The following is a 144,179-nucleotide window of genomic DNA, read 5'->3' on the forward strand; positions in this document are numbered from 1 at the left end:
GCGGCTCTAGGATGCTTGTATGCTATTGGTCAGCGTCATATTAAATGCTGCTCTGATATTGGTTTATGTCATGGCATAATGTAAATGCCGATATGCTATTGGTTGAACTACCTCGTACAATAACTTTTTGTCTCTTTATTCAAATCCGAATCTTCTGTCCTTTGTAAAGACTTTGCGAGTCAGTGATACTATGCAGCATTTTTATACTCTATTGATTAACTTTGGATCCTAAGGCTTGCAGTGTAACCAAAGAGGGAGCAAACAAAGCCAGTGATTTTCAAGATATACCGAAAAAGCACAACCATACTCTCTCTGCATCCACCCGCTAACTGCATTGTACCAGCTCAAGGCACATTATACCAAATGTTAAAAAAAATACATAAATTTATATTTCTATATTTTTCCTTTTCATATTAATTTATTTTGAATGTTACTATACACGTTGATTACACATAAGTAGAGCTCATCATGGTATTTTATGGAGGGCAAAACTCATAAAATATACATTACTATGGGTAAAGTTCTCCACTGTTGGATTGTACAATAAACCAAGCAAAAGTCATGTTTATTATCCTTTTTTCAGTCTCCCAAAAACTGAAAACTGGAAAGGTAGTTTTAACAATGCACCAAATACAAATGATGTCAAATGAAAGGTTTTCAAGTGATGAAGTAAGGAAAATGAAACATTTAAAGTAGATTGAAACGCTTTCCAGGAAAATAAAAAGAGCTGTATTTAACATTCACTGTGAAAAAAAAAGACAATTGCAGATCTCCATGGAGATCAGTAACGGCGGCAGGATCATTGTGTAAAGTGTCTCCAGTTTTAATGCAGAGAGGATGTCATTATTATTTTCCTTCTCCTAATGACCATCATTATGCACGGACACTGATTGAATTCCATGTGTTACCTACGTTTGAGGCTGAGTGGAATAATTACCATTTAAGTGCCCCGATTAAAATGCATGCACGGTTGTTCATACTCTCGCAATTTTTTTTTTTTAAACACGGAACTAAATAATTACTTATATCTGTTATTGAAGTACAAAATACATCATAAGCGACACTCAGTCATGACTTCTCCACTAAAACAAACCGAAGAATATAAAAAAGAACACTTGCTATCAGTGCCATGCACTCTCTTACGTTTTAATTAAAATGGATCTACCGAAAAGACTAATCGATACAAAGCACTTTTTCCATATTGATTTGTCAACCTATTCTATCACATTCAAAATAGATGTGTTTTAATGATTGCAAACATTCATTTCTGGAAATGGTGCCAGACGTTATGCTTTTCTCCTTATTTCAATACACAAAGGGAAGTAATTAGAAATGACAGGAAAACTAGTGTATTAGAAAATATCCAAGCAATGCTGAGAGTCATGTTAAAAATAACAATGTTGTTTCACTTTCTGACAGACTTTCTGCATTTTGTTAAGCATAGACACGCACCCCGCTCATATTAACATTTTTCTGGTATTGGCCGATGTAATTTTCTGTAGATTAGTTTTAAATAATTGATTTGATTAAGCAGCACGGCGGGTGAGTAGTCAGCGCATCCACATCACAGTTCTCAGGTTATGGTTTCAAATCCAGCTATCGGCCTTCCTCTGCGGAGTTTGCATGTTCTCCCCCGGCTTGAGTGGGTTTCCTCCCAACTTCCAAAAAACATGCGTCAGGTTAATTGGCCGGTCCAAATTGCCCTTAAGTGTGAATGAGCAAGTGATCTGATCTGCATTTTTATATAGCGCTTTTCAAGTCAAGACTTCCCAAAGCACTTTACAGTGTGCTTCACATTTCCCAATAGCGGCCTTGTATTGCAGCTATGTAAGACGCTAACCTGCTTATTGGGGGTATAAGGGGTTCAGTGTCTTACCCTAGGACACTTCGACATGTAACACGGACAAGCCGGGATTAAAACTGGGATCCCTTGATCCCAAGACGAGCGCTCTACCTCCTGAGCTACTGCCGCCCCAAGCAAGTGAGTTTTTTCTTTTTGTGTGCCCTGCGACTGGCTGGCAACCAGTACCGGGTGTCCCCTGCCCACTGCCTGAAGACAGCTGGGATGGGCTCCAGCACCCCCGCGACCCTAATGAGAATAAGCGGTGCAGATAATGTATAATGGATTAAGCGTTTCCCCTTCTGAGAGCAAACTAAACCATTGAATACCAGTGACTTCATTTATAAGAAAGGATGAGACAATAATATTTCAAAAATGTATATATTGTTATGAAAAAAAGCTGACCAGCTTAGGTTTTTTGGGGTTTTCCTTGCCCTTGTGTAGGTTTTAGATTAGGGGATGTTGTAATGGTGTTTTGTGCAGTGATTAAAGGCTATACAGATAAATTTGACTTGACTCTTTTTTTAAACAAAATGAAATGATGTATAAGCTACGAAGTAGGTTCATTTATTAGGAGATCTTGCTGTACCTCACCAGAAATGAACTTCACTGCACTGCGTTTACGTGCAGGCAATAATCCATTTGGAAACACAATATAGGACTCTTTTCATGCCCAGAGACAAACAAAAAACCCTGTATACATGGCGTTTGCAAATATTCTCATTAAAGGGGCGAAGCGGGAGGGAGGACATTACTTGAATAGACCTTATTTTAGAAATAAACAATTAACAATGAATAAAGGACGATTTTATTCATGTCACTCACCAAACTTATTAAAATAACCCACTTGTTTCTTGCGCACTCCAAAAGTGATCTTTATTGCAGAGTCTCGTGCGTTTAGAAGATGGGCTTGCACATGGCTAGCCAAAAGCATAGACTTACAATATGTATGGATGGATACAACTGACACATCCACTTTAAATAGATTGATACAAAAAAATGGAAATGTCTGGAAGAAATGAAGTAAGTATGTAAGTAGTAAGTAAGATGTATTATTATTACAAACTCTGTGTATATCATTTGTCTCTGTACTACATATCCCATAGTCCTTCACATCCTAAAAAACATCCCGGATGTAGAAAACTGCGTGTGCACACAAGCAATCAGAGGCGTGTTCAGGAGAGTGAGTGATTGCTATCGCGAGCTATCGCTAGCTTCTGAACGGCCAGTGATTATTGAGCGCTCGCGTGCCCGAGTAATCACGGGAGAAAGACCGCTTACTTTGATTTCCAACATGGCGTCGACAGTGCAGAAGATGGAGGATCTCACCCTGACGAGTGCTGTTGGCGATGTAATATATCGTCTTACATTGCCTGGTAATGTTTGTGAACAATGCAAGACAGGTATGACCCTTCCACTGCGTTTAGGATAACCTTAACTGTGTCAATATGCAAACTGTCGCTCATATCAGCCAACTCGCTCAAAGCAAGCTGTAGAACGAAATCCATTGTACTGTCGTCGGCCATTTTGGATCAGTAAGGCAATCACAGTGAGCGATTACAAAACGTTCAGCATTGCGCGGCAAGCGATTATCAAGAGACTACATGTCTGATCACTCTCCTGAACACGCCTCTGATTACTCAAATGTGTATACATGCATGAGTAGTCGTAAAATGAAAAGGTTGACCCAGTGCTTCTCAATTATTTTCTGTCATGTTCCCCCCAAGAAGAAGAAACTTTTGGAAAAAATACTGTTATCTTTTTCAATGTATAAGAAAATAAAATAATAAATATGGACCAACTTACAAAAAAAATTGCTTTATTAACTGAAACACAAAATATTTAAATCACATCTGAAATTACACCGCATGAGCCTTTAGGTCAGTGGAAGTCAGTCTGACTTTGTCAAGACCAGAACGGAAACAGGACCTACTTGCATAAAGTTTACCACAAGTTTTATTGAAGGAACGAGGAAGGGGTGCGCCCACGATCCGGTGTTCTCTCTCGTACTCGGCTTGTAATCTGAACACGGAAGTAGATCTTCCGTAGCGAGCGATGGCGGTGTCAGGGGTGGAAAACTGGTCGGTAGCCGGGACTGGGAGAGCAAGACATGGTCGGAGTCGGAAACGAGTCGGAAACGGGTCGGAACCCGGGACAGGAGATCAGACGAGGTCGGGATCAAACACGGATCGTAATTCAAGACGGGAGAGCATACGTGGTCAAGATCAAAACAGGTCATAGCGGGAAACAAACAGGAGCAAAAAACGGGACAGGCGTGAGTCAGGGTCGAAATAAAAGCGAAGATTTGCAGACGGACCGACAAAAGGGGACAGATAGGAGTGGGTTTGAATAGGGACAGGGAGACAATCAGAGTCCGAAGCAGCTGGCGCCAAAGGAACAGGCACAGGTGATTCGCATCACTAATCATGACAGACTTAATTACTTTATGTTTTTGAATCCAGCCACGCTTCTCAGAGGCTAAAGTAGGCACTCTGGAATTTCTTAACAAAGTGATAGTAGCACTAGCGGACACAAAAATATTTCGAAGCTGTTACTTTCAGTTAAAATTCACACACATCGTGGCTTTTAGGAGGAAAAATCCCACAAAAGCTTGCCACTTCCAATCTAGTTCACTCGTGGTCAGGTCAAGTCATGGATTGGATTTAGGTACCTGTGTTGCAGGTAAATAAGGGAACACGTTTACTGAAGAGAAAAAAAACATTCCTTAAGAAAGAGCCCTTTTAAATAATAGTCCCCTAGCAAAATGCGAGTCAAAATGAGATTCTGCCGTAGCTAATCAATCAATGACAAATGACTGCACTGGCACGTGCACTGAAAAGCGGGGACGAATGCAGAAACCTGAGTGAACAAGTTGTAGTTTTGTGCCAACGCGAAGACTTCCTGGCAATTTATCAAAGTCAGCGGCGGCGCGCTTGCGTGATTGTAGTTCACGGCAGACAGAATGGAGGCACGGCGCTGAAAGGGATGTTTATGCCCTCAGCTGTGGCACTGTCAGCCTTGTAGAATTTACTGTAAATCACATTGCTTTTATTGCAAGATTTAGTAGCTTATCCTCTGTGGGCTCTATTCACTGCACAGCTTGGCCCTATTAAGACTTCAAGTCCGGCGAGATGGGCGCGCTCTCTACGCGTCTCGAAATCATGTGAGAAATGAGTGTTTTAGGAATAAATCAAAAGGGCCTTTTCAGAATTGGGATCGTCTTTGCGTGGCAAGTATTAAAATGTATGCTTGGGATTTGTGGGCAGCAGTTGGTTTTGCGCTAGTTTTTATAGCAACAAGTACTATACGTGATGACTATAAAGGGAATGAGAAAAAAATGTGCATTTTTTTAGCTAGCTATCTGGCTAACTATTTAGCTTTGAAGAGAGCTATCTTTGTACATTTTTAGCTATTTAGCAGGCTATCTACCTAGCTTTTTTTGTTTGTTTTTCTATTTATTGCATGCTATCGAGCTAACATTTGATATTTTTTATTTCTATTTTAGCTAGTTATATAGCTCCAATTTAGTTTTTTACTTGGATATGAACTTTACATGACATAATTATCATCTCATTCTCATCTCATTAGCTGCACCGCTTATCCTCAGTAGGGTGTGCTGGAGCCCATCCCAGCAATCATCGGGCAGTGGGCAGGGGACACCCTGAACTGGTTGCCAGCCAATCGCAGGGCACACAGGGACAGACAACTCGCTCGCTCATTCACACCTAGGGACAATTTGGACCGGCCAATCCACCTGAAATGCATGTCTTTGGAATAGGGGAGAAAAACGGAGTACCCGGAGGAAACCCACGCAAGCAGGGGGAGAACATACAAACTCCGCACAGGAAGGTTGGTAACTGGATTTGAACCCACACAGGGGGTTCCCAAGACCTTAGAACTGTGCCGCACACGCGCTAACCACTGCGCCGACGTGCTGCCTGATTATTATCATCTACATAATTATATTTGGCATTCGGAATCTATGTAAACCAAGTTACACATTTAATTTTTCCATAGTTCCGTTCCTCCAAAAGTATTTTATATAGCTGATGTTATAATTTACTAGTTACTTTGTTGTTGTTGTTGTACTCTGTACAGCCCTATACAAACAAATATGACTTGACTTGACAATATTTTTGCTGTCATGTGAGCAAAATGTATCTCTTAAAACTATTTGTGCCCAGTAATGAATCCTGGAGATGCTTTTTTCTTAATTAAACAAACACTATATTTAATATTGGGGGGTTTAGAAAACCCGTTACTTTTTGGATAGTATAGTGTAAAACTCTCACTGCTATTTCCAAGAAATGATCACTCGGTCATTTAGAACCTCATCATATTTTAACAATCTGGCAGAAATTGATGTCTTGATATAGCTGCAAAAAAGTCCAAATGGTCTGAATTATATAGAATTCTCCTGCTAAATATGCACAAATTTGAATTAAAGCTGTGGAAAATATTTTTGATTGTTTTAAGCATAATTTTTCTTAATCAAATTCTTTCTAATTTTATTGCGGCACAACATTGCAAAAAAACATTTAGAAGTTAAAGAAAAATATAATGTAAACAATAAACAATACATAAAAATAACTTAAAACTTAATAATAAAATACAGAGGACAATACATATATATATATATATATATATATATATATATATATATATATATATATATATATATATATATATACTGTGAGGAAAATAAGTATTTGAACACCCTGCTAATGTGCTATTTATCCCACTTAGAAATCATGGAGGGGTCTGAATTTTTCATCGTAGGTCCATGTCCAGGGTGGGAGGGATAAACTAAAAAGAAAAACCCAGAAATCACAATGCATGATTTTTTTATTGATTTATTTGTGTGATATAGCTGCAAATAGGTATCTGATCACCTGAGGAAATGAATGTTAATATTTGGCACAGTAGCCTTTGTAGCTATTACAGAGGTCAAACGTTTCCTGTAGTCTTCCACCATGTTTGCACACACTGCATGATGAATCTTGGCCTACTCCTCCACACAGATATTCTCTAGATCAGTCCGGTTTCTGGGCTGTCGCTGCAAACGTGGAGTTTGAGCTCCCTCCAAAGATTTTCGACTGGGTTCAGGTCTAGAGATTGGATGGCCCATGCTAGAACCTCAATATGCTTCTTACGCAGCCACTCCTTGACTTTCCTGGCTGTGTGCTTTGGGTCGTTGTCGTGTTGGAAGACCCAGCCACGATCTTCAATGCTTTGACTGAAGGAATGAGGTTGTTCGCCAGAATCTCACAAGACACGGCCCCCAGTCATCCTCTCTTTATTGCAGTGCACTAGTCCTGTTCCATGCGCAGAAAAAACTTGCCCAAAACACCCCCATGCCTCACTGTAGGGGTGATGTTATTCGGATTTTACTCTTCATTCTTCTTCCTCCAAACACGCTTAGTGGAATTATGACCAAAAAGTTCTATTTTGGGCTCATCTGACCACAAAATTTTCTCCCATGACTCCTCTGTATCATCCAAATGGTTATATACAAACTTAAGAAGAGCCTGGACATGTGCTGGTTTAAGCAGGGGACCCTCTCGTGCTAAACATGATTTCAAATCATGACGTCCTAGTGTATTACCTACAATAACCTTGGAAAGGGTGGTCCCATCTCTTTTCAGGTCATTGACCGACTCCTGTCGTGTAGTTCCAGGCTGATTCCTCAGAATCATCGAGACCCCACAAGGTGATATCTTGCATGGGGCTCCACTACGATTGAGATTGACTGTCATGTTTAGCTTCTTGTATTTTCTATTGATTGCTCCAACAGTGGACCTTTTTTCACCAAGCTGCTTAGCAATTGCTCGGCAGCCCTTTACAGCCTTGTGGAACTGTACAATTTTGTCTCTGGTGTCTTTGGACAGCTCTTAGGTCTTTGCCATGTTACACGTTAAAGTCTTACCAATTATATGGGGTGGACGGGTGTCTTTATGCAGCTAACAACCTCAAACAGGTGCATCTTATTCAGAATGATACATGGAGTGCAGTTGGACTTCAGTGTCAAAACTTATTTTCGAGACTGCAGCTTTTCAAACGGTGTGCCTTATGGCCATGAAAATATGATAACCACTAAAATTGAGGGGGTACTGTAATATTACATATTTTGAAATGTTATTATATATTTACATTGTTGTAATGTGAATGTTTTATCTTCTTCACAATTGTCCAAGTAGCACCCTTTTGCCTTAATTGCTTCCAGAGGTGATCTTTTCCACGCAATTAACAGAGTTTTAACAGTCACTTAATCAATTACTATGCCCATCCTTTCAATTAAGTATTTTGAAACATCTAGTGTTACTCCCTCTTTTTGCACCGAGGCAAAAACAACAATCACTAATATCCTCCTTGAAATGGTCAAAGCTTTGACGTGTTCGGAAGCAGGATTCCAGCCTGTGATGGACATGAACTGTGATCTGGAAAGCGGCGTGCTCGGGTGTTGGCTTGATGTGTGCGTTGACGTGCTGTAGCAAGAGTTCAGGGAGGCAGCTGAGCAAAATAATTTAGAATGTCCTGCCTGCTGACACAAGGACAAAGGCACCGTCTCAACATGCCCATATGAGGAAGCAGACAATGGCTGTGGCTACACCTGGAAATGCACCGCTGTTGTTTTTCACCGTGACCTCTAAGCGCGCACACATTTCCACAGGCTGCACCCGCCCGCGCGGACTTTGGTCCGTGCGCCAGCACAATGTCGTTATTATGTTTTTGCAATCTGCTGCTGTACTTACTGTACGACTGACTCGCATCAAAACATGCAGTGAAGGTGTGACGTGCAGATAACTTATGGCCTAAATTGTTTTGGGAAAAGAACAGACTGATGTAGCTAATTATTTCATTTATACCTTAGACCCCAGGGATACAACATTAATCCATTGAGCCATTTGGATCGTAAGGTGAAATTTGTGTATGGCAGGGGAAAGAAGTCTATGGTAATTAGCTTAAGCTTACAGCTTCCAAGCTCCTCGGTGCCCCTGGTAAAAACATTAAAATCGTATATACACATTTAACGCAAGTATTACTTAAATGCAATATGAGTGTATATGATTAGCTAGTAGCCTTAGAGGCTCGTTACATTGAAAAGAAATTCGTCGATTAAGTCAAACTCTGAGTAAAGTTAAAAGAGCGCAAAGTAATGCTACTCACCAGCGGGTGCTCCATGGATTGTTATTACTTTCGGAAATCGACTGAGGCAGCATCGTGAGAGAAAGCAATAGTGAGGCGTCAAGACTGGCCTAGTACTACAGCTGGGCTAACAAGTCTCTTAAGTCACGCTATGCGGAGGCTGTATTTGACCAACGTCAGATCCGTTACTCATGTAACGGATGGCCTGGAGCTACAACTTGTGAAAAACTGCTACATTTGTGACGATTGTATTTTAGTCATCGCAAATACCTGACTGAAGTAGCGGTTAGTCGCTCTTTAATCACTTTCTAACTCTGAGAGGAGAAGCCCTCCAATTTCGTTATACATTTGTATGGCAAATTCAATTCTGTTTTTATTTGTTGATCTCTAGTTGTTATTTTGTTACAGTCGTATACTCTCAGTTGGTAATGACATCCTCTCGAGTTAAGTCTGCATGTCACCCTTATTAAGTTCTCACAAAACTAGCACAGAAAAATACTTCTATTTCCTTTTTTCACATTTTAAATCGCATCAAAATTTCAATACCGGTTTTAAAAATCGCAATTGGGTTTTATCCCAAAATTATGCTGCACTATTGCAGACCCATTAGGGTGGATCTTCTTTCTATAACCTAGTAAATTTAATTCAAAAAAAGGGCCCATTAGAGGGCTTTCAGAACAGGTTGGAATATTCTATTGGAGGTTTGGGCCCCCCTGTTCTCCTTGCAAGTTCAAAATCTATTAATTACATCTGTACTTATTGAGTGTCTTCTAAAGTTTAAACAAGTATTACTCAAGCGGAATGATGCTTTTATAGTAATTTGTCAACTTAAGAATTGTTTTTTCTTGGTTGGATCACATTTTTGAGGAATAACATGAACCATTTGGCCAACTCTAAATGCTAACATGCGCCAACCCGGCCTTTATCCGCACAAGCGATGTCCTGCCTCGCGGTTCGGATTTCTCCAAAGACCTCATCGAGTTTGAATTAGCATGGTGCAGCTAGGGGAGTGGTGGAGGTTGAATCAATGCATCACTCTTAGGGCCTTGGCTATGGATATGAGAAGGCATAATGGGACTTTTGGTGCCCATGCTCATATCATGTGTCTAACCAGGGTCTCCCTGCATCGCTTCCCCAAAGGGGAAGAGATTACCTCCCTCTGTCAAGGCCACGGACACATAATGAAGAGGTGCAAGGCAGTGCAATGTCCCTCTCCAATGGAGGAATGAAATAAATATTGAATAATAAGATAGTGTCCTTTATTCATATGTAAAATTGTGGCCACCAATCTGCAGAGGTGTATTAAAATATATATTTCAGCACAAATTTCAGACCAGTACGCGTACTGGGAATCTGTTATGCATGTTGTGTGTCCGAAGTATTTTTTATGTATTTTTATTACTCCTACGGATAAAGCTTGTGGGGACGGGTATATTGTGTGTTAAGCTTGGTTTCTGTACTAGCTACTGTACATAGTGTTGCTCGCTAACAGTTTGGTAACCTCTACATATAACCTTTGTTTTAACATTTACATACGTTTAAATGTGAAATGTATAGTTATAATAATATTGACAGGTTTAGAAAACGACTACTTTTTGAATTACTTAAAAACACTGTAAGAGGCAATTTAGATCACAAATAAATAAAAACGAAATGGCTTCGTTTACATCAAGGACAATCCATAGAATCCAACTTTGTAAAATATTTATTCCAAAATACACGAGAATGCAGACAGATAAATAGAAATATGCCTTAAACATTTCTGCTTCTTTGGAAGTTGCTTCTTGTATTCCGTTCGTTTCGCCACACTATTTTGGTTTACAAATAACCTCGTAAATTATTCCCAATATAGTAGTAAGCCCTCCCATTTCAATTGACACTTTTTTCATGATGAAGGTCTGTTCATGCTAGTTTTATTCATGCACAAAGCGCAAAATTACATTAAACTTGCGTCTTCCTCGACAGACATATTCCATCTGTCTCACTCCTGCCTCTACTGCTCTGTTGCTCCTGGCGGCCGTAAGAAAAAAATGCATAAATCAACCACATCATTGCATAAGCCTCAGTGTTGAACGCTTGTTACAAAAGTCATGGCTTGTAGTCTGGAAACCACGATATCTATCTAGCTAGCTATCTAACTACTTATATATTTTTTTTACACTGAGTGTAAAAATGTTTTTCCGAAACTTCAGCTTTGATTTAAAAAAAATACCAAAAAAACAAAAAGACCCACATATATATATATATATATATATATATATATATATATGAATTATGTCTTTTTTATCACTAGGAGGCCCTGAATATTACACGCTGTCCCTTAAAGCACGAATTGGGAAAATATGGCCAGGTGTGGCTTGGAGATGAAATTTACTTTTTTTTGTGAATTTATGCAGGTAATACAATACTGTGTTTCTCTCACCAGCAACAAGAGCGCTTTTCCTTCTAATATTTTTTTCAAGCGTATAATTTGCAAAAGTTACAAAAAATTGAGAATTGGTGCGCTTGAAGACTTTTAAAACAAATGCATGTAGATGTTTAAGATTCATATTTATAAAACTGAATTTTGGATTAATAATGACCACTTGATTACCAAGGTTAGTCGTGGGACCATGTCACATAGCTGAAGGTACATACGTTTGTATGTTTATGGTTTGCAGTATTTTAAGATATTTCTTCAAAGTAAATTTGCTTGCACCTTGTTTTGAAACCGTTATTTACTAAGAAAATTGCTATTAAATTGAACCTCAATGATCTTAAGTAACTGCGAGAGGGAGACACATTTGAGTTAGTTTGTCTGTTGATATGAGACACAAGCTCTGATTTTGCTTTTATTTCATAGATATTATCAAATCGTCAAATGTGAGCGGATTTGGAGGTCTAGTTGAATTTGGTCTTAAATATATGATGTGGCTCTCCCCCCAAAAATATCAATATTTAGCCTTCATGACCCTATGAGTCAAGAGAGTTCCTGACCCCTGCCCTAAATATTACACACTGTCCCTTTAAAGCTTGCAGCTTCACTTTGAAAAACATGGCTAACCTCCGTTGTGCTGGTGATTTTGCTGGACTAGCAGGAGAAGAACGGTAACTTAGAGATCTCGCCAACCACCTGAACAAAATATCATCCTAGTATGGGATGGAAAACAGCACAGACAAAAAAAATAACCAACAACCCCCAATATACCACCATAAACAACTAAGAGCTTGAACCTGTCACCACCTTTATATGTCTTGGAGCTGCCATGTTAAAAGAAGGGACAGAAACTAAAATCATAGTCAGGATATCTCAAACCATAACTGAGCATGTCAGGCTTAAACCCATTTGTAGGGACTAGAACATAGCAGTTAAATCAAAGATCAGACTCATGCAAGTGCTGGTGACTTTCATTGTACTCTACTCTTGCAAGAAGTGGACTCTCACAGAAAAACTGGAAAGGAAAAACCAGGCCATGGAGTCGTTATGCTACAGAAAACTTCTAGGCATCAGCTTCATAGCCCATTTGACCAACGAAATGGTGCGCAAGACCATCAGAGGGCACCATGGAGCTTTCAAAGAACGGTTGTCATCTGTGCGAAAACTGCAGCTTTATGGTCACGTCATACGATGATCAAGACGAACCAAAATTATTCTCCAAGGCACGGATCAATAAAGCACAATAAGAGTAAGACAGAAAAATTACTACGGAATGGACTAGTGTCAAATGACCCAAACTCAAGCCAGGAACCGTCCGGAGTGAAGAAAGCTGTCCAGAGTTGCGTCTTTAGTGGTGCAGCGATGACCCAGGCAGTTAAGAGATCCGTGAACTATGAACTCGTGAAACAATTTCCAAATCTGAGAAATAATAAACAAAAACTTGAGTTCGGATAAATAATCCATGATTAGTTTTATCAGTGTAAGTGTTAAGAGCCCATCAATGGTGGGAAAAGCTTAAGACACGTGTATTTGTATCTGTTTTTTTTAAGCACTCAATATTTCTGCCTATCAGTAAGATATATTTCCTGCATTTTCCCACTAAAAGGCACACCCCAAAAAAGTGTGATGATTTTTTTTTCATATCTAAAGTGCAGTTATTTTTTTTCATATCTAAGGTGCAGTTAATTATAAGCTGAATTAATACTACAGTAAGAGCTACCGTATTTATTCAAGTATAACTGTTTTCCATTTTATAAACTTTGGGTTATAAATTAGTGCATTGATTTATCAGTCGTGATATATCCCTGACCGAATTGGGTGCATCGAGAATTGAACCCAGGGTACAGTGGTGAGAGTGCAGACACCTAACCACTAGGCCACTAGTGATACAATTGGCATATGAAAAGGGCGTCCGATTTTATCTCATTGTCACACTATTTATACTCATGGTGCCAGAAAGGGCTGTTAGAGAATGGAGTAAACAAAATTGTCCTGAAAGAAAGAAAGCACAACTAGAGAAACACATATTTGGTGTATCTGATGATAAACACAACTTTGCATTCATTTATGTATTTCAGGGCATTTTCTGTTTGCTCCTAATCTAACATTCATTTCTGGCACCGTGAATAAAAATTGTTGATAATAAGATAAATTATAATGCCTTTTCGTGTGTCAGGCTAATCACTTCTGGTCTAGTGGTTTAGTGTAGTTGTTCTCACCGCTGCAACCGAAGATTAGTTCCTTTTGCATGCAACTTTTTGTGAATTCGGTCAGCGACATGTTTCGACTATACAATTTTTGCTCTAATATAGGGGCGTCCAAACTTTTAAGAAAGCGGGCAAGATTTGGGTAGCTGAAAATGAGTGAGGGCTGACTATTCAGCCTGGCTTTGTTTGAACAGTCTTTAATAAATTCACCCTCCATGAAAGGTTTGGAGTGCTCAGCAGTCGGCCTGGCGACCTCGTAGTTTGCCTTTGACGCATACTCATTTGACTTGCAAGGTCTCGTGGAAAAGCACTCCTGTGCTGTTACAACAGCTTCCAGTTTCTTCACCTTTCCACAGTGTTCATTTCCAGTTAGCTTTTTGTAGTCAACATGATTTGTTTGGCAGTGCCTCTTGATATTATATTCTTTGAGAACAGCCACAGTCCCTTGGCAAATTAGGCAGACGCGATTGTTCCGAAATTTGTGTGAACAAATATTTTCCACTAGTACTGGAAGTAGCGGCCCTCACAATCCATCCATTATCTGCACTGCTTATCCCCATTAGGGTCGCGAGGGTGCTAGAGCCCATCCCAGCTATCGTTGGGCTGTGGGCAGGGGACACCCTGAACTAGTTGCCAGCTAGTCACAGGGCAGACAGAGACAGACAACCATTCACTCGCTCATTTACACTCAGGGACAATTTAACCCGGCCAATTAATGTGGGAGGAAACCGGAGTGCCTGGAGAAAACCCACACAGGCACGGTGAGAACATGCAAACTCCACAAGGGGAGGGTGCAGTAGTTTGACTTGAACCCTAACCATCCAGTCGCCGTGCTGCCCGCCCTCACAATCAACTTTCCTTTTTAATTTGCAGTCACCATGTAGGAAACTGGGTGGGCCACGATTCCCACAGAAAAGCCAGGTGAAAATTACATTTTATATTTATCATATATTGCGGTGATCATTACTGGTGGGCCAAATATTATTAATTTTATGACAGAGGCTGCGGGCCAGTAAACATTTGACCATGGGCCTGAACTGGCCCCTTGGCCAGACTTCAGACATGCCTGCTCAAATATACTGTATCATATCTCCTACTGTAGTTTTAAATCCATGTGCCTTATACTCTAGTGGACCATTTTATATAATAATTAGGGCTGGGAATCGATTAAAATAAATTAACTAATTAATCTCAGTTTTGAAAGAAATGAATTGCTGTTTAACTGTAAATTTGCTGTAAAGCTGTCGTAAATATTTTAACGAAAAATGCGTACCAAGTAAACGAAAAGTGAATACAACTTGTGGTGTCAAAGACAAATCTTCCATGAACAAAATATTCAACTTCCTTATGTAAACATTGTAGAACACCCATCTCTTGCACTGAACTTATCCAAAGTTGTTGGACGATGTCCGCTGTCTGACTGTACCACCGCATTGGGTTGCTTAGCTTTCAAGTAATCTATTAGGGAAGAAGTGCTCCGAATGTAGTTAAATTCAGCTTTGCAACACATACATATCACTTTCGCCTTGTTGAGAATGTTTTAAAGCGAAATGGTCCGCCAAAACGTGTTTCCTTTTTTCTTTTCCATCGCTAGCATGCTACGCCGCGTTAGCCTCTGAAAACGAAAGTAACTCTTCTTAGTTTGTTGGAACAGCGTGGCTTGATACCCAGGGTCGTGCCCAGGGTGTAATTTCAATCGTTACGTTAATATATTTTCACGCGTTAAATTGGTAATTATAATGCAAATCGTTACAATTTTTCCCAGCTCTAATATATATATAATACATATGATATAAGAAATATGACAAAATACTATTATTAGGGGTGCGCCTTATGCTGCAGAAATTACGGTACTTATACAGTGGAACCTCGGTTTTCGAACGCCTCTCAGTTCGAACAAATCGGAGTCTGACCCAGAATTTCGAGAAATTCTTGCTCCGCTGTTCAGTCAAAAAATCAGAGTTCGAAACGCCTGTAATGTGTAGTGCGTACGCTAGGGTGCGATGCTGAACGGCGTAGGGTGTAGATCGCTCTTTACGTGACCAATTGTTATCGCATGCGGATAAGCTTTGTTTTGCTTTCGCTTTTAATATAGGTGTACCAAGTGATTTAGCCCCTAATTATGCCTCCGAAGAAAGTCAGTGCAAGCAGCAAAGTTGCTACAGGTGAAAAAAGAAAAGTAGTGCGTACAACTATTGCATTTAAGAAAGAAATAATAGCAAAATATGAAAGAGGTGTGTGAGTGTCTGATCTTGCTAGGGAATACTCCACTGTCCACCTGCGCCTTCTGCTGACCACCACAAAGGTAAGAAATCCTATTCATAATTCTTTTCTTTATCCTTTTTTTTATTTTTACACGTTCATGTTAGCGTAATCTTTTGTACGGAAGATTACGGTAACGCGAACATGCGATTAGCCTGGGTTAGCTTTATGTTTACGTTAAACATTCAAGGTAAACATTCAGGGTGTTGGAACTGAGCCCCCTTTCCAATGAACCGCTCACCACTTGTTGTGGAGACCCGGGTGCTAAATGACTTGTAAACGACCTGATTTTTTTATTTTTACACGTTCCTGTTAGCGTAATCTTTCGTACGGAAGATTACGATAATGCGAACGTACGATTAGCCTGGGTTAGCTTTAGTTTACGTCAAACATTCAAGGTAAACATTCAGGGTGTTGGAACGGATTAAAACGATGTACATTATTTTTAATGGGAAAAATGATTTCGGTGATCGAACAAATCGGTTTTCAAACAGGGTTCTGGAACGGATTATGGTCGAGAACCGAGATTCAACTGTATATGTATATCAGTGAAAGTGTTAAGAACCCATCAATGGTGGGAAAAAATTTAGTCATTTATTTGTGCCTGTCGTTTTATTCACGATGTGAGGCACACACTATTACCGCCAATCGCTAATACATATTTAAATTTTTTTTGAAACTCACTCATTGACAGCGTTGGGGGGATTGGGGGTGTGTAAATTTCTGACCAACTTTAATTTGTTCTGACAGCTGCAAATGCACAATTGCATCAAGGACGCAGAGACAGAGTCCGGTACAGCTTTGTAATTACAAAATCAAGATGTGAAAACGTCTCTGGGGCCAGAAGCGTTGCGACCATCGAGTGGCCCCCCACCCTTCACCAGCCCACCCCCGTCGTGCACGCGCTTAGCTCATTAGTGGCTCGCCTTTGAATTTGGCTCCCTCCTGCAGGGATCATGCGCAGTGCGCGCCGCTGCCTGCCCGCCTGCCCGCCCGCTTGCCTCCCCACCAGTCCGCCGAGCAGCTGTCTGAGGGCTTGGAATTCCAACATGGAAGAAGCAGCGCTCGTTCTTTGCTCGCGCTAGCCGACTTGGAATGCTCTCCGCCGGCTGCGACAGCCTCCGACGCCACGCCACGGCGACCAGACCTCCGCACTCGGATCGATGCTCGCCTAACAAAACAAAACCCCAAAAAGCCTGCAGCCGCCCTGTCACCTCCACAGGTAAGGCTCCATCCTCCTTTTGTGATTTATAGTTTTCATTATAATTATGAGCACACGCGAGTCTCTCTTGGTGTTGCGTATTCGGATGCGTAAAAAAAACAAAAATAAACGACACGGCTGCAGGATCGGCGAGGCACGCACGCACGCGCGCTCGTCTGCATTTGAATAAGTTGCAACAACAAGTTTGCGCACGTTGATTCGGAAGGAAAGAGCGAGAAACTGGCGCTGGGACTCGTTAAAGGAACTGTTTGTAATAGGTTTGTGATGGGTTATTCACGAACGAAACGGCTCTATGAGCCGGCTCCCCTCGGAGCTGTCTCTCTAGCTCTCCGCCTCTCTCTTTTCATTCCCTTCTTGCATTTCTATTTTTTCTTTTTCTCATTTCTCTCTCTTTATCTCTCTCTCTCACTCTCTTTATCTCTTTCTTTATTTTTCTTTCTCATTGTTTTTCTCTTGATATTTCTCTTTCTCAATCTCATTCTCTGTCTCTACCTATCTCTCCCTTCTCCCTCTATATACCTTTTCTCCCTCACTTTTTTTCTCCCTCTTATTTCTCTTGCCATCCCTCTCTTGCTCTTGCTTTCTTTTTCTGACTTTGTTTTCTTCTCTTTCTATATTTCTCTTACCCTCAACTCATTTCTCTACCTCTTTCTTCCTCCATCTCTCTATCTAAACTTGTCTCTCTTTTTTTCACCCTCTGTATTTCACTCTTTCTTTCAATCTTGCTTTCATTTCTCTCTCTCCCTCTCTTTCTTTCGTTTTGACTTTCGATCTCTCAAAGGTCCTCATGACTCGTCACATTCATTTATCCATTTTTTGTATAGCCCTTAATCACAAATGGTCTCGAAGGACTGCCATAGCCACAATTAAACCAGCCCATAATCTGAAACCGACATACGGGCATGGACAAACTCAAAACGTAACACGGGGAAGATAAGAAACCATGAGAAGGAGCCAACCAAGTGGTAACCCCCCTTTCAGGATTACTAGGCTGCAATACTATACTATATTACTATACTATATTGCATTGGGTAACACTATACAAAACCTAGTGAACATCTATAAAACAATATAAGTAATATGTAAACTGTCATCAATAGAAGTGGCGTCAACTCTGTATTGTTTAGTATAAAGAATTTAGAAGTTAAAATAAGATTAAAGTTTACTGCATACTGAAACAATTAAGGCTATTATAATATAGTCGCAATATACATTTTCAAAATTGAAATATTTGATGCATAATGTTTCATTAGTACTGGTAAAATATCATTAAAAACAATCGGAAGAACTGATCGGGAGCCGAACCAAAAGAGCCGCTTGTCTCAAAAGAGACGGAATTCCCATCACTAACTGTTTGCAAGTAATCGATTTCCAAAAGTAAAGGGGAGGGAGGAAAAGGAGGAGTTTTTTTTCTGGGGGCGGGTGTGCAGCCCCTCGCTTTTCACAAATGGGCGGCATGCGTTTCTCATGTCATCCTTCAGTGTATCTCGTCCTCCGCTGGCTTGCAAGAAGTGTCACAGTCCTTAGCAGCTTTATTTTTATTTAGAAAACACTAACACACACTCTCATTGTTTTCCGTCCCGTGCATGCATTTGCACAGAGACAACGTGGAACCGACAAATTTGAGAAAAAAAAAATCATTTGCGTGTGTTTGTGTGAAAGTTGTGAAAGGAAATCTCGTGGCGCTGCGATGAGAAGCAAGCCGTTGGAATTCCACCTGGTCAACAAGCCGCTCTCTTCCTTCTCCTCTGCTTTCCAGGCGTGAAGACATGATTACTAGCACCAGCTTTTATGGTATGTGCCTCTTCTTTTTCAAATTCCTACCCATTGTTTAGTTGCCATCTAAAATATTTAAAATATTTGTTTATGTGTGCATGCTTGTGTGCAAGTTTTTTCCCCCTAATTTCTTCTCCACATTTCAAATGCGAGACCTTCCCGGAAAGCCATGTTCCGTGTCTCATCAATAGATGTGACACTATCAATTACATCCCAGCAACAGCTCATTAGGGAGACTAAAAGACTAGAACCAGGTTTAATTAGAGCCTTGCTATTCTTATTCTTGGAGTAGAATTAACAGATACTGTTCAAATGGTCCATAATTGGCCTTCAGGGACAATTATATATTTTGGTATCATTTAATTTACTATTATTTTCTGTAGCTGTATAGGAAGACATTTTGCAATATAAAAGACAGAAATCAGGCTAAAATTGGAATATAAGACTATACTCATAATTTTTTGAACATTTTTGCATGCGCTATACATTTGTCTGTATATTATCTAGAGTATTAATTCTTTTTAATCCCAACACTTTATTTATAAAAGACATTATGCTAATGTGACTATAAATGCGCCCAAGAAAAAAAAAAACATAGAAACACACACACACCTGTAAGTTATGTGCTTTAGCAAACAATCTGTCCTAAGTGAACCATGCCCACCTCCGTAGACAGGGGCTCTTAATTGTATTCAAACATTTAATTTGCATGTTTCCGCCCGCTCCTCTAGAGGAAATTAGCATCATCAGCTACGAGCCCAAGTATGTTTTCATCCCTCTTAAAACAAAGGAAAAACAAAACAAAAACAGCATTCCAGCACCCGTGGAAAAACATGCTGGAGTGTTTAGTTTTGATGTGTCGTTGTTGAGGGGGCTTTAAATTCTTGTTTTATTATCGAGCAGGCGCATTTTAATGCTTTTTTTTGGTCACTATTTCTGTTTATAAGTGATCCGAAATGCGCATGGAAACCTCAATATATTGGAAAATAATTGTCTTTATTGTCAGTGAATACAATGTATATTGTTTACAATGTTAAACATGTAATAAAATTATTTAAAATTGTATGTTGTTTGGGAAAAAATAAACCATAATCATCAACCTCATAATATCTAATTCCCGCCTCTCTAATACTGACATTAAATGAAAATCCAATTGACAGCGTCCCAAAAACATATCCACACCTTGCACTGTATCAGACATGACTTTTTGAATCGTAAACCTTTATTTATTCATAGAGTGCAGTTCCACACCGCCGCAAACCTCCGCCACGGTAGCATTTATTAATAAAAGATTGTTTTTTTTTTTAGACCGGGCATCGTTCTCCTCTCACCTCTGGCACAATTAGACCACCCATGTGTACCTAATGAAGTGTCCAGCCCAAAGTGGGGATGGGCTGTTTTTTTTTTAATGAAAAGCGGAGATTGTTTAGGGGTGACAGGTCCTTACTTAACCCCGCTCCAAAACGAAGATAGGAATCTGAGTTTTAAACGTGACGAGGGAGAGCTCGCTCCTTGTTTTCATCTCGCCGCTCTGCTGAATGTCACACGCGTTCACGGGCGGCAGTTGACGGTTATGGCAGGTTTGCATCGTGTAGTCTGAAAAAGGAACATTTTAAATATATATATATACATATATATATATATATATATATATATGTATACACACATACACATTTTTTTTCATATAAGGTTGCGGTTTTGTCAGTATGGTATCGTGTAGTCCAAGAAGAAGAAAATATTTCATATTTATCTCTGCTTTGTAAATATACTGTGTGCAAATTTGTATGCCAAGTTGTGGCTGCAACATGTAAGTCAGTCAAGTTTTCCATCCACCATCTTTATCTTATAGTTTCAGTATTATAACAAAACAAAAGGTCAGAAAACACACTGTGTGTCCGTCGTGTTAAATTGACCTGATATCCAATTCAGGAAATATAATGTTAAATTGATTTAAGTGTTTACTGCTATGGCAGCTTTTTTTGCTTTCTGTATTTGAAAATTTAGTGCAAATCATCTAAGGCTCAAGCACGCTAAAACATGTATGTTCATGATCTCGACTTCATAGGGTGAAAAAATCTTCGAGGAACATTTGTAGGAATGTATTAGGGATGCGTATTCAGAAAAATGGATGTCAAGTAACTGTTATTAATCCATTATAGATTAATAAAACCATAAATAGATCGTTTTCTCTGAAAATATCATAAAAGCTTTTATCTGTGTATTTTGCTGTTCTCCTAAATTTTAAATAATTTATTTTAATTCTAAGTAACAATAAACAAGATCATATTGTGCTTCACTCCTTGCACATGGATTAATTTGAAATGTAATGTTTTATTTCCATCAAGTCCTTGATAGACTTTCCATACATACGTTTATATCACTCAACACTGAATCAAAATCACTTATCGAGGTAGAAAAATCAATATCTAACTGTAAAAATTTGTAAAACTATCATATTTTTCTGTTATTCTGACTTTTTCTGTTTTTTTTGTGTTAATTTCCAAATTATTTAAAAAAAAAAAGAATAGTCTATGTAATCCTATAGCTGAATTTGCGAATTAGCTTTCTTGTTTTAGGACAAACACAAGTTGGAAATATCATTAAAAATGTAGTAAAAGTATAATATATAAATAAATATATGAAATATAACATGCTGTATAGTAAAATAAAAACATCTACTTATAATTGGCAACAGAACTATATATTGTTGCAGCGAACTTCTCTGTAAATCAATGCTAACCTCAATAATCTATATCAAGCAATTTACCTCCCTAGCTTTTGTGTCTGTGATCACGGACAAATTCCGCTATTATATCCGCTTTTGATTCCCTCCCATTGACGAGATCGGCGCGCGCCTGCTCTCTCTAAACGATCCCCTGTAATGGGCAGCGTGTAACGCCATTAGCGAGGGCGTAAATTGACAGCGCCCGGCCCACAGCCTCGCTAAAGGGAGCCGTAAACATCAACACCGACACTCCGTGGATGTGCGCTAATGGCGACGAGTAAAGCCGGCCGCTGATTACCTTGTGCTGTATTAAAAAAGGTGGAAAAAAGAAAAGAAAACAGCTCCCGGGATGTCGGTGTTGCTGTTTTTACATCAATACAATGTTCATCTTCGGAGATGGAACTGTTTGACACGACGGCCTTACACTGCGCGGCGCAAGATTGTAGTTCGGTGCCGCTGACGGTTCTAAACGTCAAAAAAGGGAGGAAAAACACGTAGCTTAACACCGGTATTTTTCTCTTCCCGTTTTGCTTTCTTATACAATCCAGCACGGCGCTGGTTTCCCCCCGGTGGTCGCTATCCCTCTGCGTTATCTGGCTGACAATTTCTGAAGTTTGAAAGTGGGGGCAGCTGTCCATTGCTGCACTGAGAGATGTGTTTGCTCTACTGCGAAGATGAAGGACCGTGAATCCTTGACATCTTCCCCTCCTCCCTTCCTCCTTCCACCATCTCATTTAGACACATGCAACTGTCCACTCCGCCCCGCCCCCACTTTTTATTTGTCTTTTGAGTGACAGCGGAGGGTCTAAAATGCTTAACCATCAATGGGTTGTCGTTTCTATCCTTCCCGAAACGGCTTAATTAGTCATTCTGACGGCGGCGTGGGTTTGTCGATGCATTGTTGCAGCACACAATCCATCCTGGCATGAGTAAGAAAGAATGTACACTGTGAAGATGGTCCTATCTGATATTGATATTCGATACAAGCCCCAAAAACGGTATTGGATTTCTTACAAAATCTTCGTTATTTTGTCCGATTTTGGCGTTCCGAGCAGAACATTTGAGACTTATAAAACGTACTTCTTTAGTGTTATTTGATGATGATGATAACAATAATAATAAAAACATAATGATATATTTAAATGTACCTTCCTTGAAACTTGGAGAGCATGTATCATCTCATCCTTGTTTCTCTTCTTTTTAATAAAACTTCACACATTTTGTACAGTGAACCTTCACTATAACGGGATTCACGTTTCATGATCACGCTACTTCACTGATTTGCATCGTTGTGCATTCTGATTAGCTAAACAGTCTCACGGCTACTCTAGCTGTGCCATCAATAACACTGTAGTTTTATATGTACCCGTACGAAAAACTGCTTGCCAAGTTTACGTTATACTCATGCAAATCTCATTTTTAGGTTTTTCTATAACCCATAACGACAACACGTTCCGCATCACCAAAAGTATTTAATTGTACGATATTCTTACTGTAAATTTGAAAATAAAGGTTTCTACTTTACGCATTTTGCCGAATACGATTTTTGGGGGAATGTAACCAGCACGATTAACGAGAGCTATATTTTATTAAATTGTAAATCATGCTTTTATTTGAAAAACAAAAATCAACAAAGTTTCTGCTCTCAAAACAAATATGTATACCCCTCATACAAAAAGTAGTTAAATCTCATATCTAAATCACCAAACGTTGTTTTATTTTACTTTATTATTGTTTGTTAATACTTGAATATTTTGATACTTTAATTGGTCAAATGGAAACTTTCTTGTCCCAAATTCAAATATTACTCATGTATAATTTATCTTGATATCAGATTACTTGCCATCGGAATTTGAAGATAACGCGGGCAGCATTATCGTATTGAATCTGAAGTGAGAACTGAGTTCAGGTGTTTTCGGGGTTTCAAACAGTCACCATTGTTAACACTTTTACAGTGCTTTAGAAGCGATTTGCTAAGCGATAGGACAAAGTTCTAGCATAATTCATATGTTTTTGCAAAAGTCTCAGATTCATACCAGTACATTCATGGTGTCTGTTTCTGGTGTTGCAAATGATAGCCACTACTTTATTGCACACGCTTTGCATGTTATCAATTTTATTCTCTGCTTGTATGTGTGCCCCTTATTATGAAATTTCCCATTTTTGTTTGCACCTAGTTGTAAACTCAATCCCTGGCATTGACGTTTATAGACGTCAAATATAGAAAGACCTAGCAGTGAACGAGTTTAAAGGACTTCCCATCATGTTCTTCATAAGCAGCCTGGATATGGATGTCGTATTGAATTTCTGTGAAAGGAAGTTTCAAGTAAATATCGAGAATTTTTATGTGTCCATTATGGCCAAGTTATTCGATGTTGACGTTAAGAAGAGGTAGAGAGGATACACGACTAAGTTGTGCTATTGCTTCTACCGAAAATTTAAATGTAACGAGGAACATGAATTATTAGTATATTTCCAACTAGTAGTGTTGACTGAATATTGAATATTATAGCAGAGCGTCAAGTGACTAATGATTTAATCTATTGGGTCATAAATGATGTCATATTTGTCCGTTATCAGTTCAATAACTATTAGCTTTATCATTTTTGTGGATCCCAAATTATTTGGTCCTATGATCTATGTTCGTGTCTTCGAGCAAGACATCAACAGAAAAGTCATTTAGGCTTGAGAACCGATATGTTGTCTTAAAGTCTTGTTGAATTCAACACATCTAAGTATAATTATGACCTAATTGTTAGTGCAAAGTAATACCCCAAAACCACTTGAATGAGCAGAAAATAAACAACTCACCGTTGAAAAGCATTTGTTTACCATACAGTTTCTTGAAAGAAGAATCAAAACACACCAGAAAAATATACCAAGGATTCAGGGCTAAACGTATTTTTGTAATTTTGTCATGTATATGTTTTTTTTTCAATTCTGTTTTCAAACGCTTCAACTTAATTCAAAAATGATGTGAATTTTTCTAACCCAGGAATATACTTAGTAACATTTTTTTTTATAAAAAGGGATTATTATTACATATTTTTATTTCTATTACCGTTAAAAACAGTAGAAAAATAATGACCTATTTCCTTTTTGAATTTACGACTTATCGTACTGGTATGCATGCAATAATAAATTAGTGTCGTTATTGGATTCACTGATACTTTTGAAATACTTTCAACAATGCTTACTATATGAACTCATATCTTCATTAATGTGAAAAAAAATGAAAAGGAATGACCGATTGATGACCTATTTGAATGACATATTAATTATTTAATTACTTAATAATCTTTTTGGTATCCTTACAATAACAATTTGTAACATTTGTAGACGCAGCTTGCACAAAAACTTTAGAAGTTTTTTGGGCAACACTACATTAGGAACCACATGAGATTATATTTATATTTTAAGTACCTTTACAAATTGATAAACGTCTATAATTTGTGGAAGAAATAGAATTTTCTAGTTCAAATAACAACAAATCAATTAAATCCTTTTAACACCCATTTGGTATTTTTCTATGAATATTTACAGGATTTCAGTTGTTATCGGACAACTCTATTAATTTTGTAATTTTTTGGCACCTCTGATGGATGCAAAAAGTTCGCTCAAGAGGTTCCAAACCTCCGGCCCGCGATCCGTTTGCGGCATGACGAGAATTTGAGCCCCCCGGCTTAATATGAATGTTTAATGTTAGTGCGGCCCGCGCGGGTTTGATATGGATGCTACCTCCGTGCTAATTAGTTTGGCAGGGCTCGAACTTGGGAACGATTCCTTCGCAAATACTGCCACGATTACGGTGCATGCGGGATAAAGAGTAAAACACCTTAGCTTGCAAAACATGAGTTCCGTCTACAGTGTGCTTTAAATACAGTATTTGAAAGCCGCTCCCGTTTAATGTATGAGCGGATTTAGTCTTATGTAAATCGTGAAAAAGGTAAAATATTACTGATTTATTTATTTTCTTATTAATAAATATAGTTTAATCGTTATATCGTATTTTGTGCAGAAAAAATGTATTTGAGAATTGTGGTAAATTGAATCTTGTGGAAAACCCAATGCGGCCCCATTTCACCTGGACCCTAAATCCAGCGACTCTTAAATAAATTGAGTGTGAGATGCCTGTTCTAAATGCAGAAGAATATGGAGACACAATGGCCACTTCAAAAATGTTTCACTATACTGTAGTTTACTGAACTCACCAGATGAAATATTATCACTATTATTCATGGGAAAAAAACAAATATATATTTTAAAATCATTTTACATCAATTTACAGAATGATCAATTGCATTAATAAAAAAAATTATCTTTTTATAAAAAAAGCAGATGCAATATTTAGTACATACCGAGGCCCTCTGAAAAATGGTTGGTGGCCTACAAATGGCCCTCTGCCTGTAATTTGGACACTTTTGATCTAAAGCTTGATGGAATCCTGTTTGTTTCCCCTTAAAAGCTGTGCTTAAAGGGACAATGAGCCTTATTTAGCGCCTCCTGGTGGTAAAAAACCCACTTGTAAGACAGTATTCATTTAAATAATGAGCGAAATTACATGAACTATCATTTAAACATGCATTTTTTTAAAATACTTGGCGGTCAAAAAAATGAGCATTTATTTGACATAAGGTGATCCTCACCATCTTGCTGCCAATGCTACCCTCAAAACTTTTCTTTTTTTTTCTTCTTTTCTCTTTTTTTTTGAACATAACCTTTATTATTAAAAAATGGTTCCACTGTAAGATAGTTTTTGTTCATTTTCAGTATTATTTTGCTCACTTTCCGTTTTTTTTTTTTTTTTTTAATTTATTTTCCCTCTTTTCTTCCTTTTCTCTTCTTTTTTTCCCTTTGTTCCCCTATTTATTTTTTTTCATATTCCTTTCTTTTTTCCTTTTTTTGCATTTTTTTTGTTTTTTTTCTTCTAGTTTTTACATATTTTATCTTTTTTCATCTTTTTTTTCCTTCGCCTCCTTTTCCCATAAAAAGTGTGGGTAAATCATGTTGCATTTCAGTCACTTTTAGTCTCCGTAGTTACTTGTTTGTATTCTTCCTTATGCTTTTTAGCTCTCATTTTCAGTCGCACAACACCGTACAGAGACACCTAGTGGCCTAATATTACACACAGTACCTTTAACCGCTGCTTTATGAAAAATCTATGGACGAAATTGTCTACCCTAATAACTGAAAACCTCGTCAACCCTTATTTTAATTGCATACGATCCCTTCCGCAGTTAATGTCTTGTGCAGCCGGCCGTGTGTCTGTTTCTCTTTGTGTTCGTCAAGACCCCCCGTCCCCCCTCCATTGCTGACCACTCCCCCACAGAAGCACCTTGAGGGTGCACAGAATGTCTTGTTCCCTTTCTGTCTCCTTCTATTTGTTTTTATGAGCGGCTAATCTTTGCGGCGCGCCTTCCGTGATGTTATTGCCGTCCTCGCAGTGATGTGTGGCGTGCTCGGGCGAGCAACACGCTCCTAGTTCACGTGGCCGGACGCTTTATTGTCGCTTTCCCCCTCCGATCCACATGGTTTTTTTTTTTCGTCTTAGGAAGGAGTGGACGTAACCTATTGGGAATTGGCCAGAATAGACAATCCCCTCAGGTGTGCCAAAGTAGGTTTTCCGTTAAGGCTTTTAATGGAAAGATTGATGTACGTTCATAAAGACGGCTTCATTTGTCTCCTCCTTTCCTAACTCGGCTCTTTTGACACCTTAGTACACTTTTAATACTCAATGTTGTCGGTTGTTTACTTCCTTTTTAGGTCATCAACATTTTTTATTCGGTGCGGTGCGTGATTTGAGGTTTCCTTAAAAAGTTAAAAGTTAAATATTAGCTCTTTTAAGTATGTGTTAACAATGTTCAATTTAGTTCAGAGAGCCCTTATGGTTTATTTTCCACCACACCTATCTGCTTTTGTCGTACTTTAAGGAATGCTGTTCGAACTGCTGAATCCATTAAGGGGTTGTAGAGTGACTTTAGGTTCATCACCTCAGTTTTTCGTTAGTGTTACATGAAGATGTGCAACGTAAGAAAAATTTGTTTCAAGTACAGTCCTCTCGCCAAACAAAACTCAGAAAAAAGATGATTAAAGATGAGTTTTTTTCCAACGTGTCTAATAAATGGCATGTAAGATGGTTCCATATTCCAAACAACACCTTTAAGTAAGTCGGTTTTGTATTTGTTTACGCTCATCGTATTTGCTAGCATTACTAGTGTCGCTAGCATTAGCGAGGGCCTCAGTGAAAGTATGCTTTTAATTGAAGCCGACAACTACTGGATTTTCTGGACTAGAAATTGCACGAGCCATTAAATGCATACTAAAAAAGGAAAAAACATACATTGAATCACAATGTAGTTTAAGTAGCATTTTAGGGGGAATCAATTTGATGAAATCCAACACCAAAAACAAAAAATATAGTTAAGTAAATTATCACTTTAAAATAGAAAGGCAACAACAAGGCTGATGGTAGCTTACGTTACTGAGAATGTGCCTTGTATCTTAAGGCACACACAGACAAAGAGCGCCTTCTTGTGATCAAATGTGAAATAACTTGTGGAATGATTTACTGATAATGTACTTTCTTCCATCACAACCCGGGCCAAACAATTAAAAAAAATTAAAAAAATGCAATTTATGAACCAGAAAATACGTTAAACGGAACATAACTGAACCGAAAGACCACTACTAACTAAATAATTTGGAGTTTTTCTACATAAATGATGACTACCTGGTCATCCTGGAAGGGGGATTACCTCATGTGCAGTCCCTTCTCAAGGTTTCTTTATTTCCCACATGCCGAGGTTTTTGAGTTTTTCCTTGCCCTTATGTAGGTTTTAGATCAGGGGATGGTGTAATAGTAGTCTGTGGTTTGCGATAGTCTGTGGTCTGTGCAGCCCCATGAGACTTGTGATTAATGCCGTCACAAATGAATAGAACTTAACTTGATATAGCGATTGATATTGTGGTGAATATATAGACGGTTCCCTGTCAAGGTTGTTATGCGATTGTAAAGTTTGTTTTGAAAATCTTTAACACAACGTGGGCCATATGACCGGATCAATAGTGATCCAGAAAAAAATTGAAAGATGGGTAGATTGTCTTTAGGACCTGATTTATTGTTCCGGCAGTCCCTTGCTGTTTGCTAACACACCCACTAGCCACATTAGCAAATAAAATAGCAATGGTGGCTAGCTTTGCTTCTGGCGCTAGCAACACTTAAGCAGTTAATTCAAAATAATTTAGTAGCTAATGCTCGTGTCTCAAATGCTAACTACTGATGTTGTCATTGTGGACACATTTGCTTATTCAAATGCTGCTGTTTGTGCATTATTATTAATATTTAATCATGCAAATGTAGATCACGTTTAGACTCTTAAAAGGGGAAGAAAAGCGCTAAATTTAGGATCATGATTTTGTTTTTTATAAGTTATCATATGTTTTAATCAGCCTCATATTTAACTCGTTACATATTCTTTCAGTTTTGTTTTTTTGTTTTTAAAATAGTGCAGGGACATGGCTCAAAATAATTGAAAGCTTTAATTATTTACCACATTAGGCAGACAATTGTATTAAAGCAGTTTAGATTTTGTGGTTTATTAGAAATTCAATAATAATAAAAACATGTTCCCTGATTTTAGTGTAATAAATTCTGCAATGTTCAGATTTTTTTATTTTTTTTAGATTAGTTTGACTCGATAGATCACGCGTTAACAGACACTGATCTCTGGTGGCTTTACTTTCCTATTCTCTCGCGATTAACGGCAGCTGGCATTAGTTTGTATGCCATTGTCATATATGGTGTCATGTCAGAAAAACAACGTATATCGTCACATCTCAAATAAGCACAAAGTATGTGCAAGCATAAGGATTGATACTTTATATTATTGATCAAGTTTAACAACATAAAAAGTTATTTTTATCTGTGCTATACATAGATTGTGCGAGCCACTTAAAGGCAATTTGCGAATTTCTTCTTTTAAATGTACCAGAGAGATTGGAAAATTGACTAAGAAAATTCTTAAAAGAATTGAATTTGGCCATAAAAAAAAGTGTACATACCCTGTATTAAAATAAAAAAACTTTATTTATTTGATTGGCATTAAAATGTCTTGAATCCAATTTTCGAAAGTCTTAAAAACTTCAACACAAAGGTTTAGTAATATTTTTCCATTGTCCACATCCAGGGAGTACATTTTTGTTTTACCAAGCATGCGTTTTTATGATGCCACACTCAAAATTGGATGAATGATGTAAATGTAAATGTCCTGCATTTATATAGCACTTTTCAAGTCAATGAAGACCTCCCAAAGCGCTTTACATTGTGCTTCACACTTTTCCCTTTTACATACTAACTAACCGATAGCAGTGTCAGCCATGCAAAGCGACTACCTGCTATCAGGGGCATTAGGGATTCCTTGTCTTGCCCAAGGACACTTCGACGTATGGAGGAGCCGGGAATCGAACCTGCGACCTCTTGATCCCCTGATGAGCGCTTTACCCCGAGCCTATGCCGCCCCAAGAATAAGATAAGATAAGATAATCATTTATTCGTCCCACAATGGGGAAATTAATTTTGTTACAGCAGTAAGACAATGAATAACAGCTAAGAGTATCGTCAGTGTAAACAAGTATTTAAAAATATACAAAATAAAAACCAGAATAATAAAGTGGCCAGTAATGTGCAAATATGCAAAGTCATTGAGAGTGTTTTATGATTTTTATTAAAGTGTTAATAAGTGAGGGGATTACCTCATGTGCGGCCCCTTCTCAAGGTTTCTTCATTTTCCTCATGTTGAGGTTTTTGAGTTTTTCCTTGCCCTCATGTAGGTTTTAGATCAGGGGATGGTGTCATAATAGTCTGTGGTCTGCAATAATCTGTGGTCTGTGCAGCCCTTTGAGACTCTTTGAGATTAAGGGCTATACAAATAAACATGACTTGACTTGACTTGTAACACTGGATCAAAACATAATTTTTCATGCATCATGATCAAACTGCTTCATGAATGTAGCAGAAACGTTCTTTGGCATTGGCCGGTTTGGACTGAGTATCCGTGAAGGACTATAAACATTCTTTTTAATTATTGTTTTCCTTATCTCATGTTTTTCAAATGGAAAGCCTTCAACTGGACCAAAAATTTGATTACAAAAAAAACAATTGTTTAAAAGTGCCTCTAATTAATGTGTTTTTATGTGTTTGTTTTAAATTTTATTTCAAAAGGCATTGAAAAAACTCTTTAAAGTCTTGAATTTAACTTGCCTTAAACTGTAGGAACCCTGTTGATATTTTAAAAATGGTTTGTTTAGCCTTATTTGAACTCTAAGCTAGATGTTTGAACACCTTTTAAAGACACACATAAAAACCCCATTCCGGTATTTGTCCAAATTATTTACACCGGTTTTTAGAATCCGCACTCGGGTGACTTTTGATAATAGGCAGCCCCTTTTTTTCCGCCATCATTGTGCGGCTGAGTTGCTTATCATTGAGTAACCTTGGTGAAGGGAGGCGGGTTTTTTTCTTTTTTTCTTCTCCTCTCCTCCTCTGTCCTTCTTCCAAGGTGTTTCATTATTGCCTGCTGTTGGGGAGTTTTGTATTGGGAGAATGCTGTAAGCCTTTCACAAGTGGATAAGAGAAAACTCAATATTTGGCCGTATTGAAATTCCTCCTGTGTTTTCACAATATGGTTTCGGACTAATCTGGCAACGGAGGCCGCCGATCTGAGCCGGGACTGAAAAGCCTGTGCAGCGGAGCGGGCTATTACATCACTATTTCGCCACGTTTGTCGGCTTCATTTCATGCAAGTCTTTTTCCAACAAGCCCAAAACCCTGAGAGCCATCCAACCCCCCTGGCTTTACATCAGGGGTAGGCAACGATTTGGAGTCGAGGGGCCGCATTGGGTTCAAAAATATGTCCAAGGGGCCGATCTTTGAGACGTATTCATTTTTTTAAATTTATGAATGAAAATACATGCGGCCATCGACGTGTTATATTTCTACTTCTTAGTTTTTGAGTTGATTTCTGTCATATTGGTTTTAAAAAGCTCACATTTAAAGCAAAACAATACGTAAGTCACTATTTTAAGCACTACCTTTGTTTGATGTTAACTTTTGTAGTACTGCTGTACTGTATTTGTATCTTTTAGTATTGTTCTCGGATTTTTGCAGTCGTTTTTGTAGTATTACTGTGGTTTTATCTTTGTAGTATTTTTATAGTATTTCCATAGTGGTATTTTTTAGTACATCTGTAGAATATTTGCTGTTATTGCTGTAATTGTATATATGTAGGATTTCTGTTGTTATAGTTTTTATTATTTTGGGGGGTATTTCCAGACATGGGACCAAGTCACACATGTGCAAGTCTCAAGTAAGTCTCAAGTCTTCACCTTCAAGTCCCAAGTAAGTCCCAAGTATTTTTTTCTTGGGCAAGTCAAGTCACAAGTCAAGTCCCGAGTCTTAGATTGCCAAGTCCAAGTCAAGTCACAAGTCATAAAAACAGCGACTCGAGTCGACTCGAGTCCAAGTCACTAAGTCTCAAGTCCCCATGTCTGGGTATTTCTGTCATTATATTTTTGTAGTAGTATGTTTGTAGGTAGTATTTTTGAAGAATTTCAGTAGTATTGTTGGAGTATCCCCATAGTAGTTTTTTGGAGTATTTTTTTCAATAGTTTTTTAATATTATTATAGTTGTATTTTGTAGTATTTCCGTAAAAGTATTGTTGTAGTTTTTCCAAAGCAGTATTTTTTAAGTATATCTACAGAATTCCTGTAGTATTTTTGGAGTAATACCATGGTAGTATTTTTGGAGTATTTCTTTTATATTTTTCCATTGTTATGATAGTCGTATGTTGTAGTATTTCTGCAGTTGTATTTTTGTATTGTAGTGTTTTTGCAGTCATTACTGTAATTCTTTTTTAGTAATTCTGCGATAGTATATTTGTTGTATTTCCTTAGAAGTATATTTGTAGTTTTTGTGTAGTACTTTTTAGTATTCTTATAGTCTTTCGACAGTATCTCTATTGTGTGTTTTTTTGCCATATCATATTTTTTGCAGTCTTTCCATGGTAACTTTTTTGTAGTATATCTGTCGTATTCTCGTATTATTACTCTAGCTGTATTTGTGTAGCATTTCTGTCATTATATTTCTATAGTAGTATTTTTGTATTATAATATTACTATAGCTGTATCATTTATGGTATTTTATAGTATAGCAGCATACTTGAAGTTCTGTAATTCAATATTAATGTAGTTGCATTTTTGTAGTATTACTGTTGTAGTATTACTCTAGTAGTGTTTTCTAGTATTTCTATGATATGTTTTCCTTTTTTATAATGAAAGTAAAATAATAAATTTGATTCTTGTTTTTTCACACTAAATTTGATGTTTAGTTTTGGAAAAACTCTTGTATTTTTGTAGTATTTTTGGTAGCAGTATTCTCATAGCAGGGGGCAATGGGGACAAAGTTGGCACTAGAAAACATTTATGAGTAGCACTTTATTTACTATTATTTATATTGGCATTATATTTGGACCCTTTTTGTTTGGCGGGCATAAGAAAGCTTGATGGGCTGTGCGTGGCCCGTCGGCCGCACTTTTCACATCGCTCACTTTATGTCGCCAAATTGAATTGGAGCTCAACTTTGGTTCGGATATTCAGTTTGAATTAATTTTTGCAGACGAAGGTTGCGACGGACTTAATGTGTCTTCCGTGTCACTCATTGTGGCGCGATATGTCGTAGTTTGCATATTGAAATATGCGACTCTGTGATTATTATACATATATGCAAGTGTTTAACTCGTTTATTGAATAAACGTTCTTATTTAGTGAGGGCTGACGATATGCACGTTAGCCTCACACCTTTTTTGTTTTTGGACAAATTGAATTTAAAGGTAATTATTTCGCACGATTTGACATTATTCACAAGTCTATCAAAGCTTGCAGAAATTGCGCTCATGAGAATGTCATTTAGGAAAGTAATTAATGGAATTTGTTTCGACACTTATTTGTGTATACTTCAGCCTATTTTCATCTCATTAAAAAGAGGTCACGGAAATGTATACCTGACACCCTTGACCGGTACTGATTAGAAAGGGCGCCTCTAGTGCTTCAAATAGCACTGTCGGCAAAGGGTATCGTACTTTTTATTTTTTTATCTTTGAAACAACGTTGACATCCTTCAAAAATCCAGTGAGTAAGATTTAAAGCCTCCTTATGGTAAAAAAAAAACAACTTTTATTTCGGATACAAAAAAATTGATTTGAATACTAGGCAAAAACTTCGAAAATACCATAGCATATCATGGGTTGAGAGATTTGCATTTCTTTTACATAGTGGAATCCCTACTTAGAGGTTGCCGCCATGTTTGTCTGGCAACTTGCTGCTTATTTGTGCTCTGTGGCATTGTTTTTTGTTTGCATTAAACAATACAGTGCCATGTATTGGTTAAATATAACACACTATTAACACAATATTATGATCCATACATAGCTTTTGTTTCACACTTTAAGTTTAATATAACATTTCACAATATTTATTTTTTATTTTTTTTATAATCTAATTATTTATTTTATTGTTATTATTATCAGAAGTCTGCTATTACAATAGTTTAAGAAAATCATATAATAAAATAAAATAACTTAATGTGATTAATTTTGTGTTTATATATATATATATATATATATATATATATATATATATATATATATATATATATATATATATTTTTTTTTTTTTTTTTTTTTTATTTATTTATTATTTTTTCATTTGGTTATTTACAGATATATGTTCATATTCATTAAGATTTTGTTTTTGTCAGGTTTCGTTTAACACATTCATCTTTTGTTATTAATTTTCATTTTATTAATTGTGCTGCTTTTTTATCGTAATTTGATAATTTCTAGAAAATATTTTGTCTTAGTTAACTATATATTAGTGTTTTTCTTAGTAAAATGTGAATATGCACATATTTTTTGTTTATCATTAATTTATTGTTTTTATCCTTTTGCAGATGTTTACCTTTTTAGTTGGTTTTACTTGCACTGGGGAAAGCCCTCCAATTTTGTCATACTTGCATGACAAAAAAAGGCATTCATTCAGTCATCTAAGATTACAAAATGTATAATTCAATTGAACAAAAATTTTAACAAAATGAATTGAAAAAATGGCTCATTTTGATAATATTTTAGAATAAAAAAATAATATTGAATAAATAAAAAATACTTCATATCAACCAAATTATCACAACAAGACATAAATAAAATGTACTGAATTACGAAAATTAACAAAATATGACAATACCACAATTTTTTTTGCAGTCAATGTTGAATGCAAGAAAATGCACTAATAACAATATATTTCTAAATCTCAAGTACCGTGAGTACTGCTGTCGAGTACTCCCATTTAAGAACAACTGGCCTGGACTATGTAAATATAGACATTTTAAAAAGTTATCAGCTGTTTGAATGAGACAATGTGTCCTCCCACTCCCAAATTTGAAGCCTTTGGTTTTTATATTTTTACTGTCTGCTCAAACAAATAAAACTACATTCATGGATAAATCAGAATCAACTACATTGCGATATTGATTTAAATTGTTCAGCCTTATTTCATAAACCATCAACTCGTACACACTGAAATATACTCTAAAATATATGACTAAGTTGTTGTTCCAGATTTATGTGCGACTATTTCCGTTAATATTTACACTCCCGGCATGCGCGTAGTCAGGAAAGTGTGCGGCATCGGAGGTCCTTAACAATTCATTCATCGTGCGCAGAGCAGATCACCTGACGCCGGGTCGGCAGAATGCCAGACGCTGGCGGGGGGAAGGGAGGAAGAGATGGCGGGGGCAGGCTCGCTGCCAAGGATGGGAAGGGCAGGAGGGGGCTTGGAGGGCTGCCTTGTATGCTGCCTGACGGGGTGGAGAGGAGACGAGGAATGTGATGAGCGGAGGAGGGAAGCGGTGCGGTTCGGGGAGGGGGGGCATCTGTGGGAGGGGGGCCGGGCAGGCTGGTATTTGCTGTCGTGTAGTTTTAAGGCGTTCGACTGCAGCCAGGCAGCGGCTATCTGCAGTGACACTGTGACACGACTACAGCGACCGGATCTTGAGCTCGGCGGCTTATCGGGCCTCGAGCGGCTATGTTAGTCTACTGAACATCTCCTTTATATCCACTTTAATTAGTTACCCGACAAAGCAAAGAACTTGTCTCAAGTTAAGGCTGCAACAACGAATCGATGAAATGATTAAAATCGATTATTAAAATCAACAAATTGCATCATTGATGCTTTGTGTCACGCGATTTAGGTGCCAATCAGCGATGCAAACAAGAGTGCATTGTATTTCGTTGTGACGTTGACGACATGCTTGTAGTACCACATTAATCCAGAAGAGGATGACTCAAGACCACGTTTTGAATTGAATCGAATATTATCCATCTTCATTGGTGTCAACGTTGTGAAATATTGTATCCCAAGAGATTTAACATGTCATTCCAGTGTAAATATGCATAGACATTAAAGAGAAAAATAAGATTTAAATACTGTCAGAATAAACAGGCAAAAATAATTACAAAATAGTGATCAGAGACTGTCCTAAGTATTAATAATAGTGCAATGAAAGGACAGTGCATCTTGAAAGTAGTGCAACAACATTGAGCAAAAACAAAATAACAAAACAAACAAATAAGTCCCATTAAATATTTTTTTTCAGTTTTGCGCACCTGTTTAGGGTAATGATGGCCCTGGGGAAAACTGTCTCAGAGCCTTCTAGTCCTTGTTCTAAAGCCCCAGTGTGGAATGTTTGACCACTAGATGGCACTGTAGTGTCTAATGCGAAAGAAAACCAGTGCCAAAAGCACAGCTTGGCAGCAAGATGTCGGCCAAACGTAGCGGCGACATCTACGGATTACACAATGTAAAACAAATAAACATTTCTCAACCTATGCTTTTTTTATAAACATAAACATTAGTATGATATTTTTGCCTGGTATTCAAATATAGTTCAGAAAATATCTTAGTTACCTGACCAAGCTTGGAACTTGTATCTCAAGTTACATTTCTTAAAAGAAAAAAAAAACTTCCTAAAACATTTAACATTTTTGTTACATTTTTCCTCCAATTCAATGATGCTGATGCTGGGCATATCTGGGCCAATTTAAAATGCTTAATCCTCTTTTTGGTATGGTAATTTTGATCATTCTTTGTGGAAGATAAGAAATTTGTATTTTAAGGCTGCATAACCGTTGCCAAAAAGCTGTTTTGATAACATTGCTGCTACGCTATTTTTTATTTTTTTTGGGGGGGGGTGCATATTGACTTTTTACAATCCAAAAAGTGAAAAAAATAACCAGAAAAACTTCCAAAAAATGGACCCATGTCTTCTTAAAATAGCAGCAACGATAAGGATTGTAATCTGCAAAGAACCAGAACAGGAGGAGGACCCAGAAGCGGAACATTTTTCACACAAGCTTTATTTTACGGGAGTGGGGCAGTCATGCACATTAACACAAAACACCAATGATTCGGCTATCGCCGGGCGGGAGAAAAAAAACAGCAGTCTTTCGTGGAACAACCGGAAGCCAGAGAACAACGAGATCGATACCAGTTACACGAGCCGATAACGGACATATGGTGTCGATACCGGACAGAACGGGACTGACAGGATCGATAACAGATATAAGAGACTGGAGACAGATAACAGACAGACCTATATCAAAACAGGACGAAATAGACGGGATCCATTCGGGCAGGATACAAAAACAGGATACCGGACAGGATACACAAACAGGATACCAGACAGAGTCAAAACGCACGTCTTGCGGGTGAAGAGGTTCGGTGATGGACTGACTAAGGGTCAACAAGCCGCAGCTGACGCCAAACAGGCGGGGCCAATTGGGCACCATGGGTAACCGTGAGAGTAATCATAGTTACTTAATCATAATCTCAACTACTCTCTATATTTTTGAGGGTTTTTCTACAAACATAATATACTTTTTTAAATATAAAATATCTGACATTTGCAAATGATATTCTAATAATCGTATTATTTGTGGATTAAAAAACTATATATTCACACATACTCGCTCGTATCTCAAGGCACCACAGCATTTTTATTGTTGCTAATATTAGTCACGCGTGTGGCCTATTTGACTGTGCCTTTGAAACTCCACCTGGAATAAAATTAATTTAACAAGAAGCGAAGAAAAAAAACATAAGAAATGAGCACCAGAGAAACGAACAGCATCGGAGAGGGCCTTTTGTGTTCATTAACAGGAAATCACCTTTGGGAGTGGTGTTGACTGCACGCTCTGAAATAGCTCTTACAGTTCCATGGCCCTATTGCCTGCTCGCTCACTTCCGAGCCGAAAGTCATGTGACGGAGATTTTGCTGAGTAAATCCAAAAGATTTGGAATGCAGCCATTGGGCCGGCTCAACAGAGGTGCACATTCCTGAACAATGATGCCAGACTGCACCATATAAAACAATTATAAAGGTCTTACTGTCGAAATGTGGCCTTTTTTCTTTTTTAATTTTCTCCTTTTATTCTAGTTATTGATCATGTACCAGCAGCAAGAGAGAAGTCAATACTGGTACCTGCTGGCATTGCAATTAATTACCGATAGCCTGAGATAAGGTTTTGTATCGATACGTTAAAGGTGTTGTCCGGAATTTGAAAAATTGTTACTCTTTGCCGCCATCTCCTGGCTTGAAGTCATTATCACAGCTTATGCATTAAGTATGTGTATTTCTTAGATGCACCCGAATAAATTCCTCGTTTTTCATCTTTTTAGGGTTTTGGGTTGATGTTTGGACTCTGTTTGAAACAGGAGGACTTTTCTTACTTTCACCATTTTCATGCCACACTAAGAAATAATTGTGATGACGAGCATGAAATCCCTCTGTCCCTACCCCCCTGCTTCCCTGCTTCCCAATGTGTTGCGCATGCTGAACACCTCTGTAAAAGATAAAAGCAGATGGGCGCAGTAGAAAAAAAATCATAAAGGCTCTTTGAACTTACCAAATACTTAATAGAAAAATATTGTACTCTCAACTGTTTAAGGACACCTCAAATCACGCACCCCACCTTTAATTTTTGTTCTTGCTTTCCCCATTGTATAATTTAATTTAATTTTTCAAATTTAATAACCTGAACTGCACACGGTATATCATATAATATATTATATTCATTTACATATTCACTCTAAAAAGGATTTTAAAAATAAAGGATGAATATAAATATTAGAACTAAATAATCATCTTTAAAATATTTTTTAAATCTGTACTGACCAACAAAGTTGCCTATTTAAGGTGGTATTTTGTATTTTTTTTATTGTTTGCGTTTTTTTTACAATAAAGTAAAAATGATCCAATAAACATTTTTCTTATTTTAGTAAAAACATGTCCTAAAATGAATTGTAAAAGAATAATAATAAACAATATTTACAGTAAAAATTGTCTGATAGTAGACCTAATTTTTTAACTATTGTCTTAAATCATTGAATTTAGTAAAATTACAAAACTAATACAATAAATGAACAAATATCTGCTCCTGCAATAGACAGTTTTATTTGGAAAGTCAATTCTTCTTCTTATTTTTGGTATAATAATGATTTAATACAATTTTGAAAATGTTTGTTCTCGTTTTATGGTTTATTTTAAATTGTTGCGTTGTAATATAGAAACAACCATACTACAAATGAGAAGAATTATATTCCATATGAAATACATATTTTCATCTCGAGTATTTATTGAATATAATTAATTTAGTAATTTTAAGTTGGTTTACATTTTTTGTAATCCAATAACATCTATCACTATACTGAAATAAGCGGTACAGCTGATGAGATGAGATGAGACTATACTGAAATAAAAAAGTCTTGTTTTACTTGAAGATCAATCTGCTATTTTTCTTTATTTTAATCAAATTTTACTACAAAGACAAAATTTGTTTCACTCGAAAAATAAATAAGATTCTTCTGTTAAATTATTATATTAAAAAATGTTTACAATCAGCAAAAGTATAAAAGAAAAAAACAATTTTTTTCAGTATACTTACAGTTTCTCCAAAAATATACACACAAATAAAAGGAGTGAACTTACTTTGCCCTTTTCAAGGCCTGCAGCAGAGTGGAATGATGCAACTTTTCTGGACTGGTGACTTGTGGATTTTCATTTCGTTATATATATATTTTTTGGCCCCGAGGTAGTTAACAGACGTAGTAAAAACCCAGGTACACGACTGTATCACAAACGTAAAAGATGTCGGATTAAATTATAGGGTGCAACATTTAAGAATAATTTGCTTAGTAACAAAATTAAAAAAAATAATAATAATAAAATGGCGATGCAAATAACACCAGGTTAAACAATTAATGGAAAGACTATCAGAAATTATCACCAACTAGAAACACTGAACTCCTGTTTCCTTTATTTTCAAAGTGATTTAAATAATAGGATGTTTAATTACATGATAATGTGTTTTGTATTTAAAAATAAGAATAAAAATAATATTCATTTCTGGGGACACAAATGATACAAAGTGGGGAAAAAAAGAAAAGAAAACGGAGTGCAGATCCTATGAGAAATTATCCCGGATTGTAAACACAGAGCTCCTAAGGAAAAAAGGGGGGGATATCCCCCGTGCTTGTTTTCAGAGAGAAAAAACGGCTCCAATCTTGCCCAGATATTCTCGATACCAGTTTCTTCTCCAAACTCCTTGCCAGTGTCCCGGCAACGTAAACCAAAAATAATTTCTCCTCATTTATTTGTAGCCTCGTGCCATGAGCCCAAATTAGCATTTTGTTGCAAAATATCCGAAAACGGTAAACAATAGTACATTCATTTATCCCTGGTTCCTTCATTGTCCACCTCTCCCACATCAGCAGATCCCTTGAGTCGTGAGCTGTTATTTCCATTATTCATTTCAAAACATACACAAAGCACAAAGAGGCTAGAGGGGTGAAAAATAATATTATAAAAAAGTGGTATTGCATGGCAACGACACTGCTTTATGCAAAGCGTGCCATGCCTTGGGACCTTGCCAGTTGATGTGCTGTTAGAAGAAAACGGACGCCCGCTCGGACCGGGTGCTGTCAGCCTGTCAGTTAGGCCTACCTCGGCTCCCTGGAGGTACCTGGGGGACACCCATCTAGCACCCAGTCATCCTCCGCTGGCGGCCAAGTGGTGACAATAAGCTCCCACAGAGAGCTAAAGTGTCATAGCGCATATGTAAACCAGTGACAGATGACTGCAGACGGGTGGCCTGCAGACACCAGGCCCAAAAATCAAAAAAGAGCTCGCCGTACCCACCCGAGACTAGTCGGCGGCTGGAGCGAATACATTGACCGAACCCCCCCCAAAAAAGCATGCAAATCATCTGGCAAGACAGGACATACTCCGCGTGAGAGATTTTTCATCGGCTTTAAAAAGGCAAGGAGTTTCTAGGGCACGGGTTGCATAGGTCACTGTTACACTCCCTGCAGCCTTACTTCAACCCCCGGTCCACAAATAGAACGAACAACGTCACCCAGCCGGCAGGGAAGGTAGATTCCAGACTTTTTCTTGTCGATCCCTCTTAACTCAAAAATTGAAAACATACAATTTTGCCAGTCAAATATGATTATTACCGTTAATAAGTGTCAAGCCTTGCATTTAACACCTAGGCCTTTAGTAGTGGTATGTCTGAATCAATCCAACCTTCAATAACTATTTCATGGTTATAAAACCTTTAATGCAGCTAAAGCCGCGGCACATATCAAAATCATCAATAATAACCTAATAGAATTACAATAATACTTGGGAATATTCCACAAGTTCTATCTATCTATCTACCCTGGACATATCCCTCGAGAGGGGTGACCGAAAGCAAGACAAACTCATACAAAAACAAAGAAAATAAAAAAGGGAAAAAGCAGCAAAAAACACACACTAAATTTTTGGACCATGGCCAACCCAGATGCCCAAACACCCAAACAAGTTATGCACCTCTTCACCCAAGTTGGTCATGCTTTCGTCCCTCCGGATGAAACGGGACACAAGAAAGTGGCCATGTCACTCAAGTCAGGGTGACACAACACACTCTTCTGTTCAACGGCAGGGCCCGACAGCTTTCACTGGTTTACCATTGCCGCATCATACAGGTGGCTTGCCCATCCCTTAGAACGCGTCCAAACATCCCGCTATACTTTCACAACACCTCTCCACTTATTCCTATCACCAATAAGAGCTCTAGCTTCCACTATATTTAGACCTCTTTCCTGCAGTGCACTCATTGGTCTCCTTCCGTTTTCTTCTGCTATTGCCACAATTTACTCACAAAAATAATGTTTATTTGTACACGAAATCCATCTACCTTTATTCACTTATTAGTGGATAGGTGGTGTTCTATATCCCTGTCTTTGACAGAAAGAAGCTCCACATAGTTTCGTATTTTGGGGATTCAACGCTTTCATCATGTCCCCAAAAATGAAAATGATCGCTTGCCTAAAAAATGGCAGAGTCTATAGGGCTTTAAAAGATTTCCCTATTTTTCTTCGCCTTTTTGTTGTGGAGCTCCGTTTTCCTGCACACTTCCCCGCATAGCTGTAAGCCCATCTTAAAAATGGTTTTGACGGTAAAACTGCGACCAAATCAATTTATTTTCCTCCTTATAGCCATTCTGGTTTGTCAAAAACGCCATTAAATCAACAATATATTTGCTTGTGCAGGCCGTCCTCTTCAAGTTTAACTGCAGTTGATGAGATCCCTCTGGAGCATTACCGCCCGCTAGCCAATCATAATTTGTGAAAGCGCTAACTTTTCCGTAGGCCAGCTAAAAGGCTATGGTTATCTATTTGGCTAAAGCAAAGGTTTTATCAACACTTGTTCTATGCTACAGGGCCTGCAGAACTCATTGTGAAGGCCTTAGGGAAGATTTCTGACCCTGTAAACAAATAACAGCTTAAATGTGATTGGTTAAATGCTTGAAAGTACACATCTGGAAGCAGTGGAACCAGGGGAAAAGCAATGAAAGAAATCCAACTGACAAGTTGGAAATGTTTAGTAAGTATTAATGGACAACATATAATCAACATCACGTAATTCTGATATTTTTTTAGGCCAGCAGAGAAGGCCTTGCAGGCCCTGACAGCTCATTGCTGCCGTAGATACCATACTATAAGGTGCACCTGATTAAAGAATATATTTAACTCTTGCAAAGGAAGGAAAACATTTTGCACATACATGAGCCAAACCGGTCTATAACCCACGTTGTAACAAAAGATATTTTCAAAGAAAAACAGTACAAAGAGTTTCCAAGGCTTTAATAGTATACCGTAACTTCTTACTGTAAATCCCACACTGTAAGGCGCACCTGAATATAAGGTTCACCAATTACATTTGCAAGGGGAATACACATTGTGTACATACACTAGCCAAACTGATTTAGAAGCCACATTGTAACTCAACATATCTACAAATATAATCACTACATAGTTTCCAAGGCTTTAGTAGCATACTTTAACTTTTATGTTGCAAAGGAAAAAACATGTCTGTATATAAGCCGCACCAGACTATACACCACATTATACGTTTTAAAAAAGACAGTACACATAAAAGTTTTTCAAGGCTTTAATAACTTAACCTTAATTTTTGTGCCTGTATCAATATTAATTACAAAATAATAACAGCACAATATATTTTAGTATTTTAAGCAATTATCGAAAAACACAATTGTTAAAAATGTACGTACTACAAAACTATATAAGTTTTTTGTCAATGTTTGTCACATATCACAAGTTATTACTTGTTTATGTCCTTCCTTTGTTTATTTTTGTGAATTAAGGAAATGAATTGAGTGTGGCAGTTACACAGCACTAACATGGCACTTAAAGTTACATTGCAAAAAACATACACAAAGCCCAATTTTGTGGCTCTTGACATATAACAGGCACATTTTTGGACACCTTTTCGAGAGCAATGGAAGTTAACGAATTATCGAAGTTGTTTGTGACCTGCTCCGATTTTATTTCCAAATTATATCCCTCTGTTATGGGTGCAATAGCAGGTATGCACCCACTTTAAAATATTAGTAATTTTACTATGATTCATATATAATACGTTCAGTTGATGTTGCTGCGGTTATTTGGACTTTCAATGCACTTATATGTCCTGAATTGGCCCCGTCATTGGATAGTGCTGGATGGTTCAAAACCTAAAGATAATAGCAACATATTGTCTGTTGTTGCAAGTGTGCCCAAATGCTCCACAATGTTACAAATTGCATCATATCCATCCATCCATTATCTGCACCGCCTACACACCTAGGGGCAATTTGGACCGCCAAATTAACCTGAAATGCATGTTTTTGGAATGTGGGAGGACACCGGAGTGCCCGGAGGAATCCCACGCAAGCACGGGGAGAACATGCAAACTCCACACAGGCGGTTCAATCTCATGACCTCAGAACTGTGCCGCGGACGGGCTAACCACTCAGCCGCCTTGCGGCTTAAATTGCATCGTATATCGTGTATATCATCAAGAGGGCATGCAGGAAAAAAGACAACAATAGATTTTGAACTTGCAAGGAGAACAGGAAAGGACCCAAACCAAAGATAAGAAGTTCCAACCTGTTCTAAAAGCCCTCCCCAAAGCCCTTTCTTTTTATTACATCTCCCAAGTTACAAAAGCAGTTCTGCCCTAAAAGGTGTGGAAAACTAAGAACAGCAACTTGATTGGCCATTAGTGACAATGATGTAAACATTGCATAATACAGTGGAACCTCGGTTCTCGACCATAATCCGTTCCAGAACCCTGTTCGAAAACCGATTTGATCAATCACCGAAAACGTTTTTCCCATTAAAAGTAATGTAAAATTGTTTTAGTCCGTTCCAACACCCTGAATGTTTACCATGAACGTAAACATGAAGCTAACCCAGGCTAATCTTCTGTATGAAAGATTACGCTAACATGAACGTGTAAAAATAAAAAAAAGGATTATGAATAGGATTTCTTACCTTTGTGGTGGACAGTGGGGAGAGAAAAATCATCAAAAGTTTTTCAACCTCTTCCAAAACTTGCGGCAGTTGCTTGCTTATAGCGCTAACTTCCTTAGCCGCATCACTCGATTTCACAGCCTCCTGTTTCTTTACTATCGTACTGATAGTAGATTTAGCCATGCTGTATTCACTAGCAAGATCGGAAATTCGTACTCCTTTTTCATATTTAGCTATTATGTCTTTCTTAAAGGCAATAGTTTTACGAACCACTTGTCTTTTTTCACCTGTCCTGCTTGCACCGACCTTCTTCGGAGGCATAATTAGGGGCTAAAACACCCGCACGCCGCTCAGCATCGCACCCTAGCGTACCGGCATTCGAACTCCGAATTTTTGACCGAACAGCGAAGCAAGAATTTCTCGGAATTTTTCGTCGAACACAGATTTGTCCGAACTGAGAGGCGTTCGAAAACCGAGGTTCCACTGTAGTCAAAACTTTGAACAACAGCGAGGTATTATAGTCAAAACAACAAACTAGCATCTTACGCAGTCCTTTTTAGGTGTCCAATATTAAACCAATAATAAACTTATCAGGCATGATATTTGAGTGGTTTACTAAGTTTACTAAGAACCTTACTTCTAAAAATTACAAGCTGGTAATAAAACAAAATATAGTAATAACATGATAACCTGTTTTAGAAATGCATATCAAACTGGTAGCCCTAATCAGTAACAAACAAAGACCTTGAAAGTGGAGTAAAAATAATTCTATAATATATGTGTACCTTGTAAAACGTGAAAGAAAAGCAATATGAAAACACTGCTGGCTTACCCCATGACCCTTAATTAAGATACAGTACGTGGCATAGAACACAAATACATTAATTTCTAAATTAATTATTTTGCATCTTGATCAGCCTCAAATGTTGTCAAATATAATTAGAAGAGGGTTATTTAGCCATAGCTAACTGAACTCTGGCTACCAAAGCAGTTCTGTTATATATTCAAAAAATATACATAAGGATAAAAACAAAAAATCCAGAGTTCCATTTTTGATCATTATATGAATGTGAAAACAACATTGAACATTGCAAGCTTGGTTCTTTCCTTCCCAATCATTTCATATTTGACACAGGTTAACGTTTCCCTCTATCCATAGCCTTTAAGAAAGGTGGATTCCCGGCAGCCTCCCCCTCCGCTTCTCATTTGAATTCCGCTCTTTGAAGGTTCGCACCCACCACCCTTTCTTCGCGTTATTGTACAGATAATTCTAATTAACACTTAGCGCTCGCTTTGAAATCCTTTTTCTTTCAATGGCGAAAACGCCTATGAGGTCTACGGGCGGACTAGAAACATGCTAGATAAGTGAGTCGAGTGAAAAATGGCTTTTAAGAGGACTTGAAATATTGTTTTAGTGTTTGATCCAGTTTGAAATGAATATGAAATTAGTACTTTAAAAGAGAGTGAATGATACTTTTATGTTTTTTTTTTCTTTTTGTGAAAAAAAAAATGTATTTTGCATTGGGCTTATCTCACATTCATTCCCAGTGACGTTTTATACGTCAACGTTCCATTTCATTGTTATTATCGCCTAACAAGGTACAGATAATCCTTGTGATAATATAGTTCTCTTTTTGCAGATTTGCTACTTTACTGATTTTATTCGTTTGTTGTGCTCTGCATTCTGATTGGCTATATTGTTATAACTTGGTATAATATGTATACATACTTAAAACAGCTTGCCAACTTTATGTTTATTTTCTCTAAAATAAATAGTGTGGACCATGGTTCTCCACTGACAAAAGTATTTACTTGTTTACTTCAATTATTGTTATAAAAAAGGCTTCTTCTTTACTGGATTTTGGATGATAACCCCCAAAGGGTTCATTGTAACAGTAAATTAAAAAAAAATAAAAAAAATAAAAGATTCCACTTGCTGATGCCATCTTCTGGTTAAAAAAATAATTGCGGCCTCTGTCATCATACAAATAAAGTGACTTTCTTAGACGAGCTCGAATGAACTCTTTTTGTCGTCTCGGTTGGGGTTGGCATTTGAACTGTATTTGAAACAGTCATTTTCTTACTTTTACGATTTTCATCCTAGAATAAAAGAAAACCGCGAGCATGCGCGTGAAATCACTCTCCTTACCCCATCCTCCCACCTCCTTTCCTCTAGTCTAACGTAATGCGCTCTGTGGCCAGAACAAGATGATAAAAGCAAGATAAAAGCAGATAGGAACGGTGGAAAATAATATATAAAGGCTTTGTCATTATTAGTCCTGTGATCATAGTGACAAAAATATGCATTTGAAAGTTGTAAGTTCATCAAATTGAATCTCATCTCATCTCATTAGCCGTACCGCTTATCCTCAGTAGGGTTGCGGGGGGGCTGGAGCCCATCCCAGCAATCATCGGGCAGTGGGCAGGGGACACCCTGAACTGGTTGCCAGCCAATCGCAGGGCACACAGGGACAGACAACTCATTCGCTCATTCACACCTAGGGACAATTTGGACCGGCCAATTCACCTGAAATGCATGTTTTTGGAATGTGGGAGGAAACCGGAGTGCCCGGAGGAAACCCACGCAAGCACGGGGAGAACATACAAACTCCGCACAGAAATTCTGGAGCTGGATTTGAACCCACGACAGGTTCCCATGACATCTTCCTAATTTAAAATACATTGACGTACTTCTATTTTTTATTGGAAATATATACTTTTAAAGGTAATGAACAATAATTTACAGTACAATAGTACCTCAGGTTACGATTTTCCTAACATACAATTTTCTGGAGATCGGAAATGGATAAAATTGTGAAATTCGAACAATTCAAAAAGATAAGGACTAAGTCTAGCATTAGGAACACGTCAAGCAATGTTTTTGTGCTTACGTACAAGTTCAATAGCGCTGGAAAGCATCCGTTCATATTTTGTGTATTTATATGGGAAAAATTGCTTTGACATTACATTTTTTTTGGACGTACAACTTTCTTGCAGCAAATTAAAATTGAATCTCAGGGAACAACTGTATTGGCAAGTTTAGTCAAAATTATGTCAAATAACGTCAAGTCAAGTCACATTTACTTGTACAGCCTTAAATCACAAAACGTCTCAAAGGACTGCACAGGTTACAATGACACCATCCCATGATCTTAAACCAACATGCGGGCAAGGAAAAACTCAAAACTTCAGCGAGAGGAAAATAAGAAACCTTGAGAAGGGGCCTCGCAAGTGGTAATCCCCCTTCCAGTATGAACAAGGTGCAATAGGTTTAGCATCGTATAACAGTAAACAAAACATAGTGAACATCAATAAAACAAAACAAGAGGTAATATGTTGAAATTTGTCCAGAAAGTTTATGACAGCAACAATGTCTCAAGCCTGTAAAATAGTCCAAAAAGTCCAGGTCAGCAAAGACGCAGCTTCCCATCTCCTTCGTATCACCACAAGCCAGACAGTCGAAAAAAGACAGGAAAAGTACGAGGTGGGCATCAATCATAAGCTATTTAATAGTAATGGGTCTTAAGTCTAAACTTAAAAACTTCCACTTAGTGTTTTTACAATATGGTGCTTTACTCTGGGGCGGCAGTAGCTCGGGAGGCAGAGCGCTCGTCTTGGGATCAAGGGATCCCAGTTCGAATCCCAGCTCGTCCGTGTTACATGAAGTGTCCTTGGGTAAGACACTGAACCCCTAAAACCCCCAATAAGTAGGTTTGCGCCTTACATGGCTGCAAGGCCGCTATTAGGAAATGTAGAGCACATTGAAAAGCGCTATATAAATGCAGATCATCTTCTTACCTCTCGAGGGAGAGCATTCCTCAGCACCAGGGCCCGGAGGGAGAATGCTCTCGAGCCTGCAGACTTCTTCTTGGCTCTTGGAGTCACAAGTAGACCGGATTTTCTGAGCAGAGGCAACAAAATAGTAACTGCTCAATGGCTTTCAAACATAATCGTACAACATAGTATTTAGTCTCGGTCTAACCAAATCAATTATTTTTTACCTATATAGCCAAGTTGGAATTATTATAGTGTCATAAACTGTAAAAATAAAAAAAGGCTTTTGTGGAGAAATAGGGGAGAAAAACAAGTTTTTAAGCTGTATTAACATAAATGGACATATTATTCAATGATAAAAATCACAATGATTATTATTTTTTCAGACCATTTAGATCTCTGGGAGAAAAAGTGTCCATGATATGTAAAAGTACAGTGTTTGATATAGACGGGTGCATCTTATTCCTGAAATGTTGCAGTAAACAACATTCATTTCATTATAAAAACATATAACTATTTCAAAACAGTCAGCTCAACTCTTTCCAAATTTCAAATTTTTGGTTTTCCCCACATCTGTCTGGCGAGTTTCTAACAAATCCAGCCGAGCTATCCCTAGTCATATTGATCTAAGATTGCCTCACTTGTCTCATTTCACCTTTTGTCCTGCTCTTGTTGGACAAGCGACCTTCTTTGAGACGCGAAATGTTTCAGATCTTTGCGGCGCAAAGCGCCGGTGGCAGTTACAGGTAAACATCCTCTTTGATTTGTCGATAGCGCCGAGTTATGTTTATTTTTTTTATTCCCATTGCCTCGCAGTCCTTCAATGCCTATAAAATCCGCCTTAGAAACATGAAGGTTAAGGTAATAGGAGAGGCTGTGAAAACACTTTTTATTTTTTTTAATATATATATATCAGGCCTACCTTCGTCCCGTGATCACACCGTGAAGGATGAGCTTCCTTTACAGCGTGCTATCCTAACCAGGTTAACGCGGCTATAAAAAGTAATGGTTGGGAATGGGATCAGTGAATAAGATAACCTGTTCGCTCGCAATGAGGCTTGGCATTGTTGGTTCGCACGCCAGACGACCGTCTCCCAGCGCCATTAAACTGCTGCATCACAGTAAACGTCGGCATTCGCTAAATAGAAAAGAACGCCGCGAAATCTAATAAATGGCTGTTTTCTTAGTTCCTTTTTAGAGGGCGGTGGGTGTATCGTAGGGGTGGGCTATATGGCGATATTAGATCAAGATCGTTAGATTGTCCCTGGAGCCTGTACTATTCTGTTCCAGCGGTCCTCAGTTTAGATTTAGCGCAGCTGCTAGCTACAATAGCGGATAGCATCAATTTGTTGACTAGCTTTATCCAAGCCGCCAGCATCACTTAAGCAGTTCAAGCTAGATGACTAATCACTTAATCCTAGTTTCACAATTACAATTACTAATGCTAGCATTGGCCAAACACTCGCTAGCCCACAGGTATCAAACAGGCGGCCCGCGGGCCGGATCAGGCCCGCTGAGGGATTGAATCCGGCCCGCGAGACAACACTCAGAGAAGCTGCAGGTTGAAATATGTCAACTTGATGTTGCCAAAGCCAGGTGCCCATCAAGAGTTGGCAAACTACGGCACAACTACTGTTTTTTTTTCTATTTTTTTTAAATTCCTTTAAAAAAATACTCTTTTTTTTTTTTTTTTCCTAACTGTTACTTTTTTCTTTTTGTTCTCTCTTTACTTTTTTTTCCTTTGTTTCTTTCTTTTCTTTTTTTCTGGCTTTTTTCTGAATTTTTCCTTCTTTTTTCTCTTCCTTTGTTGCTCTTTGTCTCTTTCTTTCTCTGTGTCTTTTAACCTCTTTTGCTCTAACTTCCTTTTCTCTTTTTCTCTCTTTTCTCTTTCTCTCTTCATACCCTTCGCGCTTTCTTTTTTCTCTCCCTCTGTCTTTCTATTTCTCTTTGTATTTCTTTCTTCATCTCCCTTTCTTTTCCCCCTCTCTCACAACTTTTTATCTTTTGTTTCTCACGCTCTCTCCCTCTCTCTCTTTTTCTTTCTTTGTCCCGCCCTCTATCCTTTTCCCTCCCTCTTTCTCTCATTTCTTTATCTCTTTTTCCTTCTCTTTAATCTGCTAGTCTGGCCCCCGACAGAATGTTTGTTCTATCGTGTGGTTAAAATGAGTTTGACACCCCTGCGCTAGCCAGTAATGTTAGTGTCATTCCAAATTAGGGAAAATGATAATAAAATAGAAACTGGGTCCTGGGCTTATAACCAGAGTTGTCTCTATTGTCTTCTATTCGGTTACATAGTACCTGGTCTGAATTCTGCTAGCTACATTATCGAATAGCATTACATTTTTGGCTAGCTCCACTTAAGCCACCAGCACAGCTATAGCAGTTAATGCTAAATCATTTAGAAGTTATTGCCAAGGTCACAAAACTTAGCTCCTGTCAGGAATTTTGAAATTTTGAGTTTAGGTTGGTGTTTGATTTGTATTTGAAACAGTAATTTTCATTCTTTCACCATTTCCATGGTACACGAACAGAAAGCCGCAAGAACAAGCATGAAATCACTCACCAATCCCCCCCATCCCATTTACTGCTTCCAATTGTGTTGCGATGTCCAAAAAAACTCTAAGAGAAGCAAGATAAAAGCACATAGGCATTGTGGGAAAAATATATAAAGGCTTTTTGAACTCAGTTGGGCATTTTTAACATATACTTTATAGTGAAAATATTCTACATTCAACTTTTTAAGGCCACCTCAAACGACGCACGCCACCTTTAACTACAAATGTCAGCGAGCTGCTAATGCTAGTAATGCTAAATAATTTAGCAAAAAATGGTAGTGTCACACAATGGTAGTGTATTTTCATAGCAGACATTTTTTATGTCTGTAGTATTTTGTAGTATACTTAAGTTGTATTTATATACTTTTTTATAAACTGTAGTTTTATTTTGTAGTATTTCTTCATCAGAATGTTTGGATATTACTGTTGTATTTTTGCAGTATTTCTGTCATAATACCTCCGTAGTAGCCTTTTTTAGTAATATTTCTCTAGTAGTGTTTTTTATAGTATCGTAGAGGTATTTTGTAGTATTTCTGTAGAAGTGTTTTAGATGTATTCCTGTCGAAGTATTTCTGTAGTATTTCTGTAGTAGTAGTTTAGTAGTATTTCTGATTTTTTATTTGTTTGTATGGTATGTTTTTCATATTTGTCTTGTATTTTTCTGATATCACTGTGGTTGTGTTTTTGTAGTATTCCTGTTGTATTATTTCTGTAGTAGTATTATAGTATTACTGTAGCGGTATTTTTGTAGTATTTCTATGGTATTTTTTCTTTTTAGAATGAAAGCAAAATAATATATGAAGTCCCTGTTTTTAAGCACTAAATTTTATTTAGTTCTGTTGTAATAATGTAGTATTATTGTAGTATTTCTGTTGTAGACACACAAATGGGGCAAAGTTGGCACTGTAGTGCAGTGGTAAGCACATTCGCCTAAGGTTTCCGGTTCAAGACCAGGTGAAAAACATTTGTTGGCCTGGAGAGGGATGGGCGCCACCAGGCTGTACTTGCTCAAGTCACACCACAAGAAATGGTGCACCTACGACCCTAGTGGTTAAGGGATCTAACCAACCAACCAACCAATTTTATATGCATATATTGTCATTATATGTTGAACATTTTTGTTTAGCGGGCCGAATGAAAAAGCTTGACAGGCCACATGTTGCCCACTTGCCGTAGTTTGCCAACTCTTGATATAACCCCTTAAGAGGTAGATAATTCCAAAGGTCAACAAATCCCCCCTCCCCCTCTAAAAAAACATATTTTTAACCAAGACTACTTGACTGAGACAACGTTTTTGTCCTAACACTAGAAATGTCGGGATATTTTTCCATACTACGCGCAATGCCACGTCATGAAGCTCCGCCTCCTGCGATTTTCTCGGTGTGCCTTGGGTTTGGCCGGCGTGTCAAGGGCTGTTCTTGGAACATTTGTGTGGATTTAGCCACAGCGAGCGTCGTAATGGGAGACGTAGCCCCAGGGGCCTCTTGGCCCCCAGAGTCATGCTTTAATGAGCATCACTGAAACTGAGAAATGACAGCCCGCCGACTCTCAAGCTGCTGATTTACTGTATTAAAGGGAAAATTGAGAAATGCATGTTCCCCTCTAGCCATTAGACGTAAATATTACCTCCACATATGAAACCTCGAGGGGCGGTGGGGGGGTAAAAATATCAATGGGATTCTACCTTGAACTAAGATTTATATGTATGAAAAATGAAAAGGTTCGTGTGGTATAATGTACATTAAACATCAATCGCGTGTACCGGCAAGTATAATATATACAGTGAACCCTCGTTAACGTGATGGTTATGTTCCCAAAAAACACACTGTGTTAGCGATATCTTTGAATTAGAAATCTTTCTTTTTTACAATAATTATACAATTAATTACTGCGTAATACACCGAAACCAAAGAATAAACCATTTTTAAGCATTTTAAGGTACTTGAGTATCCCCAAATTCAACCCTGAGCACCCCCAAAATTGTATTAGCCTTTTGAAACTCTCTTTTCTTTAATGAAGGACGTGGTGGGCTTAAATATAATGAAAAACCTTAAATGATTTTTTTTTAAAGTAAAATAACTACGCAGTGAACAACACAGTGGTTGAGTCAATTTGATTCCTAGCCCCGCTCTCGACATCCTCCCCGCTTTTCTTTTGCCCGGCTAGTGTCACTTGCGGCATAGCGGCAGAGTCTGTGGAGGCTATGTTAGAATGCCGCAGGAATTTGAAGTTTTGAATAGGAAACGCCATTGCCTCATAAGTTCCATGCTTCTTTTTCTGTATGTGGTTGGTTGGTTGGTTGGTTGGTTGGTTGGTTGGTTGGGTTGGGTTGGGTTGGCTGTGTGGGTGGTTGTTTGGGATGTTTGGTGGGTTGGGTTGTTGGGTTGGGTTGGTGGGTTGGCTCGTTCCCTAAACCATTTCCCGTTGTTTGTCTTGGGCAAGTACAGCTTGATGGTGCCCATCCCTCTCTAGTCATGGCCTAGTACCGTAAATTCCGGACTATAAGCCTCTACTTTTTTCCCAAACGTTCAACCCTGCGGCTTATTCAGTGATGTGGCCAATTTATGTAATTTTTCTAACAGCCGCCAGCGGCGCTCGAGTACAAAAGGTAAGATTTAGACCGGTGGAATATATGCGCCGAGGAAGACTGCAACTTCTTAGCTTGTGCACAAATTAAATTAGCGTAGACATATCATCATCATGCAGCACGGCGGCGCAGTAGTTAGCGCTTATGCGGCACAGTTCATGTCATGGGAACCTGTCGTGGGTTCAAATCCAGCTCCAGACTTCCTGTGCGGAGTTTGTATGTTCTCCCCGTGCCTGCGTGGGTTTCCTCTGGGCACTCCGGTTTCCTCCCACGTTCCAAAAACATGCATTTCAGTTGAATTGGCCGTTCCAAAATTGTCCCTAGGTGTAAAGGAGCGAATGAGTTGTCTGTCCCTGTGTGCCCTGCGATTGGCTGGCAACCAGTTCAGGGTGTCCCCTGCCCACTGCCCGGAGATGGCTGGGATGGGCTCCAGCCCCCCCGCGACCCTAATGAGGATAAGTGGTACAACTAATGAGATGAGATGAGATATCATCATCATGCAAATTGCAAAAAGAGAGGCACATGACGCAGCGAGGAAACAGAGCTACTGCATGTAAATTATACTTTGCGAGCGTGTTGCTAGCGTGTTTTTGAATAAGGGGGCGTGGGACGACGTCTTTATGATAAAGTCTCTTTCCCATACTGGGGAAGACGACTTAGATGACGTCAGTTACAAGAACGAAGATGAGGACGGTTTACCGTGGTTTCTACAAGTGGGGTATGTTTTTTTTAACAGGCCCGTTTACCGTGTTGGCAGCGTGTTGCTAGTAGCGTTTTGCTACCCTTCACAGGCACGGTTTGGGATGAAAGTTATAATATTATAATTAAAGCTTTGAAAACTCTCTCGGTGTACCGTCTTTCTCTGTAAATATGTGTAACCATGTATAATATGTATTTGCAACTGTATATTTTTGTAATGTATTTATTTTAAAGACTTATTCTTATATGTTTTCCACGGGCGAATCAAAAAGAAGGGGCGAAAACAACTAGGGCTGACGGGAAGTGGAGTAAAGGTGAGAGGTGTTTGTGGACGCAGCGGACAATAGTGGATATATATTTTCCCCACCCTTACCCTTGGAAATATAGACTTTTTTTCCTTGGATTATTTTCAACGGGACCCGCACTCTGCAGGTCTGCATCAAACCTTAAGTACCGGTATCATTCTCTGTTCATTTTGCCGGCTGCGGTTGTTGGACTGTGTACTTCATATACAGTTACAATCGCGGGACTCAAAGTCGGGTTTGGGTTAATTATGTGATTGTGTTACATGTTTTAATGTGGGCGCATGCGGCTTATATACAGGTGCGGCTTGTGTAAGTACAAAAGCGGTTATCCTCTTAAAATGCGGTGGGTGCGGCTTATAATCAGGTGCGCTCTATAGTCCGGAATTTACGGTATTAGTGTCTCTACTAACCACAGTGTAATGTGATGTTCATAAATGGGAAGAGACACTTCTGAACAGTGTAGAATTATTCTAAATCACTTTGGATAAAATTTTAAAAGATCTTTTTAACAAGCCAGGCACTCTTGGTGCTCAGCACCGCCAAAGCTCTCAACATAAAATGGCCCCTGAGATCACGCATTCAACAAATAGAAGTACTGTTAAAACAATATGATTTAGGAACTAATGCCAGTTTACAGACATTAACTAATAATGCTAATGCCAAGATTTTTGAAGATCGCCACTTTCGGTAACGTTTTTGCATTAATGCCTAATGTTAAACAATGAAAATTTGATAAAATGTATTTCATTTATTCCTTTTACAGACATGAGGTACAGTTCGTAAAAAGTCCACAACACATGAAAGGAATTTGTTGAAAAATGTGCTAATTATGACAAAAAACATCTTAAACAATGTTGATAAAATCGAGATAGCAATGTAATCTAAAAATATTACTTTTTTTGCCACATCACCCTCCTCCAATCACAGTAATCTCTCTTTTTCTACGGGGGCTGCGTTCCAAAAATGGCTCATGATAGTCAAAACCCGCGAAGTAGAAACCTTTATTTATTCATTCAATTACTCAAGAACAAACTCGATTTTAAGACTCAAATATTTGGTTGATGAATAAAAGTACTGTACATTAGAAATGTTTTTTTTAACTCAACTTCTTTACTGTCAAATTATAACTTTGAAAATAATCTTGCTGCTATATTGCACAACCTTCCGGATTTGTCCTACAGAAACCGTATATTTTTCCATTATCAAATATTTTTGAAAAAAGCGACTATAAGCGCAAAAATCCCCCATGTGGCTGCAGATCATGTTAAGCGGGTCGAGAAGCTTTTGTTTTGCAATGGAAAGCATCTTGCTCTGTTTAGCCAATCAAAATGCAGAACACAAAGCACAATGGAAAGCAGTGACGTAGCGAAACCGCGATATACATATATATATATATATATATAAAATTTAAGAGGCATTTCCAGGTAAAACGTAAGTAACCGTTTTGTCTTATTGTCGCGTTGTGTTGATTTTACTCGAAATGAATATCATGTCAGTGGGTTGGGATGTTTTTTTTTTTTTGAAGAAAAAAAACCTGCTGCTATGGTAACCACAGATCACTTCCTTCCACTGCGAACCAGCCAAGACTCCTGTCATGTTGTGTTAATGGTTGCCTCCATGCCAATGTTACTTCCAAGAGTTGTACATACTTTGCTGCAGGCTTCGCTCACGTCAAAGAATAAATAACGATTTGCTAGGGAGGGAGGGAAAATATATTGCTTAGTTTTACTTTTTATTTTTCCATTTTTTTTTGGAAATAACCATTTCAAACACTCGACGTGTGTTTTTACGAACTGGGCTGCAAGCGGGTACGATTATATGCAAGCAATATTCCGATCGGGAAGGGAATTTTTGCCAATTTATGTAAAGTCATGTAAACACACACAATAACCCGATTAAGGTTTTAGCCCGACTGAGAGTATTCCGATGCATTTGAGTTATCCGACTGTTTGTGCACACACACAGTTTCCATCATCTGGGATATCTTTATGCCCCAAAGTGTTTTGGGACTCTTAGTAGAGGGGGGGATTGATCCACACAAACAGTTGATCACTCACTAAAAAAAAAGCCACATGTGTGTGTTGGTTAATTTTTCCAAGACATTTTCATGTAATTGTCTGCCCCCACGGTGAAAATACCAAAGGTGCATCCATCTATGTATAATGTAAGTCTATGGCTTGTAAACGTACAACAATGGAGCACACTTACTGTAGTATGGAGCACGGGGGAAACAAGCAAGGTACTTCGTAGAATTTTGCGAGTGACATACATTTAAATTTGCTTAATGTCAAAAGTAAAATGCAGAAACAAGGTCTATTTGCATAATGTCTTTCCTGCTTGGCCCTTGTCATCCCTCAAAAGCCATATATGTGTTTGTCTCTACAGTTGCAATCTATCCATTTTTGGGCTGCAACTAACGATAATTATAATAATCGATTAATCGGTCAATTATTTTGATTAATTGATTAATTTGTCACGTCCAGAACAAAGGGTAGACCCAATCGCGTTCCTCACAAGTTTATTGAGATAGAAGAAGGGCAGCGCCCGCGATCCGGTGCTCGCTAGACACGGGAAGCAAGTCGCACTCGGATTGTGATCCGAATACGTAAGTGGATCTTTCGTAGCGAGCGATGGCGGTATCAGGGACGGAAAAACAGGTCGGTAGCCGGGACAGGGAGAGCATTAGCGTGGTCGGGGTCGGAAACATGTCGTAAGCTGGGACGGGAAAGTAGACGTAGTCGGGATCAAAAAATGGGTCGTAGCCGGAGACAAACAGGAGCAAAAGCGGGACAGGCGGGAGTCAGGGTCGAAAAAGGCTTGCCTTGTATAAACAGAGGCTAGCAGACGGACTGACCACAGGGTATTGACAGGACTGGGTTTAAATAGGGGCAGGGAGCCAATCAGAACCCGCAGCGATTGGCGCCAAATGAGCAGGCACAGGTGATTCCATCGGTAATCATGACATAATTGGATTTTTAATTTCTTCCTTTATTCCGATATTGAAGATTTGGACCAAAAAAAAAAATAGTGCACCACCGCAGAATAATCTATAATATAAAACAATTAAAAAAAATGTTTGACAAATAAGTTAAACATAAACAAAAATACATACAAATATATGCTATACACCTACAAATGTGTAAGATACTCTTTTCCTACCACCTTATCCAAAGATCACATTACATTTAGAGCTATCATACACAACAAAAATGAAGTAAGTGCAATAAATTGAATTTTTGTAGCAAAATTATCCTCCGCCAATAATAATAAATAAATAACATACAATATGATTAAACATCTCCCCCCTGTGCCGAGATTAGCATGTCATTACTGTTTCTTTTTACTTGATATATTTTATGAATTTCTATTTTTGCAACAGTTTCTGTTCCCCTGTTAACTTTGACTATTTAATGCCAATTTTGATTGTAATGATGCAATGTTCAGTAAAAAATATAATAAAAAAAGGAAAATGCTTTAAAGCTCTGGTTTCTCAATTAGTCTGACCCACCATGCCACCCTAATGACATGCTGCGACCCAAATCAAAAAACAAATGTTCACACCTCAAATCCATCCAAGGAAAGGATTGTGCTGTTTAAAACAAAGATAGTGGAATATGATCACCCTTTTGTCAAAAAACAAAAATGATCAGCAAAACCAAAATGACTTTAAGTACCGTATACTCACATATAACCCTACATCACATATAAGCGACCCCCTAAACTACTTTAAAATAGCCACCTACTTAAAGAAATTTAAAACATTAATAAAATGTGTACTAAACATTGATGAGTATTTAATTATGTATATTTATCTTTAATTATGTAGTTAATAAAAATTAACAACACTATTTTACTTTTTTTAGTTTTTTTAAGGTAGTAACGCATAAACTTATTAGATAATATTCAGGGATATTGTGAGCTTGAAGATTTTATTCTAATACTCTGTCATGACATACAGTAATCCCTCGGTTATCGCGGTTAATGGGGACCAAAACCACTCGCGAAAAGGGAAAATCCGCAAAGTAGCGACGCCCCTTCCAAAATGCTTAAAAAACATATATATTTTTTTTAATTATTTTATTTTATCATTATTATTATTTAGACCTGCAAAGCTCTGAACCCGCGAACGTGGAACCACGAAGTAGCGACGCCCCTTCAAAAATGCTTTAAAAAAAAAAAAAAAATCTTTTTTTGGGTAATTATTTTATTTTATTATTATTATTTTTTACACCCGCGAAGCTCTGAACCCGTAAACGTCGAACCGCGAAGTAGCGAGGTCCCATTGTATATAACATAGCGATAATGTCTGTGTATTGTCCACACAGCCCTTTGAGACTTCTTGTAAATAAGGGCTATACAAATAAATATACCTCAACTTTTATAAAAACGGCCTCGTGGCGCCCTACAACGGACCAAAGTTGTACCTACAACTTTGAAAACGAGATCCAATGCACTTATTTAGAGTGATTAAAGCGCTAAATGGCTCATAAATTGCGCAACACGATGAATCGATGAGGTAATTAGTTGCCAACGCTTTTATAAATCGACTATATCGATTCGTTGTTGCAGTCCTAATTCATTTATATATGTTTCCTTTAGGGCCGCAACAATGAATTAACAAAAATGATTAAAATCGATTATTTCCAAAAACAAAATGACCAGCAAAACCAAAATGACTTAAAGTACTGTAGGTACTCTCATATAAGCCTACATCACATATAATTGAAACATGAATAAAACGTGTACGAAACATTGATAATTATTTAATTATGAAGTCAATGAAATGAACATACTGTGCTGTCTGCAACACTTTTACTTGAGAGGTTTGTGAAGGTAGTAACATACCAACTTATTAGATAATATTTAGGTATATTGTTTTTTTTTTAAACTTTGCCATTACCTATATTTTATATTGATAATGTCTGTGTATTGTCTGTACAGCCCTTTGAGGGGCTATACAAATAAACATGACTTTACCTTTATAAAAATGGCCTAATGGCGCCTTCTGCTGGACCAAAGTGGTACCTACAACTTCACAACGAGATCAAACTTGTATACAGTAATTAACATGCTAAAGGGCTCATAAATTGTGCAACACTTTTATTAATCGATTTTATCGATTCGTTGTTGCAGCCCTATATCATTTATATATTTTTCGTTTAGGGTTGCAACAACAAATTGACAAAAATGATTGAATTATTAAAAGGATTGGCAATGAATGTCATCATCAATTCTTGTGTTGCGCGATGTACAGTATGTGCCTCTCATGTTAACTTAATGCAAGTAAGAGTGCATTGGATTTTGTTGTGACGTTTAGGGAATATGCTTTTAGCACTACTTTGATTCAGATGGCGACTTGAGACCACATTTTGTTGAGCGATGTTCTCTTGATCCGGTTGACGAACTTTTAGTAGCACTTTGGTCCGGCAGAAAGCTCTTTGAGATTGCTTTTTGAAAAAAAAATTAAAAACGTAGCTTACATATTTGCAGGTGTATAACATACGTTTGGATTCTTTTATTACTTTGTATTATTAAATATTCAGTTTTTTTGTTAACTGTTTTTCCTGTCAGTCCAAAACTTCAATATTTGAATAAAGAGAGTGTAGAGCCAATAAGCACAGGGGAAAAATGACCTTATTTGTTTAAAATAACTCACTAAGGATGTAACGACTGTGTCCTCTTTTGTACAGTTCCCGGACGTACCAATTCACCATGTAATGAAATCTGATAACATAAAATGTTGAATGTAATTAAAACATCCAAGGCAATGTTTTGATAAAATAATGTTCTCTGTATTGTGTCGACTGGAGGGACATTCTCAAGTACAGAACATTACGCAAATTTCTCACTTTTTTGGCTTTCGAACAAGTTTAGCCATTTCAAACACCGTTACACTGATACTGAGAGTATCACATATCTAAGACCACGTCCATAGAGGCATGATCTGGTCGATCGTCACTGGTCCATAAAAAAATCAGCTAAACGATAGCCATCCTCTTTTTTTCTCCCACCTGACTGACTCATCACACGTCGCCGCATGGCACATGCGGGCCTGCACTGCAGCCTTGGGTTCCGCACGTGGGCCACACGTTGCGACCACTTGAAGCACGAGAGCAAATCTCTCCACACCAACAAATATGAGGACGGTTTCAGATTTAACACCATGTTTGCCTGTTCTTGCGAATGAGCGTTTATTTATGTACAAAGGAATCTCTCCACAAATCGACGAGCATTATAGCGGAAACTTTCTTTTGTTCTAGTAACTTTCAGCGGTCGAAAACTCCCATAATCTACGGCACTTCCCCTCCGCCTTTTTTCCCCCCTATCATTAATTTTCCGTGTTAATAAATTGTGTGTCCTATTTCAATCGGCCTGGTTCATTGAATCCATTTTCTTGGGATTAGTAATTCATATCAGAACTCAAAGAACTCAAAGTAATAATGTAATTTTATTTTTTTTATCAGTGTAGGAAATTCTAGCATGCTTCATAGAAAAAAAAGAGTTATGTTGGAGCACAAGCAACACCTCAAGGCAAATTGTTTACTGATCGCAGTAAAGAATGATATGTTTCAATCGTAACGATTTTCAAAATTAAAGCTAGAAAAATCCCGACAAGAGGAAATTAAAAAATGTTTTTGTTTAAAATCCAATTAATCGATTTAATGGAAAAAAATCATTGACCGATTTATCAATTATTGAAATAATTGTTAGTTGCAGCCCTTATTTCGTTTCTCGGATTATTACCTGCATGTCAACATAGTCAGTGTGTTTCCTTCGCTCAATCTACAGCTAAAGGCTCAAATATGATATTCAGAACTAAATACTGTAAATGCTATAACCAAAGCTGGATTCGTCCAATATCTTTTCAAAGACCAGTTTGCCTCCGTTACGGTGCACAGCAGTGTATAAAGCTAACATTGTGACAGACCTATCTGTGATTGAATATATGAAAGGGAAATTCAACTAGAAACGAAGGTAAATTTCCTTGATGAGGTGAGATAGTGAGGAAATGAGCAATGCGTTGAAGAGTAACTGAATGTTGTTTTAATGGCTTAGAAGAATCTCACAGAATGTGTTCAACGTGTTTTTGATGCCAGGAGAGTAATGTTGCCCTTAGGTAGTGTCAGTTGAGGTCGACGTGGATGTAGCTCAACTTCCCATAGCTTTCTGTTCTCCTTTTTAGGCTTCATAATAGTGTCCAAATGCCTCTTAATGGATATTTTTCAAGGATGGATGAATACAAGATTTTCGTGTGTTTTTTTCAAAGGGGAGTCAATCCTGACATTTCCATTTAAAAATGTATAGGTAGCTTAACATTTGTTTTCATAAATATTAAATATATTTAAAATGAATAAAGCAACCAAATCCAAATGTTCTACTTATTCCACTGTATACCTAGCCTTATACTTTGTAAGCAAACCTGCTTTATTTAATAAGTTGTTGGTTTAACTTATTTAATATTTTATTTTTGTCAATATTAAATTAAGCACTATTAATAAGTGTATGCTGTTTTTGATACCTGTAAAGGAGATTGCATAGTATGACGCTTTGTATTTTGACTACTATACATCATTGTTGTTGTTTTGACTAATATCTACTGTTCACATCATTGCAACAATTGGTCAATCATGACTAAGTTCTTTGATGTCCACATCAATTAGGATGGATCAAACTTCTTATAGCCTAATAGATTTAATGGGGAGGGCTTTAAGCACAGGTTTAAATTTCTTATTGGAGTTGTGGGTCCTATCCTATTCTCCTTGAGTTTAAAATCCATTCATGTCTTCTCTCCTTGTTTTCTGTGTTTGATGAACTATCCATCCATCCATCCATTATCTGCACCGCTTATCCTCAGTAGGGTCGCGGGGGTGCTGGAGCCCATCCCAGCTATCTTCGGGCACTGGGCTGGGGACCACCCTGAACTGGTTGCCAGCCAGTCGCAGAGCACACAGAGACAAGACCACTCACTCGCTCATTCACAATTAGGGACAGTTTGAACCGGCCAATTAACCTGACATGCATGTTTTTGGAATGTGGGAGGAAACTGGAGTGCCCGGAGGAAACCCACACAAGCAAAGGGAAAACATGCAAACTTCACACAGGAAGGTTTGATTTCACGACCTCAGAACTGTGCCGCGCATGCGCTAACCACTGCACTGCCGTGCTGCCCACTTGATATATATAACTATATACTTAGCGATAAATTTAAAATTTATGTAATTATTTAGAACTCCGGTTACCCACTGTGGGTACAACCTACTCAAAGAAATGGCATCCAAACTCTGGCCTGTTTTTCAGTGTCCCTCTGCATTTGCTAAAATATTTGCTTCAATAAAGAGTGTTTTGTACACTGTACAGCTTTCTAAGAGAGGCATTTATCTTATCGCGCTTTAAAAAATATACATTTTTCTTATTTTTTTTTATAAAACTTACGACTAGTATTTTGTAAAGCTTTACTATAGTATTTGTGTTGTATAGGATTAAATAACATTATAGATACATATACAAGTCAAGTCATATTTATTTGTATAGTGTTTGATCTCAAACGGTATCAAAGAGCTGATGGGGGCTGAAGGGAAGATTACAACATCCCTTGACCTGAAACCTACATGAAGGCAAGTAAAAAACAAACAAAAAAACTCACCATGGGGAAAATGAAGAAACCTTAAGAAGGGAAAATCAAATTTTACTGTATATACCTTTGGTGTGACGTGACTTGAGCCGGCACAGTGGAGTTAGTGGGTGAATACAGAGGGGGAATGATTTTAACTTTCATCCCAAACTGTGCCTGTCAAGGGTAGCAAAACGCTACTAGTAACACGCTTGCAACACAGTAAACGGTTCTGTTAAAAAAAACATACCGTGCATGTAGAATTTACGGTAAACCGTCCTCGTCTTCCTCCTTATAACTGGCGTCATTAAAATCGTCTTCCTTCAGTATGAGAAAGAAACTTTGCCATATAGACGTCGTCCCACGCTCCCTTATTTTAAAACCCGCTAGCAACACGCTCGCAAAATAAAGTTTACGTGCAGTAGCTCTGTTTCCTTCTTTATCGGACTGCTCGATTGCGTTTTGCTTGAAAGCTGCGTCATGTGCCTTTCGCTTGAAAGCTGCGTCATGTGCCTTTCTTTTTGCAATTTGCATGATGAGGATATGTCTACGCTAATTTAATTTGTGCACAAGCAAAGAAGTTGCAGTCTTCCTCGGCACATATATTCCACCGGTCTAAATCTGACCTTTTGTACTCGAGTGCCGCTGGCGGCCGTTAGAAAAATTACATAAATTGGCCGCATCACTGAATTGGCCGCAGGGTTGAACGTTTGGGAAAAAAGTAGCGGCTTATAGTCCGGAATTTACGGTAGTTGTCTTACATGGCTGACACAGCTATCGGTATGTGAGTGTGTGTGTGAATGGGTAAGTGTGAAGCACATTGTAAAGCGCTTTGGGAGGTCTTCATTGACTTGAAAAGCGCTATAGAAATGCAGACCATTTATCATTTGTTCCCTAACACATTTCCATTGTTATTATCTTCATGACTACTGTACATTCTGAGATTAATTTTTCACGTTTCAGCGCATCTTACTCTTAAAACATCTCACAGTGGAGGAACAGACATATCTTGATGCTGACGATGATGTAGACACGGTCATTACGCTTATCATGTCTTTCCGGGGACTGGCAGCCCTTCAGGATCAATGTGCTTGATAGCCCGCAGACGTTTAGTCATTAATCAGCCCGGTGGTCGCGCTGCAAAATTTACGGACAGTAGGCGTGCAAACACTGGCAATCAAGAAGACATCTCCTTTCCAAATGAGGGGTTAAATGGCACCCTGCTATCTAAAGATTGGAATTACCGCCTCGTGGAGCTCTCCGTCGCCTTTAAGTAGATTTAACTTAATATCTGGCGTGAATGAAAAACCGATGATAGCGTTTTCGCCTGTTCGCTCGCAAAGCCTTTCTTCGAAACTCCCCAGTAAATTTGAATAGTAGCTTGTTTTTAGCCGCGGATGTAATTACTGTCTGTCGGCCATATTTGCACGCCTGTCAAACGCGGGCCCCAATAAAAGCAAAAGCTCTCGTAATTATGTTTACATCCCGAGATGAATATCCAAGGAATGTAATGATCAGTAATTATAAATACTTCTCAGCACGTCTGCCTCCTCACTGGAGGCTATTGTGCGAAGTTTGTGCGGCTTAATAATGACATTGTGCGCCACTTAACGTGGATTTTTTTTTCTTTTTCAAGCGCAGCCAAGTCTGCTTGGGCTTCCAGTGCATAATCACGCTCGGGCCTGACTTTAAAGAGCTCATTACAGTTAGTTTTCTAAAGAGGCGCTTATTAAACACAGTTACCTAATAAGCATCTTGGGTGGTGCAAATTGGTAAAAATGGTAATGACTCTGATTAGACCACGTTTCAATTATGACAGCTTTCCCTCCCCCATCTCCCTCCGTGCTCCCTTCCCCCTGAGCCAAAAACAGAGGAAGGAAAGTCCAGCTCTTTATGCTTCTCTCTTTTTCTCTCTCGCACATACACACACTCTCAAACAAGGAAAAGAAAACGCCGCCACCACCTCGGTGCTTCCTTTCAGCCGGCACTGTAATGAATAGAGAATTGTCCGAGCGGCGGTCCAATTTACACACTGGGAAATTGGATGGACAGAGCGGAGGCCCCGCTCTTGTTTGCTTAAAAAACCGGCACTGGCGAACAGATTAATAGTTCCCAAAAAGGTCAACGTTTCTGTTTCATCCGCACTGATCACCGAACCTGGAATTAAACAACGCCGCGTCTAACATCGGCATGTCAAATTCGGAACTTAACCCACCAGTGTTGTTGTTTAGTTACACTTATTGAGTTACTGAAAAATGCATTCTTGAAAAAAAATCATGCTATTTACAGGGTGCTTTAGAGTGCTTACAATTTTTGCCATTTTTTTAATTTTAATGTATTTTCAAGTATTAAAGAGCTTTAATTTTGAGTGAACTGCTTGTAAATGCTTGAAATTGTTGCAATGTTTTGAAATGACTTTGACACTGTATTATGGTGGCTTACCTTTGCAATTGCAATTCTTCTTCCCTCGTGATTAACTGCAGCTGCCATTATCTTTGTGAGTCATTGTCCCATAAAGCGTCATCGCCCCCTATGGGTCATGCCCAAGAGAATAGGTGCATGCTACACTCTAAACAGGACACTATGCAATTAGTATTAGTGCAAGGATTACATATCAATTATGGCCCATGGGAAAAAAATTATGTAACATTTCACGGTGGTAAATTTTGAGGGAAGAAATTCCTGCAACTGAAAATGTAAACTACCCAACGCCTATATGAGGAAATATTTGTCTCAAAAACACATATGCTTGTGATTTACTTAAGGTTTAAAATAAGTCCTTAAAAGTGCTTTAGTTAGGGATTGAAAACGTGGACAATCCCTGAGTTACACTTGTCAATTTATTGAAAATTAGATTATTTGAAAAAAAACATGCTATTTAAATCAAAGGCTCAAAATTATTAAGCATGGTTTGTCTGCACTTGATGCAAACCGGTGAGTGGAAACTAAGCTTTCGCCCTCAGGCAAGAAATCCACAAGTTGAATCTAATTATAGCTCTGTGCATGGAACAAAAGAACCTGTGGATGTTGAATCTGACAGAAGGAAAAAACATTACTATATCATTGTTCTCATGTGAAACACACTTATATTCATTATTTGTCATTTCTTTTTGCATTTATATATACAACAGAAACTTATAATATACTGTAAATGAGAGTACAGCAATCTCTCGTTTATTGCAATAGGCATGATAGGCGAAATCCATGGAGTAGATTATTTTTTCTATTTCAATTATTATACAAGAAAATACTCAATTACACACTGAAAACAAGGCACAAACACTTTTTACAGCCCCAAGCATTTTTTAACACAAAGTACTGTATAAAAGTTTTTTTTTTAAATAAGTAACCACTGTACCGTCAAATACGAATACAAAGGGCAACTTTTTAGCCAAACAGAGTTCAGAACACAATGCATGATGCAAATTCATGAAGTAGCAAAACCGTTAAAGGTTTACTGCATTACAGTGAAGGATTTCTGTATTTCACATAACAATAATGATACACATGGTCTTTAAAATATGTTGATTTTCAATAATAGGTAAAGTTGTCATACCTTTTCACAAAAATGTATTTAATATTTATGTATATGTTTTATATATCTATATATATATATCTCGTGTATTTATATATAATTGTTTTTTGTAATATCCCCTTTCGAGTTTTTATGTAATACTATTCGTGTTTTTTCTCTCTTTACCCACATAAAATCTCCCAAAAACATATTTCCCTGTAACCATGTACAAAATACAATATAGCTGTACCTGTTTGATATGCATCCCTCGAAAAAAAATAACCTTAAACAAAGTAGTTTTCTTTAACTACATAACTACAGTACGTCCCCCAAAACCCTGTAGAAACTTTCCAATTCCCCCCAGAATGCATTTTAATCTTTTACCTTTATATAATATAGCTTCATAAATATATAACAGTTACCTACTCCTCCGTATGACATTTTCATTTTACAATTAAAAAATATAAAAAAAAAATACATTTATTCTGATTCATTACAAATCAACTGAAGTATTGTATATTGTTATCTCAAAATCATAGAATATTATGAAAAAGTATATTAACTGGTTGTAAGCCAGCTATGTCCAAAGTCTGGCATGGTGGCAAGTTACAGCCTGTGATCAAATATTTACTGGCCAGCAACCTCTGTCATAAAATGAATAATATGTGGCAGTAATGTTGACATATTGTTAAAATAAATGTGTACAAAAAAAACCCTTTTTCATCAAATTATGTCAGTATCCCTTTGACCACATTGCCCTTGGCTTTCTGTGAGAATTTTAGTCCAACCCATTTCCAAAATGGCGACTGTAAATGAAAAAAAAAAATGAAAGTTGACTGTGAGGGCCCCCGCCTCAAGGACAAGTGGAAATCGGAGTATTTTCTCACCAAAATCCGTCTGCCTAATTTGCCAAGAAACTGTGCATATAATATCAGGAGGCACTGCCAGAAAAAACACGCTGTCCGTAAAAAGCTAACTGGAAACTAATGCTGTGAAAGGGTGAAGTAACTGGAAGCTGTTTTAACGGCACACCAGTGCTTTTGCACGAGACCCTGCAAGTCAAATGAAAATAGAGTAGTACAAAGGCGAGCTACAAGGTAGTGACGCTGATCGCCCAGCACTGCAAATGGTGAATTTATATTTATAAAGAATGCCGGATTGTATAGTTGGCCCTCACACCTTTTCGGTTTACCATATCTGGTCCGCTTTCTGATAAGTTGTGACACCCCTCCTGTAAGCCATGATCATCAATATTAAATCAACAAAAAGCTTGCAATTTTCAAAAGTTAATAGCAAAGCAAAACAGATTTAAGGTTACATGAATTAATCAAACACTTGGCAAGTTGACCCAACATGGACAAGATATTATTGTGATAATTTGTTAAGGTCCAAGACAATTGTATTCTAAAGTTGTTGATTAGGAATTGACAGGGTTTGTATGGGTGCTGGAATTATGTTGTGTTTTCAAGGATTGGAAAATGCTTGCATATTGGGTGAAGTTCTTGAAAATGCTTGAAATTGTTGTTATGTTTCACAACAAGTCAGCCTAAAAATGACGCCGACACTGCTCTCTGGTTGCTTCGCTTTGCGATTCCATTTCTTCTTCCATCGTAAATAACAGCAGCTGGTGAGCTAGTTTGCTTGGCAAAGTCTTATGATTCGCCCCCTACAGGACAGGTGCATGCTACACCTAACCCAATGTGTATTAGTACAAGGATTTCGTATAAATTATGGACATTTATAATGGGCTATTCAAAAAATTAAGGTAGTGTTTCGCAGTGGTAATTTTTTATGGGAATAACTTCCTGCAACTGAAAATGTAATCCATCCACAATATTACTCGAGATCTAAAGATTATATGTCTTGATGAATCATTGCATAGGTAAATCGCATATATATTTGTGGATCTGCAAAATACATAATTCACGCCAGATTTCTCGTTTTAATGATGACATTGAAAAATTGGTTTTGAAAGTCTTTAAATAGTGCTTGAATTTGGCTATGGATAGGGTGTGCGAAACCTGAATTTATCGTTACCTTGTATTTGCATAAACAGAGGGAAAAAAAAACGTCAATCATTTAATATTTCAGTTGATTTTTAATTGCATTACAGAAAATAAAGAAAGTTATCACAATGTTCTAATATTCTGAGACAGTTCTGTGTCTTTTTTAATGCTCCGGCCACAATTACCTTTAGAGAGGAATTTTATTTTTACTTAATTTTAAGTCATTCAGTCCTATTGCAACTAGACAGGAAATCTTTTTCCATGTGTTTCAATATCAAATACGATCATGCTCCGCAAATCAGAAACCTTTGTGCGGCGCTTGCGTCCTACACGGAAAGAGTCGGCGTCGGCTCGGCTCCGGGTAATCATCTTGGATGGTTCATTATGTGGAAATCGCGGCGCCGGCGGGTGACAAGTACACTTTGCAAGTAGCACCTCTTTGATTGCCTTAAGTGGCGCATTCTTCCGAGGCCATTAACAATAACACGGGAATCACACTCGATAAGCTGCCGTGCAATTTTGCTATTGACGAAACGTGGCTCAAGTGTTAACGAACCACCAAATCCGCCGTCTGTTCGCCGAGTGCCGCTTGCCACGGGCTGGAATTTCAAAACCAGCAAACTAGAAAAAAATGTAATAATTATCCCCATGTGTTGAGATAAACACTCTAAAGCTATCAAGTCAGCTGAGAACATAATATGTTCGTCAACAGGGGGTTGGAATCGTCCAAATATGAGTTGAGCGTTTACTTGAAGTGGATGATAGTTAAAATGTTTCAGTTTGGAGAGTTTTACCGCCAACAATACTCGGAGACTTGAAATCATTAGAATGCGATACTGAATATCATTGCCTGGTGGAGAAAATTTTCGGTTCAGTTTTTCAACGGGCTTTTTTTTAAGGCGTACATCAAGAAGGTCTAGCCTTGAGCGGGATAAAACGGTTCCAATTTTTCTCTTCCACAAATTTGTTCTATACTTATTTAACTGTACATTGGTGTGTCCCCAGATGACACAAGTCCGAGAGATACCCCTTTAAAATGCATTTTAGATATCAAGTCATGGATGGCAGAGAACTTCTTACAACTCAACCAGGACAAAATCAGGGTTGGGTAGGGTTACTTTAACTTGATTACTTTCAATTACCTTTGGATTACTCCAATACCAAATATACTGATAAAATACAAAAGAAACTAAATATGAATAAAATTATGACTCACAACACGTGGTAAGCTTTCTTTCCTGGCTTTGATCTCTTTGATCTCCGGCAAAACTAACATAAAATGCAAAAGAAACAAAATGAAAATAAATCCAAACAGCTTGCCGACATCATTTTTGCCGTTCAATGTATTCCGTTACTTCCCAAGCTTGCACAAAATGTAGTAATTTTATTCATATTTAGTTTCCTTTGTCTTTTATTAACATATTTGGTATTGGAGTAATCCAAAAGTAATTGAAAGTAATCCAATTAAAGTAACCCTACCCAACCCTGGACAAAATAGAGGTCTTTGGCGCTGAAAGTCTGAGAGAGAAACTTTTACCAAAACTACAAGAGGTTAAACCTTCAGATAGAAATTTGGGTGTAATTTTCGACTCTGAGCTCAATTTTGTTCCACATATTAAAAATAATAACTAAAATTGGGTTTTATCATCTCAAGAATATAGCCGGAGTCTGCCCACTTTTTCACTTAGGCAAACGTGGAGGTGCTGATGCATCCTTTTATATCTTCTTGTTTGGGATATTGTAATGCTCTGCTCTCCGGTCTTCCCAAAAAGATCAGCAATTGTGCTTACGGGGGGAGGTGATCACATTATACTAGTTTAAAATCGCTGCATTGGCTCCCTGTTCAATTCAGGATCGATTTTAGGTTGCTTTTACTAGTTTTTTTCTTAATTGTTTTGGGCCGTCCTATCTGTCTGATTAGCTTTTTATTATACAGTATATTAGGTTCTCTGACAGCGGTCTGTTGACTGTTTTTAGGTGAGGACCAAAACGTATGGTAAAGCAGCCTTTAGCCACTTTGGCCCTCACCTATGAACAGTCTGCCAGAGGACATTATGATATTTTTAAGAGGAGGCTCAAAACTTACTTTTTTAATATGGCCTTTAATTGATTATTTGTTTTTAATTTTGATTAGTTTAACTTCTAATATTGCCCTGCAATTGGCTGGCAACCAGTTCAGGGTTTCCCCTGCCCACTGCCCGATGACTGCTGGGATGGGCTCCAGGACCCCGCGACCCTTCTGAGGATAAGCCGTGCAGCTAATGAGATGAGATGAGATGAGAACTTCTAATATTTAATTGTGACATACAGACGCTGCCCTACTTACGAACGAGATAGATTCCGGACGATGGTTCGTGAGTTGAATGTGTTTGTAAATTGCTTCAGTGCTATATTTTGTATGTTTAAGGTTTATATAAGTATGTTTAAGACTTGTATAAGTAACCTGTATTGTTTTGTTCTAAAACATAAACATTTCATAAAATAATATGCTTTATAAGAAATAAATAAAGTTAGGTATAACTTACTTTTGGAAAATGCCCTCAGTGGTAAAAAAGGGCCGAAAAAAGCGTTCCGACCATTTTCTCAACCGCATCAAGCTATCTTTTTCCACATTAATTTTCAAAAGAAACGGCTCGCTTTTACTTTATACCTTACACCAACCAAAACGTCAAATTTCTTAGCACGCTAGAGATACAGTACATGTTGTTATGTTTACACACAAAATAGGACGTAGAAGCCGGATTTGTTCTCAGGTAGCGGTGGAAAGAAGCACTAGTAATGTTCTGTAATCAGAAAAAAGGTGCACACAATACAAAATCTAACTAGCAGCAATGTCCAGATATTATTCGACATTTATATTACACAGTGGCTTTAAACACCTAAATCTTGATTTAGAGTCTAAAATTCTCAAGAGTAACTATTGCTAGATTTCTGTAGTTCTTCGTGACAGCTCGGTGTTTTAGACCAATAATCTAGAATTAATGCATTATATCAAATAATTGGTATATATCTTGACGATTCATTACTCCTCTAGATCAGGTATTTGATATTTTTAATAAAATTATCAAAATATTCAGAATTGGTAGCTCTCATCTCTCCTAACTTCTCGAATCTTCAACATTTCAGCTTCCCAAAAGTAAATATTGTTGGATTTCTGTTCTTTATTTTGTTTTGTTTTGATTTGGTTTTCAAAATAAAACATTTGCTAACTGGATGCCTAGCATTGTATATGTATTCAGACATTTGTTCCCCTCAATAGCTTGTGCCTAAGTGCATTTGCCAGGGTTTTTTTTTTTTCGCCTTGGGCTTTTCTCCCCCCTTCATCATTAGCTTGGACGGTTGACAAGCGTGTGAGACATAGCACGGATCTCTTTGACTAAAACCTTGTAAATTAACACAATTAGTGCAGCGTAATCCTGCTAATTAGTTCTTGGTGTTGTGGGTGGGCCAGCCACGAGAAAGGGAATCATCCGTTATTCTTCCCAGACAATAACTGCGCTCGTGTTTGTCTGGAGCCGCCCGCAATTGCCTGACTGGAAATACAGTATTTCCTCGATTTTTCGCGGTTACTCCATTCTATAACCAGCCGGATTAGGTGAATTCCCTCGAAGTGGGAACTGTTTATATTTAGATAATAGTGTCACAAAATTAATCCATTTACTTTTACTTATTTAAAATGGTATCATCTTACCTTTACCATTTTCAGCACTATTAAGCACCCCTGATTAAATGGCGCACCCCCAAAAAATAGTCTTTTGTGATATATTTTTCTATACATAAGACACACTAGACTAAATGGCAGAATTAAAATTACAATAGGAACTTGCATTAATATAAGAATAAATAATATGTTTCAATTAAAATAACTTAATTCATAGAACATAAATTAAACACATTTGTATTTATTTTAGCCACAAACAGTTAACATGTTATCCACAAGAAGAAACTCAAATACCACTTTATATGTTTCTCAAAAGCAGAACAGCTATTATACTCTGTGCCGTTTAACAACAAGTACAGACGCTGCAAGATTATTTTTAGAAGTATAATATGATAGTATAGAAGTTAATTTAAGACATTTTATAAAGTACAGTTCCTTAATTTTTAAACAAATGCTTGAGCCTGTGATTATGTTTAGTTCTTGATTAACAGTGCCTATTGAATAAATTCTCAATTGTATATTTTCATGATGACAGGTGTGTAGGCCACTGGGCGTATCCTTCAATCTATAGTGTAAATCTAGGATTTTGGCAAGCCATGTATGAGCCAAACTTGATTTTAGACTGAAAGCAGCAATAAAGCACACATATGGAACAAACTAGCATGGCACTTCATGGATTTTGTTGAGTGGCATGAATGAAATCATCCTTTATCTAATGTCATAAGTTACATGCGGAAATTACGTCTATTAGCCTGATGACGTAGCTAGTGCTTACCCCCAACCCAATCGGATTACTCACACACGGCGTTTATACGGGGATTATGTAGATTCATTTAGATTGCTCCAATCGGTGTTCAGGAAACAGAAGAAAGTCCAATTGGTTTAGTGTGAAGCAGTGTTTCACAACTATTAAATTTCACTTTTGACCATGCCCCCCCCAATTCCAACCCCTAATGCCGAGCGCCAAGCACGAAGGCAACAGGAATACAAACTATGGAGACTCAAAGTGACCAAACCCCACCATTTTTTTTCTCCCTTTTTGCTAAGCCTTTTGCAAGCGTTTTGTTCTGGAATTGAATGGTCTTTATTTTCATTGATATCAACGTTGTGACACATTGTGTGCAACGAGATTGCAAAACATGTAATTAAAACTTTGAAGAGGAAAAAGATAAGAATATCAGGATAAATAAGCTCCTTTATGTGAGGCTCATATCATGTAAAATAAATGGAAATGTCTCAACCTACGAGTATTTTACAAAATACCTCACATGCCTTACATGTAATTTTCTATTTATTTAAATGAAAGTTTTTGTTTTTTAATGAATGAAAGTATTTTTTTCTGAGGCGTTAAAACATACGCACGTTCCTTTCAAAGGGAGTATTATTACTAGTACTTGTACTTGTTTTGATTTTGCTGGTCATTTTGTTTTTTAACCCCATAACGTTCCAACGGCCTGCCACCTTCAGACTGTTAATAAACAAAGACAGGATTTCACCAAGACACCAGTCACTAAAATATGTAATAGCACATATGATTGGAAAGCTTAAACTCAATTTCAGAATATACTAATCACAGAAACATAATTTATCAGGTTGAAACAAGATACCCGAAAACTATCAAGCCGGCATAGCTCACCAATACCATGCTCTCGTAGTCTGCTGATTATAGGATTTCCCGCTAATATTGACTTGTTACATCCAGGACAGTCCAATAATTCTAACCAAATATTTACCCAAAAACACAATAAAACTGGCAGATATTTTTAAAAAATTTGCCTAAAAGCATTTCTACATCATTGGACGTTCCGTGTTGCAATCTGTCTGTTCTCCACACAATTCCCATTTACAAGTAAACAGACTCGTAAAATTATTTCCAATAAGGCTGTTAGCCTTTGAGCTTTTGATTGACACAACTTTCAGACAATTTTATGGTCCGCAGCCAGGATTAGCCTATGGGACATTTCCTCCTTTAGCTTCAGCATATCCCATGTTGTAACAATGACAATAAAGGCATATTCTATTCTATTCTATTCTAATATTTATAGCCAGTAGTAACTGAATCAAAGGATGATTGACACATTGGTTAGCCAATGGAATTCTGAAAAGAACGATGCGGCAGATGACGTTGCATTGTTCGAATTCGATATCAAAATAAACGTGCATAACGCCACTGGGTATTCGTTTCACGCACCATTATTTCATGCAATTATAATTGGCCAAAGTACAATCCACTGTTGCAAAGTTTTCAGTGCTGTAAACGGTTGTCTCCAAATGGCTAGTTTTGGAAACGCTTAGACCTACCCTTAGAAAAATGTGTACGATACAATGTTAAGTTTTTTGTATTATTATCCAATTTGACAAGCTACCAGGTAAAGCTATTTACTCACCTGATTTCGAGCTAGAATGCCCATGCCACACTCGTCTGCAGGCATTTGATTGCAAAAAAGCAAAAATCTTCTATTTCTGTGTGTTCCCACTTTGGTTACTCAATGTTAGTAGCAATTGCAGTGATTATTTTAGTTCGGGACAAAACGTCAAAGTGTTATCTTTCAAAAGAGACCAAACCCGTTCATATTCTCCAGTTGGTCCAAGAACAGCATTTAATAAACTTTGGGGTGGTCTTGGATTGGGATTCCAGGCGAATTTTACAGGAATTTTAAGGGGTTTTAAAAAAAACTGTACATATTTTAATTTAGTTGATTAAAACTGCACAATCTTTTCATTCCATGAATTTAAAAGGTGTATTTTTCTTTTAATTGATTTGGGTTGCGGCCCGTAACTTGGGTGGAATGATGGTTCCTAAAGTCACACCAGTACAGAACCAATGGTCTGTGCAGCCCTTTGAGACTCTTTGTGATTAAGGGCTATACAAATAAACATGACTTTACTTGACTTGACTTGATGCGGTAATTCTCCGAAGTACCTGCACCATTTATCCGTCGAAAGTCAAACCGTGAAACGGCTAGGGAATATCGTACGACAATGCCGGAATGCATCCTTCATCGCCCTTTTTGTCTGTTGAAACATTCTCTGCGGGTGTAAATTATCTCATAATCCGTCAACGAAAAAAAATCCCAAATTACCACATGCGTGAAAACATTTATTTGCGCCTTGACGTGGAGGGTTTAACTTGATTCTTGATGTCTTTCACATCTCAAGGCTGAATGGGCCCGGAGACGCTGGCAGTCAAGCATGTGTTTTTTTCTTTTTTTTTTCTCCGTCTTCCTTTTCCTTCCTCGCTCTGGACGGGAAGCAGTGGGCAGACTTGATGTGGATGTAATTCCTGCTGGGCTGAGGGTTTGTGTGATGAAAGCAACGGAGCGCTGCCAAGGAAGATTGCTTTGCTGCGCTCCTGCAAGCAGATTTGAAACTGTCTCCCAAACGCTTCAGATGAGAGTTGGATTATGGAGTGACCCACCGTGTCCGTCCGTGTCATTCCGCCGCGTGTCGGCTGGATTACTGAGCCATCGCGTCTCGCGTCCTCATCAATGCGTCTTGTTTTATCGTGGCGTTGTTGGCGTGGGACACGTGCAAATGCCACGTTTGCCAGTATTTAATCCATCATTGGACAGCAAACAAGATTGGAAATGCAATAATAATGGTAGATCATTTGTCAATGGTATCGTATTACTGTTTTATTTTAAAACAACATACGTTTTAGACCAGGAGTGGCAAATATTTGGAGCTTGTGGCGGCATTGAGTTAAAACTGGGCTCCCAAAGAGCTGTAGTAGAATTCAACAGAACCGTCAAATAACAGACAAAAGATAATTCCTCAGCACACAGTTTACACTGTGTGACATTTTATGATTCTATAAAATTTTTGAAATATAATCATAATAATCATGCCCGAGCTTGTGTCCCATATAAATATAAATTTACCACTTAAAATGTGTCTCCCTCCCGCATTTACTTAAGAGTGTTGAGGTTCATTTTGACAGTCATTTTTGTCCTAAATGATGGTTTTCAGACAAGGTGCGAGCAGAGTACTTTTGTAAAAATGTCACAAAATACTGCAAACGAGGATACCAACGAATTTACCTTCCGTGCAGACCGCGCTGGGCAAAGGGGAGGAGTACTTATGCTTTGTGTTGTAGTGTGGCCCAAACAAATTGCTGGCATTTTGGGGTGTTTACAGTTCCCTCTGTGGTTTTTCATCATCAAGTGTCTAGACATTGTTTAATGAGCTTCAATTTAAAGGATTCTTTAGAGACGTACAGCCAAATGGGGTCTGTTGGTGTGACACCTTGACCGTAAACTGCAGTTGAGACTCGCAAGTATTAATAGAGTAAATAATTGCACGAGTATCCTTTTAGCTCTGAGCCAGATGTACTGATAAAAAGAGGCTTATATGTCTCGCGAACCATAGGTTCCCGAACCCTGGGCCCAAACATTTGGCTAAGGGGCCGATCCTTGAGAAATATCAATTTTTTTTCATTGTATTAATAAATATAAATATGATATCTACATATGATATTCCTTTATATATTTTTCTAAATAAATTAGTTTCATAAAAAAAAAAACACTCACAATTAAAACAAAATAACATATTTTGTCCCTCTTTTAAGCATTACATTTGATTTTTAGTTCTAACTGTATTACTGTAATTGTATTTTTGTAGTATTATTGCCGTAATATGTCCGCAGTAATATTTTTGTAATATTTGTGTCGTAATATTTGTGTTGTTGTATTTTTGGAGGATAGCGTTATTGTAGTGGTAGGATTATATCTATAGTATTTTGTAGTATTTTTATAGTAGTATTTTTGTAGTATTTATTTTGTTATTTTGTGACATTATTGCAGTTTTATCTTTTAATATTTCTGTTGTAATTTTGTACCCAGGATATGAGTGAAATATGAACCTAAACAAGGATGATTATTTAAATGTGTCAATATTAAAGCTTAATCCATCTGTAAAAAAATATCACAAAACACAATTTTAAACAATTCACTGTATTTTTAAGTTGTGCTTCGATAGCAGACACTTAATTTCCTTCTTCAATAAGTGATAGTTGATATGAGAGTTTCCCACATTTCCTTCCCCTTGTTCCCAACTTTCTTGGGACCTGTTGTTATGGGCAAAAACATACTTAATCACAATAAAATGAGTGGTGGTCCTACTCAAATACTATCAGGACGATGCCCATTGAGTAAACGGCAAGAAGAAATCGGGGGAGCGTGAGGACATGGCAAGGCCGTTGGTCATTGCCTGGGTTCATTTTGTTTTATACGCATATAAGCCAACCCCCTGATTTCAGTATTGTATTTTATAGTTCTAAATTTGGCTTATATGCAAGTATATACGGTATGTAGCTTGTGGTATTAAGTGGTGGTGTTAGAGGAAATATGCACCTTGTCAAGGCTAGAAACTGGAATAAGTCACCAAAAACGATTAATGAATCTTTAATTTTTTGAGATCACAATTTTGTTTAAGTCCTTCACGATTTAATATCATCATATCGTCCGCCTCAAAACAACAGCGGTGAACATTTTAATATAAACGTTACAGCTGATGGTGAATAAATTCCATCAGTATTACTCTCAGAAAACATCTAAAGAAGGCATCAATGTTTCCATTAATCAGCAACTAACAGGTTATCAAATTAAATGGAAAATATTGTTAATAATTTGTTATTTTTAACTAGATTTCACATTAGGTTCAAACCATTGCCGAATAGTACTTTGCTGCTAACAAATAACTATTAAATTGTTATAAATGACCCCACTTGTAATTTTAAAAAAAGGGTTCTCTGTTCATGTTAACAGTTTCAAGTTTAGGGTAATGTAAAAGTACAATTTTGTTATGAATTAAGTTGAGTTCAAGTGCATAATTTGATGCTTTTCCCTTATGCATGAATTGCAGGTCTAAAGATGCAGTGGACCCCAGAGCATACACAATGGGCAGAACAACATTTTGACATCTCATCCACCACCCGCTCTCCGGCGCACAAAGTAGAGGCCTACCGGGGACACTTACAGCGAACGTACCAGTACGCGTGGGCCAACGACGATATCTCAGCGCTCACCGCCTCCAACCTGCTCAAGAAGTATGCAGAGAAGTACTCGGGTATCCTCGAAGGCCCCAACGAAAGAGCCCTTCTCTGTTCCTACTCGGAAGGCGGCGGCGGACTATTGAACGGACGTAAGTCTGAAAACGAGCCCTGGCAGGAAGGGATTTACCCGATGAACTGCGCTCCAGATGTTATATCTGTGAGCAAAGCCGGAATGACAGCTGCCCTACCCCCTACAGACGCGTCCGCTAGCATCGGCAGCTCCCCGGGGGTGGCGAGCAGCTTGTCTGAGCCCAGCTATTCCAGCAGTAACTGCGGGAGCCACACGGCCACCACTCTCCACTCCAGCCTCCCCTCTCAGGAATACAGCGCCGGCTACAACGGCGCTTACCTGCATTCCAGTTACAGCGGCCAGACCACCCCGGCCCTCCCTTCCCCGCATCCCTCCCCTTTGCACAGCGCTGGGCTCCTGCAACCGCCACCTCCCCCTTCCATAGTACCCAGCTATAATGGCACCTCTCCGAACCTCCCCAACTACAATTATCCACCGACAGGGTATCCCTCTCAAACAGCCGTCGGACCCGGGTATAGCCCCGGGGGAGCCCCGCCTCCTTCTGCCTATCTGCCGTCCGGGATCGCGGCCCCCACTCCCATTCCTCCCTCCACTCTGCCCGGCTACACCTATCAGCCCCATAATCACGCGCCCATCGCCCCAGCTCCTTTGAACGGCAGTACGTCCAACTCGTTAAAACGGAAGGCTTTCTACATGAGCGGACACGGCGAAGTGGACTCCAGCTACGGGGATTTCAGTTACAGCCAGCAGCGCTCCTCTCAGAGTCCCATGTACAGACTAGCAGACAGCAGTTCTTCGGAATCCAACCGGAGTAACGGTTTCGACAGCACCGCCGAAGCCTCCTCTCTGGCGTTCAAGACCACCAAACAGTCCATATCTTCGGATCATCAAAGAAAATTCGGGGTCCACTCTAGTGGCTCTTTGACTCCCCCGTCCTTCGGGTCATCCAAAAATTCAGTTGACGAGCTACGAGCCGGTGATTCCTACAGCAAATTTGGTTCCCCCATTCTGAGTGAACAGAGTGAAGAGCACAGACTGCCTCATTCCCTGACAGGTCCCGATGTGGGCAACCCTACCTCTTCCGTCCTCGCCGCTGAGGAACAACTAAAGAGCAGTGACCCCAACCTGGTGGACATGGTGACTGCAGAAATCCTTCAACAGTGCCCCCCGGTGGATTGGAGCGACATTGCCGGCCTGGACATGGCCAAAGCGGCTATCAAGGAGGAGATACTATGGCCCATTTTAAGACCTGATATGTTCAGCGGACTTCACACATTACCTCGTAACCTTCTTTTGTTTGGCCCTCAGGGAACGGGCAGAACGCTGTTGGCTCGCTGCATGGCCAGCCAGCTGGGAGCCGCCTTTTTGCGCCTGAGCAGCTCGGCGCTGGTGACCAAGTGGTTGGTGGATGGGGACAAAATCATCCAGGCCTCCTTCCTAGTGGCCCGCTGCCGCCAACCGGCGGTGATCTTTATCAGCGAGGTGGACCTGCTCCTCTCAGCCCAGCTGAGCGAGGACAGCCCGGTGAGTCGACTGAAGGCGGAACTCCTCATGCAGCTCGATAGCATCTCATCCTCTGCTGAAGATCACGTCCTCGTGGTCTGCTCTACTAGTAAACCCGAAGAGATACCCGAGTCCCTTAGGAGGTACTTTACCAAACGGTTGCTCATCCCCCTACCAGACGGAACCGCGCGACACCAGATAATCAGCCAAGTGCTCTCCCCGCACAACTACTGTCTCAGCGACAAAGAGATGTCGTTACTGGTTCAGAGGACAGAAGGTTTTTCTGGTCTGGACGTGGTCCAGCTTTGCCAAGAGGCGACGTTAGGCGCGCTACACGCCGTCCCCGGTTCCGAGCTGGCGGGTCTCCACCCCAGACAGATGAGACCAGTCTCTTTTCAAGACTTTGACAACGTCTTTTGTAAATTCCAACCCAGCATATCGCAAAAAGAACTTGACACGTACACAGAGTGGAATAAAACCTTCGGCTGCAGTCAATGAAATCCACGAGACGCTTCCTCAAAAGCGTTCGTGAATTCGTGTAATCGGGAAAGTCGCTCTTCACGCATTGAGTGCTTTCGATCTGAAATGATTAACCCGTCGTTTTATAAATCGCCGAGTCGCAGGATTTATAAGACTTGTACAGGAAAAACCCCGCCCCCCTCTTGTTTTTTGTACATACATACATATATATGAGTATACTCGACTGCTGATTTTGAGATTCAGTTGCTATCAAGTGCCTGAGGTGGTGCTGTTTAAGTTTTCTTTATTGCCTCACAATCGTCATCGGTGACATGTGCTAATAATATGTTTTAAAATAATGTGAAAAGCTTTAAAATGGGACAAAAAACTGCTTTCTCTTTTCCATTAGAACAGCCGTGTCCGTTGTGTGCTCTCTGTGAACGGTTCTTTTGAGTAAAGTTACATTTTTATGGGCTTAATTTACGCTTCTTTTTTTGGGCATATTAGTTAAAAAACCTTTACATAATTACACTTTGAATACACACTTTTATACTGGTTTTCCAGTATATATTTGTTTTGCTCCTCCGATGTAGATATGACTTAAAGGGTGAAGTTTTTTTTTACAATGTGGCGTCATCTCAACTGATAAATTACTATATAATCGTTGTTAGTTCTAACTCAGTGTTTGACTTACATGTGAAATTAGACCATCCGTTTATTTTTGATACTCGGGAAAGTGATTATAAAACCGGAATCAAACACAGTTAAGGCCGAATTTATTCATGCAGTTTTGCCTTAGCATGTTTTTTAATTGGCATTCTCTCTTTTTTTATGTCAGAATGGAATGATTGCCTAATTTGGTTTTATTTTATTCTTTTTTAATGCTGGTATCAACACCTTATCAATATTTCCAATATTTTAGTTGAAAATGATGCAAGAACATGGTAAAAAAAAATGCACGATTAATACAAAATCCAGTGTACTAACATTTCGAAGTACGGCACAAGCATTACATGAGAATTTCTTTATAATGGAAAAATAATAATCTGCCTAAATGATTCCCCTTTTTGCTTATTTAAGGGTCTAAAACTACCTTCAAAGTTTAGAGCTGCCTTAAGAGTTAATGTCTCGAGTTAATTCTCGATTAGAACCATTGCTTTTTACACGGCAACTTAAAGCTGCTTTTACTCTGATTTAAACCTTTAATTCAGTGTTAAAGTGCTACTATAAACATTTGAATACACTAAAATGACTAAATGTATTTAACAGTAATTTTTGCATCAGTTTCACCTCATTTTATTACACAGTACACACTCAGATACAGCATTAATCCTTTCTGAAGTGTTGATCACAAGGTAAAATAGAGTTGGGGATAGAAACCCATGGTAATTAGCTAATGCATTCTGAATCCCCGGTACCCCAGATAAAAACATTAAAATACCAAAATAGAACATATTATGTACTATTTATGTCTAATAGGTGTGCAAATGATTGAATAAAGAAAAAATGAACACTTTGGTGTGACGTTACTGCTCGAGTGGAGTAGCAGGTGGATGCAACGGGTGAGGAGATGCGGCAGGGGATCAAAAATGAAACTGATTTTAAAACTTTAGAGGAATATTTCCTTCTTTTAAATCACTTTTAATAATATTCTTATAGAGGGAATCGATTTGTGTGCTCCCTTCGTATTTCGTATTTCTTCTTCTTGCAAGTCTTGTTTCCATGGTTATCATGTTTGCTTCTCTGTTTAGCATCAATGCTAGTTGTTATCACGCATAGCGAATGAATACTGTACAAAAAGAAACTTATTCTACTATCCCAATCATCAATTTGTTACGGCCATGCAACTCAGCCAGGGTAGCGTTTGTAGGATGAAAAAACGTCTTAATTAGCTTCAAGTGAAAATATGATATAAGGCCAGGAAGCCATATCCTGGCGATGTACTGTCCTTTGATTTTTTTTTTATAGTGTAGTTATTCAGATGGACACTAGATTTATTCAGAATTACATGATTGATATACAGTTTAACTAGTAACGATTGAACTCTATTGTCAAAAGTCAAATATTCCAATCACTTTTACCACTTTCTCGCATCATTTCCATCCCAAAAATGAGTAAATATATGCCTTACTATTACATTTTTTTTAAGAAAATGAATGTTTTCGGTTTTAATCTTGTTTTCACCACTGAACACAATAACATCTAAACCCGTCTTAAACAAACATACCCGGCTATAATACCTCAACAGCGCTTTCTCCAATGAATGTATATATTTAATTCTGATTATTCACCAGACAAATAGCCATCCGATCTCCGTCCTTCCCTTGAAATGAAACCTTGTATTACGATTACAGATTTGCCTTCGAAACAAACACGAGCTTTATTTATCTGGAATTGTTGCCCGCGGCTTATTCCGGCGCTAAGGCGCTATCACACAGAAAAAATCATCGGGGCCGGTCCCGCTCTTTTAGTCGGGAGGCTCAGCTGTACAGCTCGTGCAACAGGGAGGAAGGGAGGTTAGAATTTAAAAAAAGAAAAGAGAGAAAAAAGACAAACATCTTGGGGTTGGCGAGGAAAAACCGCCCGGAGCAATTTTCATTCCATCCCGCTGCCGTTTTATCATTCATGAAAGCGACGGATTACGACGTGTCTCCTAAGTTGCGTTTCAATCAACGTTTCTTAGTTATATCTCAAAGACGAAAGGTGCGACTGCGGGAACATGTTTGCAACAATCGCTAGGGAGTCTATGTTTGGGGCATGTGCAAAATACACAATACAAAGTTTACACACCCCTGTCCAGAATACATGTTTTTGATGGGGGTTTCTTTTCTTGCTTAATGTCAAAACAGTCAGTCAAAAAAATACCCGAGATTAAATGCAGAAGTGTTCACATCCTCATCTTAGATGTGTTTATTACGTTTTTTTGGGCTCCAGCACACATCCCAGCTATCTTCGGGCAGTGGGCAGGGGACACCCTGAACTGGTGGCCAGACTGTCGCAGGGAACACAGAGACAGACAATTCACTCGACAATTTGGACCGGCCAATTTACCTGAAATGCATGTTTTTAGAATGTGGGAGGAAACCGGAGTGCCCGGAAGAAACCACTCATCCGCCGTGCCGCCTTACTTATACCATTATTTGTTTTATGGCAGTAATACCTCAGTACTCGAACATAATCCATTCATGATCAGTGATTGAACACCACATTTTTCAAGCACTGAAAATGTATTTTCTTATCCTAAGTATTGGTATTTATTTTATCTGGTACTATGCATTCCAGAATAGCCAAAACATATATTAAACATGTACCTTAACAACTATAAATAATTGGAATATTCATAAATCTTATACCAGGGGTCTCCAACCTGGTACCCGCGGACCGGTTCTGAAAATAGTTCTCCCGTGCTGGGTCATTGTGATTTTATAGAAAAATATTTTTTTTTATGGTTGACTAAGTCCATTAAACTCTACTTCTATAATGACCTGGTAATAACATAATAACAACCTGGTAATAACATGATAAGGGGTTAATTTAGAAATGCATATTAAACTGGGTCATCTTTGCACTAATTAGGAACAAAATGTACCTCTCAGCTTGGTAAAGGTTAGGGACACCTGTCCGATACCTAAACAACAATAATTATTCAAGTGTGTAGATAATACTAATTAAATATAATAAAGATACAAATATAAAACAATTCTAAAGCATTTACTTACCCTTTGAGGAGCCGTTCAGTGTTGTATTTCACAGTCATTTCCTTCTTCAACTCGATTGTTGTTCTCACTGTTTTCCTCGTTCCCTTCCCCTTATCACTAACTTTCTTGTGTCCCATTATTATGAGCAAAAAAGGGCAATAAAACACACTAAAATGAGATGTGGTACCTCTCTAACTCAATCGGGACACAATCTCTATCTCAATCGATTGACTGAACAGGAAGCAAACTCAGTAAATCATAATACATTTTCAACATATGTTCAAAATCTTATTTGGCCACACCATTAACATTCTGGTTTCGGGTTTTCGATTATTCTTTTGTTCTACATAAGAAGCAGGAATTACCCCAATTTCTGGGTTGAAATCCGTGTGTTCAAATAGTCATTGGAGAACCGAGGTGTTACTTGATAGTACACCACAACACATCAAGAGTATATTTCAGTATAGTACTTTTCTTTATAATTACATAAAATAAATGGTAATTTTATATAACAATTTTAATGATAAAATGGCCACAAAAAGGTTGCTAATACTAATTAAGTTCATTGTCACGTTTTAGTACTGATACCTTAAAATAAGACATGGTATTGAACCAGTATTCAGGCCTTAACCTGTGTCGCTCCAGAATTAAAGATCTGTTTCCTTTTTTGTTCATATTTAAAATAAATCTACTGTTCGGGCGTACTAGCCTCATCCTGCCTAGCGCTAATCCAGTTTGAGTTTGAACATCCAGCATTCTAGAAATCTGGTCCTCTGTGTTCGATTTACATAGTCTTGTTTTTCCCTCTTAGTATTTACTTAAAAGTTGATTTCATTTGAAATCAAATGGTTTAAAAGCCACCGTTTCTTGGGCAGTGCATGCCACAGTCCCATTTTCAGCCAGAGGTGGCAGTCATGTTTCAAAGAGGGATTTGTCAATTGACAATTCACATTTAACAAGGTTTCAGAATATTAATGATTTCAGTGATCGCCTTTTTCCATTTCTAGATTTTTAGTTTTGAACAAGTGTGCACAGACTTCCCTAGTGGATTTACAAGATTGTAACACCTGAAGGGGAACACTACAGTTACTCTAGTACAGGGGTGCTCAACACAGATCGCGATCTGCCGGTGGATCACTAAGATGGCAGAAAAGTATTGAGTGTATTGAATTTGTTTGGATATGCTGCATTTAGCAGTCAAAAAATGCTTTTCAGCATAGACATCACCGTTACTTAGCAGCAGTAACGAATTGGAGAACTCCAAATTTTTGTCAATGTAAAGTGTAATTAATGACAATATTTTGTTTTTATTTTTTGCTTATAATGTAATACGTGTTTAATTATAAAAAGTTTAAATGAAATTTTTATATTTGCATTATCATTAAAGGAACAGTGTGTACTATTTACTGCCTCCTGGTAATACAAAAAGCCTTCATTTAGTAAAAATGGAAAAAAAAATACTTGAGTAATAGGCATAAAAACATGCCCTGTCATACCATCGTTAATTTTTCGAAATATTATAGAGAAATTTGTGTTTCTTTTATATAGCAGAGTCCATACCTAGTTGTCGCCACCATGTTTGTCCGGCATCTTGCTCCTTCGCTGTGCTCATTTGGCACTGGTTTTCATTCGCATTAGACAATGCTGTGCCAACTAGTGGTTAAATATTAAACACTGTGTTTTTCATTTATCGTAAAATGTATGATGTTGAAGTTTAGCAAGATGCTTCACAAATAAATTTGGTAACTAATACTGTTAAGTTACTTTTTAGATATTTGTTGGAATTTGAATTATTAGCCTTAAACGTAAGTAGTTGCCTAGTTCAGGGTATTTAATTTTTTCCGATTAATCGAACTACACTACAGCAGTACAGTGATACGTTTGCAAGAGCAAAAATATTGGCATTTTTAAAAAAAAAAGACTGACTTGAATCGAGTCATAGTGTTTACTATTGTATTCAAAATAATCATTTTGGCGAAATGTAATTTTTGACTTGGTCATCTTGTCAGTAGCTCACATGTTGCAATAGTATGAGCACCCCTGCTCTAGTATCTCATCGTTTATCGTTATATCTCTTAGCGTCGGACTTTTTCCACTTCGAACAGCATCGTTACTTCAAAAGCAAGAAAAAGGAAAAAAAGTGCGAATGTTTATGGAAAGACGTACTCCGACACTGTCTCGGTCTATAACGCTAAGATCCCCGAGTTGAGTGGCATTCCTTTGACTCAGGGCCAAGTGGCAAGATGTGACGACGTCTTATTTTTAGACGCTTATTTATACTTGTTTGTTGCTATTAATCGGTACATACTCCAGACAAGGTTTCTTTTATTTTCTTGTTTTTAAAGGAAAGCACATGTCTGGCAAGTTGAGTTTGGCACATTTGAATGTATGATAGCCTTTGGCCCTCAGACGCACACCAAACGCTCGGAAAAAAACAAAGAAGGCACTGAAGTAGATAGCACTGTATTTGTATTGCACTCCACTTATTTTGAAAGGTCCTTGGTTTTTCTTTTTCATTATTATGATATAATGTAGCTTAACATGCACTCTTGAGCTCTGTTGGCACCACTAGGGATTTTTGATGGTTTGGACGCCGATACTCACTAATACAGCATTACCACGAGTACCGTATTTTTCGGACTATAAGTTGCTCCGGGGTATAAGTCGCAGCAGCCAAAAAATGCATAATTAAGAAGGAAAAAACATATATAAGTCGCATTTTTGGGGGAAATTTATTTGGTAAAATACAACATCAAAAACATACATCTCATTTTGAAAGACAATTTCAAATAAAATAGAGAACAACAAGCTGAATAAGTGCACGGTATTTTGGCCTGGAGAGGGATGGGAACCACCAGGCTGTACTTGCCCATGACACACCACAGGAAATGGTGCCTCTATGACCCTAGTGGTTAAGGGATTCAACCATACGAACATTACATGATTGAAATGCCTGATAAAGTCTGTCACGACATAACATATTAAGAGTTATTAATATAACATAGAACATGCTTACCAAACTATCAGCCTAACTCCAAATCCCTAAATCCAATGAAATATTAATCCTCAGTGTCACTTTTACCGGTAAACAACTCCCCCAACAAGGTTGAAATGGTCAACACAGGCCTAGAGCGCCCTCTGCAGTTTAATGTAAAATTAACATGTGAAATAATATACCGGTTCTCATCTCATTAGCTGCACCGCTAATCCTCAGTAGGGTCGCGGGGGTGCTGGAGTCCATCCCAGGGGACACCCTGAACTGGTTGCCAGCCAATCGCAGGGCACACAGGGACAGACAACCCGCTCGCTCATTCACACCTAGGGACAATTTGGACCGGCCAATCCACCTGAAATGCATGTCTTTGGAATGTGGGAGAAAACCGGAGTGCCCGGAGGAAACCCACGCAAGCACGGGGAGAACATACAAACTCCGCACAGGAAATCCGGTAGCTGGATTTGAACCCACACAGGAGGTTTCCCAAGACCTTAGAACTGTGCCGCACACGCGCTTACCACTGCGCCGCCGTGCTGCCCTATACCGGTTCTAAACATTCTTAACTCAATGATATAACAATGTGTTGATAATTTCACATATAAGTCTCCCCGGAGTATAGGTCGCACCTTCAGCCGAACTGGAAAATACGGTACTTTTGTCAATAATTAGTCGATATGCACACGTCCTTCCCCCAGTGTCTAATAATAATATCCGCTGAAGGCCTCAATACGTAAAGTGAATACACATCTTTTTCTAAAATAAAACATGTTTACTAAGAATAATACAGTAGACCCCGGTGATGCGACATTAAACTGCTCGAAAGTGGGGTTCAAAACTTGAAATTGCTGTACGGGGAGGATAGGCACCTATAGTAATGTTTTCCGTTCTCCTGTTACCCAAGTTAAAATCATCAAACTAGCAATAAAGTATATAGTAAGTACCACGTATATGTAAAATACGTGTATATTAAATAAGGTTTTAAACATACATGTGGAGGAAAAATAAATATTTATTTGCTTTTGTTGTGATGTGACTTGAGCTGGTCAAGTAGAATAGCAGGTGGATGCAGGGGGATTGGTGGAAAATAATCAAACTTATTTTTAAACTTCTCACTTGCTCTTGCAGTTTTTGTCCCTTTAATCTCTTCCCTGATTGGAATAATGGTACCGATCGTCGATTGGTTACCAACATACTCCTTAACAAAGTTAACCATGGGTGTGAATCATATTTCTTGATAATTGCTGGCTCCACCTTCATGGTTTTCATGTTTTTCCTTCTTCATATTGCATGACTGCATTTCTTGGGATCCATAGTAAATTGTTACAGTACAAAAAATACAGTATTATATTACTCTTACTTGCAAATGTCTTTGCAAAGAAGATATAAAATTGCACTGAGGGAGGGAGCTCAGCCAATAGCATCTGCATGATGCCAGGATGCAGCATCTTAAATAAGGTTGACCAATAGCAGTCCCGCAGCTTAAAGACCTCTGAGGAATATAACTTGCGCAGTCATACCCATGAACATCGCACAGTATAAAATTTTGTAAATGTTTGGTTACGTGTAAGAGGTTGAAATTTAATTCCATGACTTAAAAACATAGTAAGTCAAGGAAACTGTGTCCCCAGGGTCTACTGTAAATGGAAAGAAAGCACCAAGATGATAACTTTCAAATTTCTAGATAGGCTACGGCGTTAGCATCCATGAGTACTTCCGCAAACAATGCAAATGCATGTGACGTCACGCACAAGAGGTCGCATACAAGTCGCATTTAGTTGGAAATGTATGTAACACACAAAAACATCGGATTTCACCTAAATCCGTTCTAAGTCTTGACTAGGCCAACCTTAAGGCCACCGAGCTAGTTTACGTTTACATGACACACAGGGCGCACTCCACAATTTGAAGAAATTTGAGAATTTAATAAAACTTTAAAAAAATACAACAAACAGTACAACAAAATACAAACACGGCTTAGAAAAAAGAGTCATTTATATTTTAATTTTCGCAGTAAATTGACTCCCGTAGATGTCAAAACTCCTTTTTAAATGATCCGGCCATGATTATCTCAAATCCTCCAAACTTGAGAACTGAAAATGTTCCATCAAAATAAGCTTTCAAATTTACGTGGCAAAACACAACAAACACGTTTTTTATTCTTTTATGGGTTGGGGGTTGTTGAATTTATCCCATTATTTACTTCATAGTAGTCAAAACAACAACTATGTACTGTGTTATATTTCGCAAGATTGTAATATTGGTCATGAAATACTTTGTTTTCTGTGCTGCCCTAACGCTTCTCTGTGCCACCAAAAAAAACACAATTTTTTTGGAGTTACTATTATAAAAAAAAGGTACAAAATATTAAGTAAATGCACTTTTCCTGATGTAGGCAAAAGTAAGCTTCTGTTTGGACACTGTTCAAACCCAAAACAGCTGTGTTACATGTGCAGTACGAATTTTACAAAAGACACTTATTGTTTTTACACTCATCCGCCATTTTCTTTGTAGTATTGGACATTTGTGGTTGGGTAGAGTCAGTTGTGTTCTTCCCTAGTAAATTGTTATATTTTAGTGGCTTTGAAAAGCCGGAATCGCAAATAAACTTGTTGGATAGATTTACAAACGTAAAAGGGGGCGTGGTCTGGAAAAGACGTGAATGTTATTTTCGAAGTACTTAAAAATGTGAATCCCCTGATGCAAAATAGTCTGTCTCGCAAAGAAAAAGTCCAGTTTATCAAAAATGTAAACCTGAAAAGCATTACCACAATTATTAGGAAAAAACAAGTACTCATTGTAGACTTGTGATGCGTTCATCAACAGAGAAAATAGTTGGAAATATTTTGCATATGCCGAAAAAATGTTTTACCCCATTGGCAAAAAACTTTGCTCATTTTAAGTAATTTGTTGTTGTTTTGAGATATTTTATCTTGTTTCTTCAATAAAGGTACTTAATATGAGAAAATTTGTTCATGTTGGAGCTTATTTTGTCAATTTTAATTAATATTTTCTTCTGTAACAAGAACAAAAATCTTTAAAAGTACAACAACAAAAATTAGCATTTTACAGGAAAAACAAGTTTAAAAAATACAATTAAGATAACTACATTTTATGCCAATGGATACTTCAAAAAGGTTTGATGAAGTAAATGTGTTCATTTTGATAAATATTTTCTACCATGATTAGAAGAAAAAATATTAAATTTAGCGACACAATTTATATACTAAGTATAAATGTCCTTGTTTTGGTAGAAAATGTAAATTCCTTACATTTAAATTAAGTGAAAATGTCTGCTTATGGGTTAAAACATTCTGTGATCTGAGGTTGTCTGAGTGTGTGTTATATTTCGTACTTTTTGCTATGTTGATGAACGCACCATGGGTCTACAATGAGTGCTTGTTTATCTTCAAAACACTGTTTTAATTTTTTTCCAAAAAACATCATTGAAATGAAAAACGTTGATTCATCTGACTTTTATCCGAGAAAAATCTTAATAAATGTAAATGTAAAACTGAATACTAAATTCTTACCCCATTTGTTGGCAAACATTGCTTATTTTAAGTATTTTTTTGTTTCTTGTAGAATTATTTGATGTAGTGGATAGTAGATTTTGTTCATTCTAGGAAATATTTTCTTCAATGATAAGAAAAATGCTAAAAATATGCAACAGAATCTAGATCATAATTTCGCTCGTGTTCTCAAGTGTACATTTTCCCATTTTACTCAAAAAATCTAATTTAAAAACTAAGAAAATTACTCTTAAGATAAGCCAAATTGTCCGCCATTGGGGTGCGATTATCAGTCATCTGAGCTTTTTCGGAGTGTGTTTGAGATTTCCTACTTTCTGCTCTGTTGATGAACACACCACATTTCTATGATTAATGCTTAGTTCTTTTTCAATAAATCATTTTTATTTTCGTGTTACAAAACGTTTTTCAAAATGACAAAATTGTGTTTGTTCTTCCTGTGTTTATCCGAGTATCCAAAACAGGAGATACATTTTTTTTTAAATATTTTTTCAAACAGGTGTAAAATCTTTGCCTGAACAACGACTTTAATTGTTACTGCTTGTCTTTTTTTCAAACAACAGGGGCGCTTGCTTTCCTCACCTGCTGTCAACGTCTAAATGATCATTTGTCCTTCATTATTAAGGCCGACGTGCCGAGAAGTGCCCGTGTTCATTGCAGATACTTGAGCTCAATCTTTGATAAGCACATCAATCATTCCTCTTGTTTGTGGTTGTGTTTCTTTTCTTTGTTTCTTTTTTTTTGGGGGGCCTTCCATCCTCGCTCAGAGTCGTCGCGCTTTGTTTTTCTGCATTTCTACCTCATGCCGGCTACATGTTGTGGATGTAGTATATGTGCATCTCTTCTTTTTTTTGATCGTCTAGCGTTGAGGGAGAAAAAAAGAAGAGCACACAAAGAAAAAAGAATGGAAAGTAGTGTGCCCTTGAACGTGAACAGTCTACCTCGTCAAGACTGTATTTACACTGACCGCCAATCACGGAGGAGGAAAGCAAAAGTGGATTGAAAAGGAATGAAATTGCGGATGTTTAAAAAAAAAAAAAAAAAAGGAGAAGAAAAAACACTCCAATGTGAACCAATGTAAAGTCAGTGTTTTTTGGGTGTGGCAATGTAGTGGGCGTGGCCACTTCTCCTTGTACAGTCCAATGAACTTGCACATAGCTGTACTTAAACGGTATATTGTACATTTTGCTTACATGACAAAGCACCACATACATGTTTATACGTGTGTATGTATTGCCATAGTGCAGTGACCTAAATGTATTTTAATTTTATGGAGGTTTTTTTTCAAATCCGAAATAAAAATGTCTCATTTTTCCCTGATTTCTGCTTGATGTTTTTTGTCCGGGTAGTATACATTTATCAGATAAATAATATATACAGGGTAGAAAAAATGTGCCGGACCCGACCCGAGTCGCGGATATATAAACCCGAACCCGACGGATTAACTTGATTTGATGAACGAGACCGAAATAAACCCGAAGCCTTATTTTGTCACCAAAGTAAACACGAAGCTTGACTCTGTGCATTTTGGCTGAACTACGCAGCTTGGGGTTTACTGGGGGCCGAGTCCCTCAAATCAAGTGTGCACCTCAAGTGCAGCACCCAAATGAAGGGTTTCGCCGCTGAAGTGCGCATCTCGGCGGCGTGCAGTAAATGAAGCTGAAACTGGATAAAAAGGCATCAGAAAGAAAATGAAATTCTGCAGATTAAAAGCCGCAAATGGAAAGGAAAGATTTGGCTGAAAAGCAGGAATAAAGTTTGTAAAGCTTGTAAGCTATTGGCAAGAAGCAGAAATGACATCTGACATAAGGGAGGTGGAAGGAGGAAACAGCCCAACACTGATGATGAAAAATAATTTGGATTCAGTAATTTTGAGTTTAACTTTTTTTTAAAATATTACTTGCGTAAGGGTTAATGCTGTGTAAACCATCCACTAAGGAGAGAAACAAGAAAAATATATATTTTTTTAAAACGCAAGAGACAAGCCCGCCTGGCCCTATCTAACAATTGACATTCTAAGCCTGAACTCAGCCTGAATTTCGGGCCGGGTTCGGGCCCGGGCCCAAAATCTTACCTCTAATACAAGGTTTTCTAAGTGCGCTTGAAATTCCTTGAAAATGTTTACTTTTCAATGTTGTGTTTTCAAGGTTTGAAAAGTGCTTGAATTTTGGGTGAAGTTCTGATATTTTTTTGATATGGTTGCTATGTTTCTCAAGGCTGCTTAAAAATGAATCTGACACTACTCTCTGGGGTTTCCGCTTTGCCATTGCATTTATTCTTCCCTCATAATTACCAGCAGCTGACATTAGTTTGTATGACATTGCCCTGTGAAGCGTCGTCGCCCCCTATGGGTCGTGCCCAAGAGGAAAGGTGCATTCTACACCTAAAGGGGGCAAGTCCCAGTAGTAAATTGAAATGGTGAGATCTTCATGCAACTGAAAATGTAAGCTACATATCATCGTCCATTCACCCAACACTTATATGCGAAGAGATTTGTCTCAAAAGTATTTACTCACAGATCCACAAATATATTTGCAATTGATTCAAGATCTAAAAAGTTATATGTCTTAATAAATGCACACAAAAGATTAAAATTTGCTTACAGAAATTGCAGATATATTTGTGGCTCTGTAAAATACATCATTCACAATTTTCAGCATTTAATGGTCATGGAGGAATTGGGAAATTGGCTTTGAAAATCCTTAAAAAGGGCTTGGATATAGCCATGAAAAAAATGTATGAACCCAATATAGTTACATGTCTAACATATCTAGCTGGTTTAATATCTAGCTAGTTTAAATCTCTTCAGTTTTGAAATACGGTTTAAAAAATGTGATAAAGCTAGAAATTGTATTCAATGCCCCATATATTACAAGAAAACCCCTTTACGAATAGTTTTGCTCAATTTCAATATTTTTTCTTATCCTATATAATCGTCTTTAAAGGTTGCGCCTGCTCAACAAAAACAGTCCAGCTAAAAAATAAAAAAGTAAACTGTAGAAAAAACTACTAAAAAGATGTTTTACGATTTGGATAATTGGGAGTAATAATTAGTATAGACGCTGCCCGTCCTACGAACGAGTTCCAGACGACCGTTCGTAAGTTGCTTCAGTGCTATATTTTGCATGTTGAAGGTTTAGAGATGTTTAAGGCCTGTATAAGTAACCTGTATTGTTTTGTACTAAAAAAAATAAATGTTTCATTAAAAAATATGCTCTATAAAGATAAATAAAGTTGAGTTTAACTTACTTTTGGAAAATGAGCTTCAACAGTTAGGCGACTTCCTTCTCCGTGGCCGAAAAAAAGCATTCCGACCATTTTCTCAACCGCATCAAGCTTATTATTCCACTTTGGTTTCAAAAGAAACCACTCGCCTCTTCCTAACACGTTAAACCACCCATATTGAATGGATGCACGAGATATTAAACAATAAAAACGTCAAAGTTCTTAGCACACTAGCGATACAGTACACATTGTTATGATTACACACAAACAAGGAAGTAGAAAGTGGATTTCTGCTTAAGTGTGGATGCCATCTCACAGCACCATGTGGCGGGAAGAAGCACTGCAGTGTCAGAGCCAGAACAGATGGTAGACCCAAACGCATAATGTTTCACAGCAAACTTTATTGTGGAAGCTGAGAAGTCAGCTATGGAAAAGCTAGTGCCAGCAATTCGGCGATCGCTGGGCAGGAGGAGCAGGGAGCTCACGGTATCGGAGCGTGGTCGGAAGGCGGTAATGAGTTGAGTAGCCGGCATGGGAGATCAGAGCGTGGTTGGTGGGCAAACACGGGTCAAGTAGTTGGGTCGGGAGATCGGAGCATAGTCGAAGGAAGGAAAAAGTCAGGGAGCCGGAGACGATCGGGAAGCCAGGGGCAGACGAGCAGGATACAGGTAAGGACAGGACAGACGGGAGCCAGAGTCAAATAGTGCTTGCCTTGCGTGTGCGGAGGTTTGCTGACGAACTGACAAGGAGTGAATGGAAGCGTTGAGTTTAAATAGGAGGGGAACCAATTAGGCAACAAGCAACAACTGGCACAATACGAGCGAGCACGGGTGAGGGCAATGGGTAATCGTGACACTACAGTACTGTCCTGTACTCGGAAAAAGGTGCACACAATACAAAAGCTAACTTACAGCAAAATCCAAGTATTTTTCGACATCCCGAAAAAAGTGATCGTAACTGCCGGAATGCGTAAGTCGAATGTACGTAAGTCGGCAGGCGTCTGTATAAGCCCATCTTTGGAATACATATTATTTTAACCGTAGATTACAGAGTTGGCATCAAAAGTAGTCTGAAAAAACTATGACTCGTTATTAGTTATCTTTAACATCCTTTTTTTAGAACATTATTCGATATTTGCCACATATTGTAGTTTTCAAATTAATTATCAATAATCGAAATCCTTCCTGCCAATCAGGAACCTTCCTGGATCATAGCTTTTCCTCAAAAATAACACTTCAATACATTCCATAACTCTATATTGTTTCATATAGTGAAATAAAGTTTGCTAAAATATGCGAAACAATACTGTTTTTGTCTGTCCTTTGTCTATAAAAGTGTATTTTATTTTTCTTACTTTTAAAAATTTAAATCAAAAAGTGTCTGCCATTTTCCTGTCGCCAAAGCTAAAAATTTAGAGCTCCCTCATGTTCAAAACAACTTTAATCTTGCTAACCTAATGCTAAGACACAGTCAAGGCTTTGCTATCACACGATGTGGATAGTGCCCGTTTCACCCTTCGAAAAATGGACACTATCACGAATTTTGCACCAATAGACGTAGAGTTTACGTCATAGACAAACAGGATACCCGTCCAAACAGTCTTTATACCCTGAAAGAAAAACACTTTTGCTTTAGCTTGCTTGATACCAACACACACTGCAATAGTTAGCTAGCTGGCATCATTGATAGTCTGCGTTATAACTCTTCAAGTAAATGATATTTTACCACAAACTATGCAGCAATACATGCAGACAAGCAATATTCTGAGCTATACATTCTATATGATCTGTTAGAAAAAAGAAACTTTGCTTCAGTTAGCTTAATGCTAAGATGCAGCACAATGCTATTCTATCAAACAATAATGATAGTCTGCATTATAACCCTTCCAAAAAAAAATTAAACTAAAATTAAGCACCAATACATGTAGACAAATAATATTCTAAACAAGACATTGTTTATTATCTGCAACAACAACTTTGCTTTAGCTAGCTTAATGCTAACCCACAGTACAATGCTTCTCTAGCAGACAATGTTGGTAGTCTGCATCGTAACTCTTCAAAAAAATATAGACACTTGAACACAAATTGTTCACCATTACATGTAGACAAACAACATTCTAAACAATACATTGTTTCTTATCTGCAACAACAACTTTAACTTGGCTAGATTAATGCTAACACACAGTGCAATGCTTTGCTAGCAAACAATGTATATAGTTTGCTTAAAACCCTTTAATATGTGAATTTGAACATAAATTGTGCACCAATACATGTAGACAAACATTATTCTAAACAATACATTGTATATTATCTGCAACAACATTTTTGCTTTAGCTAGCTCAATGCTAACACAATGCTTTGCTGGCAAACAATATCTATAGTTTGCTTAAAACTCTTTGATATATATATTTAAACACCAATGGTGTACCAATACATGTATGCAAACAATATACTGATTACTTTTATTGAACACGGGAAAATAAACGAACATCAAATTTGTTATAGTTGTGAAAATCGTTTAAGTGCCTTTGTGACCACCCCAAATTTCACATTTAATCACTCTTTTACGGTGTTTTATTAATAAAAGGTTAGATGCTATTTCCCTCATCATAACTCCAATGTGTTGTAAAATAAAAAGACAAAAAAAATCAAATCAATGCCATTTAAAACCGTCCCATTACTACAATTATATTATCATCATCTGCAAATAAAGCACTGAAACGGAATAAATGGCGCTGATCTCGGAGACTAATTGCAGTTTTACACTTTAACCACCATAACCACCCTCGCCTATAAATGTTGTTTAAAGCCACTTAATAGATTTCCCAATTATGCCTTTATGACTTTATCCTTTGGATGAAAAACAGCGCGCCGGTACGGTCGGAAAGAGCCCAGTCAATAATGATATTTCAGGCGGGGACATAAAAACGTGTCGGCCCTTTAAATGTTATGTCATGTTAATCGAGACATCGGAAGGAGTTAAGGTTTTGCTCCGTTGGACCGTCTTACACAACGGGTGACTACTGAGACGTAAGTGTAAAGGTAAATATGAAACTTTATTCAATTGAAATTAAAAAAATGTGTAATTAATTGTTAACTTAGCAAGAAATGCATTTTTTTGTTTGTATGGCAATGTTACAGGGGGGCATTTCCAGCAACAAAGAAGAATGAATAGAGCTCATTCAAGGTAAGTAATTTTTTTAATTTACTATATAGTAGTAGGAGTCTGGAACCTATTTCACTCAAAGAGCTATAAAAGCAAACATCTCATCTCATCAGCTGCACCGCTTATTCTCAGTAGGGTCGCGGGGATGCTGGAGCCCATCCCAGCAATCATCGGGAAGTGGGCAGGGGACACCCTGGACTGGTTGCCAGCCAATCGCAGGGCACACGGGGACAGACAACTCACTCGCTCAGTCACACCTAGGGCCAATTTGGACGGGCCAATTCACCTGAAATGCATGTTTTTGGAATGTGGGAGGAAACCGGAGTGCCCGGAGGAAACCCACGCAAGCACGGGGAGAACATACAAACTCCGCACAGCTGGATTTGAACCCACTCAGGAGGTTCCCACGACCTCAGAACTGTGCCGCACACGAGCTAACCACTGCGCCGCCGTGCCGCCTAAAAGCAAACATATTTGTATTTTTTTTCATTTTGAGAGAGATATTTTAAGACAACATAAAACAAAACAACCCTACCTGCTCTCCATACAAAAGCTAATACTTCCGCACATTTTATTTCACTGTGTGATGTTTGATAAAATCTATCAAATAAGAATAATGTGTCCCTTACCAAAATAAATATACCACTTTGACATTTGACCTTCATTTTTGTTCTAAATAACGGTTTCAAAACAAGGTGTGAGCAAAGTTCTTATGGTAAGATGTCACAAAATACTGCAAACAACGATACCAATGTATTTACCCTCGGTGCAGATGGGGCTGGGCAAGGAGAAAGAGTGTGCATGCCCTGTATACAGGTCCGTCCATTCCTAATGCTCACCTGATTAAATTGTTCGGGGTGGTTTGCTAGATTTTTTGGGTGTTTGCAGTTTCTCCTGTGCGTTTTCGTCATAGATTGTGTAATGAACTTACATATAATGGATTCTTTAGTGATTTATATTTAGGATAGGGGTTTGTTGGTGTGACACCTTGACTGTACACTGTAGTCAGGACTGTGCCATAAAAATACTGGCGCGAACCTTGCATGTATTTAGGGTTGTTTCGGCTTCGTACATACTTACGGCTTTGAATGTAGCAATGCAGCTGTTTCATTTTGTCTCCGAAACAGATATACTCATAAAAATAGCCATATATGGCTCACGAGCCATAGGTTCCCGACCCCTGCAGTAAACCCTCCGGCAGCTTTACGATGTTTTCATGTTATCATGTAGAGTATGATGTTTTACTGGCCCCAAGTTAAGGCATATCCCCCACCATACAAAATCAACAACATATTTTTTTGCATGCCCCAAAACTCAAACTTTGCAGCGTTTGTGTGTATTGAAATTTTGTCCCTTATGTATTTCTAAGATGCCTTTTTGCTATTGGTCTACGTCATATAAGATGCTAGTCTGCTATTGGTTTGCATCATGAAAATGCTGATATGCTATCAGCCAAACTCCCTTCCATAATGCTTGGTTTCTTTCTCTTGCTTCAGTTCAGCATTTCGTGTAACAAACATGGCACAAATTGGTAAGTTAGGGTTCCTACATATGCAGCATTACCTTTCTTGTTTTGTTGTTTTAGATCCACGTATTGTGTCTGTGTGATATGTAATGGTCCCGTCATCATAACACTCTGGGAATGTGTCGTGTGTCTTCTTACTTTCATGTTTTGTTCTATTTGAGCTAGTTGTTATTCTAACATATTTTGCAATCTCTCACTTTCATGTTTTGTTTAGGCGGAGCTGTTTTGTGTTCAAGCATATCCTGGCACGTTTCCCTTTGAGGTTCTGTTTATGTAGATCTAGTTAGGGTTTCCACATTATGTAGCACAGATATGTGTCGTCTAACTTTCATGTTTTGTTCAGTTGGAGCTAGTTTTCATTCAAAAATATCCAGTGTGGGTTCACTTTCATGTTTGGTTAAATATGAACTATTTTGTGTTCCAGCATAGGCTGTGTCTTCTACCTTTGATGTTCTGTTCACTTATAACTATCCAGTGTTAGCAAGGATGTGTAGTTGATCCTGTGTTAGAGTAGGTTTTATATATTTGAGTTCTGAGGATCTTAGTCAACTTTGTTGTTCTGTTTCTGTACACTATCTGATACCGATTCAATTTCTGTAAATAAAACCTTTAACAAAATCTTTTTTATACACCGGAACCTACCAGATCAAACACCAACAGGCTGTAACAGAATAAAACATGAAAGAAGACAATACAAGTTATGTTGTCAAGTCAAGTCAAATGTATTATAAAAATCTCAAAGATAACACAAACTAGGTCTAACTTAATAAATCGTGAAAGAGAGACAAGTAAAATTATACACATCATGATTTTATGATTATAAAATATTTTTCCACTTGGAACGTGAAGCCCCAAACTCGCCCTTCAAAATAAAATCCCCCCTTTGGTTTTGGATAGAGAATCGGGAGGGCGGAACGCGGATTCGTACAAATGGCGCCAGCCTTATTAACGTGCATTTTGGTAAATAGCAAAAGATTTGCGCGAGGCTTCATTTGCATTCTGATGAAAGTGAAGTGGACGCGCGTGAACTCGGAGGTTATCTGACGCGTTGCAGCGCCGATTCAGAAAAAAAAAATAAAACCGGCGTGGCTCAAGAGGATGAGCTGCGGACCTCTCTCAAATCACTTCCTGCGTAACAATTAAAATATGCAAAGTGATAATTTTCCTTAAGTTGCCTTAAATGTGCAATCTATTTCAACGCCGAGTGGGGGAAATTGTCCAAAGCTCGCAGACCTTGTGCGTGAATGACGAGCGCGTATGGGGGGGCATAAATTATGCAAATAACACAGGGACTTTTAAAGCATAATTTCCCCTCCTCCTTAATAGTGGTGCGTAGTTCGTGAACGGAAGGGCTTAATGAGGGACGAGAGCCGGCTTCCCGCCATTTAAGAGCTGGCTCCCTCCAAGATATTAATGTGTTCTTTGCAAACAGCTCTAAGAACCTGATCTTCGAAGTGAACCATCCGAGAACCAGCTCCCTTTAAGACGGTGGTGTGTCCTTTGCAAACGGAATGCCTCTATGAGCCAGCTATTCTAAGTGATCAACGTGAGCTGGCTCCCCACGATTCATGAACCGGCTCCGCCCAAACTAGTGATGTGTCATTGGCAAACTTAACGGCTCTATGAGCTGGATCTTCAAAGTGAACGACAGGTGGCTGCTCTGCACCATCCAAGACACTCCCTTCGAGACACTGTTGTGTCGTTTGCCAACGTAACGTCTTCATGGGCCTGATCTTCAAGTAAATGAAGGGAACCAACTCCTCACCGCTCAAGAGCCGGTTACCTTCAAGATAGTAATGTGTTGGCCACGTACGTAATGACTCCATAAACCAGCTATTCTAAGTGTACGACGAGAGCCGGCTCCCAACCATTCCAGAGCCGGCCTTCCTTCAAAATAGTAATGTGTCGTTTAAAAAAGAGTAATGGCTCTATGAACTGGATCTTCAAAGTGATTGTCAGGAGCCAGCGGCCCACCATTCAGGAGCCAGCTCACTTCAAGATAGTCATGTGTTGTTTGGAAACGTAATGGCTCTATCAGCTGGATCTTCGAAGTGAATGATGGGAGCCAGCTCCTCACCATTCAAGAACAAGGCTCCCTTCAAGATAGTAATACGGCGTTTGCAAAACATAACGGCTCTAATAGCCGGCATTTGAAATTAATAATGTGAGCCAGCTCCCCACCATTCAAGAATCGGCTCCCATTTGAGATAGCGGTGTGTTGTAACAGTTCTATAAACTGGCTCATCAAAGTGAACAATGGGTGCCAGCTCCTCACCAATTTAGAGCTGGTTCCCTTCAAGATAGTGGTGTGTCTGTCATGAACGTCACGTCTCTATGAGCTGGCCTTTCGAGGTGAACAATGAGAGCCTTCTTCCCACCATTCAATAGCCGACTCCCTTCGAAATAAAATGTGTCGTTTGCGAACCTAACAGCTCTATTAAGTGTATGCTGGAAGCCAACTCCCTTAAAAATAACTTTGTCATTTGCGAACGTAACAGCTTTATGTGGTGTATGCAGTAAGCTGACTCCCTTCAAAATAATAATGTGTTGTTTGCAAACATAACAACTCTATCAAGTATGTGCTGAAAGCTGGCTCTTGAATGGTGGGAAGACGGATCCTGTTATTCATTTAAAAAAGCTGGTTCATAGAGCTGTTTCATTTGCGACAAAGTATACCGATTTTAAGGGGAGGTGGCTCTTGAATGGTGGTGAGTTGGCTCCCCTCGTTAACTTCAACAAGCCGACTTACAGAGCCATTACGTTGGCAGACGTTGCATCTCTTCTTGAATGGTGTCGGCTCTTGAATGGTGGAGAGCTGGTTCAAAGAGCCAGCTAATGGACACGGTTGGGTCGGGTTACTTTAACTGGATTACTTTCAATTACTTTTGGATTACTCCAATACCAAATATGCTAATAAAAGACAAAAGAAACTAAATATGAATAAAATTACTAAATTTTGTGCAGGCTTTGGGAGTAACGGAATAGATGGAAATGATGTTGGCAAGCTGTTTGGATTTATTTTCATTTTGTTTCTGTCGCATTTTATGTTAGTTTTGCCGGAGATCAAAAAGATCAAAGCCAGGAGAAAAAGCTTACCACGTGTTGTTAGTCATAATTTTATTCATATTTAGTTTCTTTTGTCTTTTATTAGCATATTCGGTATTGGAGTAATCCAAAAGTAATTAAAGTAATCCAGTTAAAGTAACCCTACCCAATCCTGCTAATGGAGCCGATACTGTCATGGTCGCCTTGGCGACCGGTCTGCCCCGCCCCCTGGGCACCAGCTGAAGCAGTTCAACTAATCGCGTGTCTGCTATTTAAGGCTGGATTGTGGGCTTTGCGGGTGCTGGCTCATTATATATATACCCTGTCCGTTCTGTTATGCCTTGTCCTGCTTGTTGAGTTGGAAGAAGCCTGTGTTTGCACGTTTTGTTAAAACCTGTTTTGTTCTGTCTTGTCCCTGAGTTATGGACAACTTTTATTTTGATAAATAAAAGTTCTGGATCGTCACGCAATTGAGTTCTCCCTTCCTGCCTCCGTTCTGGTCCGGTCACCCCGCCTTCCACTCCACCTCGTGACAGAAAGCCTTAAATAGCAGACACGCGAATAGTTGAACTGCTTCAGCTGGTGCCCAGGGGGCGGGGCAGACCGGTCGCCAAGGCGATACTTTTTCTTTTTTTCCCTTTTTTTTTAATTTTTTAAATTTTTTTCCACTTCACTTCATTTTTCCTATTTGTCTGTTTTCATTTTTTTCTTTTTATGCTTATGTTTTTTCCTAACTTTTTACTTATTCTATTCTTTCTTTTTTCTTCTATTTTTCATGCCTTTTTTTCCTTTTTTTAAATGGAATCTTTCTTTTTTTTACCTTTCATTTGCTCTGTTTCCCCCCTTTTCTAAGTCCTTTCATGCATACTGTATTGTTCACTAATAATCAGTAGTATATGGATTAAAGCAACAAACCCAACCTAAAGAGCCTTTTGGGAGCCCGCTCTTTTTAGCGAGCCGAGCCAAAAGAGACAGTTCTCTAAAAGAATTCCCATCCCAAAAGCATACTGTTTCATGGAATGTTTTTCCTCTTATTAAAAGTGACAGTCCTTTTGCGGCGTTTGATGGCTATATCTGACACCACCCTCCCAACCCGCCGCTAAATGTTAAAGCATTTTAGGCCCTCGCTTTTTAGACGACGCTTCCATTCGCCGAGTAATTATGCGGCGGCTAGAGTCCAGAAATAAGGTTTAATTACGCAGTAATCTCTTCTGATGGACACTAGGAAGTGCGAGCGCCATCCATCAATGACAAACCTCTGTCCACTTTTAATTTCTCCTCATTTGCATCATAACCTCGGCGCCGAGTCGCACAAACGCCGTTAAATGTTAATAGGACCTGTCTCACTCCGCTTCGGCTTAAGCCGTACAGTTTTTTTCCTTTTACGCCCCCCTGGCCCTCTTCTTCCCCCCACACTTTTCCTATCTGGCTAGTCGGTATCTCCCTTCCCTTTCTGGCGTTCTCGGGAGCTTTGGCATAAATTGGCCCTCTTCACAAGAAAGAAGCGGATGGTCACTGCCGTGCTAATTGGGAGCACCATGTAAAAGTTTTATCTCCAGAGTGCTAACAAACCTTACGAGCTAACATGCGAGGGGGAAAAAAGGGGGTGAGGGATGGGAGAGTAAACGATCAAATAGGGTTTGGTTGAAGAAAAGGAAAAAAATAATAGACTTGTTATCGGGGACGTTGACCCTGCGTCTCTTCAGGTATTTAAAAGGTTGATTCTTTTAATATTTCATGTGTGCCCCCTCTCTTTTCAATTCCCAGTAGACCCCAAAATATGACATTATCCCCAGTATGGCGGGGATAGAAACTATGGTAATACTGTGATACGTATAACATTAAAATAACAAAATATGTACAATATACATGCTAAATACAAAATAACATTATAAAAAACATGTAAAGGAAACTGTTTTTTTTTTTACATTTGGTGTGATATGACTTGAGCTGGTAAAGTAGAGTTTGTGGGTGGATGCAGAAGAGGGAAGGAGATGGATTAAAATAAGAACAGATTTTAAATTTACCACATGTGAGTATTTTCATACTTTGACATAAATTGGCCCTCTTCACAAAAAATAAGCGCCTGGTCGGGAGCAACATGTCATAATTTTATCTCCAGAGTGCTAACATAGCTTATGAGCTAACATGCAGGAGGAAAAATGGAATGGAGAAGGTGAGGGTAAACGATCAAAAAGGGGTTGGTTGAAGAAAGGAAAAAAAGATGTTGACACAGCACTTCGTGTTTAGTTCAAGTAGAGCTAGTTTGTGTTCCAACATATCTTGTGGTTTCTGACATTATTTTTTTGTTCAGATAGAGCTAGTTTGTCTTTCGGTATATCCTCTTTGATGTTTTTTTTCCCCATTTAGATCTAGATCAGAGGTGTCAAACTCTTTTTATCTCGGGCGGCACACGTTAGAACAAACCTTATCTCAGGAGCCAGAGAAAAAAGAGAGAGAAAGAAATAAGAGAAAGACAGGGAGAGAAAAAGAGAGAGGGTGGGGCAAATAAAAGAGAAAGGGAAAAAAGAGAGAGAGAAAAGAAACAGAAAGAGAATGTTAGAAACAAAGGAGATAAAAAGAGAAATAGTGAGAAAGGGGGGAAGAATGCGAGAGAAAGAAATCCAAAGAGAAATAGAAAGAGAGAGAGTGAGAGAGAGAAAAAGAGAGTGAAAGAGAGTGAGTGTGAGAGAGAGAGAGCAAAAGAGGGTAAAAAGACACAGAGAGGGAAAGAGACAAAGTGGAACAAAGTAAGAGGAGAAAAGAGTCAGATAGGGTGAAAGAAAGAGGAGAAAATAGTCCGAAAGGGTGAAAGAAAGAAAAGAAAAGAGTCAGAGGGTGAAAGAAAGAGAAGAAAAGGGTCAGAGAGGGTCAAAGAGAGAGAGACAGAGAGTGAGAGAAAAAGGGAGTGAGAGAGACTGAGTCAGAGAGAGAGAAAAAGGGAGCAAGAGAAAGTGAGTGTGTGTGAAAGAGAGAGAGAGAGAGAGAGAGAGTGTGTGAGTGTGTGAGAGAGAGAGAGAGAGTGTGAGAGAAAGTGAGAGAGGGTGTGTGTGTGTGTGTGTGTGTGTGAGTGTGAGAGAGAGAGAGAGAGAGAGAGAGAGAGAGAGAGAGAGAGAGAGAGAGAGAGAGAGAGAGAGAGAGAGAGAGAGAGAGAGAGATACAAGTACAGCGTTGTGAGAAGCACCTGGCTTTGGCAACATCAAGTGGACATATTTCAACCTGCAACTCGTTTTTCTCTTGTGCTTCCTCAGCGTTGTATAGTTTTCTTAGTTGTGACAAGTCAAAGGCAAGCCTTAAAAAAACACTCAAATTATATAGTTCATGTCAATAATCGACTGACCCATAGATATTTTTGCTTTTCCTAGTTAGAAAAAAAACCCCGTTATTCTAACAAAAACAGAACATGAAATTATCCATTTTCAGGTCCAATTGAAGGCTCAATTTCTTTCCCTACAAAACGTTCACAACATCCGTGCGTAGATTTTCAGTTTGATGCGCGTTAAGTAGAGTCAATAAACTTAAACGGCGGGGCCGAGTCGTTCAGATTTGTGGCGTTTTTCTCTCTTCCTAAATCACCAAAATTTAAGGTTGTGTGTCATAAAACAGCCTTACAAATGCAGCACGCTCCCGATCACATAATTCCTCACATTTTCACAAAGTGCTGCGCTTTTTCAAATAACATGATGACATGTCACTTAATAGTAGACAAATCTTGTCCTCGAGTGAGAATACAGTAAACCCTTTGATTTACGACATTTATCGGTATCTTTCTTATTCCACGTTTGTTTCTAAAGAAACAGCACGCCTCTTCTTTACACTTTACACCAACCATATTGAATGGAAGCACGAGATATTAAACAATTAAACTGTGAAAGTTCTTAGCGTGCTGGAGATACAGTATAGTATGTTTTAAGTATGTTACTATGTGGGTTTTATGTCTAAAGAAAGCCATGATATAACGCCGCCTCCTCCCCCTCTGCATCCACCCAGTAACTCCACTGCACCAACTCACATTACATCACACCAAAGGTAGATAAAATGTCATTATTCCTTTACATTGTTGGGAATTAATATCAAAATGTACCGTTTACCAAATTGCTCCAATTAGTTATCTGACCTCATTAACCAAACACAACCTACATTCACCCAAAAATGTATGCGCGCTCTTTTCTTGATGGAAAAGAAAGCCGACATTTTCACACAGGGGCAGATTTCATTTTATCAACAATTTAACTAAGTGTACTTCATCGAAAACTGCTGAATTAGTGTCGTTGGAGTCTCTGGGAAGCCTTCTTCTGAAGTCCTTTAGCTCTCTCCTTATTGGCCCACGTCTCCCTGCAAGATCGTGTGCTGGCTCCTCCCATGGGCGTGCCAAGGAAGCCTAACGTGGGCTCCCTCGCCTCGCGGCGATGTCTGGAATGTTCAAAACAAAACCGAGCGTTTCTACGTCATCAAGGCCACTCTGCGTCTGGATGTGCCGATTATCTTGTCAGCCCTTTGTCCCGTTCCCGCCGTTCCTGTAAACAACATTTTCTACTAGGGTGCCCTTACCTCACACCACAGCCCAGCCAGTGAATATCTTTTGTATTAAATGTAATTTGTATTCGATCGTATAAAATCCTTTATAGTCAAATGTATAACACCCTTCAACATGTATATTTATTTATTATGTTGCTTAATCCTGTGCATGTAGATTGCATATAAGTAAAACCTACACATCCTAACACATCGTGATAAATTGCTCTATGGCAGGGGATTAGCTCATGCAATCGGAAACACCGCTACCCCAGATACAATAATGAAATAATAATAATAATAATATATGATAAGTACTACTTACATGTAAGACATGTGTGTATGATTAAACAACATTAGAAATAAATGTATATTTAAAAGAAAATGACATTTCTTTACCTTTGGTGTTACACGACTTGAGCTGGTACAGTGGAGTTTATGGGCGGATACAGGAGCATTGTCATTACCCTAGAAAACGTTGTCGCTTTAATCGTCTCCTTATGTTAATAACAGTCCAGTTCGTCAATTGGATACAGCTACTGTATACACCTTAGCAAAGATGGCACACACATCTTTGTGTTTCTTGTTAATCTCAAGCTTCGTTTCCATGGTTATCATATTTTTTGCTTTTCCCTATAGCATTACTGCAAGGTTTGGGACCCATAGTTAATTCTAAACTGAATGAGACGAAGTTCAACCAATCGCAATTTGCCGTATGTTGGTCATGTGACATCCATGAATTTAGCCTGGGTGTGTGTCAAAATGGCTTCTTTTTTACATTTTTAAAAGCAAGTACACAAAACATTATATTCCATTCAACAAAAGTACTCAAGTAAAAACTAGCATGTAATAGAGTAAATTGAGCCCGTTGTAAATCTTCTGTTATCCACTATGGGTGGGTAATATTGAGACATTCGGTATTGATCTGATCCAAGTAAATACATAGTAGTATCAGTCGATACCGATACAATACTGACACTTTTTGCTCAGAAATCTCATGATCATTAAAAAATGGAACCCCACTCCCCTTGATTATGATTGAAATCAGACTATTTTTTCTATTTTTATCAAATAAATACAATGCAAACTTTAACTATAAAGATAAATATAAATATTTCCACAACTATTTCAGAAAAAAAGACAAGATAATCAAACAAAAAAAGCAGAAATGTAAGAAAAGTATAGATATAACGAAGCCAATTTGACAACTTTGATACCTTCCATTGCACAATACAGACGCCCCCTATTTACGGACATTCGAGTTATAAAAAACGGCAGATACGATCATTTTTTCCGGGATGGTAAGTTAGATTTTGTATTGTGTGCACCTTTTTCAGAGTAGAGGACATCACTGTACTGTTTTCTCTGCCGCGTGGCGCAATAAGAGGTCACCCAGCATGCACCCCGAAGAGGAAATCCAGCTTCTACTTCCTAGTTCGTGTGTAAGAACACTGCACTGTATCTCTAGCACGCTAAGAACTTTGACATTTTTATTGTTTAATATCTCATCAGGGTTGGGTAGGGTTATTTTAACTGGATTACTTTCAATTACTTTTGTATTACTTCAATACCAAGTATAAATTGTATCTCTCCTTTTAAACCCTCGGCTTTCAAGAGGAAACCGTCAGATCGTTGCGAACCTATGCTCCCAGCTAGGCAAGCTCATACCTTCCGACATATTCCTGCCCTGTTTTCTCTTGCCTGATACCTGTTGCCGACCTGTTTCTGGACCCGATTCTGCCCTGATCTGCCATCCCGACCACCGACCTGTTTTGCCCCGTTTCCTGCCTGATACCTGTTGCCGACCTCTTTTCTGAACTCGATATCGCCCTTGCTCTCCGATCCCCGCTAGAGACCAGTATCCCTGCAGTCTACGATTATCCTCGCTCGACACGGAAGTGCCACTTCTGCGTTCCAGCCACCTGCTACCCGTGTCAGTTGATCATCGGATCATGGAAGCAAGCCCTGTTCTCCCTCTTTATCAATATAACTGAGTAAACAAACGCTAGTGGGTCCTGTCTCTGTTTCTGGCCCGCGACAACAGGATTGATATTAAAACAGGATATCGAAATTACACAGGACAAACTGAAGGGAACGAAACTGGAAACCGATATTAAACAGGACAAAATAAACGGGAATGATACCGGACAGGAAACAGGACCGAGTCGAAACCCACATCTTGCGGGGCAGAGGTACGTTGACGGACTGACAAAGGAAGAGTGAGAGCAATGAGCTTAAATAGACGGAAAGCCAATCTGTCAACGAGCCGCAGCTGGCGTCACACGGGCGGGGCCAGTTGGGCGCCATGGCAACAGTGACAGTTATAACGTATGTATAATCTTCGAACACACCGACAACATGATTATTGTTGAAATGGGAAGACAGCATCGATCTTAAGACATTACTATCAATCCGATCCAAGTACTCGCTCGATATCGATAATATCGATATACACATCGATCTGCCCGCCCCTGTTGTCTACATGTTTTAAATTGAAATGCCTTTAGGTCATTTTTCCTCCCTTTCATCAGTGTATTAATTACCACGTGCAATTAACGGTTAGCATCAAACGTTGCCTAATTGTTTGATACCACATATTTCATTAGTACATTAATTACAGAATATCTAATTAATGGTTATTTTTCAAGTCTTAACGCAGATCCAAAGGCTTCAATGGACTGACCTGTAAGGGGAGGAGAAGATAGTAATTAATTAATTCAAAAGGAGGTTGAAAAAAAGATGACTGGTCGGACGTGTGTTTCCCCCCACGGTCACAACAAGAGTGATGGAAACTCCGGCTCCTTTCAAGAACCGGCTCGTTCAGCTCGACTCACTAAAAACAGACGTCTGGTTCTGCTCACTTACAGATTTTTTTGTTGCTTTACTCCATATGTTACAGACTAAAGCGGGAACAGAAAAAAAAAAGAAGAAAAAAAAGACCAAATTGAAAAAGGAAACCAAATAAGTGGAAAATGGAAAAAAAGAGATAAATGGTGCAAAAAAGAAGTAGCTGTGTCAAGAAATAACAAAAGAAGGAAAAAAACAGAAAGAAATAGATAAACTAATAAAAATAAGAAAAAAAAATGGAAAAAATGAAACATTGAAGGAAAAAAATTAAAAACGGGGGGATAAAAAAGAAAAATCAAGAAAAAAATGGAAAGAAAGAAAATAAAGAAAATGGAAAATAAATGAAGTAAAAAACTAGGGAAAAAATAAGAGACAAGAAAAAAGAAGAATAAAAATGAGGTAAAAGTAATAAAAAGGGCAGAACTTGGAAAGAACAAAGAAAAATGAGAACAATGACAAAAAATACAAAAAAACTAAGAAAACAAGAAACAGGATGAAAATAAAGGAAAAATGAGAAAAAAGAAAAGAGAAATGAAAATCCAGAAAGAAGGAAAATAGTAGAAAAAAAAACAAGAAAAACAAATAAAAATAAAAATAAAGAACTGCTACAAAAGAAGCAAAAATGAAAAGAAGAGGAAAAGCGAAGAAGCAAGAAAAAAAGACCAAAGCAAGAAATGAAATCAGAAAAAAATAGAAAAAAATAAAAAGGTAACAAAAAAGGATTTAAAACCTAGGAAAACAAAAAAACAATGAAAAAGATAAAAGAAAAAATGAGAAAGATAAAGAGAAAAAGGATGAAAAAAGACAGTTTTAGGGGACCCTTTAACATATTGCAAAAACTGAATTAATAATTTTAAAAAATCTGTTATTCCAGGGAGTATTTTTTCCAGCTTGAATAAATATTTAACTCATTTAAACTTTGAACCTTTTTATTCCAAGCAACTTTAAATTCAAGCAACACGGAGTCCATGAGGAGAGAAAAATCCATATTAAAAAAAAAAGGGAACCAGCTCTTGCTCGGCGGGGAGCAGGCTCCCGTCGTCACTTCCAAGAGCCGGCCTATAAAGCCTTTTCGTTCGCAAACGCCCACGGCCATCTCTAATAAAGCATCTAATAGGGAGCAAAGCTAGGCGAGCACAAGCTCCTAGAAGTGGATGCAATGATGGGAAACACGTAACGTCACTCTTTTTCACTTTCATGGCGGTCGCCCTCTAGAACGTCATTATCGCCGGCAGATCTGGCGAGCGGCGTGACAGGGGCCGCGTTATCCCGCCGCTGAGGGGAAATGCAAATTGATTTCACATCTGCCATGGCATTTTTACATGTTCCATAGACTGTCATTTCCAAGCGCAGATAGGAAAATCACAGACAAATGTCAAACTGTGGAGGGTTTATAGTCACCGGGGGACGCTTGTTTATTCATCACTATCTGTGAAACACGATACTTCTTAATGTCACATTGACTACTTGCCGGGAATATATTATGATAGCTTAGTATTTGACAAAGGTGGCAAAAGTACTAAGTGGAAATAGAGTTAAAAGGCAGAAAAGATGTTTTTTTCTCGGAATAGAGTCTCGTTTTTCAAATGGGAAGAGCCGGTTTCTGACTACGGAAAATGTAGTTCTGTGGCATTTTGGCGAAGGACATATCGAAGAAAGCATAAATCTTTCAATAGGAAAAAAGGTGTATTTCTAGCTTTTGCCATTGGTTAGTAAACAACAGGTGAAATTGTCTTTTTTTTATATTAGAATAAAAACCGGAAAAAAACAATGAGTCAACAACAAAATAATGTTACATAACATTTTCGAAAAGGGGTAGTCAGATGCAGATGCTTATTTTCCCTACCCCTTTATCTTCCCTATTAAATACATTTTACAAAATCTCATGGATATAGTTATTACATAGGTCAGATATCAATAATTATAATAATTACAATAATCACATATTTTAGACACTAATCTTCGTAATACCCATCCCTCAACGTCATAATGCCACTCATTACCAAATATCACTGCGGCACCAATGATAATAACAACAATAAAAATAAACACAATATTTATAATGAGTTATGATATAATAAAAGCAACAATAACAACAATTTAACCATAGTTTTAAACGCAGTATTTCCAATCTCACTCATATCCCATTTTCTTCATCCCTGTATTTCGCCAGTAATGTTTTTTTGTATTTAAATTTGAACACATAAATAGTTGACTCCACACACAGACACACACATACTTTTCCTGGTTGTTCTCACCTTTGGGATTTTGAATTTAATACAGACCCTCAAGTTATAATTTCCCTCTTTCCGAATGAATAATTTTTGGATGTTTTCTGGCACCATGTTTTTGTTGACCTTAAATAACAGTTGTGAAGTGAAAATGTTTTTAATAATTTGTCTTGAAAATACTTGTTTCCTAAAAAAAAAAATCTTTTTGTGAAAGAATGCATTTCATGCACAACTTGTCAGGACCCACAGAGACGGATGATCCAGACGCGTAACGTTTTCACAAACGCTTTATTTTACGGGAATGGGGCAGTCATGCGCGTGAACACAAACGCCAGGGATGCGGCGATCGCCGAGCGGAAGATGTGAGACAGAAATCAGAGGCAGACGAGATCGAGGCCGGACAGAACAGATGGGATCGATACAGGACACACGGGTAGATACCAGACGGGACAGACGGGATTGATACTGGATACTGGGGCAAGATACCGGACAGGATGAGACAAACGGGATCGATACCGGATACCGAAGACTGGAGCAAAATACCGGACAGGAGGAGACAGACGGGATTGATACCGGATACTGGAGGCTGGAGCAAGATACTGGACAGGATGAGACAGATGGGGTCTATACCGGATACTGGAGGCCGGAGCAAGATAGCAGACAGGATGAAAGAGACAGGGTTTATACCGGACACTGTAGACTGGTGCAAGATACTGGACAAGACGAGACAGGCGGCATTGATATCGGATACTGGAGACTGGAGCAAGATACCGGCAGGAGGAGACAGGCGAAATTGGATACTGGGGACTGGAGCAAGATAACGGACAGAAGGAGACATATTGGATCGATACGGGATACTGGAGACAGGAGCAAGATACTGGACAGGACGAGACACGTGGGGTTGATACCGGACACTGGAGCAAGATATCAGACAAGACTAGACAGGTGGGATTGATACCAGATACTGGATAAACGAGCAGGATACCGGACAAAGTCAAAACACAAGTCTTGCAAGTGCAGAGGTTCGTTGACGGACTGATGAGGAGTGAATGAGAGCACTGAGTTTAAATAAGAGGGAAGGTAATCAGGCAACAAGCCGCAGCTGGCGCCAAACGGGCGGGGCCAAGTGAGGGCAATGGGAAATGTGACACAACTTTCACTTTTTTAAATATATTTGTGATAACTCCAATCTCCAAACAATGCTTTACATAAACTCAAGGGCACTTTGCTTCCAAAAAAAGATTTTATTTTACAAACACTGGACTTATGCCAGTACTTTTCAGTGCCCAATGTTTCCGGTGATGTGTTCAAGCAATTTTGGTTATTCAGTGGCCGCTCACACACTCCCGATCTTTGAATAGAGGAAGCAACACGAGGAAGTGGTGGCTCCTCAATTTTGGGATGAAGATCTGATCAATGCCATTCCTGCCATCTAGTGGTGGTTTTTCATACTGAAATCATCCCCAGAGGTTTGATGCATACTGATCGGCAGAGCAATAGCCTTTCTTTTTTTTTTAAGATAAGACAAAAACACCGTATGTTTTGGAATGTTTTGAAAACGTATTTCTACGCTATAGCACTGAATGAGTTGAGCATTTATTTTGGGGGACGATTATAGTTGAAGGTAATATTAATAGGACAGGGCAAAAAAAATGACGCCTTATGAGGGGTTTTAATCCAGATAAATGCAACAGAGAGACTGGCTTGTTCAACCAAACGTGCATTGATCTGGTAAATTAGCAAAGGGCTACCTTGGGGCTCAGCAACAGGTAGTTCTGGAGGCGTATGCAGCTCTTTGGCACACCCTAGTGGCTCCCTTGCTTTTTTTCAAAAATGTTTGATAATGGAAAATTATAGGATTCCTGTAGGAGGAAAAACCTCACAAACATTATATATATATATATATATATATATATATATATATATATATATATATATATATATATATATATATATATATATATATATATATATATATATATATATATATATATATATATATATATATAATGTGTATTTGAACACCCTGCTATTTTGCTATTTCCTCCACTTAGAAATCAGGTGTCTAAAATGTTCATCATAGGTGAATGTCCACTGTGAAAGAGATAAACTAAAAAGCAAAAATCCAGAAATCACAATGCATGATTCGTTAACAATTTATTTGTGTCTTATGTGTTGCTTTGTTTTTTTTTTGAAGCTCCAAGTAATGTTTTTGTTTTGATCCAATATGGCTCTTTCAACATTTTGGGTTGCCAACACCTGGACTATCAAAATAAATTTGGGATGAATGTGAAAATTATCAGGCAACTCGAAGGATTTCCCTAGGCCTATTGGAATCAAGCATGTGCATTGAATAAATATGTCCTCCCCAAAAGTAAGGTACTTGCAGTATTTCTTATCATATCACTTAATTTTTTTCATCATTTTCTTGGCTGCCATTAGTGTGTGCAACAAAGGTGATAATGCATGTAACTGCGCTGCTGGAATACATGTTTTTTTTAATTGTGCTTACTACAATTTACTTTTGGGAAAAACAATATTTTTTTTTTCTCTAAATCATTGTTTTTCTACTGTTTCTACAATCACTTGATGGTAGCAAGCTAACTGATAGCTAACAGCTTGGTGTGTCAGGACCAGAACAGTGACAGGACCCACTCACGTTGCGTTTCTCACAAGTTTTATTTGAAGAAAGAGAAAGGGTTGCGCCCACGATCCGGTGATTGCTGGACACGGGAAGCAGGTCGTTCTGAACGCGGAAGTGGATCTTCCGTGGCGAGCGATGGCGGTGTCGGGAACGGAAGAAACGGGTCAGTAGCCGGGACAGGAGAGCAAAAACGTGGTCGGGGTAGGAAGCGAGTCGTAAGCCAGGAAAGGAGAGTAGACGTGGTCGGGTGACAAAAAGAGGTCAAAAGCAGGGACAGGAGAGTAGACGTGGTCAGGATCAAAAACTGGTCGTAGCCGGGGGGACAGACGGGAGCAGAAACGGGACAGGTGGGAGTCAGGGTCAAAAAAGGCTTGCCTCGTGTTAACTGAGGTTCATAGACGGACTGACAAAAGGGGACAGACAGGAGTGGGTACAAGTACTGATCGGGAGCCAATCAGAGTCCGAGGTAGTTGCCGCCAAGGGAGCAGGCACAGGTGATTCACATCGGTAATCATGACATGGTTTTGTACTTTTTGTTCATTTCTGGTGCGTAATGTTTCAAAAGGCCTCTCAATTAAATGTTGTCATACACTAACAAATAGAAAAAACAAAAAATCGTAAAGGTAAACATGACATTACATTTCTACATTCTACATTTTCTTCTGTCTTATTTCAGTGAAAAATAGCTAGCTAATGTTACATAAGTAGAAACTGCACACAATAGATCAACTTTGTATGGCAATTATTTTTACCCAAAGCTAACATTTTACTTATATGAATGCTAATGATATATCATTTCCATACTTCTTTTGATATACTTTTCATTTTATACACTCATTTTTCTAGTATAAATTGTCATATTTCAGTCGAAATTTCGATGGAATCGCATTCTCCTGTAGTTGCTTGGAGAGCCCAAGAAAATACAAACCGCGTGATTAGAACTGACGTTCTTTTTCAAAGAAAGATTGATGTGGAAAAAAGATTAGAAAGCAGATAGTTGAGTCAGGGTCAAAAGCAATTGTGAAGTTTGTCGGAATGTGATGACATCAGCAAGGCGTGGCGTTATTGTAGTCCAAGAAACATATTGAAATGACAGCAACACTGCAGCTGCCAGCACACTGGCAGGAATGATTTGCCCCGAGCAGTTTTTTTCCCCTCCTGTTCCTTCGCATGGCTGACTGCCAGATGTGAGTCGAGTCAGATCCGGAAATGTAATCAGATTACAGATGTCTTGCCTTCAACAAGTCCATTTTGATGGATGCTGTCACACAACAAAGAACGGAGACGGACTCATCAATTTCCTGCGCCCCTAATCATGTGTCGGTCCGGATGGCGGTGAAGTCTGATCATCAGATAGGGCTTGTTAGTACGCAGCGCAACAAGCAGCTCGCCGATAACGCTGGACCGTGGGCGAAGAGGCAGGCGAGAAAAAGAGAGATGGTCCCATTAGGGCTCCTGTGGCTAGAAAAACAAGATTTGTTGCACACATTTTTATTGATCAAAGTTGAACATGCTAAAATTGTTCAACTGTTTTAGAAAAATAAGCTTCTTATTCAAAAGTGTTGATGGGATAGACGGACGGACAGACTGATTGATGATAGATGAAACCTAGCTAACTAGCCAAATACATGACGAATGGATAGATGGATAGATGGATGGATGGATAAATTCACAACCACTGAACTGGATGAATGGATGAATAGTTTGCTAGTTAGCTGGATGGATAAATAGATGGATAAATATAACTAGCAAGCTTAATACATGGGTGGATGAGCAGATAGATCCATAGTTAGCTAACTGGATGGGCGAACTTCATAGACAAATGGACGGATGCCTGAATAGATGATGGATGAAAACATAGCTAACTAGCTAGATACAAGGTGAATGGATGTATGTACGGATGTATGTATGTATGGATGGAAGGATGGATGGATGGATGGATGGATGGATGGATGGATGGATGGATGGATGGATGGATGGATAAATTCGGAGCTACTTAACTGGATGCATGGATGAAATGTTAACTAGCTAGCCGAATGTATGATTGGATGGATAAATGTATAACTAGCAAGCTAAATACATGGGTGGGTGACTGGATAAATCCATAGTTAGCTAGCTGGATGGGTGGATGGATGGATGAATGGATTGATGATGAATAAAAACATACATGACTACCTAGATACATGATGGATGGATGGATCAAAAAATCCATAGCTAGCTAATTGGCCTGATAGATGGATGGATAAAAAACCTTATTTAGCTGGATGGGTGGATGGATGGATTGAAGGATGAATGAATGACAGATAGATAGATAGATGATAGATAAATCATAGCGAGCTAGCTAGATTGATAAATGGATGGATAAAAACATAGCTACTGAGCTAAATACATGGATGGATTGATATGGATGATAGATAAATCTATAATTGGCTAGCTGGGTGATGGATGGATTGATAAATGCATAGCTACCCGGATGAATGAGTGGATAACCACATTGCTAGCTTGCTAAATACATGGATGGATAAATCTGTAGCTAGCAAACTGGATGGATGGATGGATGGATAAAACCACAGCTGGGTAGTTATACAGGTATACATGGTAGATGGGCAGATGGACCAAAACATACCCAGCTAGCTAGATACATAATGGATGATTGGATAAATTCCATAGCTAGCTAATTGGATTAATAGATGGATAGAGGGCGGCATTAGCTCAGGTAGAGCGCTCGTCTTTTGATCAAGAGATCGCAGGTTCGATTCCCGGCTCCTCCGTGTTATATGTTGAAGTGTCCTTGGGCAAGACACTGAATCCCTAATGCCCCCAATAAGCAGGTCGGCGTTTTGCATGGCTGTATGGCCGCTATTAGTGTGTGTGTGTGTGAATGGGTAAGTGTGAAGCACATTGTAAAGCACTTTGGGATGTCTTCATTGACTTGAAAAGCGCTATATGAATGCAGACCATTTACCATTTTCCCTTATAAAAACATAGCTACTTAGCTAAATGAATGGATGGATGGGTCGGTGAATCTATAATTAGCTACTAAATGATTATTGGATAAACACATACCTACTGCTAGATACATGGATGGGTACATCTTTAGCTAGCTAATTGAACAAGTGGATGGATGGATGGATGATTGATGGATGGAGTGAACACCTGAGTCTCCCACACACCGGTTCTGAAAATTGCCTACCAGTGATAGGTAATCGTGACTTTCTTGGAAATTTGATTTTACACATCAGTGGATTTAAATACATGATCAGTTTTTCCAAAATTCTTTTTAAAATCAACCTATAATTTAGTAATGCAACTCACCCTTAAACAAGGTAAATATTTTTACCCCACTTCTAATTCTTTATAACCTGTTGATTACATAATAATATCATGGTAACTACATAGTAATAACATGATGAGTAATTTTAGGTATGCATATTAAACTGGTAAGCCTTTTTGCTAACCTGTCACAAAAAGTGGATCTTGTCTTCAAAAATGTTTGTGACCCCTGCTTTAATTTTAAGTTCCTGATTGTAAATTGGGCATTGGTATCGGCCACTGTAACGAATCTCAATAATGCTTTCTGGTATTGATTTTTGCCCATTTTTTGAATATACAGTGCATATTGTATATGTGAGGCAGACCAGCCTGCACTTTGTGTCGAGTATTTCTAAGTTTATAAAAAAAATAATCTATTTTCTTACCTGTTTTTCCTTCTCTAGGGGCAAGAGGCGGGTTATATCCCGGACTGGTCGCCAGCCAATCGCGGGTGGTTGCTTAGGATGATTTTTTTACTCAGGTCTTTCTCTGCACAAGTCAAAAGGTAAAAAAAAAATCCTACATTGGATAAGGCCCAAATCGAACACCTTCACGCATGCCAATCCCTGCAGAGGCCTGAATTGTATTTTATTATTAAGATTTCTCCATTTTTCAAAGGCATGTTTTATGTTGGTTTCTTCCTTGGCCTGTGGTCTTCACTTCCACACTTTGTGACTTTAAAACAAGTTTTCAAGTGACCCGGCAGAAGAAAAAAAAGCGAAACTAAGTTATAATACAACTTCCTTCCTGGTGAAGGTTATTTCTTAAGTCGCTGCCTCCAGCTTAGGTTTTAGAATTTTCTTACACAATGAACTGGTGCGCTAGAACAACAAGCTAATAGTAAGCTGGTCTGCTTAACTTATGGTTTGAAACTAACCTTCAAAAAATGTTACTGCATTGACAAAAATTGTTTTTAAGCCCTTTACCTTCCAGTAAAATAAGCCTAAAATCCCAATCCAAGATGGACCCAAAGTAAATTGAGAGCTGTTCTTGGACCATCTGGAGAATATTGACAGTTTTGTTCTCCCATGAAAGTAACACACTGAAGGTTTGTCCCAAACTGAAATAATCTTTGCAAGTGCATTGAGTAATCTGAGTTGGAACACTCAGAAATAGAAGGTTTTATTCTCGCCTGATTTTGCCTGCAGATGACTGTAGCATGGACATCTTAGCTGGAAAACAGGTGAGAAAATAGCTTTAAGCCTTACCTGGTACCTTGTCAGATATGATAACAATCTGAAAAAAACATGCTTCTATGGGTGGGTTTAGGTGTTTCCAAATGTGGCTAACACTAAAGTCAAGTCAAGTCAAGTCATGTTTATTTGTGACACCCTTAATCACAGAGTCTCAAATGGCTGCACAGACCACAGATTATTGCAAACCAGAGACAATTATTACACCATCCCCTGATCTAAAACAAACGTGAGGGCAAGGAAAAACTCAAAAACCTCAAGAATAAACCTTGAGAAGGGATGAGGTAATCCTCCTTCCAGGATGACCACGCTGAAATGGATGTTGCAATAACAAATAATACACAGCTATTGTCAAAATAAAATATTGGTTATTCATATGCTAAAGAAAAGAAGTGTGTTTTGAGCCTAGATTTAAACAGTTCCACTAAGGTTGCACAATCTCAGGGGGAAGAGCAGGGGAAAGAGCATGCCACAGCACTGGGGCCCAAATGGAGAACGCTCTCGAACCTGCAGATCTCATCTTGGCTCTTGGGATCACTAGTAGACCAGCATTTTCAGAGTGAAAACTTCTGAAATGTGTATTCTATTTATTTAGACGGTTTGAAAGAGTTGTAAATGTTTGACTTCTCTTCCAAAAGTCAATCAATGATTGTGCACTCTTGCGCGCAATAATGATGCGTAATCATAAATCACGAATTGCGTTGCACATATTTTTTCCTGGCACTGATTCAAATACACCCCCGGAAAATGGCATGAGATTATGTTAGGAATTTTATTGGCTAACCAATGTGTTAATCATCATTCAATTTGGTTACTACTGGCTGAAGATATTCGGAACTACAGAAGGTGATCTCTCTTATATCAAACAAGTCCATACAGGCTAATGCGGGCTGTGGACCGTGAAAAAAGCCCTCTATTGGCCTAGAATGGTGTCAATCAAAAGGTCAGTGGTTGACTACCATTTTGGGAGTCTGGGACCGTTTAAAAGGGAGTTTTGGAGCAAAACGAACAGATTACTACAAGGATCATCCAACAATGAAGATATGTTTCTAGGTGGATTTCTTTTAATCTCTCGGCATTATTGCACGTTTTGAAAAAAATATTTTACGTGGTTGGATTCTCTGGATTTTCCTTGATGGCCATTTTTGCGGACATCCACCGATTTGATGAGGGCCAAGGGACGTAATTGTTTTTTGTCTATCTTGTTTCAGACTGATCGTGATGTTTCTGTGATAAGAATATTCTTATTTCTCCAAGAGTTCAATCATTCTAATAATATGTGGCATGATGTATTTCAGTGACTGGTGTCATTGTACAGACAAATATTTGTTTATTAAAAGTCCGGCGGCCCAACGGGCGTTATGGGGTTTAAGTTCTATTTTCCCTTATTTTTAATTCCACTTAACTTGTTTCTTTTTTTAAAGTTAAAAAGAATATTCTCAAAGTGTAACAAAACAAATACCTGGAATAATCAAACACCCTATCTGATATAGCATATAGAAAATATGATCCCTAATTTTAAGAATTATTTTAACAAAAGGAGGAAAATATAATTATAAATGAAATAGGTCATTTACCGTATCTGATTTGTCAGCTTACTTTGCTCATTTTAAGCATTTTATTTTCATACTTTTACAAGAAAAAAACCAGTTAAAAAACAGTTTTAAGTGTGACTTTTTTGTTTTACAAGTTAAACATTGAGTGAAATACCAAAAATTTGAACTATTGTTTCTTTAATATTAACAGAAAAGTGCATTCAACCATAGTAACATAAGAAAAAAATAATGTGTTTTTTAAATCAAAAAGTTATGTAGATAATAAAGATGAATATACTGGTAAAAAGCTAATATATAACATTTGAAATTGTTTACTGTACCTAGCGCTTAAATGACAGACACTCCTACACCATTTCATTATCATCCGACTCAATCGACGTGTCAATTTTTTACGATTTTCTTGCCACTTATCACTAACTTTTTTTGGGACCCATACTTATGGGCAGAAAAGGAAACAAAACCAACAATCACAATAAAATGAGATGTGGTCCCTCTCAAACACAATAGAGACGATGCCGATTGACTAAACAGGAAGAAAAGATCAAGCATGACATTATAGCCAATAAGGACTGTAATTCATCCTCTGTTCTTTTCTCATTCTGAGCATCAAGGATAGGGCTGCCCCCCCAAAGAAGGTGCGACACGACTTTTTGTGGGTGGTTCTGGTCCCCATTAACCATGAAAACCAAGGGATCTTTGTAATCCAAATTTTCCCGGGAAACATAACCGATAATCTTGGTAAAAAAAACACCAAAAAAAAAAAACGCCTCCTACTGTATGGGAGCCGTGTCTCTTTATAATTATCTTGATGAGATGTTAAAAGAGTTCGAGTGATGCGGGAGTGTGAGAAGGCCTCTCGCCTTTAGACCTGGCTTTCATTCATCTCGCCAACATCAGGGAGCTCAAGCTCCGGCGTCACTTAAAGCTCTCCCTCCTTTGAAATTCCCAAAGGCGGACCCCCCGAATTAAGCTGACTTCTGTTTGACCAAAGATGAGACCCGGCCTCCAAGCGGGGCCGGCTTTTCTTCCTGCCTTTTTCTCCCACGGGAGTTCGCCGTCCACTTCTCGAGACGGGTAAACCTTCCGAAATTCCCTTAGAAGAAGAAAAGACTTTCTCGTGCACAGTAAACAAGGAAGGACCCTCGAAAAAATGTCTGCGATCACCGTACGGCGCCATTGATTTTTTGCGAACACGATTGACGGATAGATCAAAATGTCATCGATATTAGGTACTGTGGAATAGTAGTTTGCCTTGCATTTTCTTGGTTCAGAGGTTTGACTTTTTCTTTGAGGGCAGGATTTCTTTTATTTTTTTTTTCGTTTGATCTCCCAAGTGATTTAGTTAGATTTTTACTTACTTGATTATACCCGCGATTTTTTTGAAACTTTAAATTAAATCTAAAGGGACACTGGGTATTATTTAATGCCTTACTGAACAACAATAATCAGTTACACACAGTTACTAGTCAACTATGGAGAAATTATTGTGATTTGGTGCGTTTTATTGCCTTTTCATCCCCGATAATGGGGCAGCACGGCGGGGCAGTGGTCAGCGCGTGTGCGGCACAGTCCTGAGGTCCGGGTTCAAATCCAGCTACCGGACTTCCTGTGCGGAGTTTGTATGTTCTCCCCGTGCTTGCGTGGGTTTCCTCCGGGCACTCCGGTTTCCTCCCACATTCCAGAAAACATGCATTTCAGGTGAATTGGCCAGTCCAGATTGTCCTTAGGTGTGAATGAGCGAGTGAGTTATCTGTCCCTGTGTGCCCTGCGACTGGCTGGCAACCAGTTCAGAGTGTCCCCTGCCCACTGCCCGGAGATAGCTGGGATGGGCTCCAGCACCCCTGCGACCCCACTGAGGATAAGCAGTACAGATAATGGATGGATGGATTCCCGATAATGATTTTTTCCAAGATATTTAGAGATTAGGTGAAGGAAACAATAAAAACAGTGAAAACAACAGTTGAGTTGAAAAGGAATTAATCGGAAAATATAAGAATGAGTTTCTGTCCGACCCGCTTTACCAAAGGTAAATGGTCTATATTTGTATCTTGTTTTGATATTTATGTGTTTATGTATTTATTTTCGTCTTTCTAATTAAACAATTTTATTGAATTATTTATTGAGATTTATCAACCATTGTATATTATGTATTTATGTAACTTATTTTAAATCCTTTTTTTAATTTTTGAAGGAACCCTTACCTTTTTTTATCCATCGAGTTAGCTATTGGTTAAAATACATAAATAATTTAATAATAGCCCTTCAGCCTTTATCCATCCATCCATTATCTGCACCACTTATCCTCAGTTGGGTCATGGGGTAGCTGGGGCCCATCTTTGGGCAGTGGCCAGGGGACACTCTGAACTGGTGGCCAGCTAGTCGCCGGCCCACAGAGATATGCAACCCACTCGCCCATTCATAGGGACAATTGGGACCGGCTAATTAACCTGACAAGCATGTTTTTAGAATGTGTGAAGAAACCGGGGTGCACGAGGAGAACATGCAAACTTCGCACAGAAGGCGAGAAGCTGGATTTTAACCCATGACCTCAGAACTGTGCCACGCACATATAACCACTGCTCTGCCGTGCCACCCCTTCTTCCTTTAATTTGTTGTAAAAGCAAAGGGCACAATTTTATTTCACAACAAAATAATAAAAGGCACAAGTGATGCAATGTGTATTGCACCAGGTGATACATAAAATTTCTGAACAAATAGTCATCCTTCAGTGATTTAGGATCAAACCCGTTCCCAAAAAATGGCCTGGAGAGGGATGGGCGCCACTTGGCTGTTCTTGCCCAAGACACGCCACAGGAAGTGGTTCCCTGCCTACTATTGCAGTTCAGGGATCTGTGACGTGAAAGTGGGATAAAAAATATTTTAAAATTACATTCATTAAAAAACACAATATTAATTTGAATGATGACCATAAATACTTAAACACCACTTAACTTAAACACCTTGTGAGGCTGAGCAAAAAAAACACGAAGCAAAATGATGCCTTTGTGTCACTCTGAGTCTCCGTAGTTTGTATTGCAAGACACATTACAGCAACATCTAGTGGTCAAATAATACAGACTGTACCTTTAAGAGCGACACTGCAGCAAAAGTGATTTGCATGTCTGCCTCCCGGCTTTAGATTCAGAGGTTTGACTTTTTCATTAAGGGTTTATTTGTATTTATGTATTGTGTAGTTACATCCCAAAAGTACTTTACTTTATTACCTATTTTTTTTAACTGCTTGTTCACACACACCTTGTATTTATTTAACACTATTACACTCATTATATACATATTTTTTAAAAGGTGCTTTGGGACTACATTTTAAATTAAGGTTCAAATCGCACTTTCTGGTATTGAATTCTTGTGTTTTACACTTATTATAAGATGCTTGCTTGCTATTGGTTTGAGTCTAAGCATCATTAAAATCCAGATAAGCTATTGGCTGAACTTCCTCCCATAATGCCCTTTTCTCTCTTTGTTCAGTTCAAATTACTAGGTAACAAACTGTAATTTGTTTAACGATTGGTTCCAAGACTTGCAGTGATGCTAAAGGGAGAAGCAAGAATATGATAACAATGAAAACAAAGCTTGTAGTAACAAAGAAAAATGAGTAAGGCAGACACATTGTTGTGCTTGTGAAAGGATAACAATAGGACATTTCTGAAGAATAAGCAGTCTACCAAAGGCATGGAAATCCTTGCAAGGGTTTGTTTTAAATTCGTTGTTATTTTTAATCCTCTGGCTCCTCCCCCTCTGCATCCATCTACTAACTCGACCACACCAGCTCAAGTCAAGTTACAATTAAGACGTAATTTTTCCTTTTCATGCAGATTTATTTACAGCGTTATTCAATTTTTCAAACCTAGATTACGAATAAGTAGAACTTAGAACATACTATTTTGTTACATATGTTTGATTTTCATTTCCAATTTTTTTTTTTTACATGGAGTAAACTGAGGTGTTTGGTACGCATTAGCTAATCACCATAGGTGTGTATCCCCACCATACAACAATTTCACTTTACGACCACCACCTCAAGTCGGATTAATATTTTTATTATATGTGCAACTTAAATAAGTAGTGTGGATTTGACTTGGGAATCATACGACCTCTGTGCCATCTGTCTTTGGAGGTCGAACTTAATGACTTCCTCCCGGTGCTTGGAACGCGCCATTTGAATCCATAAATGTAAATAGAGCCCACTCTCATTTACCATGATAATATATTGTTTGGACAAAGCTCAATTTCCTATAAACTGCTAAGTCGAGTTTATTGATTGACGTGAGATGTCCGCGTCTGAGATAAATATTCATTAAAAAGGCCAGATTTCCAAATAGAAAACACAATCGCCCCATTTTCTCCCGGTTACATCAATATTGCATGGCTGCGTTTTAATGCCAGGCAGCCATCCTCAGACAAAGTTAAAGCTCTCTAACTTGTAGGACACCTCAACAAAAAAAGAATCACTCTTAATAAGAGTCTTCTCCAGAAAAGATTGAGCGGTAAAGATTATGTGAATCTATTCCGAGCACATCCAAAGGCAAGGGACCGCACGCTCCCCTTGCGGGTTCATTATCATTCTCAGGTTATCCCGGGCCCGGGGAATCTGGAACGCAAATGAATTAGTGAGAATTAAGAAGTCTCTGTGGTCTGAAACCTCTCCAAATCTCCTCCAAGATGAAAGGTGCGTAGCATTGGCTTATGCACCCTGAGCACCCCGTCATCAGGCGGGCACGACTCTTAAAAGAGAAAACGGAAACAAACGTGGTTTGGTGGCGGAGGGGGACAAGGGGCAGTGCTGCGGGGCTGCGGGACAAACGCATGACGCATGGACAGTTATTAATTACGACGCTCGGGCGCTAGCACTTTGGAGTGCTTGCTCTCTGGCTCTATTGAGGACTCTTCACCAGCTGCCAGAATGAATCTGGAGCAGGTAAACTAAAAGAGTTCATTGTGTGGCCTGAAACACGCAGTGGCGGGTGATGGATTTTACACTTAGACCTTCTGTCGTGCTTCGCCTTAATCAATGAAACCCTCAATAATTGTTGTGCTATAAAACATTTACTGAAACTACAGCTGCGGCACAAATAATAAACATCCATAATATGCTCATAAAATTATATAGGAATATAGCCACATTTTATTAACCAAAAATCGTTCTTATTTGCGCACACCATACATCTTCCTCCATCGATCCATTATCTGCACCGCTTATCCCCAGTAGGGTCACGGGGGTGCTGGAGCCCATCCCAGCTATCTTCGGGCAGTGGGCAGGGGACACCCTGAACTGGTTGCCAGCCAGTTGCAAGGCACACAGACAGAAAATTCGCTTGCTCATTTACATCTAGGGACAATTTGAAAAGGCCAATTAACCTGACATGCATGATTTTAGAATGTGGGAGGAAACCGCTGTGCCCGGAGGAAACCCACGCAAGCACAGGGAGAACATGCAAACTCCACTCAGGAGGTTCCATCTCATGACCTCAGAACTGTGCCGCACACGCGCTAACCACTGCTCCGCCGTGCTGCATCCATCCTCCTTTCCTTCCTCAATTACTCTATTACACAGATTATCCATCTATTTCAGGTCCTTCAAGAAGATCTTTTCTATCGCCACCTGAGCTAATGCTGAAAGTCGAGCATATCCTATTGTATTTCTGGCGTTTTTTTGTGATTAAGGGCTAAAATTATCTGTTCGACAAAAGCAGTGAACACAGGGATCATTTTCTTCACCTTTTCCTTTTGAAAAGTCTGTTACCTCCCCCTAGCCAATTATAGTTTGTGAAACCACTGACATTTCCTGATGCCTTCTACTATGCCCAGTTTCTCCAACTCAAAATCCTATTGGCTAAACCAACAGCTTTATCCACGCTTATGTTATGTCCGAGGCCCTGCAGAACTGATTGTGAGGCTTCAAAGTAGGTTTCTGACTTTGGCAACAAAAAATGGCTGAAATGGGTTTGGTTAAATGCTTACATATGAAAGCACACATCTGGAAGGAGCGCAACCAGGGAAAATGCAATAAAAGGAAGCTGACAGAAAATTTGGAATTATTGAATATGTATTCATGGACAAAATAGAATTAACATTGCATGATTCAGATATTTTAAGCCGTCCGTCTGTCTGTCCGTCTGTCTGTCTGTCTATCTGTCTGACCGCCCGCCCCCAAACTCTAAAGAAAAAAAAATGGAATAAGAAAGAAAAATATTTAAAATAATTACTATTTAAATTACTCTGTAAAACTCATCTCATCTCATTAGCCGTACCGCTTATCCTCATTAGGGTCGCGGGGGGGCTGGAGCCCATCCCAGCTATCTCCGGGCAGTGGGCAGGGGACGCCCTGAACTGGTTGCCAGCCAATCGCAGGGCACACAGGGACAGACAACTCGTTCGCTCATTCACACCTAGGATCAATTTGGACCGGCCAATTCACCTGAAATGCATGTTTTTGGAATGTGGGAGGAAACCGGAGTGTCCGGAGGAAACCCACGCAAGCACGGGAAGAACATACAAACTCCGCACAGGAAGTCTGGAGCTGGATTTGAACCCACGACAGGTTCCCATGACATGAACTGTGCCGCACAAGCGCTAACCACTGCACCGCCGTGCTTACTTGTAAAACTATTCCCCTTTTTTGTAAATGTATAAATGTTTGTCCTTTTCATTTATTTTTTTGATTTGTTTGAATTTTTGTTTTAAAGTATTCGTAGTAGCATAGTAGTTGATAGATGCTCAAGTTCAAAATCAGTACGAAATTCTTGCAAATTGTTTATTTATGTAATGTAGGAATTTTAACAATTCATTTTTTACTATTATTTTCTAGTGGAGTACACACTGTATATTAATTTAAAGGAAATAACAATACCAATGAACATCCAAGGCTGTTTACAAGAGTAAAACATTACAGGGAATTTTTAATAAATCATTTTCAAGATTAAAAAAAAACATGTATCATCGAATTTTCTATTTTTTTACAGTGAAATTGGAGAAAAGTAAGGGAATGTATCCATCATCTTTGTTTCTTGTCCGACACAATTTTTTTTACTTCCAACCAGGTCCTTTTCATTTTTCAGATACCAAAAAAAAAACCCATAGAAAATCACAAACCTTTTTAAATTTTGCCCCCTAGCCAAAACAGTACTGGCACCCAAAGTGTGAAGTCTTCCCAGAAGAGTGGACGCTTTTATAGTTGCTTGGATCCGGAGGGCAACCGCATTTGGAGTTTCTTCCATTTTCAAGGCCAGGTGTTTCAATACAGTATATATGCACTTACAAAAAATAAAAATAAATAAAAAAGGGTACAAAATATACCAAATAACTACTTGGGTCATTTTAATTTGACTTTCTGTATGATTTGTTTGAAAAAATCTAATTTTGTGTGATGTTTTAAATCGAATACACCAGTTTGCAAGTTTTTAAACAAAATGACTAATTGTAGATGCTGTTTTCAACAGTGAATCCTTTTTAATTCAGTGAATTAATCGGCCCAGTGTCTAGCGTCTTAAACAATGAACCCAATTTTTTTCAGTGGAATAAACGACCAACTTTCGGGATTCAAACCATTTTTTTCCGTTGGAAACATTGCTCAATATTGTTTTTTGTTTTGAAAAATCAACCAAATTTTTTTCAGCAGATCATAGGATAGAGCACCACGGCAGGGCAGTGGTTAGTGCGTGGGCGGCACAGTTCTGAGGTCGTCAGATAAAACCTTCCTGTTTGGAGTTTGCATGTTCTCCCTGTGCTTGCGTGGGTTTCCTCCAGGCACTCGGTTTCCTCCCACATTCCAAAAACATGCTTGTCAGGTTAATTGGCCGGTCCAAATTTTCCCTAGCTGTGAATGAGCGAGAGAATTGTCTGTCTCCGTGTGCCCTGCGATGTCCCCTGCCTACTGCCCGAAGATAGCTGGGTGGGCTCCAGCACCGCCCGCGACCCTACTGAGGATAAGCGGTGCAGATAATGGATGGATCATAGGTCACATTTTTGGGGTTGCTTTAAAAAAAAAATCAAACATATTTTTTCAGTGGAAATAAATTACCCAATTTTGAGGGTTTGATGTTAACAGTCAACACACTTTTCTCACTTAAAAAAATATCCCCATTTTTGTGGTGTTTTGAATATTCAACCCAACTTTTTGCAGTGGAATAAATGACCCACTTTGGGGAGTTCTTTTAAACATTCAATCTATTTTTTCAGTGAAACATATTTTTGTGAGGGGTTGTTTAGAACATATGACCAAATATTTTCACTCGACACAATTCAGAATGGTTTGATACAAATTGACCGAAAAACAAAACAAAACAAATCAAAACATAATTTTCCTCATGTTGAGGTTTTTGAGTTTTTCCTTGCCCTCATGTAGGTTTTAGATCAGGGGATGGTGTAATAATAGCCTGTGGTTTGCAATAGTCTGTGGTCTGTGCAGCCCTTTGAGACTTTTTGTGATTAAGGGCGTCATAAATAAACATGACTTGACATTGCAGGGTTGGGAATAATTTTCATGTTCAAGTCATTCCTCAAAGTTCAGTCTTCATTGTTTGCAAGTGGGGTGCTTATTTTCCCTATAGTGTATCCATTTTCCCCATTTGTTTCTTGAATTAGGCCTCCTATATTCTTTATCGAAATGTGGTCCTCTCCATTACAAATATTACCTTTATTTCAGAGGTTATGCCCAACAAATTCACTCATTTTTTTAGGGTAGGTTTAAAACAAAATTACACCATCATTTTGAAATGTTTTTTTAAGAAAGTACCCACTTTTGGGGGGGTTCAAACAGCAAGTTATGTTTATTTTTACAGACCTGGATAAAAAAAAAATGAGGTCAATATCACTCGCAAGCTTTTGAATGTAAGTGTGTCTTAGACGTAAATTCAAACACTTCCACTTAGGTTGCAGATTTAATCTCAGAGGGCATAGCATTCCACAGCACTGGGGCCCAAATGAAGAACACTCTTTTGTATTTAGTGTATTTTAACCATTGTGTGTGTCTGTTTTACATCTTTTGGGTTGTTGTGCAAGGATACAGCAGGAAATGTTCTTGTCTTATTGTACACTGAATGTTTTTATACAACACTTCAAATGGCAATTCATTGCTTGAATTTGCTTTACAAATAAATTTGATTTGATTTGAACTCTCTTAATCCGGTAGATTTCTTCTTTGCCCATGGAACACTACGACCTAACCAAAACCATCCCTTTTGACCCAAGAAGTTGAAGGATCCTTTGTCGACCCAAATTCTTTTTCTGCTCAATTGCTTTTACAGTATACAGTATAGTGAGATACCTCCAGTTTATTTACATCCATTAAAATACAATAAAAGTGTCAAAGCATCTATTTTGAAATTACATCTGTGTACAGCGTGCCTTGTTTTCTCAAGCTACGTGAACCTCACAATCACTTCCTCCCACGGTAAAGAGAAAAACAAAAAAGATGATGCAGTAATGATCTTCCTGTGCTGGCTATTTTTCCCTTTCCTAGCCGTCAGGCCTGGTCTTTTGTGACAGACCGCAGAGGCTCCCTCTCTCTCCCTCTGCTCAATTCAGTATCTCACCCTGCCCTTGTGCCGGACATCAAATGACCAGCCCAACCCCCCCCAAAGGAGCTCTCAAGTTTCATTTTCTGCAGCCGCCTGGCTCCCCCCTGGTCAGCAGCCGGCCACGCTGCATGGGAAAGAGGGACATCTGCCCGTCTGAGAGCCAGGGACAGGCCGGATCACCGTCCATCCGACCGTCTGTCAGCCCCCTTATGCCCGTGCACTCTCTGCACTCCTCTCCTTGTTATTCTGTGGAGGGTGCGGGGAATGTGATGTGTGCCGTTGTTTGTGCCGAACTGGTCAGAAAGGATGGGGAGACGGGGGGAGGTTGGAGATTGGTGGCCGGCTGGTGACAGGCTAATGCACTGTGAGCTGCTGGACTGTGACGGTTGTCGGCGTTTGGGGGGATAGTACATTCCAATAATGCAGTGTTTATCTCGACCTTTTTGGAGCCAAGGCACAATTTTTTTTCATTAAAAAAATCTTAAAGCACACTGGCCAGCGAAAATGTTTTAATCATGTTCATTTTGTCTTTTAAGGACACTGTGTAATATCTGACTAGTAGATGTCGCTGTGTGGTCTAGATAGATAGATAGATAGATAGATACTTTATTCATCCCCTAAGGGAAATTCACATTTCCAGCAGCATCCCTGAGCTGAGAATTGAACAATACAATAATAAAGCCAAAAGAAAACAATATACAAATACCCAGTGTGACGTGCAAATGCCCACTTTAGCATGTTATATAGATTAACTAAATAGTGCTGCACAGAACACATAATGCAGTAAGATCCAATGTAGGTGGTGTGGTTTAATGTGGGCCTTTACTCTGCCGGGTGGAGTTAAAGAGCCTCATGGCATGAGGAAGAAAAGATCTCTTCAGTCTGTCCGTAGTACAAGACAGTGACAGCAGTCTGTCACTGAAACTGCTCTTCTGTCCGGAGATAATGTTATGAAGCGGATGCGATGGATTGTCCATGATTGACCTCAGCTTTTTCAGTGCCTGTCTCTCAGCTGCTGTTGTTAGGCTGTCCAGCTCTTTGCCCACAACAGAGCTCGCTTTCCTAGCCAGTTTATTGAGACGAGAGGCATCCTTCTTCTTGACGCTGCATCCCCAACACGCTGCCGCATAGAAGAGGGCGCTTGCCACTACTGTCTCATAGAATATTTTCAGGAGCTTTTTGCAGATGTTGAAGGAGGCCAGCCTTCTGAGGAAGTAAAGTCGGCTTTGCCCTTTCCTACATAGAGCTTCTGTGTTGGCAGTCCAGTCCAGTTTGTTGTCCAGCTGCACACCCAGGTATTTGTAGGTCTGGACAAATTCTACACATTCTCCCTTGATGGTTACAGGAACCGGGTGAGTTCTGGTTCTCCTGAAGTCCACCACCATCTCTCTGGTCTTGGTGGTGTTTAGGTGCAGGTGGTTTGCGTCGCTCCATCAGACAAAGTCCTGAATCAATTTCCTGTACTCCTCCTCCTGCCCGTTTCTGATACATCCCACGATCGCAGTGTCATCGGCAAACTTTTGCACATGGCAGGACTCAGAGTTGTACTTAAAGTCCGATGTATATAGAATGAATAGGAACGGAGAGAGAACGGTCCCCTGCGGAGATCCTGTGCTGCTAACCACGGTGTCCGATGTACAGCCCCCCTGTTTCACATACTGCGGTCTGCCTGTCAGGTCTAGTGCAACGGCGGGCCGTGCATGTTACACCTAGGCTTTTAGTGATGTGTCGTTCAGGAAACAAATCGGCTCTTGCAAGTAAATGGCAGGAGCCGTCTCACGCCAGTTCCCTTCCAGATGCTTTTTTTTTACTTCTGGTGATTGGTCAATATGCATGTTTTTTGGGAGATTCCATGTTGTTGACTTTAAATATGTTGAGTATAATTTTTTGTATTGTTTTATATCTTATTAACAAATGTGAATACACGTTATTCAATTTTATGAATATTATTTCTGTAATTTTACTACATTTACAACCACTACTGTTTTTTTAATCTTGTTTCTTTACAATAAAAAATCATACTTAAAACAAGCAAACATTATATTCCAGTAGAGCAAGTGTTTTATATAGGTCATTAATTTTGTTGAATATTGATGCTGTGAGTTTGGATTACATTATGTGCTGTATAATATATTTTTAACCAAGTTTTGCTATTCCTTTTATCTTGCTTTTCAAAAAAAAAAAAAAAAAAAATCGTCCTTGAAATTATCAAAACTTACCTTAATTTAAAAAAAAATACATTCTAGGTTGTTTTTCTTCATTTTATATTATATATTACTTATTAATATATACATAGAAAAAAATCAAATCAGAAAAATTGTGTTTAAGATTTGAACTTTGTTTGATTTATAATTTTTTTTTTTTGCAGTGCAATCTTAAACAGCTTCATCCAACGAAATGAGGTATTAAATAAAAGTTCCTGTACCACCTCACTTGGAGATACTTTTAGGTCTATAGAAAAAAAAAGTATTTTGCTGCCACCCACTGATATGGATGAATATTACAGTAGGCTACCGAACAATGGCATGCTTTTTTTATAAAGATAAACTGAGACATTTCCTGCAGGACACTAGACAAGGTCTCAGGGTATTTATGTTACAAAGACAATGATAATTTATGGGTAAAATTCAATTAACAGCCTTGTGGTAAAACATCCGTCCATCCATTATCTGCACCGCTTATCCTCAGTAGGGTCGCGGGGATGCTGGAGCCCATCCCAGCCATCTCCGGGCAGTGGGCAATTTGCTCGCTCATTCACACCTAGGGACAATTTTGACCGGCCAATTAACCAATTAATTGTGATCATAACCTAACCTGGTTTTTGGAATGTGGGAGGAAACCAGAGTGCCCAGAGGAAACCCACGCAAGCACGGGGAGAACATGCAAACCCCGCACAGGAAGGTTGGTAGCTGGATTTGAACCCATGACCTCAGAACTGTGCCGCACACGCGCTAACCACCGCGTCACCGTGCTGCCCTGAGGTAAAACAACAGTACTAAAATCCAGATTGGTATCACTGTTTGTGTTTTTTGTAGTTTTGTAGTTTCAAGGTTTTTTGAAAATCAACGAAAACTTGTAGAATAACAAATTAAAGGTTTTGGATTCATGAAAACTTATTATTGTGTGTTATCTTGCTCTTTCTAGTCTCATGTTTAAAGTGTAATTCAACCATCCATCGCTAGAGTGCACCCCATTGTCATGTTCAACACTAAAGATCTCTCAAGAAGAAGAATTAGCTCTGGAGGACTCTACCCCGCTATGCAAATTTAAAGATGTCAATCCTTTTCAATCTTGCCTTATACCTACATAGGAAATACCAAATCTTGACTTTGTTTAGTATCCTTGGTGTTAACTGTGATTTAGCAAAAGGGTAAGTTTATTTGGAAAAAAGTGTGACTCATGTATTGTTTTTTAGTCTGTATTCTCAACCAATTATATTTGGTAGATAAGTAATTTATTAATTTGTATAATATTTCCAATTTATCTAAGCTACTCTTTACAATTTAAATATGTCTAAAAATTTTAAGAAGTAATTAAATCCCCTAATTCAGGATTTGGACTTACACTTCATTAATTTCAATATGCCTGGAAAGTTGAACTTCTAAAATGCTTGTGTAATATATTGGGGATTTTCGTTTGGCTCTGAATGTATTGCCAGTTGACCAGTTTACGGTTAAAAATCATTTCACCCGTGCCAATCAGAAGCCCTGGATGAGCCTGACACACCTAGAGGAGAAGAACACCCATGTGCGGATGCTGTTCCTGGACTTCAGTTCAGCATTCAACACCATCATCCCACAACATCTGGTAGACAAAATGGGGCTTCTGGGTTTCAACACCCCCCTGCGGAACTGGCTGCTGGACTTCCTCTGTGACAGACCCCAATCTGTGCGGATAGGTCAGAACAGTTCAGATGTCATCTACCTCAGCACGGGCTCCCCCCAAGGCTGCGTCCTAAGCCCCTTGCTGTTCACCTTGATGACACACGACTGCGCCCCTAGGTCCGCCACAAACCACATCGTGAAGTATGCTGACGACACAACGGTGGTGGGCCTCATCAGGGATGACAACGACCTGGCCTACAGAGAGGAAGTGGAGCAGATGGTGGGCTGGTGCAAGGACAACAGCCTGGTCCTGAATGTTGACAAGACTAAAGAGATCATTGTCGACTTTAGGAAAAACCAGCCCAACCATGCCCCACTTTGCATCAACAACAAGGCTGTGGAGGTTGTCAGCAGTATCAAGTTCCTAGGGGTGCACATCACAAACAAACTCACCTGGTCCGTGAACACTGCATCTCTGGTTAAGAGGGCACAGCAGCGCCTGTACTTCCTGCGGAGGATGAGGAGAGCCCACCTGCCCCCACCATCCCTCATCACATTCTACAGGGGCACCATAGAGAGTATCCTGACCAGCTGTATCTCTGTGTGGTGTGGAGGCTGCAGCGCTACCGACTGGGGTAGTGTGAGGAGGGTAACGAGGACAGCGGAGAAAATAATCGGGACTACACTTCCCTCCATTCAGGACATTGGCCAGAAGCGCTGCTTATCCCATGCTAAGAACATTACCGGGGACCCCTCTCACCCCCATCATGGACTATTCACTCTGCTAGCCTCTGGGAAGAGGTACTGCAGTGTGCGGTGCAGGACCACCAGGCTCCGCAATAGTCTAGTCCCCCTGGCCATTAGACTGTTAAATGGTCAATCTAACATATAGTTAACTTAAATCTAAACGGCTGCTAATTTGACTTTTGCACTAGTGGCAGTTTTTTTATAGCTTGCCACTCCTTGCACATTTGATCTCTGCACTATTGTTACTTACAGTGTTATTACTTACAGTGTTATTGTTTACAATATAATGGTACTGTGTACCTGACTTGTTAACCTGACTGCCCATCTTGCACATCTGGTTAGCGTCTCTTCTTGCACTATCGGCACTATGGTAAATAACACAATACAGCTTTATTTATATCTGTACACTGAAGGACACTGAGGGAAACTGTGGGAGTCAGATCCATCGACATTTCGTTCTGTATACACGTGTACTAGAATGACAATAAAGTAGATCTGAATCTGAATCTGAATCTGATTTCAGTAGAATTAAAAAAATATGTAAAGGCAGTTAAAAATAAACACATTTCCATGTCATTATGTGTAAAACAACAACTTGTTTTCCATCTCAACTGGCAGCCATTTTGCTTCATTCTGTCACCCTTACAAAGGTGACAACCAATCACGGGTTTCCTTTTTTTCTAAAACTAAAATTTGATGCTGTAGGACACAATTATTAAGGAAGTCGAAGTAAATGGTAAATGGTCTGCATTTATATAGAGCTTTTCTAGTCAATGAAGACCTCCCGAAGCGCTTTACAATGTGCTTCACAGTTACCCATGCACACACACGCTCACACACCAATAAGGAGTCATGCAATGCGCCTACAGGCTTATTGGGGACATTGGAGTTTCAGTGTCTTGCCCAAGGACACTTCGACATATAACACGGAGGAGCCGGGAATCAAACCTGCGACCTCTTGAGTCCAAGACGAGCGCTCTACCTCCGAAAGGAGTATTTTTAAATCAGCATATGCTTCTTACTATTCCTTTTCAGACATCTTACATTATTATTGTTTTTGTTTTTTGACTTGTTTTATAATTGTCTACTCATGTTCGATTAAAGTTTCATTCAATATGTCAGGACGAAGACTGTATAGGTCGGTAGTTAGCATTGCTAATGCTATCCTCCGTTTCTCTCAATACCACTTTTTGTGCTTTCCGACAAGTGGAGCCACCTTATCTGTCTGGTCCTTGCCGAGGGTGTTGAATAGTCTAGCTTTTTTGTTTTTCTTGTCTGCTGTTTACTGGCCTTGTCCACTGTTAACTAGAGGTTACTACCGTCCGTCATTGTGTCGTCACGTGTGTGCAAAGGTTCAACACGACATTAACCCCTTAACATTCCGACAGCCTAACACGCTCTCGTAGTCAGCTAATTATAGGATTCCCCGCGTATATGGACTTGTTACCTCCAGGACCGTCCAGTGAATCCAAACGTGTGCAATATTTACTCCAAAACACACGATAATGCCAACACATTTAAAAAAAAATGTCTAAAGGCATTCCTACATTGTTTGACAATCCTTGGTGTAATCAGTTTGTTTCACCCCATAATTCTCCTTTAAAAATAAACAGACTGTTCAGATGATTTTATGAATACGGTTGGTAGCCTCTGACCTTTTGATTGACGCCAGTCTTGACCAATTGCAAGCTTTTTTCACAGTCCTTAGCCTGTGACAGCCTGTGAGAGTCTGTATTGAAAAAAAAACTTGGCTGCAAAAATCTTGAGCCAATAGTGGCCGATTCAAATGTTACTCGACACATTAGTTAGCCAATGAAATCTGAAAAGAACGATACACAGATATACACTTCAAAAAAGACCCCCGAATAAACGCGCATAATGCCACATGTGATTTATTTTTATGCACCATTATTACAGGCAAGTGTGCACAATCGTTGATTGACTTCTGGAAATCGAAGTCAAACATCTACAGATATTTCAAAAGTGCCCATTTGGAAACACCTAGACCTACCGTTGGAAAAATGTGTAAAATACATTGTTTATTTTTTAGATTGTGATCAAATTTGAAAAGGTACCATGTAAGGCTTCAAGCTATCGTCTCACCTGTTTTTTTTAGCTAAGATGCCCATGCTACACTCATCTGAAAGCATTTAATTAAAAAAAAAAAATCAGTCGAGAATAAAAACCTTCTATTTCTATGTGTTCCAACTATGATTACTCAATGTTAGTAGCAGTTGCAGTGATTATTTCTATTTGCGACAAAACTTCAGTGCGTTACCTTTTAAGAGACCACAACTGTCCATATTCTCCAAACAGTTGAAGAACAGCATTTAATTAACTTGGGATACATCTTAGATTGGATTTTTAGGCGAATTTTACAGGAACGTTAAGGGCTTAAAATCAAAATGTATGCAAACAGAAATTTTGTTTCAACAGTTATTTTTTCCTCCCCTGATGTATACACTGATTTTTGTGTAATGATTACCTTCAACTAATTAAATGAGGTCCTTCGCGACCTGTTCAGCGAAAGAAAAGGCTCCACGATCAATAGGCAAGTATTTGCATAAAAATCTATTTGACCGTAACTGAAGGATCACGGCTGAGCTCCTTGGATAAAGATGTCGGCGGCCTCTCACAGCCTATCCAAACCGCCGCCTAATTTCTTCCGCTTCCCCCAACTTAATATTTGTTCTTTGCTTTCCACTGATTTATAAATGAGGTTAGAGTTCAAAAGCATGTGGCTGAAGGGAGCCAAGATGTGCACACATATTAATTAGCATAAAGGCAGTTAAACTTCTGCCTGAGTTTCTGTTTAATTGGATTATGTGGGAAATGTTCAAACACTCTGCGGCGAAGGGAAAAAAATCCTTTCAACTGGCAGATCCCATGCATTTAACTATTTGTTATGTTTCATTTTTCCAGGCCAGATAGCTGCAACCGGGTTGTGGGACTCTTGCTTTTTGACTGCTGGCCGCCATCCACGCGTGGATGCCGGGTACCTCCTGGACTGAGGCGGAGGTGAAGGAGAGAGTAGCACGCTCTCCTTGTCAGCTGCAAGGGTAATTACTGCTGGCTGAAATTACTCAACATTTGTTTATTAGCTCCCTGGAGCACACTGTAAATAGATTGTCTGTTATAGTCCGATCACATTAAGCCCCGCCCCTCCTCGACACCCCTGCACGGCCACCTCCCGCATGCTACGAGCTGGCCTGCTGCTCACTTATTGAGCAGCTCCAACCAAGGAGCCATGTTAAATGTGATTGTTTTCCATTAACCACATCCTGTCTAATACCTCACGTGCGCGCTGCAATTACTGAATTTTGCCATGCTACATAACCTTCATTAGTTGACTGTTGCAGACCCCCCCCCCTTCCTCCCGCCGCACACCATTTTTAACACTTCTGTTGTTGTTATTCATGAGTGAGGAGTGTTTTGATTAAGTATTGATTTTAACATGGACACTGAAGTGCCTCGTTGTGCATGGAGATCGTGTGACTGTGCAGAAAAAAAAATTGCAGCCCACGTCTTCTCTGGTATTCATTGCGCTGGCTGCGTCCTGTCAAAGATGACATTCTGAAACAGTTGACCCACTGAAAATGAATTCTCGGCCGGAGCCAAGTGACAGAGGAGAGCAAATCATAGCCCGAAACTGTTTCGAGATTAAAAGCAGAGGCAGGCGCACGCCTGTCAGAGCAAGTGGAGATGGAAAAGGGGATGTCGTGTTGTATATTAATTCACAGTGTAAGATCGCTTGCACGAGAAGGATGATTACATCAATTTTGTGCCATTACACAAATGAAGCCATCGACAGATCGTCACTGGAGGAGATGATCCAGATGTCGCTCCTGAAACTGATCCTCACCGTCCTAGCTCCATTGTGATATTTATTACGTTCGGATCTGATGCAGAGGGAAATTTAATATGGTATTATTGATCCAATACTGAAAATATCATAATTTAAAACGATAATTTTTTATTGTTCATAAATTCTTCAATATCATTTTCACAAACCATTCATTTAAAGAACATCAGTGCATTGATGTATGGTCATTTTAAACCCAATTTTATTTTGTAAATTGAAAACTGCGAGAGGGTCTGATTCATATCATTTTTATGTATGAATATGAATCAAAATTGACTTACAATATAAAAACAGTTTTGTTAAAAAAAAAAAAAATCCTCCCCAAAGTTGGCTCGGGTTTTTTTTGGGGGGGGGTTCAATATGTTTAAAAATACAAATTTACATATTTGGTTGTTTTGTTATAAAATAAAAAAGATAAATGGAATGTCATATTGTCCGAAACAAAGACAAACCCAAATATTGCTCTCTGTGATGAATTAAAGAAAGAAGTTACAATTTTAGTTCTATACAGTGTGACAAAAAATTAACATCAGTGGCAGAAACTTTGCTGCCTCAAAACAATAATTTCCCTCAAAATGACTTCATTAAATTTGTATGACGGATACCCAAAATATTATTTGTCATTTAAAGCTTTTCTCTATACTTAACCGTTTGCAAAATGCTGTGTGGCACATCGATTTTTCAACACCACTTTTACGTTGTAATATCAACACTGACCTTTAGATGTCACCCGAAGCTTTAAAACCTTTACAATGGGTTCTCTACAGAAGGTAGAATGTTTTACTGTTTTATACTGGATTTTGAAAAGTTACGAGCATGATTAACATAGTTGACTCTTTTATAACTCGTTCAAGTATTTAAGCTTTAAAGATGTGCTCCACTCAAGCAAAAATATTGTCTTTAAATGCATTTTTGCACCAGGTCATTAAAACTGGTCGAGTCACACGATATTTGTGATTTTTCCTTCGTTATGCATTTTGAATATGATCAGGAATACACTAGAGGTGTTTTGTGTAACTTGCATATATTGACCCCGATTTAGGCCAGCCTTTTCATCCTCACTCAGTAATAATCACAATTTCTGCCATAAAAAAACGACACAAGTCTGCTTTATGAACCATAATGTACCCTGTACCTCACTCCCATTTATTTGTGTGCAAATATTGATCTTTTTGTCAGCATCAGCCTGCTGCTACTGACACCTGTTTTGACACACGGGCCAGGCGGGGGCCCCTGTGTAATTTGCAGGGCCCTTGCAAAGGGCCGTCTGACCGGATTACACGGAGAGACACATTTGTAAAAGAGATATTTAGCTGTAAAATGAACTAACACAGCATGCTTTGTGCGCTGGTGACAGGTAGAGCACGGCTCCCTGGGAACAAGAGTAATAAAGCGCTATCTGTCTGTTGCCTTGCTTTTTTCCCCGCTAATGCCCCCCTAATAAAAGGCACCACTGAGGTGACTGTGCACAAATAAGGGCTTGGAGCTGCCGGACATCCATCCACAGCCCCCTGGAGCCATATTAAACAAACCTAATGGCCACTCCAAGCTTCATTAGGATATTAATTCTCCACGTTTGCGAAGCGGTTCCATCCGTATCTTGACAGTGGCCGGCTGCCGACGAGAGGTCACATTATTGTCTTCCCCCACAGCAACTCCCTCCCTGTTTTTAGCGAGCTGCTATCTGCTTTTGGCTTTGAGTGGCCGACAGAAATCTGATGGTGGCGCTTGTCCTTTGAGATGGAGCCCAATGGAGCAAGTCCGAGCGCTGCAAAAAGCGGCGCTCTGTCAGAGCAGGGGAGCAGATGGTCAGGTCCAACCCGACCGGGTCTGGGAAACAAGCGCCAATGCTCAACAGAAGATGTCATTTTCCTTTTCTTTTTTTTTTTAATACAAGCTGACTCCCACCTGCAGAACGTCAAAGAGAGACAGTGTCACTGACAATAATAGATCTAAAAGACTGAAAAATGTTATTCTAAAAACATGGGCCCTAAAACAGTGGAGTCCAACTGGAGGCTCGTGGGCCAGATATCCTCCTTAAAATCATTTTTTGTGACTCGCAGATCAGACTACATTATAAAGGTTATTCTGATCTTGACTGCATTATACATTCACTCTGTAGTAGGCCTGGGTTTAAAAAAGACAATGAAAATTAAATCAATTTTCATTTACATATTAGAATATTAATTTATGAAACCCTAAATCAGTTTCTTTTTTCCCCGTGGTGAAAAAAAGGCAATTCTATTTATTTTATTATTTTTCTTTTTGTTTGAGACTTACTTCAGACAGGAATTTCAAGGTGGTTATCGCACAAAAGATGTCTTTTTTAAAATGAATTTGTATGTCATATTTTTGAAATACAAAAACAACTAAAATAGTGCTCACTGTGATTATTCCTGTATAACACGCATTTGTTTGTTTTTTTACCCAAAAAGGAATTTAAAGTTTGGGTGCGCGTTGTACATTAGTTTTTAGCGTATTTTGGCATTGATTGATCAATCAAAACATATCGGTCACAACAATCGCAAATTACCGGATGCAACAGGAATTGAACATGAGCCAGCTCTGTGGCTTTGAGGAAGGGCGCCTGCCCTGAGACTGGTAATTGGCTGGTTCGTACCTCGGCTTGGCGCATTAGGAATTGGTAGGTTTGGTCACCTAATGACTCCGAACAATGGGTGTTACAACACATCGTTTGTGTTTAACTATCGTGGCATCATTTACCGCCATAGTAGCTCGTGTGTGTATGGCCAACACCTAAGTTATCAGGATGAACTAAAAAAAAGAACAAGAATCGAACGCAGGCTGAATCCTAAGCACTACACCACATGTGTACCGTAAATTCCGGACTATAAGCCGCTACCTTTTTCCCAAACGTTCAACCCTGCGGCTTATTCAGTGATGCGGCCAATTTATGTAATTTAGCTTACAGCCGCCAGCGGCACTCGAGTACAAAAAGTAAGATTTAGACCGGTGGAATATATGCGCCGAGGAAGACTGCAACTTCTTAGCTTGTGCACGAATTAAATTAGCGTAGACATATCTTCATCATGCAAAATGCAAAAAGAAAGGCACATGACGCAGCTTTCAAGCTAAACGCAATCGAGCAGTTCGAAATAGGAGGAAACAGAGCTACTGCACGTAAGCTTTACTTAACGAGCGTGTTGCTAGCATGTTTTGGATTAAGGGAGCGTGAGACAACGTTTAAATGACAAAGTCTCTTTCCCATGTTGAGGGAAGACAACTTTGATGACGTCAGTTATAAGGAGGAAGACAAGGACGGTTAACCGTGATTTCTACATATACGGTATGTTTTTTTTAACAGTCTCGTTTATTGTGTTGCGAGCGTGTTCCTAGTAGCGTTTTGCTACCCTTCACAGGCACGGTTTGGAAAGAAAGTTAGAATATTATTATTAAAGCTTTGAAAACTCTCTCGGTGTACCGTCTTTCTTTGTAAATATGTGTAACCATGTATAATATGTATTTGCAACTCTATATTTTTGAAATGTATTTATTTTAGAGACTTCTGATATGTTTTCCACGGGCGAATCAAAAAGAAGGGGCGAAAACAACGGGGGCTGACGGGAAGTGGACTAAAGGTGAGACGTGTTTGTGGACGCAGCGGACAATAGTGGATATACATTTTTCCCACCCTTACCTTTGGAAATATACATTTTTTTCCCTTGGATTATTTTCAACGGGACCCGGACTCTGCAGGTCTACAATCAAACTTTAAGTACCGGTATCATTTTCCGTACATTTTGCCCTCTGTGAATCTTGGACTGTGTACTTTATATTCAGCTACAATCGCGGGACTCAAAGTCGGGTTTGAGTTAATTTTGTGATTGTGTTACATGTTTTAATGTGGGCGCATGCGGCTTATATACAGGTGCGGCTTGTTTAAGTACAAAAGCGGTTATCCTCTTAAAATGTGGTGGGTGCGGCTTATAATCAGGTGCGCTCTATAGTCCGGAATTTACGGTATATAAGATGTAATAAGGCATTGGATTTGATCTCACTCAATTGGGGCTGTACGTTTAACCGAACTTAGGTAGGCAATTGATTTATTTTCAAAACAACTCCTTTTTGTATGTGATGATGAATCGGACTTTGAAGAGCATTTAATAAATACAGTACGTTTTTATTTTCATGATGTCCTTGTGTTCATAGTTTATGATGTAAATAAATAATTTGAATCATGGCCACGAGTATTTTAACGTTTGTCACTTGATTTAAGCTGAGAAAAAGTGAAAATTTTATATCTATCTCTCTATCCCTCTATCTCTCTTTCTCTCTAGCCTCCCTAAACATGACAGTCACTGTGAAAAATGAAAAAAAGGATGTATAGGAAATTCAAGAATGTGCTGTGAATATGCAATATATGTGATTCAAGGAAATTGTTCTCTTGTTCAAAGAGCACAATGTCTGAAGATTAGCTCTTCAGCTGCTCATCTATACGGCTAACAATTTCATTTATCCCAACAAGGCTCGTCAAGATAAAACTGGAGTGGGATTTTTGACATTTGTGAAGTGTCGAGATAATTGCCTTGAAAGAGCCAAGTAGGAAAAGACAGAGGAGATGAAAGATAAATGGTTGAAACTACACAGAACTTTTGGGTTGGTGGAGGTGGGGGGGGGGGGTATATTTTAAGGCACTGATCGCAAAGGGGCAACAAGCCACAGAGACCAAGCACATAAATAGTCATGAAATGAGAAGTTTTCTACTTTGTATTGAAGTTAAGAATGAAACATTGAGAGAGAGGCCACCGGGCCACACTAAATAATCCTTGACTGAATCCCTTATTAGCCAGGGCAGATTTTAATGTAAATATGCCATTATGCCGTCATTACGCCGATCAGGCTGCAAGGCACGCAGGTCAGCTCAGCCAGCGTTAATTTTGCAGGCAAAAGCTTTCCCCCCCATCTCTCTTTTGAAATGTTAATAACTTTCTATTAGTTAATGTGGCGTGACTAAAATTCGAATCAGACATAATTTATTTTAATATCTGTGACGAGCTTGTATGACCATTTAGCGGCGGTCTCCCGCTGAATACAACACTCCAAATTGTAGTAATTTGCATTCGGTAGAAAAGGCACGCCTTGTCTCGCTGTTGTGAAGTCAAGGATGATTCATTTATGCTCTGTGAAGTGCAAGTATATACAATTAAATATTGTCATCCATCACATTTGCTTTATTTATATATTTTCATGCAGGGCTGCAATTTCCAAAATAGCATTTATCTTGAGTTTCAGAGCTGCCGACCAGTGGAACAGGAGAATAATGTGGCTTTCGTGCCCTCTTTAGAAACAATGGCGCTCGCTAGTATTGGGGGGATTAACGCAATAGAAGGACGCTGGCCAAAAAAAACTTGATCCTTCACCTGCTGCTATGTTACCTCCTACTTGGTTGTGCATTTCATACTGCCTATATAATCGAGAACTCTACTCATATTTAGCAGGACCTTCAAAATAACACAAAAGTGACTTTCGTTCCCCAAAATTTCAACAATTTTGTTGTGTGTATTCCTGGGTACGTTAACATGCAGGCAATAATCTGATTGTAAACTGACTATTGCCAGTATTGCGATCATTGAGCCATGTAAATGCACATAATAATCCAATTAAGGTCTTAGGCGAGGTTCACACTGCAGGGAAATCGGATTTTTTTTGCCCGACGCAACATGTATCTGATCCGTAGAAGTCTGTCGAAATGGCACAAATACAATTTTTTTTCGTACCAGACTCATGGCACATTCATATGTGGTACTAAATCAGATACATACCTAATATTTTTGAATGCGACTTCTGTTTAAACAGTCAAGGCACAGTCATGCGACCTGCACGCCATTGAAAAACGGGAGGAAGCACAGAACTCAACAACCATGGCGGCTGAAAACACGTAAAGCATTCAATGGAGAGAAAGGGAGGTTTTGGATATACAGTACTTAATATTTGGTGGGACAACTCTGATCAGCCTTCAGTCGCACAATCATTTTCAAATTGCTAGATGCGCTACTCTGTTAGCATCCATTATTACTACTGCAAACAATAAGCACATTGCATTTGACATGACATCTCCTCTTCTGTTTATGTGGGGTTTTATACCGTTCACACAAGAGACGCATAGAAGTCACAGGACATAGAATAGATGTCACATTTTGTTGGAAAATTGAAACGATCTCACAAAAACATCGGCTTTCACCCCAAAAAAATTGGAGTTGAGCATTAATATCTGTAGTGGTTTAGAACTTGAATAACTCCCTGAAACTTTGTACAGGACAGTAAAATTCAGACTATAAGCTGCAACTTTTTCAACCCTGCGGCTTATTCAATGATGCGGCTTATTTATGCAGGGGCGCCCAAACAGTGAAGGTAAACTGGAGACACGTGGAGTATTTGTGTCTAGGGGAGACGC

The 144,179-nt window shown here is 38.7% G+C and overlaps 1 protein-coding gene across 1 annotated transcript; it reads left to right on the forward strand.

Annotated features, from left to right (window-relative positions):
• The first annotated feature begins 16,878 nt into the window (after positions 1-16,878).
• Positions 16,879-80,698, forward strand: fign (fidgetin). The gene is made up of 3 exons (XM_088352879.1): positions 16,879-17,093; positions 18,756-18,887; positions 78,135-80,698. Exons 2-3 carry the CDS (start codon positions 18,863-18,865, stop codon positions 80,354-80,356), a joined length of 2,247 nt encoding a protein of 748 aa, XP_088209005.1. The 5' UTR covers positions 16,879-17,093; positions 18,756-18,862; the 3' UTR covers positions 80,357-80,698.
• Positions 80,699-144,179: the final 63,481 nt, after the last annotated feature.

The sequence above is a fragment of the Urocampus carinirostris genome, chromosome 14, assembly GCF_059441175.1.
Source record: "Urocampus carinirostris isolate Australia breed hairy pipefish chromosome 14, RoL_Ucar_1.0, whole genome shotgun sequence".
NCBI lineage: Eukaryota > Metazoa > Chordata > Actinopteri > Syngnathiformes > Syngnathidae > Urocampus > Urocampus carinirostris.

Excerpts from the sequence above, each read along its gene's own strand:
- fign (XM_088352879.1), top strand. The coding sequence starts at position 18,863 with ATGATTACTAGCACCAGCTTTTATG. Across the intron at positions 18,888-78,134 it reads TACTAGCACCAGCTTTTATG|GTCTAAAGATGCAGTGGACC; the intron begins GTATGTGCCTCT and ends CATGAATTGCAG.